General features: G+C 43.8%; 1 protein-coding gene across 1 annotated transcript; it reads left to right on the top strand.

Annotated features, from left to right (window-relative positions):
- The first annotated feature begins 34,783 nt into the window (after positions 1-34,783).
- On the top strand, positions 34,784-121,023 carry TRABD2A (TraB domain containing 2A). Its single transcript, XM_051643464.1, has 7 exons — positions 34,784-35,126; positions 45,155-45,715; positions 90,808-90,954; positions 93,103-93,277; positions 106,912-107,002; positions 115,456-115,704; positions 119,373-121,023. Exons 1-7 carry the CDS (start codon positions 35,022-35,024, stop codon positions 119,551-119,553), a joined length of 1,509 nt encoding a protein of 502 aa, XP_051499424.1. The 5' UTR covers positions 34,784-35,021; the 3' UTR covers positions 119,554-121,023.
- The last annotated feature ends 23,156 nt before the right edge of the window (positions 121,024-144,179 follow it).

Below are 144,179 nucleotides of genomic sequence, written 5' to 3'. Positions count from 1 at the left end.
TATTGTAAATGTGATCAGTAACCTCTAGGGCTAATAACCAAAAAATAGAGCTACATTAGGTAAGCCACTTACAGCTCACAGACTTTGCTGGTTCTGCTGGACCCAAGGACTGTTCTGCTATGCCTTCTGGAGCCCTATCCATCAGGATCATTTAAGTACATGGAAGCAATGAGTGCTCTTGTAACAATGCTGTTTGTCATTGCTGATAGATCCAGCCACAGAGTGGACTTTCTTGTACTGTAAAGCAGTTGGATACAATGGGGCTAAGCTTAGTGTAAATGTCAAGACAGATTACAGCAAAACAGACAGTTTGGAAAGGGCTGGACCATGGCCAGGCAATGCAAAACTGTGCTGGGGAGCAGTGGGGCAAGATCCATAGATCCTGGTTCTTTCCACACCTCTTCATGGCCCAGGATAGGGTGCAGCCACCTAAGTGCATCCCTCCCTAGTGGAATTTCTGTGCTTTGCCTTTGCAGTGGTCTTCCACACCAGTGTGCTGGCCATGCTCCCCAGGGGCAATGCTGCACTTAGATTGCTTGAGCTTTTCCCCCCAGCTCAGCACAGAGCCCAGCATTCAGCCTCGCCTCTACACAAACCGCCTGACAGTTGATGTTGAGAGCTGGGTAGCAGTGGAATTTTTCATTCCATTAAGTATTCACACTTTATTCCCCTGTCTTGCTGTTGTTGTTTCTAAACATGACAGGCAATAATCAGAAAACAAAAGCATTTAAGTTCTCTCCACTGGCAAAGCAGCACATTCACAACCGACATCAAAGGTGGGGTTTAGCGTTCATTAGTGCAATACTGCATTTCAACATGATCAAAGCAATTGGTGCCCAGACACAATAAAGAAGATGGAGCTCTGATTCAGCTCCTCCATAAAAAGCAACAATAAAGAGATCTGGGGAGAGGGTGAGAGCATGGTAAGTATATGAGGGAGATATCCTTTTACATCAAAACCAATCCTCATTTCATATCCAATTATAACTCTGAGCTGTTCAACCCAACATTGCCATCACCTCTGGCTTTGAATTGGCAGTGCAATTGTGGAATATAAAAAGCTACCATAAAGCACATCTCATTTGAAATTCCTCCTGAAGTTTGTGACTGCAGATGGGTAACTGTCTGAGAGCTTGGATTCTTATTGATGCTGCCAGCCAGACTCATTCACATTGGGGTGAGGGACTCTTTAGCTACCACCTAGTCAATGAAATTAGCCTTTTTGCTTACCATCTGATACAGTGTAAAAGCTCTGAGTATAGGAACAACACACTTTCTGCCATTGGCTGTCCATAGGCAGGGAAATTAGTGCCATTGAAGCTTAGAAATATTCACTAAGGTACTGATGCTTTTGTCTCCTGGGCTTGAGCAGCTCTGGCTACAAAAATACACCTGGAGAATCTGCATAGGAAGCCCTTGTCTCCTGCCTGAGTTGGGGCACCTCTGAAACACCGAGCTTTGTATGAAAATCCTCAAGACATACAGACTCTTCTACAAGTAATGAACTATGGCAGTTATGTATTTCTGCCCCTTTCTCTGAATTCAGGTTCAAGTTTACTGAATTGCAGGATGTTTTGGGGGCAAGGCTGGGAGAGCTTGTGGTTTGCGATTTGAGCATGGGAGAGGTTTTTGGGGGCAGGGGTTGATTAACAAGACCTCAGATTCTGGAAGTCTGGTCTCAAAGTACATAGTCTGTGACTGTCACTCTGTCCTCACTTGTGTAAGCAAAACTACAAGAGCATTTTAAGCCTGTGTCTGGAAGACAGATTTTCCACACTCTAAATGGCTTGTAGTATCTCAGGGGGAAAATACAAACAAAATACCAGATCCAGTAAAAAGAAAGACATTCAGTGATATTCTGCACAGCAGGACACGTTAAGCATCAAGAAATATTGGCATGTTGTGTCAACAGCAAATTAAATATAGGTTTGTCAGCTGCTAAGGGAATAAGAAAGGGAAGCAGCTAAGTGATTTGTCTTGAAGAAAAGGACTCATGGCAAGTCACAGAGGATACAGAACAATTCAGTAACAGAATGGAGAGGTTGGAAGGGGTGAATTGTTTTGCTTAAAAGGGTGAGATAGGTAATAAAGTTTGAGGTGCTCATCTGTGTGAGCAGTGAGAGTAAAATTCATGCTTCTTCACTCATGCCCCCAAAGATTCATCAGCATACACAAGCAATGCAGCTTTTCATCTGTATCATGAAACAGCTTCAGCTGGATAGCATCCCCACTTTGCTTGATAAATACCCACTCTCTTCTGGGTGACAGCAGCATAAACTGTTCTACCTGCTTGAACCTCTTTAACAGCCCCTGCCTCCTATTTCAGAAGTAAAATGGGTTTTCTTTCCCAAAAACTCCAAAGTCACACAGTGAGGGGCTATAGAGGCCTGTGGATCTTCAGCACAGAGCCAACCAGGCACATAATTCCTGGAGAGAGCAGGGTACACAGGTGTTGGATCCTTGGAGGCTGTCATGCAGAGCAGAGGGCACTAGCAAGCAGAGGGTGCAGGTAGAATTACAGCTGACCTGAAAGGTAACTTGGCACTTCTTGCTGCTCTGGTTTTCTGCTGTGAGCCCCCTATCCTCTCTCAGTACTCTAGGTCCTTCCCTTTGGAAACAGTAAAAAGCAAACATGCCTGCTTCTTATCTTGGTCTGATGGGTAAAGCATCCTCCTGAGTGTCCCTGACTTGCGTGGAGCAGATGACCACACTGAACAAGGCACTGCCAGGGGTTTTGACCTCATCTTCAAATAACAAAGGAGATAAGTTTGAAAATCAGCCTCCATGCCACTCAGGGCTACAGGCACCAGTGCACACCAGTGCTTGGCCACATTGTGCAACGTTGAGCAACTGGGTTCTGCTTAAACCTGCAGCCACCATCGGGGCCAGTGGGGGCCGCATCTGCAGATTCAGGCACCGATGCTAGAGGTAGGCATGTTGCTCTAGCATGGGTAGCTTTCTGAGGCCTTGGCTTCAAGGACTTAGGTTCCCCTGTCATCTCCAAACTGAAATTCTAGTTTTCCAAGTTGCTTGCAATTTCTGAAGAAGGTAGCCCAGGCTCTCTACTGGAGCAAACTGACACAGCTCCTCTCGCCCAGTGGAATCCTGGCTTAGCACTGTCTTTCTCCACTTCTCACTGCACAGTCCCCTTTCTGCTGTGCTCATAAGCCAGCTCATCTATTAAGCGTGCACTTGGGAGAGAAAAGTGGAGCACTCTGATTTATAAGCATCAATTAAGGCATAGAAGTGCAGTTTTAAGTTGTTCTAGCTCTGCATAAAAGGTAGTGTCTCCTTTCTACACCTTTAGCTGGAAAAATGCCTCTCCCTTAGGAATCCTACCTGCTAGTGTTGGGGAAGTGGGCTACAGGCTAGGTGGTGTGGCCCTCCAGAAAATATCCTGCTCACATTACTCTCTGGGAATTGTATGCTCTCCTCTTCAGGAAGTATGACATATTTTTCTAAGATCATCTCAGATGGCCCTTCTGCACTTGTGGCATAGTGGGAATGTGCCAAGGACTTGATTTTGCTGCAAACCAGCAGTATGTCCCCCCTTGATCAGCCCTACTGCCTTTTCTGCTCAGATCCTGCATCTGGGCAGAGGCAATTAAGGGAGGATTCCTGACTCTGTGCTGCAAGTGGGGAGAAACAGGTTGAGCACTTACACAGAGGGTGGCTCCTCCTTCTCTTCCTTCACAGTCAGGGTAGTGAAGTCCAAATGCAGCAACAGTGAAGCAATGAAACTGGTGAGAAAGGAGCAGCAGTTCCCCGTTTTCCAGGAAGTGGCTGATTACCTGCTACTATCTGTTTTAGGATGGTACCTAAAGCTACCTTCAAATTCAGACTTTCTGTATAGTCTGAGAACATACTGATAGTTGCCATGTTTGCTGATCATTTTTGTGAATTTAACCACCATATCAGAAGAGATGCAATAGCTATGGGACAGCTCACTCTCAGAAGGATGTCTATACAGACAGAAACATTTGGTATGGTCCTGCAAATATAGTAAAGGGGTATCTTCGTCAGGGCTTAAATCACACATAATTCCATGTTCCTTATGCCATAATGGACAAATTGGTCCTGCCACTCACTGGTAAGTGAATCTGAGTGATACAGGTAGTTTTATGCAGCAAGGGTATGCGGAGGTTGAAGCCAAGCTTATGTACATGTAATAACCTGAGGTAACATGAGTGCTCTGGCAGTGCTCTGAGACAGAATGAAATCTTAAGGGAAGCCATTCCAGTCTACACATCTTTCCAAGCATATCATGATGTCCTCTGTGATCCCCAGGTTATCTAAATATACTGTTACTTTTTTACATTGATAGCCAGAGATTTAATGCACCCTACAGCATTCCACAGGGGCTGAATCCCAGACCTGAGAATGACCTCAAGGGCAAAGCTGACACTGTGACTCAGCTCTAAGTGCAGTGCTACATACACTGCAGGAAAAGGCAGATTCCATGCCTCCTCCTGCTTTTCCATTTCTTTTTCTTTTCTCCACCAGCTAGAGAGACTCCAATGCCCAAGCACCAGACAAGGTGTTTGCCTTGAACCATTTTCCTGTTCAGTGACCCTTTTTCCATTTTCCTAAAGGAAACGGCTTGCACGGCTGGGGAACAGAGACAACACAAGATGGCCCACTGAATGCAACAGTGATGGAGAACTGTGTACAGTGGGGAAGAAAAGAGTTGGACTCTTCTCTCCCCAGCAGTACCCCGCAGGACAGTGCCCTGGCTGCTCATAGTAAAAGTGGCTGCTCACACAGGCTCACAAGTGCCACAGAAGTGGTCTGTGTTCCATTGTACAGCACCCTTGGCCTGTTCTCTGGCAGCCCAGGCTGCAGACTCATTCTCTGGCCCTGGCAGCATGTCTGCCCCTCCTCTGGTGGAGAGCTGAAGGGACCTGCCTGGCCTGAGCTTTTCACATAGAGTTGGAGTATGAGATGTGCTTGTATGCAATCTCCAGGTGTATGGTGGGGAGAAGGTCTTGGAGAAATGAATGAATATGAGTAGGATGCAAAGTGTGCCCGTGTACCAAGCAGCCCCACTGCAAGCAGGACATGCACACATGCAGCAGCAGTCCTGACAGAGGAGAACACTTTCCCCACAGAAGAAGCAGGCAGCAGCTGGGAATTCCTGGAAGGCAGATGCATCGCGATGGGAGGGTGACACCACCAACCGCAGTTGTGCATTATCTTTCAAAGCAGTGGTTTATTTGAAACCTGTTTCCAACTGACCTGACAAATTCATTTCCAAGGCAACGACAGATGGCAGCAGACAGATGGCTCAGTAATTTCAAAGCCACTCCAGAGAAAGGAATTGTCATTGTGAGCCTGCACTATCTTGGCATTATGAAAGAATGGGATCTTAACATCTGCATTAGCTGAACACAGTGTTAGGAAAACATGTTGTAGGCTGGATTTTTGTAGTTATTCTCATGGTCTCCACTGGCATAACTCCACAATTCTTCTTATTCCAAAATGGTATTTTGAGCCCACATTTAAATGACCATAACTGTAGATGCTTTCTCTGCATCATCGTGGTCAAATGATGTTGTTGCTTGATACTTCAGATTTTTGTCTGCAAAACACAAAGAGAAATTCTCCACTGGTGCTGTGCTTTTAGATAGCAGACCATTTGACACATAATTGTTCCATATTTTCTTTTTTTTTTCTTCTTTTTTTTTTTCCTTTTCTTTTTTTAGGCTAGACTCTACTTTGACTAGAACCTTACCACATGCAAGAAACTGGTTGAAGGGCTGGATTCCTTCGCTACCAACTGACGAGTAGGGGGACCTCAACTTAGACTGCTTTTTTGTTATCTTTGCTTCACTTTATTGCACTTTAGCTTTGCTTTTGTTTAAATTTATGCAGGGAAGAGTTTGCTTTTCCTTGTTGCAGTTTTACTGCTGCCTGTCTCCTTCCAAGATTGAACTGACTCTTGATAGTTTTTTTTTTCCATTTTCCCACTCTGTTGGATATTTGTTGCTGTACATATTTGAAATAATTACATTTGTCCTTTCCTCTGTGTCCTCATTGCATGGTAGAAGGCTCATCAAATGCTAGAACCCTTTGCTTTATTAGCAATGAACTCTTCTTACTGGGGCCAGGTTGCGTTCATTCTCCAGAGTACATGTAACTTTCTTGTCTACTGAGAAGGTAATCAAACATTAACTAATCAGTCTCACTTCTGTGCCAGATCTTCCTGCAGGCTCTTCTAAGGCATATGGAAAGCAAGGGGGTGAATGGTGACAGCCATCATGGCTTCAACAAGGGCAAATCCTACCTGACTAATTTGGTGGCCTTATACAATTGTGTCCTGGCATCAGTGAACAAAGAGCAACCGACATAGAATCACAGAATCATAGACTCATAGAAGAATCCTGGTTGGGAGGGACCTTGAAGACCATCAAGTCCAACCATAACCTAAATCCCCCTACCATAATCTAATCTACCTGTTCAGTACTTAAATCATGTCCCTAAACACCACATCCACATTTATTTTAAACACTTCCAGGAATGGTGACTCCATCACCTCCCTAGGCAGCCTTTTCCAGTGTCCAACCACTCTTTCGGTAAAGAAATTCTTTCTAATATTCAGTCTAAACCTCCCCTGGCACAGCTTCAGGCCATTTCCTCTTGTCCTGTCATTATTCACTTGGGACAAGAGGCCAGATCCCACCTCTCTACAACCTCCTTTCAGGTAGTTGTAGATCAATGAGGTCTCCTCTCAGCTTCCTCTTTTTCAAACTAAACATCCCAGTTCCCTCAGCCTCTCCTCAAAGGGCTTCTTCTTCAGACCTTTCACCAGCTTGGTGGCTCTTCTCTGGGCACACTCCAGCACCTCAATGTCTTTCCTGTAGTGAGAGGCCCAGAACTGCATGCAGTACTCGAGGTGCAGCCTCACCAGTGCTGAGTAGAGGGGCAGGATCACGTCTCTACTTCTGCTGGCCACACTATTCCTGATGCAGGCCAGGATGCTGTTGGCATCACCTACCTGAGCCTGTGCAAAACTTTTCGCATGGCCCTCACCAGACCTTGGTATTGAAACTGGAACAGTACAGATTCAATGGATGGACCACTCATTGGGTAAGGAACTGGATGGATGATCACACTCAGAGAGTAGTGATCAATGGCTCAGTGTTCAGATGGAGACCTGTGATGAGTGGTGTTCCCCAAGAATCGGGACTGGGACCAGTTCTTTTAATATCTTTGTCAGTGAAATAGACAGTAGGATCAAGTGCATCCTCAGCAAGTTTGCTGATGACACCACAGTGTGTGGTGAGGTTGACATGCTGGAGGGAAGGGACACAATCCAGAGGGAGTTTGACAGGCTGGAGAGATGGGTCAATGCCAACCTCATGAAGTTCAACAAGGCCAAGTCCTGCACTTGGGTCGGGACAATCCCAATTACAGGCTGGGGGGAGAACGGATCAAAAACAATTTGGAGGAGAAGGACTTGGAGGTGATGGTGGACGAGAAGTTCAACATGAGCTGACAATGTGCCGTTGCAGCCCAGAAAGCCAACTATGTCCTGGGCTGCATCCTAAGAATTGTGGCCAGCAGGTCAAGGGAGGTGATTCTCCCCCTCTACTTGGCTGTAGTAAGACTCCACCTGGAGCTCTGTGACCAGTACTGGAGCCTCCAGAATAAGAAGGACATGGAGGTCATGGAGAGGGCCCGGAGAAGGGCCACAAAGATGATCAGAGGTCTGGAGCACCTTTCCTATGAGGACAGGATGAAAGAGTTGGGGCTGTTCAGCCTGGAGAAGGGAAGGCTCTGAGGAGACCCTATGGTGGCCTTCCAGTATCTGAAGGGACTACAGGAAAGCAGGGGAGGGACTTTTTACAAGAGCTTGTAGTGAGAGGACAAGAGGTAATGGATCAAAACTGGAAGAGGGGAGATTTAGGTTAGACATTAAGAGGAAATTCTTTAATGTGAGTGTGGTGAGACACTGGAACTGATTTCCCTGTTGTGGAAGTTGTGTAAGCCCCATCCTTATAAGTGTTCATGTCCAGGATGAGGCTCCGAGCAACCTAATCTAGTGGGAGGTGTCCCTGCCCATGCAGGGGAGTTGGAACTATATGATCTTTAAGGTGCCTTCCAACTCAAACCATTCTATGAAAATAAATCAAAGGGCTGGTTCTGTCTTGTTATCTGGTGCATACCCATTAAGCAGAGTCAGGACAGGGGAGGCTTGTGGCACCACATGAGCTCTGTTTGGAGTGAAATGGAGACATGAAGTCATGAGCATGGATAAGCTTCTTATTTCTCTCCTGAGGTAAATCACAGCTCAACCTAGTGAAGCTACATGCTTATAGTCTGTGTAACTGAAAGGAGCATCAGACCAATTTTCCTTGTTCTGGGAAGCTCAGTCCCTTTGGTCCATTGTGGCTGTACTTCATGGGTTAGAAGGAAGTTGGCTATCCTGAACTTCCCCTTCTCCTTTGCTAGTGAGAGCAAGCCTGGCCATTCAGAGCTGCTGGAGTTTCAGAGAAGGTATGGCTTCACCTGCTGGTGATGAGGCTGGGCTGAGCTCAGCCACAGAATTTAGCTAGGATTTCAAAATAGGAAGAGTAGGGGGTGTGTCCTGGTTTGAGCCAGGATTAAGCCAATTTTTCTTTTCACTGATTTTTTCTTCCTAAGGGTCGGCGGTGATGGATGAGCAGAGTCCTTCCCGGACGCCGGCCATGGACGGAAGAGAGGGGAAGAAGGAGGAAGCTGTCTTCTAAGATCTCTGTCCTTCCTCTGAGCTTACGTAGATATATGGAATGGAATATCTTTGGCCAATTTTGCTGTCTGTCTAACTCAGCCCCCCACGGGAGGGGGTCAGAGATCTCCCCATAGTATCTGAGCCGGCGGAGTGAAGGTGTAACCTTGAAACCTCAGTAGTTAGAAAAACATTCCACTGTCTTATCAGCCTAGCAGAACACACAGTTGCTAGTTACAAGAAAGCTTACTGAAGGAAGAAAAAATCAGTGAAAAGAAAAATTGGCTTAATCCTGGCTCAAACCAGGACAGGGTGATAGAGTCTGCGTACTCTGCAGTGAAAGGAAAGGGTTATAAAGGTATAGACAGAATGGAGGTAAGAAGATCCTCCTTGTCACTGAAGAGAAAATTACACTGAACACACAAGGAGAAAGAAAACACCATTAGGTTGTCCTGTGGGAAGATCCAAATGCGGTGAGAAAAGAACTAGTCCTTAGGATGAAAACCGTGGACTGTGACATAACCTGAACAAAGCAAAGGATGGGCTGAGTTGCTAAAAATGGCAATACCCATTGAAACTAATGGGAGAAAAAGACTGTGCTGAACTTCAGCAGTTACTATAGGGCTGCTCATTGATTAGGGAACCCTTTGGTGAGTACTGCAATGTAGACCCCCAGACACAAAAGGGAAGTCTGCTCTGAAAGAGAGCATGATCAGTGTCTGTATGAAAAGATGGGTTTAGCACAAAAAGGGGTAGAGGTGTGCTAGGATGGAAATGACAGGCCACTGCAGGCCTCCCATAAAGTGGAAGGAGGTTGTATCTCCCTTTCGAGAAATGGGTCTGGGAAAACTCTGGCTTTGCTTGCCACTGCAGAAAGGATATACAAACTTAGGAGGCAGGAGATGACGGAAGCAATGCATTTTTGTCCCCAGCTTTCACCAAAGTGCTTTTACTGTCCTGCTACATTCTCATCTTTTTCCAATGGGTCTCAGCAGCAAGAGCTACCATGCTTACAGAATATACCCTAAGATTAAGAAGGATCTGGGGGCTGATTGAAGTTATCATGTCTCTCTGTCAAAGAATGGGGCTCTGGCCTACTGTTGTTCATCCAAGTAATGCTTTCATCCTGGGCTAGTAACTGGATGAGGTGGGTGGGCTTCCACTGAGAGAAATGGTTCCTCCTATACTGTTGTATAGGAATCTATAACAGAGTCTACCTTGCCAGTTGAAGGAAGGACCTATAAAAATCTGTAAGAATTACTGTGGAAGCTGGCACAAGCTACTGTATATGGAAAAGACACCAGTCTCTGGGTGGAGTTAAACCCAGACCTCGAAGGAGAGGGACTGCGGACTGGGAGAGGGGAGGGCTAAAAGTACAGCTGCCTGACCTTCTAGGAAACTAATACTGCATAAACTGCAGTTTCAGCTCCAGCAAACATTCAGCTGCCTCCACTCAAGCTGTGAAATTTGAGAGTGAACTGCTGGATCCATCAGAGAGATTCAGAGTAAAATGGAGACATCCTGTAAATATTCAATAAAAAGAAATGCAGGTTGTTGATGGAAATTCAGCTTCCATCATCTGGAACAAAGCAGGAGAGCCCAGTAACTGCTCCAAAGACATTGGCAAAAATGATGCAGCTGAAGCATGTTTATTTTTCTAAAGCCTTGTTTCCCCTGGAAATGAGATTTTCCACCAGAAGTCTACCTCCAGCCAGGAGCTTTGCCTTAGTACTCAGTGAGCTGGTGCTGGTCTCAGCAGGCACCTGGCTGTGAGGGTAATTGAATATTGCAGCAGAGCAAGTTTGGGACTCACCAGCACTCAACAGCCTAATATTAGATCGGACAGTTCTTTAAAATAAAAAATTGGCTCTAATCTAGCCTCTAAGGAAAATGCTAATGCTGAATGCAATTTCTCTGAGTGTTTAAAGGCAAGGACGTAGAGCAAACATGTCATCTCTGCTGCCTAGTGTGGTATTGGCAAGTCTTGCCCATGTGCTTAGAGGCCAGGTGATCACAATGGGAAGGAAAGGGAATTAATTCATGTCATATGCCAGTCACGTTTTCCTATTAGAACTTCCTTTGAGAAGACTTAGAAGTTTGTAGGTGAGAGAGAAAGTCAGACAAGAGCTGGACTTGTTAAGATGCTCTTCTGTCCTTAGAGAGGTTGTCAGTGGTCCTACACACTATCACACAAGACGTGAGCTCCTTCCACTTGGAAAAAGGTAACTTTATTCCTTCCCACTTGGTGAGGGTAATTTTTTGGTAGTCTGTTTTGTGCATATGTCCAGAACTTAGCAGCAGCCTTGTCAGTTTGCCTTTTTTTTTTTTTTTTTTTTTTTTTTTCTGATAGGCCAGGATCAGATAACACATTGAAAGAGGAATTATCATGGTAGATACTGGGGAATTCTTATGGTACCCCTTAAGGTGAATTAAACACACACTTGTGCTTATATAGAAAAGAAAAAAGAAAAAGGAAAAAAAGAAAAAAAAAAAGCAACAAATGAACAATGCACTGGGAAGAGTCATGTGGCAATTAGAGGTTCTACAGGGATTCTACAAAGATGTATCACAAGCAGATTCCTTATACACACTTGTACCAGCACCAATTCCAAAAGCCACTCAGTGGGGCCCTTCAGCCCAGCCCAGTTCTGCTACTCAAGGGTGGCCTCTGAGCTTGGGCCCCTGGTGTGTTGCCATTCCAGTATGGCTACAAGACAATGACGAGGCTGTTTCTTATCACCAAGAGAAACTTCACTCCCTCCTATTTCTGGCATTCCTGCTTCCAGCTAGTTTAACCCCTTGTTGTAGCTGGGCCTTCTTGCCCTCCATGCCACATCATTCTGGGGTCCCAAATTAGCACTGCTGAGCAGCTATAATTAGATTTTCCCCTTCATAGATCAAACTGGCTGATGAAGGGGTTTACTTAGAGTTAAAAAATATTCCCAAGGGACATTTTCAACAGAGAAACAGAGACCCTGAAACTGACTTTGTGTAAAGAGAAGAGCCAACCTAAGCTTATTTTGACCAGTACTGTTAAGGAGTTGAGCTGCAGCCATTCAAAATTTCAGGCCTGGTTTGGAAAATGGGAGCCCAGGACAGACTGTTGCAACTGTTGAAGAGGGACTAGACATAGCATGTGCAAATCTGCACTTAAACTGATTGGCTGTGGTACGTCTTTTACCACCACCTTTGACCCCAGTGGTGCAAAATGGCACTGTTTTAAGTCTCAGAGAGGCTGTGTGCATTGCCCAAGGTCATACAGGATAAGTGTCTGAGCTGGAAATGGTGCCCTAGTCCCCTGGGATACCCCATCTCAACAATACCAGCCTTCCTGCTACCCTTAGCCTGGCACATATACCTATTTCCCCTGTAATTAATTAGCAAGAAAGAATTTATCCTCTGAGCCAAAAAACATCTTTCTCAGCCTACTGTGTGTTTAGACCACCCTCAGTCTTCTGAATAAATTGATACAATGACTATGCTGAATTTTAAAATCCTTATGAAAAATAACACATTACAGTTTTTATGTGTGTATGTGCTTATTAACACCTCCCAAAGAAGGATGGGAACTCTTAGCCCTGAACAGGCATTGGAATTCCAGGTGGTGAGAGACAGGGCTGCTGGTGCTTTGCTGGCATCACGCATTTCCCTGTCACCTTGCAGATGAGAAAATTCTGCCATAGAGTCTGCTTGTCTTGCACTGCCCAAGGCTGTAATCTCATCCTCCCATGAGCAGGGGCAATGGAGCCCATGGTGCTCTTAGGCAAGGAAATTATCTGCAAGGAGTGGGTTTGAAGAACACTGGACAGAGCCCTGCACAGGCAGCCATCCCTGTGGTACAAAGGGGACACCTGCCCTTACATGTTACCTTCTTTATAGCTACAGTGTTTTAAAAGCTGGTGCATCTTCATTTTTTCGAAGGTGTGGTATCCCCGTGTTGATCCTGGTTTGCTATGCTCTCATGCCAGTCTCCAGTGAAGGCCAGAGCTGGTTGCTTCTAGGACCACTAAGCTCCTGTTCTGCAGGCTCAGTTGCCTGTGAGCTGCTGTAGCACTAGGAACAAAAAATTCCGTGAAACAGGTGGTGCCATCTACTGGGAATAGAGATTTTTATTTTTGTTTGATTAACAGACAAGACCATGGAATCTAATCTAATGCCATCAGTCAGACTCCCTCTAGGCTTTATCTGGCATCTTTTCAGAAAGATGTTCATGGGCAGGAGGCAAAAAACATTCCCACTGGCACCATTACAAGTCAGCATCTCGTTTCAGTCTGTCTGCATAGGAATTTCTGTGCAGCTCTAGAATGGCATCTCCCTGCCACAAACTACTGATGCAAGAATACATGAAGGGGCCAGTTAAAACTGCTTCTGGCTTTTTGACCTGGAGGGAAGAAAATACTCATCCTGCTGTGTCAGACTGCAGATTAAATGCTCTGCAGCTGTGACAGACAGATGCAGCATGTTATGAGGGGTTGATAGCAGGTGAGAGCTTTTGTAGAGATTTTCTGTAGTGTTTTTACTCCAGGCTTTTTCAAAAGCAGTTGATAGAACACCCTTATAAAATGGTATAATTTTGTCACTAAGTTCTGCCTCAGAGCCTGAAGCATTCAAGGAGTGGGGAGCTCTGTAGCCTAGGGAGATACCTTTTGGAGTCCCTGCATTCAAACACCTGAGATATTGGTGGTGGCTGTAGTTTTGGTTATGAAACAGATTGGTTCAGATTTCTCAACAGTTCCTGTGTCCTTCTGAGCAGCAATTTCTCTTTGCTGTTCAATGAGATACATGTTTTCTGGTCTGTAATACACATAGCCAAACATGGAGTCAGGCTTTACTTCAGCACATTGTCATTTTGTCAGATCCCTAGGCAGACAGAAGCTTTAACAAACCATTTGCTGCTGACCTAAGTTAGTCCCCATTTAAATCAATTTATTTCTGATTTCTGTGGGAGAATAATGATGAATGTATTGGAAAAATCCTTTCAGAACTGTAACTTTCTCGCTGTGTAATGTTTGGAGCCTGCCTCCCTTCCTCTGTGAATTGCTAGCAGCTTTTGTCTAACAAGCAAGAAAGCAATTAATTCTTAATATTTTAAATGCTGTCTCCGGAAGTTATTTGAGATGAGCTATTTGCTGTATTAAAATTGCAAGCCCTCTGTTTTATTCTCTATGAAAAGCTGCAGTTTAATCAGGTTGGCCTAGACACAGGAATGCATCAGAGCCATATAAATGCTTAAATGCCACACCAAATAGACATATGGTTTGGATTCTGACTAGATCTGTTAGGCAGATAGAGTATGGAGGTATGAAGATGCACCTTCTGCTCTCTGTTTTACTAGGTCTGTTAGGCTTTTTTTTGTTGTGGTTTTTTTTTTTTCCATCCAGCTGTATATCTTTGCTGCTTTTGCATGTGCCTGAAATAGGTCTCTAATGTCAAATAAGTTGGGGTTTTTTTGGGTAGGAGAGAGAAAATATAAATCCACATTAAACTTCTGTGACTCCAAGTGTGTGTTTTATTAATTCTCTCTGAGACCAGTGTCACACATTCAACAGCCCAGACAGAAGCAGCCTCCTGGTCTGTAAATCTTTCAGTCTTGTGACTTTTTTATGAATAGGTGGGAAAAAAAGCCCTTTCAAATTTTCTTACCTTGATGTCCCAGCCTGAAACAATACTGTTCCTGGAAGAAGTCAAAAGCATCTGTAGGAAAATAGCCTTTGGATTTCTTTCACAATGGTTTGATGTGAATGGCTGCTTAATGGGGAGAAGGCAATCTTGTCCCGATTTCTGTGCTGCCAAACCATTCTGAGAACTTCAAGGATTTTTGTAGCTAGGACTGGTTTTCCTCAAAAATACTGAGACCCGTACCCACTCCTCTTAGGAATGCCCAAATGCATACTCCAATGTGCATAAAACCCTCTTAAATGCTCTTCCTCTTCTTAATCCTCTACTTCGAGTTTGAGTACGCCTTTAAAAGGAAGACCTGGGAAAAGAAATATGGAGATATGGACAAGATATGTAATGCTCCCAGCCTTAAGAAGTTGGAATATACTGCTTTTCTGAAAATCATGCATAAGAGAGAGAGGGGACATGGATGAGAGGAAGTCAAAAGGGTGAGAAGGCTGGAAGGGCAAGTGAGGACATGACATTTAAAATTATTTCCTACTTACCCATGATGTCAGACTGTGTGTCACAAAGCCTCTATAGATAGAATTCTAAGTGAAAACAGGTCTGAATATTTTGTGTGATTTCTTTCAAGAGGATAAGTAGTCTTGAAAAAAAACAAACACATTTTTTCTGCCTGAAATAGTGTATTTTTGAACTGTGACTGCTGATGCCTTTCTTGTTTATGTAGCTTTCACATTTATGAAAATAGTTTAACTGGCTCTAACAAAGTTGCTCATGATTTGCACCAGTGTCCAGCATCCCACACAAAGGAAAGTAGAGAAGATTTAGAGGGGAGGAGCAGGAGGGACCCCAGTGCTGAACAAGAATGTGTCCACAGGCTTCAGAGCTGGAGCTTAAAGCAATGTAAAGCAAATGTCATATCCCTTGCCCTGTGAGCCAGTGACCTCAGAAACTCTAGTTTATACACCTTTGCTCTTCGTTTGCTAAAAGGAAATGGAAAAGATTGTCATGGTACATTAACATGAAGGCTGTGCATGCGAGTGGCTCCAGGGAGATTTATAACCATGAAGCTTTCTTTACAAATAGCCCTTGAAATAGTGCTTTGGGAGGAGAGAAGTCAAATTCTCACCTAGTACCAGATGGAATAAGCAGCTGAGATGTTTTTTTTCTCCTTTTTTTGTGATCCAAGGAGAGTAAAGCTGGACTTGGCTGTGCTGCCTCACAGAGGCAATGTTAATACCCACTGATGCTGGTTTGTTCCTATGTATCTCTGAAAGGCTTGCTGAGGGCGTAGGGGAATATTGCTTCCTCCTTGCCCTCTGTGAGGAACAACTTTACCAAATGTTGCTGCAAGGAAATGGATCAGCTCTGAAAAACATGGTAGAGGGAGAGACTCATACCAGTTTCAAGCACTTTTGGGCCAAGGACATAATTCAGACCAGCACAGGATGAATTTTGCAGAGTGCTGAAGCCCTGCCAGTGCAGCAAGCACCAGCACTTTTCAGCAGCAGGCTGGTTAAAAGCATGTGCTAACAAAGCCCTTGTGCTCAACACCTTTGCTGGCTGGTGCTGCCTGCTCTGGGATCATGGTATTCATCTCCTTTATCTCTCTTCAGTCTGCCTGAAATACAAATTTTGATGCTGCTTTCATGCAGGCTTTCGCTGAAGGTAGCCTTGTTGGAGAGCGAGCTCCACTCTGCTATGCATGGAGGTCACCACTGGTAGCTCACACATGCACAGGCCACACTTTTTGCCACAGAAGTCTCAGTTATCAAGCAGAGAGCTGAGTGAGCCTCTGTTTCACCAACATGTTTTGTCATGGCAAATGACAGCACAGATTGCACACACTCCCTCACACTGCTGACTTTGGGTGGCACCTGTGCCCCCTTTGACAAGCAAGGCTTCTTTGGAACCAGCTCACTGCTGGCACCACTGTGGGGAAAAGGTGATGAAGAGAGAGTGTAGCAACAACATAAACACTCTATTTGAGTCACACAGGAAAGGACATGCAGGACTGGTGTGATCAAAGCAGCAGCAATCACCACTCAGACTAGATGTCTCAGATTAGCAGCACTTCCATGCTGTACCTGTAAAATACACTGTGCCTTCTGGTACCTCTGCACAGAAAGTATTTCCATAATTTGAAGAGAACTAGGGAGATTTCAGCCTAAAGCCTTACTCCACATGACATCTTTTGGTGGATCCATTTGCAGTCCTTCCTGTTCCCCAGTTGGCCATGCTCAGAGCAGCCTGGAGACCCTGGGATGTGATTTCTGGTATGACTGGGTGAGCTGGGTGCCTTGGAAATTGAAATTCAGGTAGGCATCATCATGGGATCAATTTGTCAGTATTGCATAAAAGTAGCAAATAAACCTTGTTTCAAATGTTGTGGTTTATGGTCTTATTTGGCTGTGAAGAGGTCTAGCTATGAAGCTCCACCTTCATGTGAAGCCTCTCTTCTTCCTGAGGGCTTGGTCCTGTCTCTCTGTAGCTCTCCCCCTGCACCAATATTGCCACACCACCACATCTCCAAGCCAGCTGGTTTTCCTCCATGTCATGCAGTGTCACTGAGGGGAAAGGGGAAGTAGACACAGCTGTAAAGATGCAGTAACTCCCTCTTGTAACTGCAAAATTACTTCAAGGATCTTTTCCATCCTGCTTCTTCAGCAGTGAGGGCAGCACTGTCTGTCATTGCACACCTGGCTGTTGCCAGTGTGCTGATGGCTCTGTGAAGGGCCTGGCCTCCTGACACGTCCCACGTTTCCTTCCTGCAGCTGCTACTTCCTGCAGCACCTCCATCCTCTGGGAAAGAGTGTCCCTGTGCACAATCTGTGTCTCAAAGTGGGCAAAACAGCTGCTTTCCCTTGCTCCCTTGCCCTCCCCACATGGGGTTTGGTAGCCTATGTAGGGTGTTCTGAGGATCCCAGTGGTGTGAGACTGCAATATCACAGGGTCAGGCTCCCAACTCTGCTTCAGCTAGTTGTGTCTAGCTTTTCGGCACAGGAAAACCCTTGTTGGCTACTCCACATATTTCAGGATTACAGTGAACAAAGGCCTAGGCAGGATAAAGCCAAAAGACTCCCTGTGCTTTTCACATCTGATAGTTAAGAGTTCCCATTCCCCTTCTGAGATGACAGCTCCACGGTTGCAGTCTGAGTCATGCCATCAACTTGTCTGCTACCAGGTACAATAATTTGGAAATGGATCTGTTTAAACTCTTATTGTAGAGGTGACACACCCTGAGACACTAAACCCTATTATACAACTTCTGCAGAGGTCTCTGGAAGTAGCACACTGGAAGGACCTGGTGGGGACAATCTTGCAGGGATGCATTGTTTTGAGGTTTATCAAGCTGAGAGCACCACACAATATGCACACAGCTTTGATGTTTTCATCTCCTGCTCTGAGAGCATAGGTGTGTCTAGAAACCAGAGGGACTAGGAAATCCCCTCCCTTTTTCACGCTAGTGCCCTGTGCCTTGGCTCTCTCATATACTTTTTGTGATCCTTCTCTTTCTGGTACATTGTTACAGGCAAGACTTGAAAAGGGTCTTTAAATGGAAATCACTAAACAGGAATTGCATGTGAAGGACCAAGTGGTGGTCACATGGTTGCTCATCACCATACATTGAGTATGTTCCATAGGAAAGGAGTTTGATTGCTTTAGCATGTCTTCTGGAACACGTTTGTGATGAAAAGGTGAAGTTCAAATGCTATTGAGAAATCCAGGAAAAAGAGCTCAGATAGCTTTGTCCCAGCCAAAAGAAAATCATCCAACAGTTGTCTGACCTGGTTTAATTCTTACATGAGAGCATGAATGCAGGTTGTGCAGTGCTGAAGATGAGCTTCACTTCAGTGAGCTTCAGGGACTTTTGGCTATGCACAGGTCTGTCAGGGAGGGCAGATTTGCCTTTGAGAGGTATCTACTCGGAGACGGATGTATTGCATATTTAAAGGAGAAAGGGCAAGATGGATCACTGCTCTGAATGACACACTGGCTATTTCATTGAGGACCAACACTGCCTGCTTGTGACCCCTGCAAGTCAGGAAGATTTGAATTTACATCTGAGTCTGCTGTGCAAGTGTTGTGGGTGCAGCAAAGGCAAGCAGCCCATCAGTCGGTGGTGTAGGAGGCATGCTGTTTGAGGCTAGTGACAGCCACCATCCCTACAGCTAGTCAGTATCACTGTTCATTTCACAGTCAAATAGTTTTGATAAGGTTTTCCTACCTTCAGAAGTGTTTTTTGGTGCAGAATTTGCTGTCTCCCATGCAGGTAAATAGGACTTTACACACTTCATCTACATTTTTCTTCCGAAGCCGAGTCACATAGACCTTTGAGGACAACAACACTTTGCATAAAGCAGGCACTTATAACAGCTGTGAACACAAATAATGTGAAAAACTGATTCATCGAGTACTCAAGAAAGTACAAAACAAATTCCACCTGTATTTATTTTTCTATCTAATATTCTCAGGCCTGTTCCATGATCTTTCAGGAACCAGAACTGAGAATGTACATGTTGTCAATCCTAAACTAAAAAGTTTAGAGCTTTTAGTTCTGCTGCCAGACTAACGATGAGGGTAACCACAGCTGCAACCTTGAGTGTAGCTGCCCCTTGACTTGGACATGCCCTCCAATGGGCTGGTTGAACCTCCCCATTGAAGGAAGAATCGAGTTTAGCAGCTCTGACTTTGATGTAAAACAGAGCCCTTCATGCTGATGATAGTAAAGGGTGCCTTTTGAACAACTAAAACAAAGTTCCCCATGGTTTGGAAATGGATACAGGGATTTTTCCTTCAAAGGAGCAACACCTACAACAGCTGTAAACCCCCACCATTCTAGCTGAGACTTCCACTCTGCTTTCCATAGTGTACTGCTTCTGTGGATGACCAAGAATGAACAATATAAATTTGTTTGCAGTGGATGGAGTAATTTCTTTCTTTTTGCAACATCTGCGAATGATCAGCATCAGGATTCAGTTTGATTGCTGGAGAGCTAGCAAATCCAAGTTGAAACATCTGTGCATCAGATATGCATCAGATATGCATTGCTGCTGATCCAGCTGCAAAACACATCAGATGTCAGTTGATTGACTTGCACTTGATTGGGCTGGGTAACCAACCATTAGGAAAAGAGAAACTACACATTTCAGTGAGAAAGGTTTCCCCTCGCCCCTCCTTTTTAGCTCTACATTTTTGTTCCTCTTTTCACATTTTTGTAGTTGTTTTTCTTAGATGGTGCAGTTATGGTGTTAAATATGGGTAGGAGAGTGAAAGCCTACATTTTGAGAAGGTGAGAACACAGATGTCCCTGGCAAAAATAACTATCTGTGATTATCATCACCAAAAGCATAAATGAAACATGTCATGAAATCTTCCAGATACTGCTTTGGGATTTCAGCAGGAATACTCAGGAGAGGTTTGAGTGTGCTTTTGCAACAGAGACTTGAACATTTTTGGCTGTCTTCTCCTTTGTCTTTTAATCACGTTGAATCAAACACAACTGTGATACTAGAGTTTGTTGTTTGAAGCTGAAAACATATTTTGTCTTAGGAATCCCTGGTCACATTTATGCTGGTCACCCCCACTGCTCATTGTTTTCTACTGCCCACTTCCCTGTGTTACATGCATGTGCAGTTGTTGCAGTCTTCATCAGAAATACTCCTGCTCTTCTAGCTGCTTCTTCAGTGACCTCTGGAAATGCAGACATGCATGATGATGACAATTAAGAGGACTCAGTTACTTTAATGTGACACACAATGAGGCCTGGCTTATAGCAATCATTGTATCATTCAGTACTGCAATGCAGCCTGGACCTGGGTCTTATCTTTGCCCTTCCAGTAATTAGAGAAGGATTCTGCCATTCTCACTTCAGTAACAGATTTCCTAACAATGCCCAGGAGGTCAAACTAAAAATTTGTCTGTCTCACTCACTCACTCACTCTATGTTGCTTCTGCATCACCATGGGAAGTGACAGCAGCATGTTGCTGTGAGGTCCTCAGGCAGATGTGATCACCCAGGTCACATCAGAATGTGATACAGGCAGCAGGTAGTAAGTTAGAAGATGTCAGCTCTATACAGACAGCTTTCTGACTGTAATGGCTGTTAATGTGACACATTTGGAGATGCAGGAACTAAATCCTCTGCTGAGATCAAGTCATGCTCTAGTTCCTTATGGTGCTCTGAGAGCAATGAAATAGTACTTCTGCAAAGGCAGTGTTGGTAAAACCCCAAACCTTCTGAGCGAGAGAGCAATGAAGGCTTCCTTTAGCAGCCTTATGAGACTCTGTATCTATTATAGCTGGCAGTTGGGATCAGCCACACAGTTTAAAATCAGAGCCATCACCCCTTTGATGATCTTCCCCTGCAACTCAAGGATAGCTTGTTAGCACAGTAGTTCAAACTTCCCAGTATGACTGTGATGACTAATGTAAGTGCTTTGCAGACTTGCCTTTTAATCCTGCTAGGATCAGAACAGTCATTCAGCAGCTGGCTGGCCTAGCAGGTGAATTCCCTCTTCTGTTGTCATCCCCTGCATGAGATCACAGATGTCTATATTGGAAAGGAAATTTTCTCTTCAAAGTCTGCTGCTCAGGTGTGTGTATGGGCTGTTTTATTTGAATCATCTCAGCTGAAGGAAGAAACCTTCTTTGGAGGAAAGGTCTTTCTGTATCAAGACACCCAACAGAAAAATATACATGGAGAAAAAAGCATGGATCTCAGTAACGTATATAGATACCTGAAGGGAGGCTGCAAATAAGTTGGAGCTAGTCTCTTTTCACTGATGCCAGGTGACAGGAGTAGAAGCAGTGGGCACAAACTGAAACACAGGAGGTTCCCTCAGAACACCACAAATCAGGTTTTCAATGTGAGGATGACTGAGCACTGGCACAGGTTGCCCAGAAAGGTGACGGATCTCCATCCTTGGACACAGTCCTAGGCAGCTGGCTCTAAGTTGATCTGCTGACTGGAAGGGTTGAACCAGAATACATCCAAAGGTCTTTCCAACCTCAACCACCAGCCTATGATCCAGTGACAGTGAATGAGGAGATCTCTTCAGACCAGTCTGGCTTGAGCATGCTCTCCACCCAGGTACTGGGAGCAGAGTCCACCAGCTCAGTGGCATGTGGCAGTGAAAGGCCTTTAGCCATGATACTGTGTTGGTAGCAGTGCTTATTCTTGTGCAGCTCCTTTGTGTTAGAGACATGGAATCATATTAACAACTAACCACATTTAACAACCATGGAAAATGAGGCACTGGGAAGTTGATACAGGTCATCTAGGTCTAAGACAGCTTCACAGGCCAATGCACTAGGCAATACCACTTAGTGTATGAGGTGATTTTGCAATGGTGTCCTTGGGAACGAAAAAGCAAAGCATTTCAGCGTTTTCTCCCAGGAAAACTCTGAGACCTTTTTCTCTTGCTTCTGCCTTTATGCCTGGGGACAGTTTGACCAGTACCTGACAAAGGTGAGATTGCTGAAAGCGTGGCCAGCTCAGATGTAATAAATCACATAAAAGCAGAAAAGGAACAAAACCGGAAATGCTCCTTGAATAATCAGCAGTAATAACAACCTGCTAGAATCTATTAAACTTGAAACACAGAGCAAAGATTTAGGCAGTTTTGTTTCAGAACTAAGTAATTCTGTGGTATAAGCAAAAGTAAAAACCTGCAAGAACATGTCCCTTCCACTGTGATGCTTGCAGTCCATTGGAAGCAAACCATGGTGTGATGGATTAAATGGACTTTGAAATGATGCCTCTAACTGATCTAAAGAATAAGTAATGATAAAATGTCTAGCAACTGGCTAGATGGAAATAAAAAAATGTAAGATTGTAATACAAGTCTCAGAGATGGCTCTCACTGTGCTTCATCTAGGGGAAAATTTTTGAGGCCAGATCCAAAACCAACCCCTAATGTTGAAAGATTCATTCTCTAGATGTACTGATAGACATAGGTGCAACTTTTCAGTACTGTCTGGTCTAAATCCTACTCACTGTTTTGAGCAGGCAGCACTGAAAATGAAGAACAGCATTACTGCTGAGATAGTTTGCTGCCTGTGGAAGTCAACCTTGACTCTATGAAAGCTTTTTGGCTCTTTTCCAGCAACAATAAACTACTCTTGAGGAAGAACACAGGCATGGAGAAAAACAGACCAAATTATCTAAAGACATGACATTTCTGAAGCTGATCCAATAATGAATTTGGCCTTAGAGGACATGTCACTTGAGATTCCAATGCCACTTTGGAACAGTATTCTCCCTTCTGCTTCCATAGCAGAGCTGGTTTGGGATTCTGGTGCCACAGTCAACCTAGCCTGTGCATAAGCAGATACACAACAAGATCCTACCTAAGATCAGACTACTTTTGAGAAAACCATGCCCCAGAGCTAGCAGAGGCTTTAATGGCTAGAAGATATGCAAATATGCACATGGACCAGTGTGGTGGCTCTGGCTGAAGAAAAGCCCTCTTAATGCTGAGCTGACCACTGCATCATGGATGTCCCATGTCTTTCTGTGGCAACTGGTCTCTGATGCTCTTGCCTGTGTTATTCGTGCAGCCAGTTTTTGTGAAGGTGGGAGACTTTTTGGTACTATAGTTATCACCTAGTGATTTTGATGTTGAAAAATGTCAGTCCTCCTGTGGGAATGTTGGGAAGACACTGGATTATTTAGCTACATCAGGCAGAGAGTTTGTCTTCCCTAGCTTTTATAAACTGAAAGTCAATCTTCTCATGTGAGCTACTCTGAGCCTCTGGACTTTGTTTTACACAGGACAGGCAGAGAAAGTGCCCAGATGAAGACGTATTCCTGAAACCAGAGGAATTTCTTGTAAGTCCTTGATAAAAGAGATGGGCATTGCTAGCTCCAGTGAAAACTATGTGAGCTCAAACAGGCCCACCACATCCTCTCCTAGCTAGGTTTGCTTGAAGAACTGCTTAGATTAAGGAAAAGAGTTTCCTCGTGTAGGTGAAAAGGAAGTTTCAGGCTGTCTCTGGGGGAAAAATATTAATGATCTAACTTTGCTCTAAGTATTTGTTCTCTGAACTGGGCCCAGAGATGTTAAAAGACTCTCTGCTCCATAGTGAAATCCATCCTCAGAAAAAGTGAACTTTCAAGCTGCAAGTAGCTCTGCCTAGAGTCTTACCTGAATAAAAAGCATCCAGAAACTGCAATCCTTGTGCTAAAGCAGTCATCACACAAGTAGAGGTGGTAGGCAGTGAGGAGCAGCATTCTGTCCTCAAGGACTTTGAAAGCAGTTGATTTTATCCCATTCCTTTGGGAGAAGACTCAGGAAAACTGGAGACATGAAGGGATCCACTTGCATTCCACTAGTCCAGTGCACAATATGCCATGAACAGCTCAGAAAGTGCAATTGCCATTAGATTTTCAATAGCATTGGCCCATCTTTTTATAGGGTGAAGAAGTGATGTGCCTGACAAACTAGACATAACATAGCCAGAATACTGAATGTAGCAGTGGGAATTTCTGTATGAAGGAACAGAAGGGTGTTCAAGTCAGACTAAATTGATTTACTTTCCTGGATTTACTCTTGTTTTATCTAAGTCAAGTAAAAACAGCTTTCTAAGACTGAATTGCCTTCATATCTTTGTGTAATCACTTTAAGAGGACATCTTAATGTAAGCTGAAGCCAGTCTGTTTGTGAGAAAGACCTCAATATAGATTTGGATCAGGCACAAGTTCAGCAATGTTGATTTCAAGTGTAATATTTGCAGGGAGAGGTGATGTCTTCTGTCACATCTCGTGATGCAGCTAGGGTAAAAGGCAAACGTTTAGGTGCATAGGATTAAGAACTATTTAGTTGAGTAAACGTGTCTTGTTTACTGGAACATAAGAGGAAACTAGTACAGAGTTTCTGCATATTTCTTACTATCTAGTGTAATCTGAACACTTTCTCTCTTGCTAATATTTTAGTGAGTTCACTATAGAAACAGTAAGTTATTATATAAACAGAGACAGGTCTTGGATCTAATCCTAAAGCTCCAAGGAAACATGCCTATCCTTTCTGCCAGGTTCTCCAGTTTTTAGGGCAGCTTCTCTGTGATAAGCCTGTAGGGTGCTGACTCTAAGAAAGTCCTACTCCTAAACTCCTGGTTCTGCTTCACTAACACCAAATAATACCTTCTGTGACAGTAGCGGCTGCAAAAGATGTATCAGCAGGCTTGACTGCAATGCCTTTACCCTGGGGTCACTTTCACTATCTGCAACAAGACCTGCATCCAGAACAGGTGTGTAAGGTCAGATGGGTGGGTTATGTTATTACGAAAATGCTTCTGGAGACCAGAGCCTGCTCTGGGGTGTGGAGGTACTGCCTCACTGTTAGCAGACAAGGAGCAAACTGACACCAAGTCTCCTTTCCTACACTGCAAATTTTCCTGAAAGAGATCAGAGAGAGCAGGCCCATGGAAATCTGCTGGAGTTCAACAAGAAATAGGCCTCTGCATAGGTGCTGGGGAGCCAGAAGGAGGACTCAGGAGGACTTGACCCCCAGATAGGAAGTGACAAGGTATAATTTTGTCCCCAGGAGTGATGTGAAGGGTCCCAGGAAGCAGGGTGTAAATTATGCCATTTCCTCTTCTGACTTTTGGCCAAGGATTAACACCTCTGTTTGCTTAGGAAAGGTCCTGTGATGCTTTTAATATCTGCAAAGGCCCATGTGCTCCTAGTGTCTCATGCAAGTGCGTGGAAGTAGCACTTCTAAGCAACCCTTGCGAATCAACACTAGCCCAGGCTCAGCAGGAAAAAATATAGCCAGCCGTCCAGTCTTTACTGAGGGTGTCTCTTTAATTTATGGGGGCCCAGGGGCATGCTTCATGAGGAAGTGCCATCTCCTTCCTGCGTTTAGGATTACAGCCTGTAGGCCATTTTTAGAACCGGACTGGGAGCTTGTCCTGTGCCAGCACAGGAAGAACATGTCCTGGCAAAGTTGAGCCTTGTCGAAATCTCCACTTCAGACATATTAGCTGCTCCTGATGAGCGAGTGCAGGGAGTTTGCTTGCAGTATGGTTTTTAGCACAGCCCTGGAATTGTTACCACTGAGTTAGCCCTTCTGCTTCTTACACCATCATATTGCAGATGAATTTGCCATGGGGGGCGTGGGGGGACAGAGTCACCTTTTGCTATTCTGACACATCTAGAAATTGCATAAAAAAAACAGAATGGTGGCACCTTCCCTGCTCCCCTCCCAAGGTGCTGGCCTCATCCACTGTGCTCTACCTGTCACTCTCCATCAGAGCTCTATCCTTTAAATGATGATGTTTTTTAAAAGTGACTACCTTGGATGGAAAGGCTGGCTTGAAATAAGCATATGGTATGGAACACCCTGTCCATACATAACTGATGCTCCAGTACCCACTGGTGTGGTCAGTCTGCAGCTAAACGTCACCTGTGAGTAGTCACTTCAGCGTGCCCCGTGCGGCCAGCCAGGGGTTTGAAGGCATTTTGCTGTTTGTGCAAGGAACTGAGCCCATATTCACAAGCCCTGCCAAGCCTGCATTGGCATTCTGGCAGCATTGCCAAGCAGAATGAAGGGGTAAGAAGCTGGGAGAAAGAAGTCCTTATTGGCAGAGCGTCTTGGGGGTGTGCTAAGTGCAAGCAGGCAAAAAACTTTTCCTTTGCCAGCTAGGTCCAGAAAAGCAATCACGTGGGTGATGAGAAAGATAACTAGGCAATGCAAAGACTGGAGGCACAGCAGATGCAGAAAGGCTGCTGAACCAGTGTGCACACTGGTCAGGGGGTGAACCTAGCCACATTCTGGCAACACAGTTTTTGTGACCTGAAAAAAACTCTTGCACCCTAGCCCCAAAATGCAGGATAGGTATGTTGCTTTCTTTACTCTTTCCTCTTACCTCAGCAGGAACTGAAACTCTGGTAGGGTGCATTTGACTGGATTCTCATTCAAGCAAAAGCCATATATAGGCTGGTTCCCTACTCCAGTCTGTATATGACTTTTAGAGGCCTAACTTTGCAGAACAGGTATTGAAAATGTATGATTCCTATGAGTTATTCACAGTCAAACATTTGAAGAAAAGATGCAACATCTTCCTGCCCTCACTTCCCCATCTATCTGATCTTCTGACTTGACAATGACCAAGATATATCCTACAAGGCTTGGTATTCCACTGAAAATATTTTATTAAATTTTTAGACAGCTAGGAAATTCTATTGTCTTTGATGCCATTTTTCCCTAAACTCTTGCTATCTTTAGAACACTGTACTGTTGATATTAAAACCTTTTCTGTCCACTTCAGTTGCATGAGTATCACTCCATCTCATTGCTATACCTGTCCAGAGACAGTCCAACACATCCAGACACTAATCATTCTTGCTTTGTTGTATTGCTTGTCAACAGTAAGAACAACAATCAAGAAGTGAGCAGAAGAAAGAAACATTCTTTAACCAGATTGAAAATGCTATCTGTAACTTTTCTTAATGCTCTATACTGAACTGGCATTTATAAATCAATCATATATGTCCAGGAAGTTAGAGTCCAAAAAAACCTAGTATGTCCCTTACTCCGTCTAGTAGAACTGGGCAAGATCACTTCCTGTGGTGTCCTGCTTTCTGTGCAGAGCTGTGAGAGCTGGCTCACCATATCATGAGTTAAGAGTGCTTGGTACCAGGCTGCATCTCGTGTAGAGTCTGTACGTTGCCCTGCTACTGGCCTGTGATGTTGGCAGATGTTGAGCCAGAGGACCCAGGGGCAGATGGTTCATAATATCTGACAGATATTGGGGCACTTCATGAGGCCTGAAGCCTGCTAGAGTTGTCTGAATCTCATGAAGATGGATAAAAAGGAAGAGAGTAGACTAGGAAAAATATGGATTTATCCTTTACGATGCACCCACATAAATCATTATGCCATCTCCTGATCAGAACATTTTTATGTAACAGAAGAGGAGTAAGAGTAAAGTACAATACATCCCAAATCCCTTAATCAGCAGACAGAGAAGACTACAGTAAATGTTAAGTGCTCTTTAAAATGTTCCTCAGTATCTTGTGCAGTCTGAGTCAGTCTGAGTCAGGAGAGTAGCTCTAACTTCTGTGTCCTGTTCCAAGAAAGCAGATGAGATAAGCCTATGGGTGGGCTTCTGTCATGGATAAAAGCCAGGCCCATGGCCTGGGGAGAGTAAAGGAGTAGCAGCTAGGTCAACTGCTTCTCATCTGTGGAGATGAAGAAGTCTGGTAGATTCATGGAAGTCCTGCTTTGGACGTTCCTGCACTTTCTAGCTATGGGATGCGTCCCTGTTTGGCTGAAGGGAAGCTGAATGAGGTCCATATGTGCTTCTGCTGCTGCTTCGTATGTTAGAATTAGGCTTTTCCACTCAGAATCTTACCACAAAAAGTGAAAGCTCATGACTTATTCTGCTAAATGCCTCTGAGGCTTAAAAAATGAGGCTTTGACTTAGGCAGATAGTCATGGCAGCTAGGTAGGAGTCCTGTCCACCATTACAACCACCATTGGTACCAGGTCCTGGCTTGCTAATGGCATGGTACAAGTGGCTCAGTACCAGGTCTTTCACCTTCGTGTGATGGAGAGATATACTTGGGGAACTATTGTTTCTGCATGAACTTCCTTCCTAAATGATTTTACATGTATTCAGTAAAAACCACATAGAGCAACGGAGGGTTCAGCTTCCTTTAATTTTTCTGGTTTGGGTTTATTTTCTGCACAACAGTTTGTTTGACTCAGCCTCAAAGTGGAGATCTGGTTCAGCTACGGTGCTGTCTATCTGCTTTAAGTTAACCATGCATCCAAGAACTCTTCTGGTGTGCAGCTTGAACATGCTCATGCTGCTTTCATGTTTCTGGCAACTCTTTTATTTGAAAGACATTGCAGTGTTGAAAAATTTTATTCTGCTACCATGATGGCCACAGAGGAAGTAGCTTGACCTATTCTTGTAGCAAATCTCTAACACAGGATTTAGGAAGTAATCCTGTATCACTGAAGTCCTGGACAGAGCTCTCAGTGGAGAGGAAGCAAATCAGATCAAGACTAGGGACAGAATGTCAATGGGACAGAATCTATTTGCCCCCTTCCCACCACAAAATGCTGTTTCAACAAATAAATTCAGCATTAAAATTGCAAGCACTGTATATCAAGATGGAGTTGTGCCATTTCTCTTAACAAGTAGAAAACACAGTTATTGGTTTTGCTTAGTTGCTTCTTCTTAATCCTGTTGAGAAACTATAGTAGTTTTCTTCAATATTTATTGGGGAGAAAGAAAATTCCCTGTTGACCAAAAGCAAAGCATGTTCCAGCTAAAAGAAAATTACCAATGAAAACAGAGCTAGAATAGAAACTTAATTTCAGCTCTGCTGCACTGATCGGCTGATGAGAAAGAAGAATATCTACACATGAGTGAAAAATAATCACTGACAGACTCGTATTCAGTTATGTTGTCTCTTGAGAGAGCTCAAGGCTAATCCAAAATTGTATGAAACATTTTCAATATGCTGTTTCTTTAATTTTTCTGGGACAATTTGCAGTGCATGAAGCAAACTGTCTTTGTAAATCTTCATAGAATCTGAGTTTTAAATGCCTTGAGGCAGGGATGGGCATTTGCTGTACTCATCTGTGTAACAAACAACCCAGCAGGTTCACCAGTCTCTTGTTGTCATTCAAGGACACATTCAAGTGCTTCTCAGAAGTCAGGTCTAAATGAGTCAGCACATTCACAGCAATTCTGTGGTGCCGCAAATGCCTGAACTGAACTCCACCACCCCAAGGAGAAATCCCACCCCACTGAAGTCAGTATCAAAGCTATGTGGTTTTGCTTGTGCTTCACTTCCATGGCGCACTCACAGGGTCTGATTCTGCCTTAGTATCTACTGGGAGATGTTCACCATGGTTTGTTGTGTTTTTTTTTTTCAATAAAAGGCACCTTACACACTGCTAAGATAGCATTTTGTAAGAAGTTAGTGTGTTGCCTATGCTGTGTATTCAACCCTGACACCTCTGCTGGTATTTTTTTAGAGCCAGGACAAAATAAGTGTTGTGTCTTAGAAAATTCCGCCTTTCTTTTTGGAAATCCCTAATTACAGCTATTAAATAAATCAAGATAGATTTTCTCCCCTAAAGGCATCCTGAAAAAAAATCATGTTGATTTAACGGATAAGTTAAATTCAAAGCCTTTCTACCCATTGAGATTATCTTCAGTTGTTTCACAGCAAAATTCTGGTATTACCTAGGAGACATTGGAAATCTACTTATGTAAATAGAGGGTTTGACATGTTGTGGGGTCCTCCTGGGAGGCTCAGACTTTCCAGCTGTTTCCTAGATGGATGCGTATGTCCACAGGACCAGGATCCACCTGGGTTTTCGGAGTGACTGCTCTTGCATCTTTCCTTCAACCCAGTGAAGGGCTTGAGAAGGAAATGAGAAGAACTGTTGCACCTCCAAAGCATAAGCAGCTCTTTTGCAGCCAGTGGGAGTGAGGGCCATGCAGCACAGGTGAGCAATAGGGCTCCAGTTCCCGAAGAGAGAGGGACAGACTAGCTTTCAGGGACCTACATTTCCTTTCCAGCCCTGCAGAGCACTTTTGGCCAGCATATTTACTGTCCAGCCTATTTACTGCTTCTCTGCTCAATGCAAAGAAGCACCAAAGCATCAGGTGAGAGAGTGAGCCATGGGCTGACTGGGATGGAACATCGCTTTTGCCGGAGAAAATCAGTTAGTTTTACTCAAACTACCTGAGCTTCCCCATAGAGCTATGGTCTGCTTCTGCTTCTCCAGTTGCAGTATGATGACAATACAACTCAGCCACTCCTTCAAAACACCTTCAAAACTCAAGATACACTTTCTATCTGCATGAGATATGAGGTCCCTATACACTTAATTTAATAAAATAATGCATTCATTGTATTTATTTTGTCAACAATTTGCATTTTGTAGTAGCTGAATAATTCACACTATTTTTACTATGTTGCTAGCACTTTATTCTCATATTTTATACAACTTGGTTTTTGATTGCATTCTTATAAATAATACTTTCAGACTGGAGAAAGGAGTTTGTAAGCTGTCCTTTAACTCTTTCCATCCTGGCTTTAAATGATCCTCTCCTTTATTTCTAAATTGCCAGGACCTAGTGTAAATCAGAGCTCCCTGTTGTGGTCATGTACTCTCTCTTCACCTCTTTTCAATGCCCAAGAGATTTATTTTTGTTTAGCTTTCTCTCTCCATTCAAATTGAGATTACTATTATTAAGATGTGTTTAGAGAACAGAATTCTACTCTTTACTCTTTATTTTTGGCTTCTGGCTGTCTATGCTTGATAATTACATGTAACCACTTCACTTTGTAATATATTCCCCATATTTCCCTTCCAGCTGACCTAACACTTTCATACAGTAACATACTACAAAGTTCACTAACCCTTTTTATCTAGAGGCATAATTGGAGCTCTGTGTTTCTGAATCTCTGAAGTCCACATCAATCCTTCTAAGCAAACTTCCTTTCAAATGCAGATAGAGCACTTTTTCTCAACTTGATGAAGAAAGATCCTTTGCCTCTTTTATTATCTGTTTTATGATATCTATTTCGTAATTTTAAATGGTGAGAAATCCTCACACTTAGTTTTCATGTTGTTTAAAATATATATGGTATTCAAAACCAGCTGAATCATGTTCGATAGTGAGTGAAACACAGCTGGCCTGCCTGTTAACAGAGCGTGAATATATTACCTCATGAAGCCTGTGCAAATCTCTTTTGTGGCAGCTTCTTTCTCCTGAAACTCGCTGTGTTTGGCTCACTGAGGTATCTCTCTTTCCCGTTGTGGGTTAATATTAGGTAGCAAAGGCACAAGTACAAGCTGGAGAGGCCTGACAGGAGTGTGTTCACTGTATGCACACTGGGCCACACGTGCACATGCAAAGATGCCATCTAAATTAGCATGTGCGAGAGTTTTGGAGTGTAATCCTCTGCAGATCTCTCAGCAGGAATAACCACTTGAGAGGGCTTATGCATCTTTGTCATTTCCATATAACTGCTCCTATGGTCTGGGAAAACTGACTTGAGTCAGCTGACCAAAAAAAACCAACAACAAAAAGAACCAACCAAAAAACCACATGTAGTTCAGGTCACTACTTGTCCACACCTGCAAACACAATTAAAAGTGTGGGATGTGAGTGTGAGCAACTGTCTGTGCATGGCAGCTGCTCAAAATAGCTGCTTAAACTCTGCTGTTGTGAGACATAGCTGAGAAGCCTGCCCCTGCAGTTACCTTGAATTTACTATCAACCAGAAAACTCAGGTCACAGGCTCTCTGTGGTCTGAGGCCCTGATTCAGAAAAGTATTTAAGTGTGATTCAGTTTACACTTTTTGTGTGATGTACATAAGCACATGGTTAGCCTTAAGCACATGCTGAAGTCCTATTGAAATAGTTTTGTGAGGGACTGGGATTAAACAAATCCCAGCCATGTTACAGACAAAACTTTATTAAATTACATTGGTTTTCTCTTTTATGTTTCTGTTAATAGGTCTAGGATGTGCCTTTCTACTGAAATGTTGTGGTGAAAGTATAAATCAGTTTGAAAGTCTCCATAAATCATTCTCTGTCCCTTCTCATTCCCCATTTTCCAACAGCAATTCACCCCAAAGAATGCATTTCCCACCTGTTCAAAATAAAGCCAAGCAGCATCTTAATCTGCATTGCCTGTCTGCCTGTGAACTGCATGCCTCAGGAAGTGTTGTTATGTATTTTGCTACTTTAGAACAAAAAGCACTGAAAACTGTCACATGGAAGGTACATAATCAGTCTGGCAATACATCTCTGTGCCATTAAAGATTTATTCTTATTCTCTATAAACTGATCTGAGTATTGTAAGAATGCCATCTGGCTTCCACACCCAGAAATACACATGACCAAATGTGGGTCTCGCTTACTGCCTCCCAGGGCAGAAAAATGCTGTTGCTATGTTTTACACCTGGCTGCTACGAGTGATGTTGGTTTGGAAAAGCTGCTTAACTGTCTCTGACTGGTGGGCAAACTCACTGTTTGAACCCATAGTGTTGAATCAGGGACTTCTTTGAGATTCTGATAAAGAAAGATATCTCAGCATGATTTCTTGCTCTGATAGTTATAGGAATATCTGGAGCACTGCCAAATTGCAGGTAGTGTTTTCCCCCACTGTAAAAAAAGAGAAATAATAATTAAAACAGTCGGGGATTATAACTACTGTATATTGCATAAATGCTGTAGTCTTTGTTAGATAATGCATTTTGTCCTAAATGGTCGGCATGGCCTAACAAAAGATGCATTTCATATATTATCAAGTATCATTCTTCTAATAAAAATCCACAGCATTTAGAAATACAGTAATGCACATAACAGAAGGCAAGACACGGGAAGGTTTTGGCCCTGGCTGCCTTCTTCTGGAGACAGTTACTTTGCATCACAAAACTAAACTCTCCTAGCGAAAGTAAAGAATGGCACCTTTGCTTTCTTTGAGTTGATGGGAAGTTTGCCATTAACTCTGAACCAGAATTTAACCCTAGGGACAGAGATTTAGATCTCTGGGATGAAAAAGGTTAGTTTAAAAGTAAGAATAGAGTAAAGCTGAAGAAACAATGACTGACTGTGTCTGCAAAGAGCCTGAAACAATTGGTCTGCAGCTTGCCTGTTGCTTTGTTTTCACAGCTTCAGAAAGAATGGTCAACATTATAAAGAAGTAATAGTAGTCTTTTAAGACCATCTTTGTGCATCCATTGTACATGGATAGTCCAGTGGAAGGGCAGTTTCACTAGCTACTCAAGCAAAAAAATGAACAACAAAAAAACAGAAGCATCCCCATTCATCCCCACAGCATAACTGTAACTAGTAAAGTATAACTGGTAAAATTACTGTTATTGAATGCTGGGAGAAGGTGGAGGAATGCTTTGTGGAGAAAGGCCTGCATTAAAACTAAGACCTTATTCTGGTATTTAAACAAACAGACACCAGTTCAGAGTGACATGACTTTTTCCCCTTTATATGACCTCTGTTGTTTTTATTTATGGCTTCAACAGAATCTGGCTGTGGAAGTCCTTAATTAAAACAACTGAAGATGATGCAGGAGGTAGCACACAATAGCACTACATGCCATGCTGGGCTATGAAGAGTTACTATTCTAACTTGAAAGGTTTTCCTAGCTTAAGCCCTAAAAGTGCCAATGGTTTTGCTACATGTGAATTACACATGCCATATTAAAATTATCAGGAAGATCATCTTAGGAATATTGAGAATATGAAAGATCACTCCTTTAATTCACACCAGACTAAAAATGTGTGTATTTCTGGTTTTGCTCAGTGTTTTTAAGACTACGATTAACAGCAGTATAGACTTTTGTGAGGCTTTAAATACCTGCCTCCTCAGAAAATATTGCAGAATTTTTATAATTAAATATGGTGATATAGATCACAGTGCTTGTGCAAAGGAGAGCGGACACACAATTTTGGCTCAGATTCTCTGAAACAAGAAAACAATAATCATAAAATCATAGAATGGTTAAGGTTGGAAGGGACCTTGCAAGATCTGTCAACCTCCTTGCTATAAGCAGGAACATCTCCCACTAGACCAGGCTGCACAAAGCCTCATCCAACCTCCAGGGAGGGGGCTTCCACAACCTCCCTGGGCAGCCTATTCCAGCACTGTACTGCCCTTCTGGTGACGAATTTCTTCCTGATGTCTGACTTAAATCTACCCTCTCTCCGTTTAAAACCCTTGTCCTATCACTGTCTTCTCTGGTGAAAAGCCCCACCCCAGCTTTCCTGTAGCCCCTTCAGGTACTGGAAGGTGCTCTAAGGTCTCCCTGGAGCCTTCTCTTCTCCAGGCTGAACAGCCCCAACTCCCTCAGCCTGTCTTCATAGCAGAGGTGCTCCAGCCCCTCTTCGTGGCCCTTTCTCTGGACCCTCTCCAACAGCTCCATGTCTTTCCTGTGCGGAGGGCTCCAGAGCTGTGCGCAGTCCTCCGGGTGCGCTCTGGAACGGCTCCGCAATGTGAAGCTGATGGACAATAAAGAGACTTGGACAGAATCATACTATGCAATCTTATACTCACTTCTGGAGACCTACGGGCTGTGCAGAGACCGGCAGCGGGGAGGCGGGCAGGGCAGGGCCCGGCAGGGCGGAGGGCAGGCGGGACCAGCGGGCGGGCAGAGTCGCGGGGCGGCTGCGCTGCCTGCCGGACCCTGCGCTGCCGCGGCTGCCGCGACGAGCCCGCGGGCGCCCGAGCCCCCCGGGGCCAGGACGGGGTCTCGCTGCTATGAGCAGCGCCTCGCCGCCGGCGGGGCCCGGGGACCCCCCCGCGGCCGCCCCATCGCCCGCCCCCGGTGCGGCGGGCCCCGCGCCCTCCCCTTCCTCCCCCCGCGTCCCCCCGCGCCCGGCACGGGACCCTTTAAGAGAAGGGGGCAGCGGGTGCAGGGCTTGGCCAGGGGACGGGGCTGCTCCTGCGAGAGCTTTAGGATTGGGCCGAGCGGCTGGAAAAAGAGAAAAAGGGAAAAAAGGGAGGACTACAAACCACAACGAAAAAGGCAAAAGAGGGGAAATTTAAAAAAAAAAAAAAAGAAATAAAATTTAAAAAAAGGCGTGGAAGCAGGAGCAGTGGAAAAAATAAAATTAAATTAGAATAAGTAAACGAAAAAAAGGAAAAGTAAAGCCGTCCCCAGATAGCGCCAAGCGTGGGAGCGAGCAGGATGGTGCACCCCGGCTGGCTCTGCCTGCTGCAGGGCTCCCTCCTCCTGCTGGCCAGAGCGCGCCAGAGCCGCGGCCCCGCCGGCGCTTGCCCGCGCCGGGGGAAGGTAAGCGCCGGGCCCGGGGCTCCGCCGGTGCCGGCTGCGGGGGCTCCGCGGCAAGGCAGCGGGGCTTTCGCGGGGCGGGGGAGGGGGCAGCACGGCCTCGCCCTCCGGGGCGGTGGTGAGAAGGTGGGTGCGCGGGGCCGCCCCGGCTCAGCCCGGGCTGCGGCGGGTGCGGGAGCGGCGAGGGGCGGGGAGCGGAGCCTGGTTTGTTGGGGCTGTGCGCCAGGTGGGACCACCACCGCCGGGTGCTGGCGAGGGGCGTGACGGAGAAGGAGGACCCCGGGCCGAGCCCCGGCAGGACCTTTCTGGCTGCGGCGTGTGGGACAAGCCGCGCCGCGCGCAGCCGGACGGTCTCGCCTGGAGCGGCTTGCTGGCGGCATTCCTGCTGGGAATAGCCGCTCGCTTTACTGCTGAACGCAGAGCGCGGTGGATCAGGGTCGGATTGGCAAGCGTCCGTGCCCCGGGAGTAGAAACACAGTTGTAAGTTGTGTTACGTTTTGCATGTCCAGCCTCATTAGCTTGACTGTAGCAACCGAGAGCAGCATGTGCTGACCCGGCTCCAGCGGGTGGTAAGCTCCGCTGGGAGTCCCAGGTGTAAAGTAGGGGTGGGGTTCTGGCCAGCGTGAAGCTTGTGAGCAGAGTCTCATTCCCATGAAGTATCAGACACTGAGAAAAGCTGTTCTTGCCGAAGCTTCTGAGATAAGAGTACCAAATACCATGTAGGAAGACCCTTCCTGCACTTAGTTTTGTGTTAATGCTTCTATTAGTGTTAACAGACCATCCGTACTGTCTTGTTGGCATCTGCTTGGACCTAGAAACAGCCTGACTGGAAAGTGCTATGCACCTGAGACGCTCCTGGGACATGTGTCTTGCCATTTGTTTTTTAATCTCCTGCCCCAGGCAGGGTTTCGTTCTGCAGCACAGATGTTATGGGAACTTCGAGCCCGGAGAAGTAAACGCAGACCTGCTGCACGCGGGAGGTGCCAAAGCCGCAGAGGGCTCTTTGCAGGGTGGGTGTGAGAAAGCTTTGCAACTACGAAGGTCGGTGTTGCAGAGGAGTGTTCAGATAGAAGTGTGACTTAGCAGAGTTTGTTGGGAAGGTTAGTTCTATTACTGTATGGAGGAAACATACTGAGGGAAAATAGGCTTAGAATCCATTTAGAGTGATTTACACAGGGACTGGAGATACAAAAAGGCAAAGGAGACCCTCTGTTTGAATCATGAGGTTCAAACTGGATGCCCTCGCCTTCTAAACTCCTTCTCAGAGAGTAGTCTAAGTGCAGCTGGATCCAAACTTCTTCCCAGACTTGGTCTGGCTAAGTTGTGGCTAAGTTACAGCTTAGTTATAGCTAAGACATGATAGGAGTTTATAGCTAAAGGGTTATATGTGCACATGCGATTCTATGCATCACTTAGCTAAGATTTCAACATTCCGTCATGCTTTCCCAATTCACTTACCTTCTGTCTGAATGTCTAGGGTTAGTTTGGTCCAAAATTGAAACCCTGGGTTTCCTGTAGCAGACTCACAGGCATCACGTTTTTATAAAAATAAATTATTTTAATAGAGTGGTACAGCAGCAGGGTCAGCTCAAGTTCCCTCTGAAGAGGGACTGACCTGAACAAAAACCCTGGGCAGTTTTACTCTTACACACTATGTACCTGCCCCTCTTGCAGTGGTCTGGTCCAGTAGTAATATTTTGGCCTGGGGTCTTCTTGTTCCTCACTGGATTATTTCACTGCCTTCAGGTGGGCGATTATCTTGCCTAGTTGCAGCTGCTTTTGATGTTTGTGGCCTTGAAGCCTCCCTCTTATTTATGCTGGCTCTGGCAGTCCTGGTTTTGGTTAAATAGGTATACATTCTTTAAGGCCAGGTTGGAAGAGGTTTTGTGCAACCTGGTCTAGTGTTAGGGTTCACTGCCTATGGCAGTTGGAACTGGGGGTTGGAACTTTATGATCTTAAGGTCCCTTCCAACCTTAATGATTCTATGATTCTAAATCTAAGTGGAAGTTTACAGCTTGTGGCCTGAGGCTTCAGCAAATCTAGCTACACATGCTAAGTAAAGCTAAGCAAACAGCATACTAAGTCACACAATATTATAACTTTTTAGTGATTAATTCAATTTAAAACATACTTATTTAAGGTAAGCAACTTGTATCTCTTAAGACGGGGTGTTAACTCCTCCAGCTAAAGGAGAGAGTTACCTGATTTGCAGTTCAGTTGCTGTTCAGGGGGAACTCAAACTGTGCTCATCCAGGGATCTCATTGCTTTGAGGAGCAGCCTTGAGAGATGTCCCAGCTCAAGGAGGTATCGAGGCTATGCAGCCATGCTGCCTAGCATGGAGAGCTTAGAGAAGGCTCACTTAGGCTGTCCTGTTGATGAGTTACAGTGGCTGTCTTGTAGTCAAATTGCATACCATGTGAGAGATATGCATGAGACTCCTTGTACCCACATCTTACTGGTGTCACTGTTGCTTTGCATCTTCATGGACTTCCTAGAGGAGTTCTTGGCCCAGCTGTGGCTCAGACCTCCAGCTCCTCTGAAGCTTGTATGAAACTGCTGCTAGTTTGGTTAAGGGGGTGTCGAGTGCATCCATCACAGCCTGCTCTGTGACCTTTCTTCTCTCTGTCACTTGCACATGCGCCTTCATATTGCCCCTGGTCTAGGGGCCTCACTGCCTCCAGCTGCACCTGCCACACCCCCTGTAGCCTTAGAGGCTGTGATGTCTCCTCCTAGGATTTAGGGTTCTGCCTTTTCAACTGTGTGCCAAGCTACATGTGCCTCTCTGGAGGTCTGTGCCTGAGCTGGGGTTATACAAGAGCTTAACCCTGCCGTGGGGGAGGGTGTGTTACCAATTCGCATGTGTCTGAAACCAGTTTGTCAGCTGTATTTATAAGTGCCCAGCCCTGATATAGCCACAAAGCCAGGTCAAGCCTCTGGAGTAGGTGCCCCCTTCCCCTTGAGGGCATGAAGTCCAAAAGCTGTGGAATGTTGTGAGTCTACTGTAAAGAGTTAGTGAGAGCAAGAAGGAAGGAGGCAGCCAGCCCCTGAGAGCCTGAGCAGCAAAAGTTGTACTTCTGGAGGTGGGTAATTCACTGATCTGGTGGGACGAGCAGGATATTTTCCTCAGGAGCCACTGGCTGACCTACTGCCAGTTACCAGAAAAACTGGAGATGAAATGTGTTCATGATTATCTTAATATCTGCCAATTACTCTCACGTGAAAATGTGAGACCACCTGTATGGGCAGGCTGTTTGCTAGGGTCATTAGGACAGTGGTGGTAGCCACACTGTCTAGGAGTGGCAGCATCTGCCTTATTTGCAAAGCTGATGAATGTATCCTTATGAATATTTACACCATCCCCTTGGGGAAAAAAAATATTCCTCCTTGGCCCTGCACTATCAGGGAAGGCTCTTTTTTGTTTTGTTTTTATGTCAATTCTATATGGGAACTCTTTTCTTACCTTTCTAGACTGCTGGTATACTTCTTTTTGTCAGATTGCCTAAAGCTTCTGTCATGAAAGAAATACATGTATCAGTGCCTGGAAGAGAAAAGTTGTTATTTTAAGGAATGAACATTCAATACTTCAGAGGGTTTTCTCGTCATCACTTCAAATTACAGTTAAAGCTGCAACCAATATAGTGTACCCCATCATTTCTTTTAAAATAGGAGAAAAGGAAGGTGTTTAAAACAGTTAGTAAAATAAAGTATGCTGGAATCCTTTGGATTATATTTCAATAACTAAGTAGTGTCATCTGGTCGTGCTTTCTTTTTGCTTAATACTGGAGTGTGCTGGTAAATTTTAAGCTAGAATCCGGGGATTAACAATGGAATGCTTACAGTTGTAGCTTAGTATTTTTATGATCCATTGTACTTAATAGGGGGCCAATTAATTTAAATGGCTACTTTTCCCCATATGTGCACTCAAGCAGAGCCAGCAATCTGTCTGCTCTCAACCCTTCGCTTTTTACTCAGAAATTTGATTTTTATTTTTAATTTCTGGCAAGCAGTGACTGAGTGTGTGTTTTTTTAATGGTTGTAGCTGGTGCAATGTTCATCCGAGGCAAGTTCTGCTTACAGTCTTAAGCTGAGTTTGAGGGTGTCAGTAATGCAGGTGGGCAAAAGTTCAAGAGAGTGACTATTAAAAATATGCCTAGGATTCCTATGTGCATTGCTATACATGCATGGGGCACTTTATGTGTTGAATAAAGGCATAGTCTTTGTCTCAATTAGATATAAATGAACATGACAAGATAGATAAGAGGGAGGGAGAAAGCCATGTAAGGAGAGCTATAGGGCTGCCTGTGTGAAAAGCTGCATGCCACACACTCTTGGTTTCTGTAGCAAGCAAAAAAACTAAAATTAAGATAATATTGTGGACTGAGAACCAATGCAATCCAGGGCTGAGGTTTGGAAGATGTGGCTGCAGGGCAAAGTGGTCAATATGAGGGTTAGGGGTCCAGGAAGACACGGAAGCCACATACAAAGACATAGGCACCTACCAGCACAGCCTTTTACACACTTTGTGCTGGAAAATGTTTAGTCTACATAGATGGGATAGGCAGAAGATGGAAGGGATGTAGATGGAAGCAGACCATGTGTAGATTTCCCATGTCTGAAGTTCATATCCAGTTCCTCAGTCTTTCAACATCAATTTTACTTCCCCTCTGAGTGTCCATTCCCTGTATTCACCTCTTGAATCGTTTTGGTTTTTTAGAACTCCCATGCTCTTCTTCCAGATGTTCAGAGGGCTGCCAATAGATGCATTCTTTGTTCCTCCTGTTTTTTTCTGCTTTGTGTTCTGCATGTTTACCATAATATTACTCCTCTCAGTTAGTTTGCCATTTAGCCCACTTTAGGCTAGTTTCTCAGAAGACAGATGACACTTTCTCTCATACTTTTTAGCACCGTTCTTGCAGAACAACCACTGCTGCTTCACCTAAAAGGATGTGTGGTATCTGACAAATGCAGGGGTATTTGTGTATTTGGACACTACAGGTTGCATCCTATGATGGACATACAAATACTGCTGGAAAGGCAAATATCTGGAGGTAGTTAAAACTGATAGAATCTGAGGCCTGTTTTTAAAAAAAATCTTAGAAAACCAAACCTACTGGAAAGTTATTGAAGATATCTCTCAGTCAGAGCCTGTGTTCTGCTGAAGCAGACAAAAGCAAGACAGGAGGTCATGGGAGTTTCCAGTGCCAGCTGTGGACAACCAGCTATGTGATTAGAGGGCAGATGGTGGGTTCTGGGACTAGCATTCTCTGGTTTCAGCTACTAATCTGCAATACATCACTTTAACTTTTTTGAAGTGATTTTTTTTTTTCTTGCCTAGAGCATCGCTTAGCTCCTGAGGAAAAACCCTTGATGTGCACCATGCTTTTCCAGGATTTCTGCAATGCCTGCCACTGTTGTCCACTCACTTTGAGGCAGTGTTGTCTGGCCTTATGTGCCCTGATATTATCTCACGGGGGGCAGTGGTGTTTGACCAGTGCACAACCCTGATGGGCTGTGGAAAGGAGTGGATCCCATAGGTCCCAGTGCATTGTCTCTGTGACAGTATCATCTTTCCTTCTCCCTCATTTTCCTGCTGGCTGGAGAAAAGCCTGTCTCCTTTTTGTTCCAAGCAATTTTTTGGCTGGGCTGTTACCCTGAGTGATTTTGCAGTCAGCTGTTGTTCAGCTGGGGAGTGAGGCTGGGAAGAAGGTACTGTGCCACAGTGCTGAGCATTCAGAAATACATTCTGGGACCAAGTAGTGGGAGGTTAAACTTGAGGCACCAAGGAGGTGTGATATTGTTAGTGTGACACTGCTTCAGATCTTGTTGCGGTAGCAAATTGGGAGACTCGTGTTCTCCTGTGGGACTGCTGGTCTCTTCCTTAGGCTGCCCCTTCATTTTTTCCCCTTGCTCCTAGTTTTTCCCATCACAAGTAATGCATTAAGTATCACCCATAAATCGGAGAGTAGAGATAGAAATATGCGTCTTGTTCTACATATGAACTTGACTTTTTGTTGTCAGCTGCTGAAAGTGAAATTTCTGGAGCTATACCATCCAGCTCTCTAAAGCCTCTAGGACACTACTTTTACTCTAGTTTATGCTGGTTTTAAAGCACCCCTTTCTGATGTAACAGCTGTGTAGAAGAGTCCTACTGCAAAGGAAAACTGAGTTGTAGCACCTTTATCTACTGCATACTCTCAGGTAAGTGAGGTGAGAGAGTGGTGCTGTCAGTGACAGCATATACTGTGATGCTGAACGGGCCTCAGCACTGCTGCTGTGCCATCTTGCAGTCGCCTAGAGCATTGTTTAATGGCTCTCCTTTTATGGTTTTGGGAGAGAGATTACACCCTTCCTTTTTCCTCTCTGAAGCTGCAGTGAAACTTGTGTGAGCTCTGGCAGATGCACGGGGATGTGAGAGTACCAGAAGGTACAGCAGGGGAAGCACAGACCTGCTCAGTCCCACCAAGGGCTTAGCCCTGCCCCCTCTCATGTGAAGCAGTACTGTCCTGTTTGTAGGGGTGTCCTGGTTTGAGCCAGGATGAAGCCAATTTTCCCTTTACTGATTTCCCCCCCCCCCCCCCCCCCCCCCCCCCCCCGCCTTCAGTAAGCTTTCTTTTAACTAGTAGCAGAGTGTTCCAGCTAGGAATGATAACAAACAGTGGAATGTTTTTCTAACTGCTGGGTCTTCAAGGTCACACCTTTACTCTGCTGGCTCAGACACTACAGGGAGATCTGTGACCCTCCTGTAGGAGGCTGAATTTGGCCAGTTTTGCTGTCTGTCTGAGATATTCCATTCCATGTATCTACGTAAGCTCAGAAGAAGGTCAGAGATCACAGAACACAACTTCCTTCCTGCTCCTTCTTCCCTTCTCTTCCCTCCATGGGCGGCATCCGGGGAGGACTCCGTCCATTCATCACCACCGACTCCCAGGCTTGAGCTCTCCTGACCCTCATCACTCTGTGCTTTCTCCAGCAGCTCCGGGATTTTTCAGGACTGTTCCAGCTCAGGAGATGCTGTGGGAATTGCTGGGGGTGGGGGAGGCAAGAGGCTTTTGCACATACCTGAACATATTTGTATATAATTGTATATATTTTCTTATATCATTAGTGTTTAATTAAAGCTGTGTAGTTTAGTTTTCAATCCAGCCAAGTCTCTCATTCTCTTTCCTTTCCTACCTGGGTGGGAGGGGAAGGTGATTGAGAGCGTTGTTGTCAGACCTGAGTCGAACAGTGACAAGGAGCCTGGCGTGGAAGCAGAGCAGTGCTGGGACTCCTTTCTCCACCTCCTGAAGGAAAAGGAGATGCCAAAGAAGTGTGCGGCACTAGCATGTCCCAAACAGCTGTAGTGCCGCCTTTTGGAGGGAAAGCGAGTTTTGTGAGCTCCCATTGTAGAGTCACTTGCTGCTCAGAAGCTGGCTCTGCAGGGTCTGGGGAGCTTTCCTGACGGTGGTGGAGAAGCTAAGGCCTGGTCCCTCATCCCTCATGCTGGTTCCAAGCAGTTCTGAGAACAGAGGCCTGAGTGGTGCTTGGGGTGGTTTGGCATGTTCATGGCTGCTACTGTGGGCATGGAAGAGTGCGCATCCCCTCTGCTTTGTATGGTCTCTGTCTCTAGGACTGTGTGAAAGTTTTTGCTAGGTCTCAGCCTGCTTTCTTCTGCCTCCTTAAAGCTGGCTCTTTAAAGGGAGATTTTCTTTACTCTCTGCTTGATGGCCTGTGTGATTTCCTCAGTCGTACCAAGAATAGCTGTAAATATTACTCTGCTTTAAGTATCCAATTGTGAAAGCTGGGGAGATTTGCAGAGCTAAAAAGTTTTGAGTGCAATGCCAAGCACCTTCTTAGCTGGGCTATGTGCAGTAGTCTGGAGCAGTGCTGATGATCCACATTAAAGCCTGGGTTTGAGTGTTCTGTTTGCATTTATTCAGGAGAGGAGCTGGGAGTTTTAAGCTGGCTGGTGACCACTTGTTCCTTACAATTCTTTGCAGTCATGGTTGTTCTTGAACACTGTCACATACATGATCAGACTTGTGAAGGCGTGTTGAACTCCCAACCTCGTGACTGTCCAAGATGTCTCTTCTTTTTACTTGCTTGTAGATCAAACGCAACACTTCTCCTCTTTCCTTCTTGCTGGCTGACTACTTCCAGTTCATTTTCTACTACAGTGCTGTGTCCTTACATTTTTCTCTATGACATTTTCCTAGTGACGGGAGAGAACTCTGTCTTTTTTTCCCCTTCATTTTACTTTTCATATTCATTTCCCTATGTTCTTCCTGGATCTATGTCAGATTCACTCTCAGCTGTTGCTCTGTCTTGTGTATTTCTTGGTGCTGTATCATGTTTGTTCTCCCCCCTTCCTATGGTCTTCAGGAGAGTTTTTATGGTCTGTAATACAAGAGTGTATTCCAGGACTATCCTACAGAATCTGGGATTGTAGTGTGGTGTTACCATGGTTTGAGGTATCCTTCAGACTCTCGATGTGCTGCAGAAGTGTCTTTAGAACTCTTTGGATTATACTTGGTCAGTCTGTGCTGGTAAGCTAAACTGGTGGCAGCATGTTGCTGAAGTGCTGCCGTAGCTGTGATCTGGGTTTGATGTAAAGAGCTGCTGAAGAAGGTTGTCTGGAATGAGTGATTGCAGAGCAGTATTTAAGATTAACCTTTCTGACCCTGGTTCTTTAGCATCAGAAATTTATAGGCAGTGTGCTTCCAATAAATTCCTCCAAGCAGCCTGTTACATATTTGGCAGTCAGGCAGGCTTCTTAGATCAGCACACATGCACACTTAGCCTCATAGTTGAGGGTAGACTTATCTGCTGGCTAAAGACTGACCAGATGTTGAAGTGCATCTGGAAGCCTGGCCTCTTACTTTCACATGCAAAGGCTAACTCTTCCTGTCTGTGCAGACAGATAGAAATGGTTCATGTCTGTTGCTCCAGTAAGGACAACTGAACCAGGGGGTGCTTGCTGTCAGTGGTGGAGGTCGTGCCCACTGCTAGTGTGAAATGAGTTGGCAGGATCAAAGCAGGATCCGTTTTGCTCCATCTGCTTTCCTGTCTCATGGGATTGTTTAGCACTTGAGCACAGCCCTGCACGCTGGTATTCCTGGGGATGCTGTGAAGCATGTTTTCCAGCAGACCAAACTTAAAGTTTGATTCTGACTTCCTGATGGGTGTGTTTTTTGAGACATTTTAAAAGTTAATCTATAGGAAGATTTTTTCTTCCTATTTTCCTCCTCTATGTTTATAAGAGTATGCCCTGAAACCACAGACTGAGTTTGGCCTGCAGAATTTCTTACCTTATTTTCCAAGGTATTGTGTATGCTTCTCTGCTCCTTAAGAAAGAGAAGAACTGGACTCTGAGGGGTCTTGATGGTGTGTCTGTCTGCCATGTCCTACATCCCTGTAAAACTGTGTTTCTACCTGCTTCAACAAGTCTGCCTGCCAGCTGTGCTTTGTGTTACTTGAATGTTTGCTGTCTCACATGGAGCAGAAAGTTCTCTCAAGATGCTGTGGCATCCTCTGACTAAGCATCACTGCAGTTTCTTTGATGAAAGGTATCTTCCTGTGCTGAAGTGAGGAGACATCAAGCTGAAGTTGATTGAAACCCTGCTGGTCCTGCTCTGCTTCAGCAAAGTGATGCCAGCTCTTGACTCAGTAAGAGGTGGAAGCTGCATAAATGCCTTGACTGGAGCATGACCTTCTTGGGCTGTGCTCTGCTGCTGATTTTGGCAGGTGCCTAGGTCCTGGGCTGGGGTGGCATTGCTGTTGGGAAGACCCAGTGTTGCCTTTCAGGAGGAAAAAGCCAGGGCTAATCTTGTGTTTTTGATTAATGAAAATTGAATTTTGGCCTCAAGACTTAGAAAAAGAATGGTCAAAGAGGACTTTGTGTGACCAAAGCTGCTTTAGGACAAGTCCCTGCTGGCAAGCTGCTGAGCCAGCTGACCTGCTGGTTTGGCACCATGTTCTCCTTAAATCCTGTACTGCAGTGGTCTGCTGTGAATGTCTGTACTTACTCAGCTGTGTCTTCCTCTCCTCCAGCAAAGTGAGCTGAACTCCTTCCTGTGGACCATCAAGAGAGATCCCCCATCTTACTTCTTTGGCACCATCCATGTCCCGTACACGCGTGTCTGGGAATTCATCCCAGAGAACTCCAAGAAGGCCTTCCAGCAGAGCCACATTGTGTACTTTGAGCTGGACCTCACTGATCCATATACCATCTCAGCTCTTACCAGCTGCCAGCTCCTGCCACAGGGCGAAAACCTCCAGGATGTTCTGCCTCGTGACATCTACCGCCGGCTTAAGCGGCACCTGGAGTACGTCAAGCTCATGATGCCATCCTGGATGACCCCAGACCAGCGGGGCAAAGGGCTGTATGCAGACTACCTCTTCAATGCCATTGCTGGCAACTGGGAGCGGAAGAGGCCAGTGTGGGTGATGCTGATGGTGAACTCTCTGACAGAGGTAGACATCAAGTCACGAGGTGTGCCCGTCCTGGATCTGTACCTGGCTCAGGAAGCAGAGCGCCTGAGGAAGCAAACGGGCGCTGTGGAGAAAGTGGAAGAGCAGTGCCACCCACTCAATGGGCTGAACTTCTCCCAGGTGAGATTGAGTGGTGTGCATGGTGCCAGGCAGGCTGCCTGAGTGGTTATCCAAGCTGCCTGAGCAAGGGCTGGAGCACGGGGTAAGTGCTCTCTGTCAGAGACCCATATTTACTCCTGGAAGCCCATGCCTCTGCATGTGGCCTTGGGAGAATCTGCTAGCTGTTGGAGTTCAGGTTACATCCTAAATTCATTTAGGCCTTGCCTGGAAAGACTCTTGTTGTCTTCCCTGGACAGTCTTGGGCAAGCTGCACCATAGCAGACACTGAACTTTTGGATGTCCGCTCTCTGACCCTGTCTGGACTGCCCTGCCTGAGCCTTGTGCAGGCTGGGGCCCTGTGTCTAAACTTGCTTTTGTTCTAGCTAGTTAAGAAGAACAGTGTGATCACTTAGGGGAAGCAGGAGTGCTGTGAGTAAAGCTGAGAAATAACTGCTCGTTGGAAAAGCATCCCAGCAGACCTTTCAGTGCCCTCAGAAATAGAGGCCCATCCTTTTCATTGGGAAAAATAGTGTTTGGTTTTGGTGATTGTTTGGTTTTGGTTGTTTTTTTTTCCTTCTGACCAGGTGAGGGTCAGCACAGCACAGCTTCCTGCAGGAATCTTGACAGGCTAGTGCAAGCCCTTCTGCAAGTGCTTTTGTGTTTGCAAACCAGCTGGAATTTAGCACTGTTCTTCGTGTGTTGTCACAGTAGGCAAGCAGAAGGACCGCTGCATTGTCCATGTGTTGGATGGGATAGTTGTGGGCTCTCCTTTCTAAACTTAAATATACCAGGAAGCAGTGTCTGTCACTGTCTCCACCTGCCCAGTGGGATCACAAGGAGGCATAAGGTTGCTCCCTGGCTTTCTGTGCCTTGGCTTCCTGGGGCTGGGCAGTTTTGACTGGTGCCTTTCCCCTGCATCCTGAAGCCTGTCATGTCTCTGATGCAGTTTCTCGTGTTAGAAAGGAAGTAACAGAAGGGGAGGCACAGCCCAGCAAGGGCAGGTACAGGAGTTCCAAGCAGATTATCAGAAGTGCTGCTACTACAGCCTGTGTTGGGGAGGGGCCATGGTGCAGGGAGTAGCATGGCAGCCCAGGGTGCATTGCTTGTACAGTCCTTAACTACAGGCAGGGCATCTGCACTCTATTCCCTGGTTTTGGATCTGGGCATCCTCATTCGCATCTCCAGTCTTTTGCTGATCTGTGCTTTTAATCCTTGTGCTGTCACTGTTTGCTTGCAGCCGCTCTAGAAATGGGCTGGGAAGTCCCATTGCCCACACCTATTATCTAGTTGAAGCTTTATTAATATTATTGCCTGTGATTTTCTTTTGCTGACAGTGCCTCTCTGGTTTAACATGATATAAAGGGTGGCAGTGAGGCATGTGCTTTCTCTGTTGCTTCATAAGACAGTGGTAAGGAGACTGAAAAGTATAGGTTGCAAGTCATGTCCCCGTTAAGCTTGTGCAACTGTTGACTCTTACTTTACACCTTCACTCAGCTTTCTTCAAAGACCAGCTGTTGTTCTTTTTTTGCAGGTGGAATAAATACTGCAGGAGCTGAGAAGCTGTGTGGGGTGGGGACACAAGGCTGCAGCATTCTGGGTGGCCCAACATGATGACATTTATTGAGAGAGCCCAACTGGGGGGACTGGGATAACCAGAACTGCAAAATAAAATTAGCTCAAGTCAGGAAAATCAGAGCCTGTGATTACCCCACAGTGAGTGGAGATGTGCATGCACATCACAAGAGATGCTGCTTTTCCACACCTGTTCACTTTCAGGAGGAATGAGTACACAGTGCCTTGTGGGAACAGGGGAACAGGTCTGGAGCAGCTCTTCCCTTGCAGATTAACATCCTCACTTCTGCCCACTAGTAGATTTCCAGTACAGGCAGCTCAAGGAAAAGGAGAGCCACAGACAGTTTTTTTTTTTATGTTTCTAAACCAATTTCATGACTGTTTCAGAATTCAACTTGTGAAATCTTATGGTTGGCAATTCTGTAAAGCTTTTGTTTCAGAGTTTTCTTCTCAGTTTGTTCAGGCAGTTGAATTAATTATGTATTTAATATAAACTAAACAAAGACTTTGGATCCATACTATCACACAAGGCCTGGTTGGTGTGTTACTGCAGGTGAGGTTCTAGAACAGTTTATCACTAATCATCTCCATGGGTTTGCACAATGCTCAATAACTGCGAAGTGCAGAAGAACCCAAGTTAGAGACTTCCTTCTTCTCCTTATTAGGAGAAAGAGGAAAAAAATAAACAAAAAACCCCACACATGGAACAGCTAACAGAACCTGTCATGGGGCTCAGGCTATATTTGTTCCAGTTTCCTCTTTATCTTTTGTTTCATTACTTTCTTATTTTACTCGCCAGATCTCTCTGTTCTTGTTCAACGCAGGCTGGCTGCCCACATAGCCAGACCATAAAAGTATAATTTCTAAAAGGTACAAAATTATGTGTACGCAATCTGTGAAATACTTCACTGCCTCCTCAATCCCTCTCTCTTATTCCAAGATCTGTGCTACTTTAGGGAGTATGGAAAGATTAGTCTGTCTCTGTGCCAGAACCATGGTGTTTATTTTTGTGTTTCATACTGTTTCTATCCCAGTTTGTCTTAAGGACTTTTCTTCTCCCACCTCACTTTCTTTCATGGATAGTGCCTCTCTTGTTGCAATACCCTATAAGGATGCAGGTCTCGTTCCTAGCAGTGTCTGGGATCCTACAAGATAAAAAGCTTTATAGCTATACACAATCTGCCACTGCTGACTTCCAGCGCTGAAGTCAGTCCCTCAGACCTCCCAACTCTTACTTTCAAGTTATGCATGTACTTTCATGTTTGCTGGATTGGAGGCATTAGTGCTCCAGCCTAAAGCCTGTGCAGCTTTGCTCTTGGCTCCAGCTGCAGTGTCACGAAGATCTTGATTGGCTCAGAAAATGAGCTGGTCTTGGCTGTGCACTTATGAACAGGCTGTGCTTTTGCACACTCGAGTGGTGTCTAGGCTAGCTTTCTTACAGACCAGTTTGAGCTTGAACACAAGAAGTTCACACTTGTGTCTACCCTCTGCATGGGACTGAGGCTTAAGTGTCTAAACACTGTCCAGCCATCACTGCTTCCTAGCCAAGACTGTGTCTGCTTTGGCTTCTCCAAGCTTGGGACAGACACTTGCTGGAAGTCCCTATCTGTTAGCTGTTCCTGATTTGAGAATTGTTTTCCCCATGTGGTTTGCCTGTGTCGGGACCTTGCCACTGCACCGTGTTCCTATCTGAGCATTTGAGTAACTGGCTACATCTTCAAAAGTAGCCTTCAAAGCTGCCTGAGGGGCACTAGAAAGCAGGAAGCTGCTAAGGACTGACTGCTCCTGGAATCCTGTCTCCAGCTCTGTGACTGAGCACTTGAAAGTCTTCTCTTTTGCATCTTCCAGCCACCTCCTCATACAGTCATTTGCAGATAGAAAATTAAGCAAAAGCTTCTAGGACTGAAAATTTTGTGGGTTTTAGGACATTCATTATTCTTGCCTCTACTCAAAGAGCAACTTCTGCAAGCAACAAAGAGCTGAGAGATTGCTGCTTTTCTCTAAAGGGCTCTTGGAAGTTCCAGACAACTAACACGACTCTGTGGAGCTGTAGACTCCTGTTTTGCAAATACAAGTCTTCTGACATGACATCAACATCATTTTTCTTACTTAATCTATGTACCCTCGTGGGTGAAAGGGCCACACTTGATAGCCCCTGGTATAAAACTGTCACTTAGGAGCAGCCCACATCTGTGGGGAAAGTAAGAACCCAAGTAACTGCTGCCTTGTTACATGTGGAAAGGGGAGTTGGTTGGTTTGGATTTTTCCCCCTTCTAAGAAAGTTAGCACTGATGGCTTCAAATTGAGCCCTAAAGATATCATATGAAATTGGAGAGAATTGTGCTAGTCTCATTTCAAAGAAAATATGTTTTGGTTTTTTTCCCCTACACTGAGTTGATAAATCAAAGCTTGCTGTTAATTCCTGGGTTGATGAGGCTGAGTATGGCAGTGTCGCCATTCACGATCTGGTTCAGGTTCATCTTTGACAACATCAGTAACAGAGAACCTCAGACAAAGAAAGAGCAGGGAGAAGCACACAGTGGGAGCTCTGCAGGGAGTAGTTCAGATCCAAACTTGGAGTGAAGCAAAGAGCAGTTGCTTGATGAAAGAGCCGACAAGAGATGCAGAGCACTCACTGGTAACAAGTTGGACGGGACACTTCTTGTGGTAACCTGATTGCATCTTCTGCCCCAAGGGTGTAACTTCAAGATATATGTATGAAGAACAGCCCTCCCAGCTCAGGTGATGGGAACATCAGGGTTTTCTGCACATGAAGTGAAGCTGAAACAACTAAATTGATCGTATTTGCATCTTTGGCTGCTGGAGTCTGTGACCTAGTTTTGTTTTTGTTTTCAGTTTGTGTATAGACACACCTACAACCTCCACGTCTAGACATCAGGGATGGTGAATGGGTTGGCTGGTGGGAACCATAATAGCTGCGGTTTCGCATTTCTACTGTCATAATTACAGTTTAATTAAAATCTTATTAACTATCTGAGGAGTTCAGGGTTCCTCTCTGGGGAGGAAAAAGGGGAATTTAGTTGCAGATCTACTCTCTCTGCATTCAGACGGGTGGAGACTTTGTTTCAAGCAGCCTGAACTGTGGTGGAGCTTTGAAATCCCCAACTGTGGATTTTGCTGTGGCACCAGTTTTGCACTGGTCGAGTGTTCTATTAGATGCTCCTTGCATTTGCACTTAACATGCCTATAATCAGCTCACTAATTTTTCCCATTAAAAATGCCCTTTGCTCGTGACATTACACAGCAGAAACAGAAGACATTAGGTAGTAATTATGGCTTCATCTCTCCTCACAGCTTCCACAGCCTGCCGGCCCCTTACCTGTGGCCCAGTGCTGGTGTTACAATGTGAGTATTTCAATTCACTTTCCTCTTTTCCCAGTTAGCGAGGACTGGCTGATGAGTTGTCTACACCACTCTGAGAGTACTTGACTGTGTTATCCCGCTCTCCTCTGACAAGTCCGCACTAGGCTGGTGGTCTGGTTGGCAGATACACTGTGTGACACTTGAGATCCTCTAGCTTTGGGTGAGAGTACTGTTGCTGCAGAGGAGCACAACCCTGTCCGTGGACTGAGAGGGTTCATGGGCCTCAGAGGCCACTTGAGGGAGCATACAGAAGGTCTGTGCTAGATACTTTTTGGAGCAGCTCAGTGAGGAGTTTGGAGCGGGGAGTGGATGTTGACTCATTCAGGCAATTGGTTGGGCATTTGGGTACCCCCCATGCTAAGCTTTGGTCTGCGTGTTCTCAGATCTTGGTGCAGACTTACTGATTGGTCACAGTGGCCTAACCCTGTGGCTTGTTTTAACACCTGATCCTGAGGGCTCACTACTTACTGCCTGTTACTAAACCCAAAGTGTGGGTCTATAGTTGCCAGCTTTTTTTCCCTTAGACAGTAGGATTGCAATCACTCTGGGAAGCCTAAAGGCACATGTCTGCAGAGTTGTAGAATACAGCTTCCTTTCTGATCTAAGAACCGGATTGTATTGCTGTAACCCTCCTGTCCAACAGCTGTAGAATAGTTCCTTTTTTGGCCTGCCAGGTCCATGGAGATCTCACTTGGCTCCTGCATCCTACTGACAGGTTTTCTGTCCCATAGCAGTGGTTCCAAAGAGTGATTTTTTGGTTTTCTTCTGCAAACCTGAACTCAGACTGTGAATGCTGCTCAGCTTGAGCTTTCAGCTGCTTGATTTTGTGAGAGTTTGTATTCCACCAAAGAGCCTCTGCTCTCAGCTTTCTATACCTCATGCATATACTGGAACTGTAATCATTTTGTCCTTTAATGTTCTTTTTGTTAAACGGAGCAAGGGCAGCCTTTCTTAGCAAGGCACATTTTCTGCATGTGAACTGTTAACTCACATCTTTCCAGGCCTAGCAGAATCTGTCTTGTGTCATGGTGCATGCTTGGTGCAGTGATGTTGTCACTATCCTCATCTTTCCTTGCTTATGCATCTGAATTTGTGGCTTATTCAGGCACAGTAGTTTTCTGAGAGCTCATGCTTGGGGGATTCAAAGTCCTTTTTACTCTCCCTGCTTCCCAGGAAAGAGTGTTATGCTTGTTGTTGTAGTTCAGTCCCTGTCTGTTCTGTGGCCAAGATGAACTGCAAGCCAGCAGATAATCTTTGTTTTAAAAAGAGATCCAGTTACACAGCACCTCTGCTCTCTTCCCCCTAATTAGTTTGCTCCCCTGACCTTTGTTTTATCTGCAGAAGCTATTAATGATAGAATTGTGGTTTTTTTGGTGACTTTTTGCCCTGTGGGTTGTTGACATGTATGTTGAATACTGTATGGGAGAGAACTTCTCCTGCAGAGGTGTTCAGTAGCTTACACAGGAGTTTGTCACCTGCATTTACATTTTCAGGTCTACTGACTACCATTGTGCTTCCCCTGTCTTTAGTATGTGGTGTGTTGGTTTTGTATTGCTCCGAACTCCCAGTATTCTGGGAGTCACACTCTATTCAGAAGTCTGTTCACTGGCCTTTCCCTGGTAGACTTGAAAGCTCACAAAAAGCTATTGGGATTTTTCTAACAGGTATGGTTTCCATTATCCTTGTTGACTTGCAACTTCCTATAGTCCTGTAATTATTTCCTATAATCTTTAGGAAGACTTTTATTAGCTAGTTAGAAAGGTTGATCGCAAGTAGGATGAAGAGGCTGAAGATCAGTTTTAAGATGTCTGTTTCTTTATTGAGCCTAATGCAGCAAGGAAGCAGTAGGAAGTGTTCTTTACTGTTTTTGATGACAGAGGAAATACTGGGTCCCACAACAAAAATATTATCAGGCAGCAGGCTTACCACATAGATACATGTTCACACAAGACATACTTTTTTTACAGTATGTCTTGATGAGGGATGCTCGGACTCCAAGACTTGTGAATATTTTCAAAGGGATTAGACAGATTGGTGAAGGATAGTCACACCAGGGAGTCTCATACGTGTCCCAGGTGCCATTTCTGGCTCTGGATATCCCTCAGCCCCTGACAGATAGATTGAATTGAGGGCAGGTGCCAGGGGAAGAACTGCTCTGTAGATGCTCCTTTGTTGTTGGAGATAGGTTGCTGGGCTTTTGCCTCACCTGGCAGGTGTGAGAGGGTCATTCCCAAAATATAACTGAGGCTTCATTTCCCAGAGGATTGGCCAAAGTGAGCAGCTGAAAAGAAGGGCATGACTTCTCTCTGGAGCTGCTGAGCTGTGCTGGCAGTGCTGGTAGGGACAGGGCATCCATCTGGGCCTGAGTAGGTTCCTTGTGAGACATGCCTCGTGCCAGGCTCTGCTGGGAGTAGCTGGCTGCCTGCTCTCTTTCCTCCTGGTCATCCCGCCTGCTTTTGGAAGAGAGGTGCCAGGGCAGGCTGGGATTAGTGTTAGTGGGTTAGTTTTGCTGTCACTGCTGTGTGAGTCAGTTCTTCCTGCTGTCTTGCCAGGTGAGATGGCGCTCCCAGGAGTGCAGCAGCCCAGCCCTTCTCCTTCCAAAGTTTGACCCTGGGATACATGACAGTCCTGCACACAGTGCCTGCAGTCCAGGTTATGCTCCAGGTGCATCTGTCCAGTCTTCTGTGGCATTCAGGTTGTGTGTGCAGATGCTTGGAGGCTCAGCTTAAAGCATGTGGCACTCAAAGTTGGTGCTCAGACCCAACAGTTTTCAAGCTCCACTGGCTTGTTGGGAATAGAAGGTGAGCTTGGAAGTTAATAAGGAACAGGTCAGCTGACCTAAGCTTGGCCATGTCTCTGCTGGCACATTCAGACATCCATGTTTCCATCCTTTTCATGAAGCTTATCTTTTTTGAGCATGCAGCCATTAAATGTGAACAGAAAAGCTTGTGGGGAGCAGTTGGCTGTACAGTCTGAAACCAGGGAGAGGTTTTTTGAAGGGATCCTTCCATGCAACCTTAGAACAGTCCTGTCAATTAAAACCAAATACATAACAGTGTTTAATCTGCAATTTATTGTGATCACAATCCTGTAATATAATTGTGGAAGGGAAGATTTAGGTAGCTGGCATTGTGCATTTCTCAGTCTTCTTACTCTGCTCTAACAAGATTAGCAAGACTGCCAGAACCCAAATTAATCTTGGGCAAAAAAACTCCGTATACTGTTTTAGTCTTGATTTACAGGAAGGCTCTGGTAAATGCATTACAGGAGTATACTAGCAAATATTTTTTTTTAATGTCAGCTTTTATGTGGTTTTGTGCTGACCTGTTTTGCTTTCTGAGCATGTTGCTTTTTGCACAGGGGCTGCATCATCAGTGGCCTCAGTGCTAGAATCTGATTTTTGTCTTATTTACTCAAACCCTTCATTTCTGTATGGATTCTCTGTAGTTCATCAGTGTGTCCCATCCCCCTCATGTTGCCCAAATGGTACCATGTGAGAGAAATACTTACACACCTTTATGGACTATCAAGCAGTCAAAGCTCAGATAAACTGAATTTGTAATTGTACATAAAATGTGGCTGATTTTGCTGCAAATAAATTGGTGCTATCAGGTGCTACTTGATGCAGACAGCAAGCATTATCCCATCGATGTTGCTGTCTTCCAAAGGTAAAAGCTGATGTTCTGGCTGCCTTTGCTGGATATATCTGGTGTTGAGATATGCTCATGCTGGCCTACTGAAACAGCTGTAATGAGTGATCCCACTGAGATATGTGGCTCATGGGGAGGTGCCTTTTTACTGTCTTGAGAGTACCCCAGGTATGGTTGGCGCGCTCCATCTTTCAGAAGTGGCACTTGTTGACTTACTGGGATGTGACACAGGATCAGCCATCCTACCCCCACCAATGAGATGGGTTTCCTGGTGTGCTCCACTTGTCCAAGCAAGGTGCCTTCTCTGAGCATGGCTCAAGCCTATTTTCACTCATGCTCAAGGCAAGGCAGCACAGGACTGGGTCACTGCAGCTCTCTGACTTTGCTTTTCTGGGACTTAGTAGCATTTTGAAGAGCTTTCTGCAAGCTCAAAAGAAGTTTGGCCTTCTTGTGGTTATCAGTTATCAGCAGCTCTGAACTAGCAGGAGAGCTGCAGCTGCTGGATGTCCCAGTGCAGGGTGTTATTGAGGACTCTACTACTGACACTGCAGCCCTGGATTCCTCTGATTCAGTGTATGTGAAATTTTCAGCTGCGTCAAGTAAAAGCTTTACTGTGGCTGGGGGTCCTGGTTTAACTGCTTGAAGATTTCAACTGCTGAGAAAATAAGAACTTTAATCTGGACATTGTCCTAAACATTTTCCTGCCTCTCCACCTGCAAACCTTTCGTCACGTCATTGAGTCCTAGGTACATGGTACATCTAAAGAAACAGGGTGAAAAGCAGGGTTTTTTATTGCTTTGGGCTTCTCTTCTACTTGTTTAGCAGGAAGGAGCCTAACTCACTTAGGTGCTCAAAATTACACTGGTGTCTTCCCACAGTTTTACCCCCTGCCATGCAATCAGAAGGACACATAAGGTATGTCAGAATCCCATGGTAAAAATGCTAAAGCAGCTTACTTATCTTTCCACAGTTGCACAGATTCAGCACAAAAAAAACTCTCTGAGGTCTTCCACCAGACATCTCAGGGCTCTGCAACTTTGGAAAGGCTTGACACCATGGTTGCCAGCACAGGTGACCAAGGCTATCAGCAGGGAAGGCATGCCCATAGTCAGCGCTAGATAGAAGTTTCCTGCTCATGTCCTGAGCTCAGTTTTGAAGCTCTTACCTTATTCTGGACACAGCAACCCATTCTGTTGAGAATGTGCAGCAATTTAACCACCTATGTGTGTTGATTAACCTCAGCTTTGTGATATCCTGTGCCTATAATGATAGAAGAACTGATATGACTTCCATGTATGCCTGGAGAATTTCCTGCCCATTTTTAGGGCTGAGATTTCTATACTCAAGCAGTTGCAGATATCCTTAAGTGAGGTATATCTGTACTCTCCTTGAGACTGTTGTGGGTACCTGGTATGCAGGTGGTGTACCTTTTAGTCTTGCATTGATGAGAGGTGACTAAGCAGACCCATTCCTCCCAGTATGGCTGTTTGCTCCCAGCCTCTTACCCATCCATGGGCTGTGACAGCATGAGAGTTTTGACAGGTTGCACTTGGCACTGCATTTCTCATTTCCCAGGTGCCTGCAAAATGCCTTGACCCTGAAAAATGCAGGCATGTAAGGAGTGGTTGGGAGCTTGTGATGGAGGCATTACTGCAGAAACGATTCATGCAGTAATTCCTAAGTCTGGGCTCCTGGACAGTCTCTGCTGCACAGCTAGTGTACAGTAACTTGTTAGGCTAGGGTAATTTAATCACAAGTTTCATTCCTGTGTGAATTTATAAGGCCTGTTTATGAAGATAAATGGGCTATTGTTACAGCTGGAGTGTGGTGGGATGAGTTGCATGTTTGGAATGTTTAAAAATAAGTAGCTGCAGCCATGCTTTCTAGGAAGGATGAAATGGAGAAAGCAGAGAGACTGACATCACATATGTTTTTATTTGTTCTGAGATTGTTGGTAAATCAAAAGAAGAAGACACTGAATGTTCAAGTTTGTAGCTGATCAACACCAACACAGGAGACTAAAGCACTTGTTTTCAGTATTGAACAATGCCTGGGTGAGCCGCTCCTTGAAAATCTGCCAAACAAGAAAGAAAAATTACACTTCCATTTAGGTATTTCAGGTGTGTTTTTGCAACACTGGAATAAACATATTCACCTAAAACACATAGGTGGGTAACACTGTATCTAGGAGGCACCACAGCTGGCTTGGAGTAATGCAATTTCAAACCTTATCCATTTTAATAAAAAGTATTATTCACTGAAGTGATAAGGATGTTTCCTTAGGTACAAGTAGTTGTGACCAAACTTATTTTGCTCTGTGAAAAATGAATATATAGTCCCAACCAATAATATGTATGATTAGTTCTCCAAGGAAGCCAAATTTGCCCAAGCTGAACATAATGACAGGCCAAATAAAGTGGGAGAAAAAACTTAAGCATAAAAATGTAAATGGCAATTGGGAGTTGTTCAATAAGCCTGTATTAGATCTCTGAAAAACCACAATTCTGCATTTCAAAGATTAGTTCTCTAGTTAAGAAAACTGCTTTGGTTGACAGAAGAGATGAAGACAGCAATAAAAATACGCCAAATGGAAAAACAGGTGAGGTGATGTGAACAGTTAATCTTCAAGAAAATGAAGACAAATTATAAGAGGACTGAAGGGTACAACTAAAGAGCCTTTGGGCAGCATATCTGGAACAAGAAGAAGGGATTCCTTAAATGTATTAGGGATTCATTAAATCCTAGCAGTGGTACAGGCTCCACGCTGAAAAGGATTGCAAAATTGTTGCTTATGAAATAGAAAAGGCAGAAATAACTGGTAACTATTCCTTTGTGACTGGAAAGGAAGAGACTGTATTCATAGCTTGGTCATAAGGGAGTATTTTCTGTTCCAGTAAGAAATTACTTCCAGTAATTAGGAAAAATGTTAAATGTCAGTGTTTTTAAATGTTCAAAACATTAACAATGGCTAACTTACTTACTGTCCAGAATATTTAGAGACTAAGCCAAAGAGTTCTTTGAGTCATTAATGTAAGCACTCAAGAAGATTCAGGGGAGTGGAATAAGCCTACTGTATCAGCATTATTCTTGGAGAATAAGTGGGTGGCTTGTCAGGCTACCCAAACTTCAGTTTTCTCAAAGCACAGAAAGACTCTGGAGCTGTTAAAGAGCTGAGAGAAGGCAGCATGATGCTAGCCAGTTCCCTTGAACAGAAAACTGGCCTTGTCAGACAAACATGGTGATAATTTTTGATAAGAGTATGATTTTTAGTAATAAAAGTCATTGTGCTGATATAATTATGCATAGATTTGAATGCATCTGACTTTATTCCTGGTGGTACTCTGATATAGGAGTATACACTAGACAAAATCCAAGTGCCTTATTGTAAACAGTGCAGGGGAAGTGATCATTCTCATAAAATGGCTGCAGATGGAGAGTCACCCTCCACCAGGGAGGAGGAAAGCTAGAAGGTGCTTGTAAAGAAGTACTAAAGGTTCCTGGCCTTGCATTACCTTTCTGCTTTGACAGTGATATAAATCCCAAATAATCATTTGCATGAACATGGAGATCCTGGAGACGTAGGGAAGGTAAACAACGGGTCAGTTGTGACACCTTGAAAGCTGGTGGGCTCCTGTAAGACTGTTAAATGCAAGGCCTTACACCTAGGAGCAAAGCATGGAGGTCAAGCTGCTGAGGCTGGAGGCCTTATCCAGAATACATCGGTGGTGCAAAAGGGTTGGAAGATAACTAGCAAACATGACTGCTGAGCCCAGTACTGCAGCTGAGAGGGAGATAGCAGTCCATAGATGAGTGGGAGGAGCAGGGGAGAAATGTTCCAGGGTGCCCAGTGCAGGGAAACCCAGTCCAGGAATACTGTTCAGTCCTGGTGTCAGTGCTTCTGAGAACATGGAAGAATTGGAGCACGGTCAAAAAATAGCTACACAATTAATTTGGTACCTGAAAAGCGTGCCTGTACAACAAGAGAGCAAAGAAACTTGATCTACAAAGTTGTTTGATGAAATGACTTGTCAGTTTCTTTACAACACACTCAGGTTTCTGTCTGAGGAAGAGGAGCAATACAGCAGATGGCCACCCAAAGCTAGTGGCCTAACTGCTGAGGATGCACACTATCAGATTCAATATAATTGGGTTCTAGTGAAGGCAATTAGCCAGTTGAACAGATTTCTTTAGTACTTGGTAGAATTGCCATCATTCAGGCTTTAACTATCAAATAGCTCTCTGAAACAGAAAAGTTTGCTGCTGTTTTGTGTATAGAATCAATGTACATTTTGTTCTGTCTTATAAAAATTTGGGGCATTTATACTTCTGCAACTAAGGCTAGACAAGCAGTTTCAAGCAGCTTCCTCATTCTTTTTTGTACATTATTTTCTGTGGATTAGGTTGAAGCTTCATGATTTTATTGTCAGTACCAATGTGACTTTCTTTATGCTAATATGCAACCAGAATTTTTTTTTCTGGTTTTGACAATGAGACGTAGCACAATAAATTATTATAAAACAGAAGTACTGTGACTTTAGTGAAGGGCCAGGCAGGATTGTGGGGACAGCTGCTGGGCAAAGCTGTGTGCTTTCTGCTGCAGATCCTCTGCAAGTGGGCTGACCTGAGAGTACTGAAAAACCACCACCAAGTAGGGAGGTCCGGGTGAACGTGAGGTACTGGAAGCCTTTCCTAGCCTGTTCCAAATGCTCTCAGGCATCAGCCATATGTGTGTGTACGCTTGTAAGGGACCAAAAAGCTTAGAAGGCTGCATTCAATGCTACAGTACCTGCAGAGGAAGGCCCCAAGAAGCAAGCATCAGCTCTTCTGAGCTTTGTTTATCTGCCTAGCAAAGGAATGAAGTGGGACTCATAAAGCCATAATGCTGCCTGGAAGCCACATTCCTGTTAGTCGGGAGTGAGTCATTAAGAGTTCAATGCCTCCTTCATCTCCCTGACCCCCACCTTAACCTCTGGTTTATGTCTGTTCCAGGAGACACTAATGGACAGGGTAGAGGATGGTCCTCAGAACATGGCTGCTGCAAGGACACACACCAGGTGGGCCCTGGGTGCCCTGCTCTATAAATTGACAGTGTGGCACTACTTTCTTTACTTTCACAAAAGCCCTTGCTGTGCCCTGTTCTGTCCTGGGGGCTGGGGTTTTGGTAGAGTGTTGACAGCCCTTGCCATTGGCTCCATTGGCTTGCCATTGGTTTGTGGCACCGAGCACAGGGAGCACCAGGCAGATGAAGAGCAAGTTAAAAAGCGTTAAAAAGCCAGGTATCTTTAGTCTGAGGCTGTTCTGCAACACAAGACAGTTTCCTGGGTGCTCCTTTGAAGATGGCTTGAGTCAGTTTCCAGAGTAGTGTTTTGCCATAGTTACTGGGACAGCAACAGTGGCCTGTGATGCACACAGGTGGGAAGCTGAGGCATCGGTGATTCTGGTCGGTAGCAGAAATTGCTCCTCTTGTTCATACTGTCTGGTAAAGCTACAGCACATCTGCACAGTAGCATTGTAGTGAATCCTTTGAGAATAATCCAGTTTCCTTTGCCTAAAATTTGTTTTTTATTTTAGGCTAGTCCAGTTTGACAGTAAGAGCTACAATTTCCAGACTGAATTAAGTCTGCAGTGAATCCTGGCCACCTGGCCAAAGCAACATTTGGAGCTCATTCCTGCTATTGCGAAACTGTTTCCAAAATGTGATTCTGATGCCACTGTTATAGATAGCATCATAGCATCATGGATAGGTACACAAGTCTCTTCTATCCTCCTCAAGTTCAGTGAATATTTGGAATCTGGCCAAATGCTTTGCTCAGGCAATTTTCAGGCTGATAGTGTTTCAAGGCCATTATGGAGTTTTCATGACCTGTCATGAATGTATCCGTTCCTGTAGTGGTGGATTAGGGAAGCCAGGTCACCTGCACAGCAGCCCAGTTGTCTGTGGCTACCGGAGTGTAATGTTTTTATAACTTCCAGAAGTCATGAGCTCACTGCGGGAAGTCCTGGAGAGAAGGCACTGTTTCCTTTTTTAGTGTCATCATGTGTTTTTGTACACATGCAGTAGTTAAGCAGACATTAAACATTTAGTGGAATTACATCTGTTGAAGGCTGAGGACCTTAACTGCATCAGAGACTGTGTGACTGTAAGACCGAGGTGTTTACCATTGTCTTTAAGGTATGTGTGCTGGTCCATAATTGAAACATCGATATACTCTTCTGCCAGTAATATGTGTGTCTGGAAGGAGACACCCTACAGGCTCTTTGCTAAGGTCAGTGCTGGTTGCTGTGGTTTGTGCAGGATTACATGCTGGCATAAGGCAGGTTCTCAAGCAATGCAGTGGAGGATGGTGGTGACTCGATGCCATCTGCCTAGGCTATACAGTTGTGCTCCCAAGTGCCACACACTTTTTTGTTCATGCTTTTAAGATAGATGTTGGAGATGTATTGAGAGGCTGTTTGTCCACTTCTGGAGAAAATTATCAAGTGGCTGTAGAGCTGGTCATGGTGCTAGATACCATTAGATAATGCCATGTGATGTAGCGCCATTGTGGATCCACGGTGTGTCCCCTAAGCCAGAACAGGCTTAACTTAGGAAAGACTGTGAGAAAGGAGTTCTGCAGCTCTTGGGCAGTCCTTGTAGGGTCTTGTGTAGCCAGACAGAAGGTGAGCTGATTCAGATCTATTTTCAACTTTTTTCAAGGACGCTGCCCTAGCCTGTAGAGCCATTTTTCTGTTCCTCCTCTGTGACTAGCCTTGGTGAAGCTCAAAGCTTGGCAAAGAGCTCCTTCTGTGTGCTGACCAAGTTGGTCAAGGGTGAAGCAGGTAGACCATGGAAATTGGAAAGGCACTGATAGTCTTGTCTTAACGGACTTTGTGAAAAGTCAGCTGCTGTTTCTTGATGGAAGCTTGTGTAAGTCAGGTAAGGATCCTATGAAGACATCAGTGGATTTCTACTTCAGTCCCTGTGGAAGAAATGGGAAAAGTTCAAGGCATAAATTCTGATGTTATGTCTCTTCACAAGAACATGGGAGCCGTTATCCTTGGGCAGTGTACCTCTGAAAACACAGCTGCCTTACACTGAGTTTACAGCTGCTCCTCTGTGCATGTGGTGGGACAGACCTTAACTTTTTGTCCCTCCCTGCACACTGCATTCCTGAGATGTGTCCCAGCCAGGGAAAAGTACCAATTTCCCATATTAAGCATGTTATACACATTTCTGTAGTATAACATTGCAGGGTACTAGTTCTATAGTCACATGCCTTAGTCATACTGGCTTACATCCTGAAATTTGCATACTCATTCAAATCTCAGTGGTTGCAAATTGTGATCAATTGCATTGATTCATTGATTGTATAAGAAATATAAAAGTTTTTCACAATCAACTCACTTTTTAGTCTTTATATGGATAACAATGCTTACAGTGCAGGAGTTTTGAATGGGGACTGAATGGCTGAGTTATATGGGCTTGAACCAGCCCAAATTATCTGTTTTTGAGGAAACAGTTGCACGTGTCTGTTCTGTCTCCTGCTGTTCCAGGACAATCAGCTTTTCTCTACTGTCTCTAAAACTTCACTCTTCTCTAGTTTATGCGGTCAAGAGCCTTGTATATATCATTAAGAAAAACAGTCTATGCTCAGGTCTATTTTCCCTTGTGTTTTCTCCTTCCTCTATTCCCATTTTAACATAATTGCAGTCTAGGGCAGACTTTACTGCTGATGCAGAGGCTAAATAAAATGTTAATTTGCACTCATATGGTTGTAAGCACAGCACCAGCCCCCAAGGTGTGTGTGCAGCAGGAAAAGGGGAGAGGCAAAGGGATAGGGCTTCGAGTTACTCCCAGTTTCTGCCTCGGGCTGTCATTCTGTACATTGTCCTCTATCTAGGGCTTGATTTTCTAGAAGATCTGGCTTGCCTGGCACCCTGGCTTTGTGGCACTATGTGCAATCCTGCTGCTGTTCACTTTTCTGTCTGCCTCTGAACTCCATAGCCGTTGGAAAATTCAGTCCTGTTGAGGACTTTTGTTTTTTTTCCTTTCTTTGGTTGTTCCCCCAGATACAGGGCTCATATCCTTTTTTGGAATAAGCACAAGGGGGCAGAGCTAGAACTGAGTTTTATCTGCATTTCTACCTGGCTTGTTTTCCAATTTAATACCAACACCCGGCCAGAGCTTTGGCTTTTAGTTAATTTTTATTACTTTCTTCCTGGAATACACAAACACATTTATTCCCAAGAAAGTTAGACAGGTCTAATGTGAACCGGTGGAGTGCCTAAAGAATGATTTTAAGAAAGCAAGCAAGCACTTTGGCCTCTACCAGGGTTCATGTTTAAAAACAAAGGCAACCATTAAGCAAACTCTCCTGTTCTGGTGGATTAGAGGCATCAGTTCTGCAAGAGCATTACTACTCATGCCAGGATGCTTCAGCTCTATGCTGGAATGCTGCAGGCCTCCTGGGAGTTGGTGTTTTTTGGAGGTTTCCTTCTCCAGCCTCGGGTGCAAATGTGTGTGATGTCCCAGCAGACATGGGCCGAGCTGATGTGCTCGTGCCTGCAGCATGTGTGCACCAGGTAGCAGTCCTTACTTGCCAGGGGATGACTGAGAAGGAAGCCCAGATTCCTGACAATCTGACTGCCATCTCACATGATCTACACACTACATGGAAAACTCTCTCTGGGCAGGACTGTAGTCCTGAGTGCATTTATACATCTGAGTGCTCTGCGTGTTGCACATCCTGAGCTGCAGGGAGACATCAAGAGGATCTGGGGAGGCAGGGGTAAAGCTTAGGTTTCCACTCACTGATGGCCCCTTGCAAGGTAAATGTTATGCTCTTTGCTCCAGCTGGGAAAGAGTGGACCGAGGACGAAACGTGCTTTGAAGCTGGCATCTTGCATCTGGTTGAACAGGAGCTTCTTTGGGTTCAGCATCTCTGCTTGCAAATACCTGCCTCTAAGCTGCAAGAGCATGAGTGTGTGCTTTGGCACTGCTGTTCTGCATGAACTCCAGTTTGTGTGCTCTTCCAGCTTCTTAATCCAGCCTGGCTCCCACAGAGACTAGTCAGTTTATCATCTGGATCCTAGCCACATGTCATGTCCTAGAAACCTGGGAATCCACCAGTATATGAGTCTTCACTTCAGGTATAGTGAGTATTAGGTGGGGCTTTCAGGCATCCTGTATATAACTTACTCTGTTTCTAATTGGATTTGCTCTGACTGAGTTATTTTCCTCAATCCACTTCAGTCCCTAGAGCAGAGTAATTGCAGATTAGTTTGCTGGTAACATCATCTTGGCTGCAGAAGGGACTAGCAGAGAATTGTATTGATGAGCTTTCATAGCTGAGAGTTAGTGATGTTGGAAAAGCATCTTTCTGAAAGCTGTGTTGCATTTACTTTTAAGGAGAGCAGAAACTGTACTTGCCTCGAACTGATATGAGTAGAAGCAGTCGTCCCTTATCTCTGCTATGATTACTAATAAGACTGGCAGGGGAAAATTAAGGTAGTGTCTTGTTGGTAAGGCTCTCAGTAATGAAAATAGAGTAAAATGGCTAGGTCTTAGGCAGTGGTGCCTGAAGGCAATCTATATCTCAGCCTTAGCTCCTACTGGGAAGATAATCTTGTTTTCAGTCATATGCCATTTTATTTATTAAGGAGCAGCAGAACTGTGGTAGGAAACAGCTCTGTTCCAGCATTAATTAAATGGCAGAGATTGCTAAGCCAGGCTTCAAAACTGCCCAGCATGAGTAGCCTTGGGAAGATGGGTTGTGAAATGCATGGTGCAGGAGTGGAGAAGACTGAAGTCAAATTTCTCAAGGACAGAGACTACCAAGCCTCAGAGGTACTTCTTTCTCCTCTACCTCTCCAGGCTACACTAGTGGCAGTTGCTTAGCAAGTCCTGTAGGGATCTGGTTGCTATTTAGAATTTGCACTTCCTGGTTATCTGCTCATACCATTTTGATCTGGTTTTCAAGCAATGTGTAACCTTGCAGAATTTGGCTGCAAGGCTTTCCAAGCTAGTCTTGGTTTATACCAGGCTTTGCCACTGAAATATTGTAGAGGTGAGTCACTTTGTTGCTGTGCTGTGCATTGTCTGGCAAATGGAGTGGTAACTAGAGAAAGCAGTGCTGAAATTAAAGACAGAGGGTACATCTTATGTTGTTCTTCATCACTCTTCATATATCCTTTAAGATTTCAGGTGTCCAGGTATTTTGAGATCCCCCATGGACAACCTCATAATTTGTCCAAGTGAGACAGTGAGGACACAAAGTGGCTTTGTTAGCCAATGGCTCCCTGTGCTAAATTGTAGCTAGGCAGGGCTTTGTAGGTTCAGTGCATCAGGAGAGGTGTGTGTTGGGAAGAAGCAGCCTCGGGAAGATTGTGACATACAGCACAGACATATGCAGGGGTAGCCCAGCTAGATTTCAACCACTGAGTACTTAAGGGAATGAGCATAAGAAACAAAACATGCATAAATTTACTTTGCCCTGTGCAATCTCCTGTTTTTTGGTTATCAGAGGCATAGTGACTTCCTGAGATAGGGATACATTATCACTGAGGGAAGGTAGCATTACAGCTATTCTGCTGAACTTGGCTAGCACAGAGAAGATGTAGCAGCCAGGCAGCTGCAGAGATGAAGGAATTGCTTTGTTTCACTGCCTTGTAATAAGAATTAGAAGAATATAGCCTAGATTAGCAAGGCAGAAGTAGATAACCTTTTTCAAGTCACATATCAAAAATACACTGGGTTTGGCAGTACACAACATAGGCTGAGATTTTTAGCCAGAGAAGTCCTGAGGGGAGCTCATAGGCAGAAGACAGTGCGTGGACAGTGTGTGGACAGAGCAAACAGCTGCAGGATGCAGCATACCACTGGGTTGCAGGGTAGCCTGGCAGTTACAGCCTTGATGTCCTTGCTGGCCTGTCATTGCCATATTTAAGGACTGGCTTACTCAGAAAATCTTGCAACCATTCGGCCCTGTTGCTGTTCCTGGAAGCAGCCACGCTTCAGTGGCTTACAAACCAGAGGAGTCCAGTGGTGACAGAGACATCATGTTGAAAAATGCATGCAGGAAAATGGAGTCAGAAGCAAGGAAGGAAGAATGGACGAGAGGAAGAGCCAGATATGCTCTTATCAGTGGTTTGCTGTTTAAATAGATCATCATATCTTCTACAGGAGAATGAAGTGTGTAACAGACTGAGCCCTTCATGTGTTGTCTCCATTAATCTTTCAAACTGGAAGTGGAAAACTTCATGAGAAATGAGAAATCAGCCCAAGAAAAGGTGTTTTGAGGCTGCATCTACAAGAGAGTTGGCATTCAATCTTCTTTGTAATGTGTTTTTTGTGGATGTTGATCTGGACCTGCTGATAAACAGTGTTACCATTTCCAACAGGTCAAAGCATGTGAATCGGGTCAGTTGAATTAAGTGTCAACCTCTTCTTAAATGTCTTCTAGGTTTAGTATCCTCTAAAATCACTGTTTTCTAGCTTGTACTTTGTCTGCTACACTTGCTGCAGGCAAGCAGTGTAGTGTTTCACTAGGCAGCTGCGATGCAATGTAGTTGCACAGAAGCAGCAAATAGGCTTTGAACTCCCACTAGCAAGCAGGCTGGTAGCACATGTGGTGCATCCAGCCACAGCCTGCCTTGCATCTTGTCTTGGTTTAGACAGAAGGGAAAGTTGAATCAGATGCAGTCCTGTAAAGGAGTGAATCAGAGGGTAACAAATGCTGTTGGGTAATTAGCTCACCATAATAGGTTCAGAGGAAGAGCATGCTGACATATCCAGCCTAACTGGTCACATATACTCTAGGGTGGCTTGAGCCCTGCACTGCAGCATAGCATGTTTTGCAAGTGCCCTACCTATGCAAAGCGCATCTTCCCTTGAGAGAGAAGAGTGTAGAGCACCTATGCTGCTGTAGGACTGAGGTATGTGCAGTGGGAGGGTCAGATGATCCAAACACATACTCTGGGTGTCCAGACAATCAGTTGTGTGGTGTCTTCTTCTTTACCTCTCTCTATGTTTGTCTGCTCAGAGTGATTTGTTCTGACACATACCAGAGAGTTGTCACCAGAAAAAAATGAAAGGAGGCTGAGTCCGGAGGTTGTGTATAAATAAACCAAGCAGAGGTTGCAAGGCAAGGTCTAGAGGCAAGCTTTGGTAATCAGGGGCCTTACTTGTGAGTGGTGGCAGGAGGCAAGTTTCCACACACAGGCCCTGTGGGCTACAGAGGAAGCAGATGCTGTTGTGTTCCTGTGGGCTTCCATATATCTTGTTGAGAATGACGGTGTGGTGTAGTGCCATCCATGTCTCACCCATGCCTGGTTTCTGGGCCAGCTCTCTTGACAGCACAGTATTTCCTCATTGGCAGTTCTGTTAAGGGTTTTGACTAACTTTGAGGATTTGCAGTGGACTCTTTCCTACCAAAAGTTTTGTCAAAAGGTCCAGGGAGTCCTCAGTTTGAAAAAACACCCTGTCAAATGTAGTCTTGGTGATGGTTTGAAAAAGACAATTTCCAATATTGTTATTTGGGGTGTTTTTGGCAAAAGTATTTTTTTCCTTTGAAGGATGCCATGGCATGATATATGATGGAAAAAGAGCCTAGTGTATCCAGGCTGAAACCTTGTAATAGGAAGACCTGGCTTGAACATTCCCCAGCCTTGACTCTGCCTTCCTGCCTCTTCTTTCCCTTGTATAACATGAGGATTTATGGTAATCTTCAGAGCTCTTATGATGATGTTGCAATGAGTACACTGATCCAGTACTTAGAAGTAGCAGTAGCAGAAGAGTTCACAGGAGCAGAGAGGGTGGCAGCATGCTGCTGCTGTTGGCTTTTGAAAACAGGTGTAGCCTGTCCACATGCTTTAGTCAAACTCTAGGTTTGTTTTTTTAAGGACTCCTGAGAAGCTGTTTGTTTCCTACCTGGAGAATCTGGTTTCCTCAGTATTAACAAGCCGTTTCAACAGCCTTTTAGAGAGGTGGAAGTGGGGTTGTTACTTCAAAGTAAGCTAAGGAGATACATGAGGAAGCCTTACTGTTTTGAATGAAGGTGGATTTAGCCCCTCAATAAATCTAGTTTTTTCATATGCACTGAAGCTATGTTAATAAAATAGATTTCAAATGTTTTCTTTCAGGAGGTAAGAATGCTTTTTTGGACTTGCAAAAAGTAGAAAACATTCACAGGGATTACGACTGGTGTGCTTTTGTGGATGGGTACAAAATCTGTTCTGTAGGCAACAATCAAATAATTGCCTAGAAGAAAAGGAAATACCAGAACAGGGTTGTGTTGCTTACACTCTCTACTATTCTGTTAATGTGTCTGTTAATCTCAGGTGAAGCTGTTTGTGTTCTTTTTTATTTTTAAAAAAAGTTTTCTTGTTCAGTGATTTAGTGAAAGTGAATGTTGTTAATTTATGCTGGTTTAATTTTAACACAGATTTTATTAGAATTGACTGTGGTCCAGAATTGCAGAGACCCAGCTGTAGTATGTATTTATTGTGTCTCACCTCTTAATACATCTCTGTTCCCCTAGCAGGAATTAGTTTGTCATGTTTGAGAGGATTATTTTCTAAAACTTAATACTTTAGAGCATAGTGCTGCACCAGAGTGACTCTCCACATACTTTTGCAGGTAGGAGTATATGTTGTGTCTCCAGGTTTTCCTATTTTCAGGGCTATAATCAGGGTAAATTGAATTATTTCGGAGACTGGAACAGTATTTCACACTTCTGTCACCAATGAGCAGGAGAGTTAAGTCCCTTCAGATTACAAAAGTTAGTGGGGGGTTCTGGCAGATACTCCTTTATGGCCCTAACTTAGTGTTACCAAGTGCTTTTTCTCTCATGGTTAAATGAGTGATGCTGGGTCATGGTACTTTATTTTGTTTTTCATTATTTCCTTTTTTCTTTTCCTTACTTTATTTACTTTTCAAGTCATGTTGGTGAGTTTGTACTTACTGCAGGGAATGATGCCCAGTGACTGCTGGTGCTGTAGCAGATGCAGACTTGGAGAGAGGAGTGCTTGACAATGTGTGCTAAACACCAACTGGCAAATTAGTGCAGAAGTCACCTGAGGAGTAACTTGGAAGTTCTTCTGAGATTCCTATGTACTTTTCTCTAGGGTTCTTGCAGTATGATAGCAGAACACAGCCTTTGCTCCTGGATATGTTTGCCAGATAAATGTGTTGTCTGAAGCAGATTTTGGAAAGTGCTAAATGGATTAGAAGAACAAGTCCTGTTAGTCTTAGTGGGATTTGGGCTCGTATGTCCTCTGTCTGCATCTGGAAATCTTTGCTCATTAAAGCTGCTCGGAGTAGACCAAAAGCTATATAATACTAGATTTTGAAGGATTCATTTAAAGCACCCTTGTTCTTTTCAGTGACACAGTTTGTAAGAGAATGTTAGGGTTTAAATGGCCTCACAGTTACTTTGCCTGTGTTGTGACTGCTCCATCATCAGTGTCACTACAGAAGGAACTGTGAAAAAGTGACTTCCAGCTGTTAGGGAAGTGCAGTATGTCCACTCAGATTTCTGGGGGTGAGAAGAGTTTCCTCCTTGTTGCTTTCGCTTAGCTTTCAGTTGTGCTTCTATGTAACAAGGATTCAAAGGAAAAGCATCAGCATGGTTTTAGCCTAGAGTAGAGTTGAAGATTGTGGCTTGCTTTCCAGGTGCTTTGCTGAGTATCTTTTCCATGGGTTATGCTTGGAGCAGAGGCAGTAGGATAGGTAAAGACAGATGCAAACAAACATCTTCCAGTGGTCCTGGGTGGTGAGGTTTTTTAGGCTTTTTGAATATGTGGGCTTTTTGAAACAGATAAGTGAGATTTGGACATACAGTTCACAATTTTTATTATGATGTAGCATTGTCCTTGTAGGAAATGAAACAGGAGGGAGCCTTACTTGGAGAAGACAAGCCATGTCCTTGAGTTCTGTAGCTTAAATGGTACTTCAACAGAGTCAAGGAAGCTGATGCTTATTCTCTCTCCCCACTAGATTGTCAATAGCCCCAGGCTAAGGAATCATGTTTTCTCAGCTTTAATATAAAAGTTTTCTCAATTTTAATGTAAAAGGGGGTGTTTTCCAGGCTATGGAAAGATCTCTGTTATCTTGCAGTGTTTGTATGTAATCCCAATTTTATAAGAATTGGAGATCTAGAAAGACTTCGACCTAGCTGAAAATCCTTTTTGTAGCACCAAAATTACTTAATTTTTAATTGTTATCCCATTATATTTGTTTGTAAAAGTTAAATTTTGTTTTAGAGGTACTGACTCCAAAATATTTGAATTGAGCTGAAAAAGACACTACATTTTTGGAATGCAGTTTCTTAATATACAGAAACCTAAACACAGGTTAACTTTGGAGAATCAGTTTTGAAAAATCTCACTCTGACTTGCAGAAAAGTGGCTGGATGTGCCGGTGGTGACTTCTCACACTTATTCTGCAACTCCAATAGCTTTCAATTCCTTCTGCCCAGCATTTCCCAAAACAGCTGTTTGCTTGCTGTCTTGTCATTAAAAGATCCAGCTGTTGCATGCAAATTTCTTCTAGCCTGTCAAGTAATTGTTTATTTTTCTCTCATACTTATGTAGACTTTTATGATTCAGGGGAAGGTAAGAGAAGCTGATGCCATTGCAATCATGGAAACATGCACACATGGTAGGACTAGACATGCAGCAGTACCTTGGCAGCAAGTCCCATCTACTGTCAAGATAAAAACTTTCCTTTTGCATCTGCTCTGCAGTCTGTCCTGCCAGTCCTCTCCAGCAGAAGTCTTTCCTCCTGCAGCCTGCAGATTGCTGCTGACAGTGTCAAGCTTCTGGCCACCCAGGTTCTTTTGTGTGAGAGATGGCTTTGTGGCAGCATGACAAAATGTGGGCAAACTGCTAGTTACTGAAATTCTTCCTGATGTTAAACCTGTTGTCCAGGTTCCTTTCACTGGCATCCAGGTGCTTGTGAAGTGCACACAGTCTCTTCTTGCTCAGCCATCTTTGATTAAAAATGTCAGACAGCCTGTGCTAGGAATATAGCTTCAGGTGTTGCTGCTGCAGTTTTGTGTGTGTGTGAATCTAAGTGTAAACTTGCTAGTGTGGGTGCTGTTCTGCTCCAGCAGCATTAGGACTGGCTGTCAGTGCTGGCTGCGTTGCCTACCATGTCTGAGTCTCAGAGGCAAGGTAGATGTGCTGTCCATCCCTACTGGAGCCTCGGCTGCTCTGCAGTACTGCTCTGAAATTGCATTCAGACTTATCTCAGTGTTGCATGTTTGTATGCAAGTGGAGTGAGCCTGTGTGTGCGTGTGAGTGTGCAGAGGGGAAGGAGCAGTACCATGAGAGGTCAGATGTGTGAGGAGGATCTATGAAAGACATGGAGTTGAGGGGCAGGGTTTGTCAGAGATCATTTACCAGGAAGAGTGGAGTACTGAGAAGCCATAACTTTTCTTGTGAGACTTGTTTGTTTGGTTTGGTTTGGTTTTTTCCTTTGCTGTGAATACTTGTGGATGGGACCCATGCATGGCAAGAGCCCAATGCTGTGTTCACACTTTTGGCAGCCTTTTCCAGTTCTTAGAAATACGTTGTGATTTTCTCTGCTATAGAGACAAGTTGAGTGGTCTATGAGCTCTGTGGATGTGCATGAATTGTTTCTGTTCAGTAACTAAATAAACAGCTAATTTAACAATGATGGTGTATTAAGTAAGCTTATAAATACATCTATTTATTTAAATAAAATTTAAGGACCAATTAACTGCATGCAGTTGTCAGTTATTAAAATTCCTGACTTAGTTGGTTTGCAGACCACTTCCATAGATACTGAGCTCCCGTGATGTGGATGATTTTATTGTCGCCAGGTGTCATGATCCAGGGGAAATACTAACCACCACTGTGTAGACAGTCTCCAAGGTGGAATTATTCTGTCATGTAACAAACAGCAACATTGCAGATCTTGTGGGTTTACTGAGTTTAATGATTTTACCAGGAAAAGCATGCTTGTCCTCTCAGAAATACTGTCTCATTATTTTAAACACTGGTTTTCTCTCTGCATACATTTATTTCCTCCATACTAGATGACTCATAGTTAATTATTGTGTATATAGTATTCTGTTATTTAGCCATGAAATTGGCTTCATATTACAGCAGCATCTAGAACTTTTAAAATAAGGAGTCACAAATATACGAAGAAGACCAGATGTTGGAGCAACTTGTCCATCAGTACAACTGTTGGCTTCATTTCAGTGCTTCATTTGCCAGTGCTGGAAAGATGCAATATTCTGATATCTCTTGAAACAAGAAAACTCTGGGTGACCTATAAGGTGGGGAAAGTCACAGAAATGTAACTGGGAAGATATGGCAACAAGCATTTTCAAAAGAGAAAATCCTCGTGTATAAACTCAGTTTGGAATGGTGATGGACTTGAACAATTCAATTGATACTACTGCAGTAGGAAATGCCCATTTGAAGCACTTGCTTGGTTTTGTCCATGCTTTCTGATATAGTTTATAAAGATAGAGCATGCTTCCTTTTTGCCTTTGGACACAAGTAGTACCTAGTATTTTATTTACTGTCTGAAATGAGCCATTTTATGAGCATCCTTTCCTTAAGAATATAGCCTGAGGAGGATTGTAAGCTAATGATGGTTTAGGCATCAAAGGCTGAAAACCCATCACGTGTTGCCACACATAAATGTACAATAGAAAACATCAGCAGGTGAAATTGACATATCCCCTGTGCAGTGGATTCTAAAGACAAGAGACAACCAGGTTGTCAGGGAAACCACTCGAGTGGCTCACAGGGAGCTATAAGCTGTGGTGGGAGTTCAGTGACAGGAGGACCAGGTATGCACTGCGTCTGCTGAGCACACTCAGCCTTTCCTAACACCAGTGTGTCTTTCAGTCACTGGTTAAGGTCTTCTTACCTGAAGAAGATAATACTCACACTTGTAGCATGTGAGCATTTGGGTATGACAGCTCAAAAGACTTGTCAAAGCTGTGGAGACCTACTTCATCTTTTCCCGTGGTAGAAGTATGCCAAAATGATGCCTGAGAAATTATGCTGAGAATGTCTTCAGTCCAGTGATGTAGACTGTACCGTGACCCTGGAGAATCCATTCCTGCTTCATTCTTTCCCATCTTAGCTTCCCCCTGTATCTGAAACACTTGTTGCAAGCTGAACTGATGTCTTCTTGTCATCCCTATAGACCACAGCTTGATGGCCTTTTCCTCTGTTAACCACCTTTTGTAGGCAGGGTGAACTGTGGTGACGTGATGCCCATCTCCTTCCTTGAGCTTCTGCTTTCTAAACTGGTTCTGCCAGTTTCTTCATCCTGCCCTGTAGCTTATGTTGCCAGACCTGAGAGCAGTCTGTCTTCTCTCTTCTGGACTCTGAATTTTTTTGTTTGAGCACTGTCCAAAACTGGATGCAGGACTCTGACAGAGGCCCTGACACAGCTGGATAGGATAATTACTTCCCAATGTTTGCCTATTACAATTTTGAAAACTGTCTTTTGCAAAAGCATTATAGTGTTGACTTATACATTTTCTGATATCCTGCCACCCACAGATCCTGTTGTGATAATATTACTACCTTCCTAATAATTCCTCATGTTTATTTGTGTATCAATATTGATTTTTCCTTACCTTATTTTAATTTCATCCACCTGAGATTGTTATCCTTTTGTGGTGAAATACTACTGAGTTACTAAGGAAGTTCTAAGGACGTTTTTGACCTTGGAATTAACAGCAACAACCAGAAAACCAAAAAAATTATTTGCCATAACAAATATCCATGTACTGAGATAGAGAGCCAGGAGTTCACAAACAATTTTGTTATTTTTTGCTCCTTAGCCTATTACAGAAAGGCACATTCAGTTTGCACTGAGAGTCTAGGTCCTGGAAAGACCTCATTAATTAACTTGCTTAAAGATATTGCCTACTTGTAATTATGAAAAGCCTTTTGATTTCAATGTCCTTTTGCTTTGAAAGCTCAAGAGATGTGACAGATTTGAGACTCAAATTTCTCAGAAATGTTGCAAATGAATTGTAATTATGCATTCATAATAAATTTCATAAGCTTTTGCTGGTTAGGAAATACTTATATAATTGTGTTAGAACACACCAAGAATAAAATTAAATGTGAAAGGATTATGATGTTTTAGTGTACTTAGCTGTACTAGTTTGTGCAGTGGTCCTGGACAGGGTGTTTGGACTATGATATCTGACTTTTTGCAGTGCTGTGCAGATCACAAGCCATGTGTGACTATGGACCTCCCAAGCTGTGGTACAGCTGTGGCTTGTAGCACAAGGTGCTACAAGTAAATGCACTCTGGCTGAGCTCTGTGTTTGGCCTTTGTTGCTAAATGAAAAGAGGAGCAGCAAATGTTTTGGGAGCTGTGTCCTACACAGCTGTAGCAGTGTATCTAAGAGGGTGTGGTATTTCACATCTGCAGAGGAGGAGGAGGGCCTTTGCAGTTTTAAGCATTAGTGACAGCCAGCCCATGCTCCCAAGTTATTGGGAGTTCCTGGTGAGCTGTTTGGGCAGCTTGGCACCTCCGTCTGTCACTCTTTGTGAAAAGGGGAACCTAACAGTAGTGTTCAAGCTGCTTGGGGCTTTTTCCCCTCTGTAGTGTGTGCTTCCTGCACAAGTTTCCTTTGGGTGTTAGGTGTGGTGCTTGCCAACACCTTAGAAGGTCACCCCACTCTCCATTACAGGGTATTAAAGAGAGCAGGACTAAGGATGAAGGCCCTCATGACAAAAGCAGAGGTATTTTCTTGTGTCAGCAGTTAGGAATTTAAGAGACTGTAAAAAAACTTTACAGAAACAGTCATGGGACTTCCCTTCTACTGCCCCCTCCCTGAGAATGTCTAGCTGCCACTCAAAACCATGGAAAAATTGTGGAAGACTTTCTGGTTTTAACCAAAAGCTGCAGCTGATACTTTGCTCCTTATGTTCCCTTCCAAAAGAAGAAAATTGACTGTATAGATTTGTGCTCATTTAAATCCAACACTTTTTACTTGGCTTGTTAAATGAAGAATTTGCTTCTAGGGTAGATAAAGCCATGTGGTCCAGTGAGTGTGATATAAAAATGGAGTGGGCAGAAGCAAGAAGCATTTGAAAATGGGTTGGGCCAAATTTTTTGAGAACTCTCAACCAGCATCTCTGCACTGGTGCAAAGAACCTTGTGATGCAGAAATACTTACTGCATCATTGTGCAGTAACAGAGAAAAAGAAAAGCAAAATAGGGAGTTGGATTATCTGAGGATAAAGGAAAGGCTGAAGCAAGCCAGTACTTCAGTTTTTAAAAGTGCTGTTTTGGACCATCAGGAAAAGCATAGAACTGATGTTGGTTTAGCCAGCAAGTTATTTATGAGGGAAGGGTGAGAGGATACCTGGTAAAACTAACCATTTCAAAACCAGCAGCACATCTAATGCTTCTAAAGGAGCTAGCACCTGATACCATGAACTGCTAGCCAGCATTTTTGAACATTCACAGAGAATAAGTGAGATCCAAGAAAACTGGACTAGGCAAACGTAGGAGCATGCTTTAACAAAATAAAACCATGTCCTTGGAAGTTGTTAGACTGACTGTTTGAATTAAGATAATTTTGAAATATAACAAAAGGTCGCAGCACTTACATAAAACAGTGTTTTTCATCTATTTTAAATAGAAATTGAATTAACCCTTTCTGGTGGTGGAGAATTGCAGGCCATCTTGTTCATTGCTGTTTCAGTGATTCCATCAGCAGAGAAAAAATATGCTAGTCTTAAAGTGTTAACTATTTTTATTTCATGATTGCTTGGTTCTGTTATTTTATGATAGCATTTAAAATGTGCAGTCATTTCATGGACCATTGTCTGCTGTCCTTGGATGACTGGTCTGTCTGACCACAATTTAAATAAACACTGAGCTGCACCAAATACATCCTTGACATGATGTACTGAGGGTTGGCCTAGTTGGCTTCTGAGTATCATGAGGTCATTCAAGATAAATGATTGTGCTGGCAAAATTTCTATGGCCTTTGCACAGAATTATGTGATCATTGAGTAAATTGAAAGCATGGGGCTGGATTAATTGGACCATAAGTAAAATGTTTTTTATGTTCCTTCCTGGATGCAAAATATAGGTGCTAATAATATTTTTAAGGGCTTCTGCAGAGGGGTGATACAGCCCCAGTAGAGGCTAGATATCTGTATCAGATAGACCTGGGAGGGAATGGTCATGATTTGGATTTACATTTATTTGTTTTATCTTTCTTGCAAAAAGGGAACTTGGTAGAAGTCCCATGTCCCAGACCTGGCATGACTTGTCAGTTTCTATAGCCAAGGATAGGGAATGCTGAAGTTATTTGCCAGGCTGTACAGCCTTCAAGTTGTTTTACTTGGTTGGAAATGTTTAGGAGTGTGTATGCAATTGGGCATGCTTACGGTAACTCTGGTGTATGACTTAGGCTTGCACCTCTTCATTGGTGGTGCTGCTGTATTTATGTTTGTAAATTTCACACTTTCCTGGTGTGTGCATTAGACAAGGAGGACACTTGTCTGGTAGCAGCGCTATCTCCTTCATCTGAAAAGTCTTCTGGGAGGGATTGTACAAGGGGGTTGCAGTAGGGGCTGGAAATTACTTGGGTTCTGCATTTGGTACTAAGCTTTGATGCTGACCAGAGGACATACCAAAGGACTGAGTTGTCTCCCTTGGGTCTCAGTCTTGCCATTTAAGGTTGGGTGTGGAAGCATTGGCTTCTTGTCACCTGGCAGAGCATCAGTACTGTTGTGTTAAAAGAATCTGACACACCAGTGTTGCAGCTCTGATTTGGATATGATACTGGAACATTGACACCTATTGCTGTTGAGTCTGGGAGGTACAGACAGCCTGGTTGTAAAAAGCAAGTGTGGTGGCAGTTAGAGTAGGAGATTGAGCACTGAGCATGTGACCATCAGGAACAGACACTGTCCTTCTCCCCACCTTTGGAGCAGCAGTAAACTAGGAGCATTGAACTGAGTGGGTTCTGGCTGAGCTTCTCAGATCTGCAGTCCACCAGGGGCACTTTCACTGACTCTGGGGCAGATTTGGACAGTGATGCAATCAAGTTCACTGCCGGCAGGTCACATACAAGAAGAAGGGGAAGACTAAGTCTGGAAGAGGAGGCTTGGCATGGTATAGGAGGGAATTTATGTAGAGCTCATGTTTGTGCAGTAGGAAGAGGGGCTTCAGCCAGTGTATCAGAACCAGCTCAATGGGCTCATATAGTGTGAAATCCTGTTTCTGAGTTTAAGAATGAGAGTAGAAACATGAAGTGGGAAGCTAGTAAGAGTGTTAGCAGCGCTGCTCAGCTGGAAGACTGTAGCTGGTTAGGACTGAATGTTGTGGACAGTAGTGTGCCTGCACATGACAAAAGGTTTTAATGTCCTCTATCCATGGAATTCATGCGTGTGCCCATTATAGTTTACAGATCTCCACTGGACTTACAGAGATCACAGTGGGGTTGGTGTGCAAAACTTGCAGAGGCTTCTGAAACTTCTCAGGAAACTTAAATTTCCTTTTTGCAGTAATCCTAAATTGCTCAGCAGGTTCTTGAGGTTTGACCTCATTTCAGTTTTGGTTTGGTTTGGTTTTTTTTATTTATGCAGGAGTTGAAATGCTGTTTTGAGGGACGGATTTCTCATTTCTTGTTTTATATGACATAAACAGATACTTTTCTACATAAAATTCCCGAATTGAATGTTTGTTTGATGTGAATTTACTTTTCAACACCAAGTGTATATAACAACATAGTAAGTATTACATTTTCTGAAACTGAAATCTCTGCTGTCCTGGTAGGTTTTTGTTTAGTTGTATTTAATCATGAATGATGCAGAGCCTGAAAAACTGACAGCATTGAGAGCAACTCATGCCTGGTAGTTGATTAGTAGTTTCGATGAGTGCTCTTAGGGCAATGTCTGCATAGATTCCTGCACCAGCAGGGTTTTCTTCCAAGATGAAATATTGCAGTGTCTATACAAATTAGAGAAGAGGTAATACTGCCATTGCACTGTATTCAGAGTTCCCTGTCCTGCTCATGTGTAAGGAGGCAAAAAGACCTTCAGATGAGCTTGAGTGATAAAGCAAACTAATGCCCCTGGGAAAACAGCTACCGGAGAGAAAGGGGAGATTTGAAGCTAGGATTGCTCTGAAGGGCAAATGAGCACGAATTTGGGAACAGAGTCCTGATAGAGTGTGGTGGAAAACACACTGACATAAAGATGCATTGTGTACTGTGAAATAATGGTGTCTTTGAGACAAGGCTAGATTGAGCTGCCATTGATCTCCAACATGAGCTAGTCTAGAGGGGGCCCTGACTGTGGTAAAAGAGTGTTGTTTCCAGCCCTGTTTGGGCATCACACATTGCAGGGGAGCAAATGCCAGATGTTATGTTCTAAGGAGGCAACTTTTTCTCAATAGTTTTGGTTAGAAACGTGAAGGATGAAGACTGATCAAAAGTTTTCCCATGCAGCATTTTTCCCAAGATGATAAAATAAGGAATTTTTAGGAGTTCATGACTGTTTCTTTTATCTGTTGGATATTGACACAAGTTTCTCAATGCCAACTTTATTTACTTTGTATATGAGTTTGGGGGTAGCATTTTAATCCTTTCCTGTATATAAATGTTTAAAAAAAACCCAACCCTGTGGGAGCTTTAGGGTGGGGATTTGTGATGTATTTGAAGGGATGAGTAGCTTTTTTTGCTATCTACCCTGTGAGATAACAGCTAAAATCTTCTATCCTTAATCTAGTGTCAGAACACTGGATATACACAGGGCTTGTGGGCCTGCATCTCAGGATTTAACTGAAGAGACATGAGCATAAGGAGTTCCAGTAGGTGTTGCCTGACAGAGAAGATGCACATAAACAGCGATGTGTAAATGTATAATGATGCAGGAGGGAGGCATCATTCTGCAGATATTTGGGGTGGACAGTAGTAACAGAGCTTAACCTAAGACTTTGTATGTGATGTGTTCTCATTAAACTGAAGTTCACAGACTAGGCTTTTGGTGTGCAAGCCTCATGCTTGTGCTGTACAGGCCTTGAGGGTTTGTTGCCCAAAAATGGAATTAAATCACTTCAGAGTCCCTGGGAAAGATCCTGTTAGTCTGGAAGTACAGCTTGTCAGAATTTACCCATCTTAGGGATGATGAATGGTTCCAAGTGCTTGAATTTTGTTGCCCTGATTACCTGCTTTTTGTTTTGTTTTTGTCACAGTTTTAGTGATATTCACCAGGCTATTGCTGTTGTAAGGTATTGTTTGTTATTTCCGAAACTGGCTTTGGAGAATGATGATCCACATTGCGCTATGCCTTTAAAATCCTGCACAATTCTGAGAGCTTTTTGCTTTGGTGGTACAGACCTTAAGCCAATACATTCTTGCATTTTTCATACATGGAGTTGCTGGTTGAGTTACTACCAGTTGCGTTGCAGCTTTTCCCCATAGCTTTTTCAAAGCATTGCTGTCCCTAGCACAGGAAGACTACCCAGGTGTTCCCTTCCAAGGCCAAAGTATGACATGCCCATGAGATAAATCTTGCCATCCTTTGTTGTGATTCATGTTTCATCACAGCCCAGAGCCTTCCTGCTTAACTTAGGCCATCTTAATCTTTTAACAGTCAGACTATTGTAATCCTGCTGACTTTGTGAAAATTATGAGCTCTTGGCAGATACCTCTGTTTTTCTCAGGGTTCCTTGAACAAATGTTTATCCAGCACAACCTGACAGTGAGTGTGTGTGACCATGTCCTGGAACTGCTGTGGGAGAGGTGATCTTCCGTGGCATTTAACAAAATTGTTTCACTGGCCCAAGAGGGCTAAAGAAGGCTGGGCTAGCTCACTGTTGGGGCTGCTGTCTATCCTGTTTGCTGGTGATTAAGAAATCTCTGTTCAGTTGGTCTGAAGGGTGTGAGTTGAAGAGAGATAGTCCTTGGCTCTCCTGCCTGACAAAGTCTTCAGATAATTTTTCTGTGATGTTTTTTGTTCCAGTCCATTCCAAGTGACAGTATTGGTAGATGCCTTTTACAAAGCTACCGCAATCCAATTTGAGCTGACATCATTTTGACTCCATATTTTGGTGAACTGCAGTTAATTCTTGGTGATTTAACATATATTTTTTTAAATGTAATCAGCAGAGAAAGGACAATTATAAAGGTCAGTTTTACAGTGGGTAAATCTTGGAGTTAACTTGAGAAATACATATCCTTTCTTCTGGCTTTGGGTACATTGAAACTGGCATAGAAGTTCGCATGTTAAAATCTTCCTTACTTTGAGAGCAATAGCTTATCTGATCCATGAGATTTCTCCAAATCAGTTGAGTTTAGATAGTGACTTAACATTCCTGAGGGGTCCTTGTTGGCATGGAGTAATCCCTTTCAAGAGCAAACCTGAAGGACAAAAAAACCCCAAACCAAACCAAACAAAAAACCACAACACCAACCAACCAAACCCAGATGCTTTTTAACAATGAGCAGCCTAGCAGTTGCCTGATTCCCTTGGCAGCAGATGGGTTTTCATGGGTCTAAAAATAGGGGTATTTTAGATTTTGCCACAACGGCAGCTTGGTGTGTTGGCTAAAGTGTGACAACTGATCACGTCCTAATCTGGACAGCCAAAGAGGTGAGGGGAGATACTGCCTGGCAGTGGAGCCAGCTGGCTTATTCCAAGAACATCCTCTCAAGGGATTCACACAGCACGGCTGGTGGCTTGTAAATTCCCACCCTACTGTGGGATAGGCTTATTTTTTTATGTGGCTGAGCTCACAGTTACTGTGAAGAGCACAGCTTTAGGCCTATTTTTCACTCTCAAAATTTTGTCAGCTGTTCCTCTCAGAAAGCTTTTGCACTTAGAACTTCAGGCCTCTGATCTGCCAGAAACCAGCTAGGGACCGTTTCAGCAGTTCTTGCTTGAGGTTTTTCTTGACAAGTCTGCCACTAGTATAAACTCTGCCTTTCAACCCTGTACCTTGAAAAGGTCATCTTGCTCTGCTGTGCTCCATTTGGAAGCTAGCAGCTTCTCTTAAAGATGCTCCTAGTTGCTTTTGGCATAAACACTGGTTCAAAGTTGTTGTTCTTGTTTGGAACTGCAGCCAGAGTCCTGGCATAATTATTCTGTTGAGTGGAAAAATGTTTTATCAATGCTGAGTGTTTAATATTTTACATGCTTTCCTAGCTGGCAGAATTTCAAGAAAATCCAAAGCATCTTGTTGCACGGTTACCAGAAAGCATATAATAACGGCCTGAGCTCGTTCATCCCCTCGCAAGGCTAGATTGTTTCCTCTGTTAACATTACAGTCTTGATTTGCTCATGCTTACATGAATCATGCAAGTAACATACGTCAGTTTTACAGGAAGAGGGGGAAGCACTCAAGCCAAGTAAAAGTTTCTTTTCCAAATTACTCCATTCCACCAAAGAAGGTGCACAGGAACTAGTAAAAATTGTTCCAAACTTCAGTATTGTTAATTTCTAAGACATGCTACTTCTAGGAAACTTCCAAACCGCTGTCAGGTTTAGTCCTAAGCTATGCATGGCCTGTGCTAGAGAGGACAAGTGAAAAAATAGTTAATGCAGGCAGGAGGGGGCCTGTAAAACTTTTTTTTTTTTCATCCAGCAGCACTCCAGAGAGCAATTGTGGTTGAGTTAAAGAAAACTAGAGACCAAATCTCAGGTTATCAATACCACATTCATTTAGTTTCCTTGATTGTGTTTAAAGAAGTTAAAAGGTACTGCTGACTGTTCCCCTGAAAGCTGTGGAGATAGGTTGGGCTTTGGCTCTGTTACTAGCTTACTACTTACTGTGGCAGGCACAGTGATGTCTTCATAATTTCTACTTTTTTTTATATCATTCCTACAGTTTGGAAAGCCAAATTCTTTTCTTTTTTTGAGGACATTTTCCTGTGAAGTTGTTTATAGGTTAAAAAAAAGCACAACAAAAGACAAAAAACATCGGCAGTTTGCTTTGTTAAACTCAGTATTTTAGTTAGTTTTGCTACAACTATGTTTAAGAGTATCCAGTAGAAAAAAAGGAAGAGGTAGACTAAAGCAATTGCTATTTTACTAGAAGTTTCTTTAAAAAAAAAAAAAAGAAAAAAGAAAAAAAGAAAAGAAAAAAACACCAACACCAAACCAAAATGCCCAAAACAATCTAACAAACAAAACATTAATTGCAGGTGTTGATTTTAAAACCATAGCCAATCTCAAGCCAACAAACCCTAGTTTCAGATTTATTTTTTTTCCCACTGAGTTGTTATTTTAGTAGAGTAAGAGATAGCTGTGTTAAGGTGAGATGGCTGTGTTAAGTGCCTTGTAAAATAAGAAATTATGCGACAGAAAGAAATCCTTACTACTAGCACACAGGCTAGACAGTCCCATGAATTAGGAAGTGGTAATACCCGAAGAGAAATCTGGATTCCTAGAAATTATTTTTCATTTGGTTAATTGTTCCTAAGTGTGATCTTGATCTGAGTTTAGAAGCAATGTGGCAATGCTGATCCAAAACAAGCTGGACATTGCTAACTAACAGGAAACACTGAGTAGGAGACAGGTGGGAATTTGAAGTGTAACGTGATGGAAGTCCATTTTTTTGCTTTGAACTTCGGCTAAGGACCGTAGAAACATGAAAATTATACAAAAGGCTAGTTCCTAGTTCTGTTTAATTAAGTTAAAATGTATCTAGTGAGAGTTTCATCTGTGAAGATTTAAAAAGGGGGGTTGCTAATGTTAAAAAAAATCCTTCATATAGGGGAATTAAAAAAAAGAAAAGTGCACTATTAGTTTGTTTCCAGCTGAGAGTGAAGACTTTCTCCACAAGGATGGATTGCACAAAAGCTTGAGGTATTCCTGCAGCACATCAGGAACCCACTGAGCACTTAGATGGACAGCTCTCAGGGACAAGGTGCAGCAGCAGCAGGTTCACAGCCACATTACTAGCCCTATGGAAAATTAGGAGCAAGTCCCAGCAAGGTCGTGGAGGTGTTCCACTGTGAACTACAAGCTGGCCTCTGAAATGAGAACAGTCTGTTCCATTGCTGCTCCTATTCCACATTCAGCACATAGTGGGGTGTTTATTTCTCCTGGTGTCAGTAGAAACATTAAAACCTGTTAATCAGTGTAAATTACTCAGACAAAAGGCTATGTGTTAAGGCAGTCTATTACAAGTAAGTGAATTGCACTTCATCTGGCAGTGATGTAAGCAGTTTTCCTCCAATTCAGCATTATCTACCATCCTCCTGCATCAAGAGGAGGATGATAAATTCATTCAATCCTTCAAAAGTGCCTGATAAATTATTGGAAGTACTTTGTTTTTATAACTCCTAGTTGGAGAAGCATTGGTTTGTGTATTCCCATATGAATCTCAGATAAAAACGAAAATCTTCAGAGCATCTTTTTGTTTGGTTCTGGAAAGACTGCAAGAATCTGCACCAGAGGTGCCAGGATAGGTTTGTTGTCAGCAGACCGAGTTCTTCACTGCCATTAGCTCTGCTAGCATCTTTGTGTGTGATTTGAGGCCGAGTGTTATCTAAGTGTCTTGGGTGAGGGTACTAGAGAAGAGATGCTCCCTCTGCTTGCCGTACAGGCTTTAGAGAACAAAGCCATAAATAAAATTAAGTCCAGGGGAAACTTGTAGCACATAGGTAACCTGGAATAGTTTCCATTTTCTTTTGTTTCAGTGACTTGGTGCTGTTTGTCTCTTGTCCTCTGGGTGAGTCCCTTGGATAACTTGTGTCTTCTAGTCACCTGAATCTAATTTTTCACAAACGTAAGAATTCTGAAGTTTGGGAATTTGCTTCCCTTTTCTCTCTTTACGGAAGCCTGTTGCTAGATTCACAGGGAGCATCTCATCCAGTGGAACAGCCCTGAGAGTGACTTGGGTTCCTCTGAAGGCTACAGATGGTTGGTTAAATTTTCTATTGTTATCCTCTGCACCTGCACACATCAGACTTCTGTCTGTGTGCACGCTGGTTTTTGCAGGGCTCCTCATGGCAGGTGGGTTCAGGTTTCCAGACTCTGAGAAGGCCAGTCCCAGCTTTCCATCTCAAAGACATCTGGGGCACAGGGGAGCTGCACCGCATTGGAATGAGGAATCCCACTTTCTACTCAGCACTTGGCCTGTTGGACAATTATCATGACAAAGGGGGATTGTTCACTTTCATAGTCATGATGCCTTTGATTTGAGGCTCGCTTTGATTTGGGCCAGTAGTGTTTGCTGTCCCAGAGAAGCAATGGTCTCCTCCAAGTGAAGAACAAGGAGAGAAACGTGTTTGAGAAGGAGGAGCAAGAGGGAAAGAATTGGCTGAAGAGGCTGGATGGGAGTCGCAATGGATGCAGTCAGTTGCTGGGAAGGGCCCAAAACCAGCCCATGATTCTTTAAGACAAGTAAAAGCAAATTGTCTGGCTGAGCGATTCCAGAGCAAGGAAGATACTCCCGTAGACTATAATTCAAGGGGCTGAATGGCTCTCAAAAACTGAGAGCAGAAAGAAAAAAAAACACCAAAAAAAACCCCAAAAGATGAGGCAAATGATGGAACAGATGTGAGTGCTTTTGTTGGGAAGACTTGGAGACTAGCGGGATGGCGATAGGCTAATTTGAGGCACATAATGCCAGGTTCTTTTCATATGCAGAATAGCACTTTGATCCAGTGTGGATGAAAGTGCTGAAAAGTGGAGAGGATGGCAGGGGGTCTTTTGTCTTTGACAAAAAAGGCATCTGCTGGGCTCTAACCCCCTTTTCCCCACCCCCTTAGCCTAGCAGGCCACTCCAACAATGCTACCAAAGGGGACAAGTGTCTCCTGACAGCTGAAGAAATCTCCAGCAGGAGAATGAGGCTTGCAGCAATATGTATACCAGAGAGCTTAATCGATTTTTTCCACAGTACAAAAAGGGAGAGGGTTGGGGGAAGACAGAGAGATCACAGTGGAAGTGGGAGGTGGAAGAAAAAAAATCCCTTTCTAATAAATTTGTTACTTTTGTTCTCTGAATATATCTTTTCAGGAGACTCTTTGATGCTAGTATGAATACGCTTAATGGAGCAGAGTTTGGGTAGAGCTTCTGAGGGGCAGGTGTGAAGTAAGAATAGTTTTGCAAGGAGGATGTCCATGAAGTGATTTCCGTGGATTCCAAAACAGGAAGGATTTTGGAATTAGTAAAACACAGTGCAATGCCAGAGATACCTGGAAGACAGACACATGCTTTCTGAACCAGTCAGAGGAGCTCAGCTCAGCATATTTTTGATTTCTAAGCAAAATTTTAAATTTCTCTTCAACTGTTTCTTCTTTTCTGTTGTCTTGACTCCTTGGACTTACTAGAAATGAAAGGACTTCAGGACTGAATGCAGATGCTGGAAGGCAAGCATTATTTGTGCCAAGCAAATATAGCAGTTGCAGATCAACTGACAATCTGGTCCCTGTTTCTCATGTTTCATTGACTTTCTTCAGCTTTTCACAACAGGCAAACAAAACTTGGATCTGATCCTCAGAGTTTCATGGCTGTGGTCTTCCTTAAGTATCACTTTGCACCTAGTCTAATGTGTTCTTTGAGAAATAATGACAGATAAGATTTATCAGCCTCTGAGCAAGACCTACCTTAGCAAATTAAATCCTTTAAGAAGAGTAGGTTCAGGAATCTTCCTTCTCTTTAGATCCTGACAGTGTTTATCCATTACTATTTACCAAAGATAACCTTCTCACCAGGGAACAGCTTTACACAGCACCTGGTGCTGCTAACAGCTCCTCCCTTTTTACCCCCATGCCCCTTCTCTTTCTGCCAGGGAGTTACACTTCCCCCAGGAAGGTACAAGTGGAGAGAAGAAGCCTTTGAGAGGCTCTGTACATACACTGATGCCAAATCATAATCCTGTGTAGTTGTTTTAGGTGTGCTGTGATACCCCTCCATCAGATGCCACCATTCTATTCAGACCAGCTGACCTGGAGAGTATTTTTGGCAATAGCCTCTCCTGCCTTCCAGCTGTGCAAAGTCTGATAAATTACTGTGGTTCATTAGGGATGACTAATTGTCAAGAGCATCGATGCTGTATTTATTTCTACCCATTTGATGTATCTTGACTTTTCTTGCTCCCAATGCTTGGGCTGTGGTTGAGAATGATGCAGAGGCACTTGGGCTGCTGCTGCTGCTGTCATCAAAGGAGCTGAGACCACCTCTGATCCTCATGATGGCAAGGTGAAAGTCCCATTTCTGGGGGGGCTTGAAGTGGTTCTTGTATGACTTCTCTCTCAGGTGCTATGCACAGTAAAAGGATGCAGGTCTCGATCCAAACGGGGAAAGACTGTTGCTCACGGGGAGGTATGATCTAGCAGGGAACAGCCCTCTGTAGTCCTCTGTGCCAAATAAAAATAGCCCATGCAGTGTTCATTGCAGCCGGCTGGATGGTCCATATCCAGGTAGTCGTGGTCAGGATGGGGTGTAGGAGAGTTGGGCAGTGAGATTGGACACTTTTTTCTTTGAGGTGAAACACGAACCACCTCTGAAAGGTCTTTTGTGCTTCCCCAGCAGGACAAGCAAGCCCATCAACTGCTTCTATCCTGGGATTTCTTCATGTGTCCAGTATCAACTCTCCCGCCTCCACATCAAAAAGATGTAGTCTTAGCAAAGACCAGAGAGCTACCAAAGCTGCCTCTCACCAGGACAGCTTTGTGTCATGCTAGCAATAAGTTTAGAAGAAATACGATAGGAGGTGAGTTGCTACTATTCCAGTGCAAATACGTGCAGTAATAGTCCATAATTGCAGGTAGTGATTGCAGTTCTAAACTGTGCTCTTGAGATGGATCTGTTTACCTGTTTGGAAGTTACTGTGTGCTAGTTTCTCCTGGTCGGTGTGTGGGCACACAGAAGGAAGATGCCTGTGTGGGTCAACCTGGCTGCTGGGGTCCAGGCCAGGTCTATTTGAAGGGAAGACTGAATCAGTTTCAACTGAAGCACACTGCAGGGGAGGAGGGAAGACGTGTGCGTGAGGCAGAGAGTAGCACTCAGAGCAAGCGACAGCAGGAGTGCAGGCTGTGGGAGTGCAGCAGAGAGGGAGAGGTTTCTTTGTTCTCACCTCTCGCAGCAGGCTGGGGTAAATATTGCAAAGCCTCTTTGATGTTCTTACTCTACACTGAGGCAGAGCTACCTGTCCAGGTCAAGACACCGTCCCAGGTTTTACTCCTGCTTGCTGCCTGGTCATTCCTGTTTTGTGGACAGACTGTCTAGGCAACAAATTCTAGAAAGGGCTGTATTACTTTAATGGTAAATTGTCCAAGTGGATGCTGCTGTGGTAGTAAAATAACTTAGAAAATAAGCCATACCCATGAAAGTGGTTTTGGCTGGACTGATTGTACATACAAGATTTTCCTGGCATGACTAGTAGTCCTGGCTGTAGAAACTCCACATTTTCAGCATCAATTTGGCTTGTCTCCCAGTGAATCTCAAATGATCATTAACATCCATTAGGACTTCTCTGTGTGGGAAGGAAGAAAGGAATGAAGGAAGCAAAACAAACGGAAAATGATAGCTTCAGAGTGCAATAAATCCCAGCCTGCATGCAAGTTTTGTTCAAATATGAAGTGGTTTCAATGTGGTTTTGTTTCATTTCCTTTCAAATTTGACAAAGGTCCTTTGCAAGATGGCCACTGGTTAGTTTGATGTAACTTTCCTGAGTCTCTACTGGAAGGTATTCTTTTAATCAGATGCAGTTTGTACCAACAAAGTGAATTCCTGCCCTTTTTAAAAACATGAGATGGGAATTAATGTTGCTATTCATGAACACCCTTCCAGAGCTAAGTTATACTTTTTCATATTCAGTTAAATACACTGTGGTTTGGATCCAGACTTGCAGCACTAGCTGTAGTGGGGACAGTAAGATTTCAAGTTTGGTGGGACATGCACCTTTTTGTAGGATGTGCCTGGGGGAGACCAAACTGCATCTGCTCATTCTCACATCTACCTTGTCCTGTAATACCAAGATTTGGTTCACATAATCCCAGTACAGTAAGAGTATGCTTAATCATATGTGAGTTTTGTGGTGCTGGGGAATACCTCCAGTTCTACACTGCTTTGGATGCTGTTCAGGACAAATATCTAGGAGGAATTAATTACACAGAGCCCTTAACAGGCTGCCAAGAGGTGCCAGAGTTTAGAAAATAACCCTCCCAAGAGTAATTTCTGAAGTGCGTTTCAAGATCTCACCAATATCTCTCAGCTTACTTCCTTTAGAGAGTAAAAATAAGCCAGTTGGAAGGCTTGTTGTAGTTGCCTAATCTTGGTGTGCAAACCAGTCATAGCCTCATTAAGTGCTGTGTTCAGGGGTGACTTGCCAGTCAAGAGAGAGGCTCCCTGGAGTTGGGAGCTGTGGCAACCACGCTGGTTCAGCTTTAGGTGAAGGGATCTGCTCAAGAGAGTGTTACGGAATAACACCCTGGAGGGCAGAGGGGCCCATGAAAGCTGGCTGATACTTAAGGATCACCTTCTCCAGGCCCAAGAGCATTGCGTCCCAACTAAGAGGAAAGTCAGGTAGAAACTCCAGGAGGCTGTGTAGAGGGCTTTTCAGCGAGCAATGGACATGTGAGCAATCCAGCCTTTACTGAAAACACCTGGGCCCCCGAGCAACGATGTTTCCAAGGATGCCAACTGAGAAAGTGAGCAGCAAAGTAAACAACTTCCGAATGTGCCAAAGCACAAAGTGGGGGGCAGAGAATCATGACTGTGCATTCCCGTGCTATAAGGCTAGGAACCAATCACTGTTTAGGTCGTGGCGGGGTTTATGACAATTGCCCAATGACAAGAGTGGCTGGGGCGTGTGTACATAGCAAGGGGCTATATAAGAAAGGTTGGCACGTAAAATAAACAGCATTCACCTGATCATATTGATCCCTGTGTGTCTGTCCATAACGATCTCCTGCAAGGCTGGTGTGGATGGGCAGGCAGCTCCTAGAAAAGCTCAAACTGAAGGAAGCTTACAGAGGGTGGAAGCGAGGGCAGGTATCCTGGGAGGATTACAGAGAGGTTGTCCAAGCAGCCAGGGATCAGGTTAGGAAAGCCAAATCCCTGCTAGAATTTAACCTCACCAGAGATGTTAAGATCAGTAAGAAAAGCTTCTATAGGTGTGTTGGGGAGAAAAGAACATCCAAGGAGAGTGTAGACCCTCTCCTGAAGGAAATGGGCAAGGTAGCAACACAGGATGTGGAGAAGGCTGAGGTTCTCAATAACTTCTTTGCTTCAGGCTTCTCTGGCAAGTGCTCCAGCCTCAACACAAAGGCCACAAAAGGTGAAAGCAGGGACTGGGAGAGTGAATTACCCCCCACTGTAGGAGTAGAGCAGGTTCATGACCATCTAAAGAACCTGGAGGTGCATAAATCTATGAGACCTGATGGGATTCACCCACAGGTCCTGAGGGATTGCTAAGCCTCTGTCCATTATATTTGAGAGGTCACAGAGGTCTGGTGAGGTTCCTGCTGATTGGGAAAATGGGAACATAGCCCCTGTTGTTAAAAAGGGGAAAAAGGAAGACCCAGGGAACTACAAGCCAGTCAGTCTCACCTCTGTGCCTGGCAAGGTCATGGAGCAGATCCTCCTGGAAAGTCTGCTAAGGCACATGGAAAATAAAGAGGTGATTGGTGACAGCCAACACGGCTTCACTGAGGGCAAGTCATGCCTGACCAGTCTGGCGGCCTTCTACAACAAGGCTACAGAGATGGTGGATGGTGGCAGAGCAACTGGCATATCTACCTGGATTTGTGCAAAGCATTTGACACTGTCCCACATGACATCCTGGTCTCCAAACTGGTAAGGCATGGATTTGATAGATGGACCACTCGGTGGATAAGAAATTGGCTAAATGGCTGCACCCAGAGAGTTGTGGTCAATGGCTCAATGTCCAAATGGAGGCAGGTGACAAGTGGTGTCCCTCAGGGGTCAGTGCTGGGACCAGTGCTGTTTAACATCTTTGTTGGAGACATGGACAGTGGGATTGAGTGTATCCTCAGCAGGTTTGCTGATGATATCAAGCTGTGTGGTGTGGTTGACACCGTAGAGGGAAGGGACCATCCAGAGGGACCTTGACAGGCTGGAGAGGTGGGTCAGTGTCACCTCATGAAGTTCAACAAGGCCAAGTGCAGGGTCCTGCACCTGAGTCAGCACAACCCCAGGCACAAATACAGGCTGGGGGGAGAACGTCTAGAGAGCAGTCCTGAGGAGAAGGACTTGGGGTAGTAGTAGATGAGAAGCTCGACATGAGCTGCCAGTGTGAGCTGGAGCCCAGAGAGCCAATTGTGTCCTGTGCTGCATCAAAAGAAGTGTGGCCAGCAGGGCCAGGGAGGGGATTCTGTCCCTCTACTCTGCTCTGGTGAGACCCCACCTGGAGTGCTGTGTACAGTTCTGGTGCCCTCAGCACAAGAAAGATACAGACCTGTTGGAGAGGGCCCAGAGAAGGGCCACGAAGATGATCAAAGGGCTGGAGCACCTCTGCTATGAAGACAAGCTCAGAGAGTTGGGGCTGTTCAGCCTAGAGAAGAGAAGGCTCCAGGGAGACCTTATAGCACCTTCCAGTACTTGAAAGGGGCTACAGGAAAGCTGGGAGGGACTTTTCATCAGAGAAGATAGTGACAGGACAAGGGGTAATGGTTTTAAACGGAGAGAGGGGAGATTTAGCTTAGATATTAGGAAGAAATTCTTCACTATAAGGATGGTGAGGAACTGGAATGGGTTGCTCAGGGAGGTTGTTGATGCCTCATCCCTGGAGGTTTTTCAGGCCACGTTGGATGAGGTTTTGTGCAGCCTGGTCTAGTGGTGGGGTTCCCTGCTCATGGCAGGGGGGTTGGTACTTGATGATCTTTAAAGTGCCTTCCAAACTTTATGATTCTATGATTGGAGTGTTTATGTTCCCAGATGAATGCCAAGGAAGAGGGTGGGCAGGCAGCAGCAGCCCACCCTGTTTCCAGAGGCTGTCAGAGAGTGCGGGGCCCCTGCCCGCGGGCTGTGCCTGTGGAGAAGGTGGCCACCTGTGTCCCCTGGCAGCCACTGTCCTACCCCAGCCTGCTCCAAAGATCCACTCTTGCCTGAAATAAACAGGGTGTGTGGGAGAAGGGGACGCAAAGCAGGAAATGACACAGATGAGAAAGAAAATGTGAACAGGGCAAAACCTTGCTTAATTTAGGTAGGGAGCTGGGGAGCTGTGGGATAGGAGCATGTCAGGCCCTAGGGCTCCATGGTGGTTAGGCAAGCTGTCGTGTAGGGAAAAAGTATTGCCCCTATTTCAGTCTGCCCCTTTTTATCTTCTGTATTAATCTTTTAATGGGCAAAACCTCCTGGAGATGCGTGTGGTGAGTCAGTTCCCTATGAGCAGGCCTACGGGACCTGAAGTGTGAGAATCTGTGCACCTGGAGTGGGTTGGCGATGTGTGGACTGGCGCGCTTGGAGTGGGAGCAGCTTCAGAGAGCCCTCTGAGGTTGCCTGTATATCTGTGACTTTCTCAAGGGGCAGGACGAGAACTCACCAGGAACTCTCTTTTCCTCCCTCTCCTTCTCTCTCAGGTGGTCTTTGCTTTGAATCAGACTCTCTTGCAGCAGGAGAGCCTCCGAGCAGGCAGTTTCCAGATCCCCTATACGACAGAAGACCTTATCAAGCATTACAACTGTGGGGACCTCAGCTCCATCATCTTCAGTCACGACACTTCTCAAGTGAGTCTTGCCACCTCAGCCCTTGTGCTACACACATGTCCCCAGAGCACTGACCTGTCTCACTCATGCTCGTGTCTCCTCAGGCAGGCCCTTTGCTGCTGAGGTCCAAGGACTCATTGCTGGGTGTCTAGCACATCCACTTTCCTGCACCTCCTGTCTGTCCCAGGAGTCTGCACCACCTCATCTCTGACTTGCTGCATGCTAGCAGCAAAGGCACACCTGGCTTTCTGCTTTGGGCAAGTGCTGTGTTTGGTTTAGTGTAAAACCTCTGAGTTAATACTTTATTTTTTTAAAGATCCTGTGGAATGATGCTAGCTTAGGTACGAGCAAACTTAGCACCAGCAGAGACCAGCAGCAGGTTCTTTTGAGTAAATAGTAACAGAGAAATGCACTTATGACTTGGACATTTGTGTAAAGCTAGGCAAGTTGCAAGCTTTTTACTGTCCCCTTTTAGTATGATCCTGAGGAATGGAGTGAAACAAAGAAAAGATAGATTTAGACTGAATGTTAAGGAAAATAAAACCTTCTGAGGCCTCACAGACTTTGTTTATGGAGATGGTTTCCTAAGCAGCACAGTGGAATGCAATGCTCTGATCTTTGAACCATGAGAAAATGCCCATCAGGGACCAATTTGGCCTGTTGGGGCTGTTAGATTAGCTAACCTCAGATTAAGACATCAGGGCTCTCTACTCTTGTCTGTGAGAACAATTCATGCACATCAATGAAAATGAAGGCTCTAGCCTTATAGTTATGAGCAAGAGGTTGTTGGTACCTGAGCTTTCCCTGCTGAACAAGCATTTTCCTATGGCCTTTTGATATGTATGGTGGAGTGCTGCAGAGCTGGAAATACTCTCATACCTAACCCTTGCTTCTCCAGCACTGAGCTTTCCACATACGTTGTTACCTTCCTATCCTGCACTCTTTTCAGCTTGCAAGTGCAGACAACCTGGTTGTTAACTTGGCTCTTACACAGTGCGTTTCATTAATAAATTTCAAAGGGCCTCTCAGAGGAGGCTAGCACTGTAAGAGTGTACAGATGTTGTACCGCTATTCTGCTGAGGTGTTACAGACTGCAGACAGCTGGCATTGCCTTGAGGTTGCTGGAGAGAACAGCTCTTGCTGGGACATGCATGTCTCTGAGGGAGCAAGTGCCCTTCAGTTATTTGAGGGACTCCACCCCAGGGCATTCTCCTTCACAGTGGAGCTAAGTAGTAATAGCCTGCAATACTACCAGCTTAAGTTTTTTAAGCAGAACTTCTCTATAAAGTGTATTTGACCCCATGCTTTCCTAATAGGTGACACACTACGGGCTAAGAACCCTTTGGAAACAGTCGGTAATAGTCTCTGAATGACCCCAGAGCTGCAGCCTGCAAGGGGAGGCACCTGGCTTAGTGGCTCTCCTTACCAGAAACAACTGCTTGCAAGCCTGTTCCTTAGCAGTTACTGTAGCTGCAATGCCCAAAGCTACTTTTTAAGAAGCCAGGATGGCTGCAACTGTAGACCCACATTTCTCTCCACTAGCAAGAGCTCAGAGTAGTGTGCAGCCATAGCTGTCCTGGGGGCCCCATGGGAGAAAGCCAGTATTTTAAAAGATACCTTGAGGACAGTGGAACTGGAAGTGGTAATACTTTCTTTCATGACAAAATCTGTCCCTCCTTCTTTTGGAAAGTTTGGGGATGTTTTTGTTAACTATTTCATATTGTGCAGTTATTCTCTGAAAGCCTGAGGGGTCTGACACTGTCAAATTCTTTTAGAAGAGTGTAATTATCATTATAGTTATGCCATACCTATGACAATTTGAGGGAGACATGTCACTAAAGATAGCCAGGAGCAAATATTTACTTTCTTCAGCTGACCAGTCAGGATTTGAGATATACAGTGTTGCAAACTGAGAGTATTTCTTGAATTTGCATCATAAAAAATTCAGCTGTCTGGCTTGAGAAATTATATGTTGAGAGAAATGAAGCACTATGCATTACTAGAAGTTTGCTGAGTAATTTTTTAGCTTTCTTTTGGTTTTGTCTTATGGATGTGTCTTGAGGGACAAGGTGATTACCACATTTGGTGATGGAGCGAAATTCCCTTAGATGATGGCTGCCTGTGAAATAAATGCCACTTTCATGAAGATGTCTTCTTTTTCTATCTTAGGTCCCAAATTTCATTAATGCTACACTTCCAGCCCATGAACGTGTTACTGCCCAAGAGATAGACAGATACTTCCGCCAGGAGCTCATCTACAAGCGAAATGAGCGGATGGGCAGGAGGGTGAAGGACCTGCTTGAAGAGTACCCAGACAAGAGTTTCTTCTTTGCATTTGGAGCTGGTATGTGGCTGAGGTGCACTTCAACATTCTTCCCACATAACTTAGAAGATTTTTACAAATACCTGACTCAATTTAAAGAAGGTCTGTACTTTTACCAGGGTGGACACAGAACACAGCTTTGTCCTGATAGTTGTACCCTAGTAGGAAAACTTTGTATCTGTAGGAGAATGGGTTTGTTCAACATGCAAAGAGCTTACAGTATATGCATTGACTGCAATTTTTATTAGTTACACACTTACTTGTTATATGCATAGCCAAAGATACTGAGCCAGCTACAGTGCAAACACAAAAGGGATAGCTCTTACATGTTTATGCTTTGGCCAGCCAAGGCAAAAGAACAGGAGTAATAGAGAGCTGAAATGAAAGGTAGTGAGTCACATCAGTGCTTGAATAAGCCTTTCAAGAACACATCCAAAAGAATAACATGCTGAATTTTGTGAATCTAAGTGGCTCGATAAATGCAAGGGGAGAGGTAAGGCACAATTTCACCTTTCTCTTCCTTCTCATTACCTCTTTCACTGCACTTCTACAGCTACAAGGAGATTTTTTCTGTTGCTGTTTTGCAGCAGAGCATTGGGCCCAGAAAAACCTATTCCATTTTCTGCCTCTTAGCAGCCAGCAGGAATCCATGAGCTTAAGCAGCAGCACATACAATTCAGTGAGGTTAACACCCACACTTCTGATTTGGGCTGGGTGGAGAGTAAAGAAGATTGGTTTGTCATGACTCCTATCCTTTTTTCTACCTCCAGGGAAGGCAAGAAGTGAGGATTGCTTTTTGAAAAGGCAGGTGCTAATTCCCAGACAAGTATCACATCCACTCCACCGTGAACCATATGGGCCTTGGGAGAGAGGGAAAACTTAAACTGAATCCATGTGATATTTTCCTGTCTCAGTGGCTACTGATTTAATGAGGATGGAAGATCTAGACAAGGCAAAGCAAATATTTGCAGAAACACTCTAAAAAGCACTGGTATTTGCAGTCTGCGGGAATAACCTCACTTGCAAGCTGGACTTGAGGTTACAAATTTACCGTAACAAGGATCCTGTTTGGGAGGGCAGGGAGGTAGTGAAAGGTGACTGATAATGTCTGTTCAGGCGTGCATGAAGGTTGTAAGATGCTATCTTCCTGCCAACGACTACTTTTCTATTTTTTTATAGGTTGGACTAGATGATCTTTCGAGGTCCCTTCCAACCCCTAGGATTCTGTGATTCTGTGATTCCTGGAGTATCACCTCTCTGTGTAACTCCCTGTCACGAAGAACAGTGAAGCAGGCTTGGGTTATGTAAATTTTTGGTCACATGTGTCTGTAGGCTAAGACCAGGGCTTTGCTGTACTCCACAGCTGATGCTGTGCTGATCAGACTTGTGCCTGAGGGACTGATGTTCCTGACCAGTGTGTGTGTGTCAGCCTGGAGTGTAGTTGCAGGTAGCTAGCCTTCTCTCAAGAGCTAGTCATAGATATTGGGGCTCCAGTAACTGGAACACAACTAAGCAGTGAGCAGCCCATACAGACAGATGGATGTAGATACAAATGTCACTCTCAGTCTGCCCTTGATCTCCAAAGACCAGAAGTGCTCTCCTTATGCTTTCCACCATACTTTTATCATCATTTATACCCAAACAAAGTCATGGTCTGTGGATGGCTGCAACTCCATGCAATGCTACAGGCTTGGGGAAGAGTGTCTGGAAAACTGCCTGGCAGAAAAGGACCTGGGGGTTTTAGTAGGCAACTGGCTGAATATAAGCCAGCAGTGTGCCAAGGTGGCCAAGAAGGCCAACAGCATCCTGACTTATATCAGGAATAGTGTGACCAGCAGGACTAGGGAAGTGACTGTCCCCCTGTACTCAATGCTAGTGAAGGTGCACCTCAAGCACTGTGTTCAGTTCTGGGCCCTGCACTGCTGGACAGATATTGAGGTGCTGAAGCAAGTCCAGAGAAGGGCAACAAAGCTGGTGAAGGGTCTAGGAAACAGTTCTTATGAGAAGCTTCTGAGGAAGCTGGGGTTGCTTAGTGCAGAGAAAAGGAGGTTGAGGGGAGACCTTATCACTTTCTACAGCTACCTGAAAGGTTGTACTAAGGTGAGTGTTTGTCTCTTCTCCCAAGTAACAAGGAGTAGTAGTCCAGGTTGTATGGGGCTTTGAGCAACGTGGTCTAGTGGATGATGTGCCTGTCCATGGCAAGGGGATTGGAACTAGAAGATCCTAGAAGTTCCTTCCAACCCAAACCATTCAGTGATTCCATGAACAAGAGGAAATGGCCTCAAGTTGTAGCAGTGGAGATTTAGATAGGATATTAAGAAAAATTTCTTTACTGAGAGGGTTGTCAGGTACTGGAACAGGCTGCCCAAGGAAGTGGCCAAGTCAGCATCCCTGGAGGTATTTAAAAGACCTGCAGATGTGGTGCTTAAGGACGGGGTTTAGTGATGGATTTGGCAGCATGCAGCAGTTGGACTTGACCTTAAAGGTCTTTTCCAACCAAAACCAATTCTATTATTACAAATACCTGCTCTTGTTATTTAAGCTATTCTTTGTATTTTTATCTTAAATGGGGGGAAATCAGAAAAGATTTATTATTTTATATTCAAAGTAGATCAATTTGCCTTAGTGATATGTAATACATTGTGCAAAAAAAAAGCTGAAATCTCTTCTCCATGTCTATAGATGTTGATTTCTTACACAGAATGACCTGGTAATTTAGACTTGCTAGATTTGATCATTAGACCCAGCATATTTTGGTTTTACTACATTTTAACAAATCTGACAACACCCCATATAGCCTGTTGAAAATGTTTCACAGTCAGAGGTCATTTTTGGAACTATTTTTGTTCAGAAGTAATTCAAGCTTGCACAAAAGTGGAGAGGAAAAAAACCAGAAGATTTTGCCAAAACTATATAAAAAGCTTTGTGTCTTGCCAAAGTGCAAACGTTTCAAGACAAAATAAGTCTGTTTCAGGCAATTAAAGCAAGATGTGGGAAGAGAGAGATGGTAATGCCAGTAGCATTCCACTGAGTTAAGATTTTATCTTGATTATGGACAGGCCTTTTCGGACAGGCACTGGAGTTACAAGCCAGACCTACTTTCTGCTGCCAGTGGAAGAACTTGTGAAGCAAAGCCAGCTATTATCTTTCCTAAGCAGTCTTCCTTCTATTTGCATTTTTAATTTCTCTGAACTGTAAATGGAATGTTCAGGATCTCAATAGAAATGATGACACATGATTCCATAGATAGCCAGCTAGACAACACTGTAGGTTTCTGGTTTGTCAAAGAGGTACACATTGACGTAGAGAGGGCTGCATTATCCTAGTATGCTGTGGAGAGTTTTACCACTTGTATGGGCATTATAAGGGTGCTGCCTACTGGCTAAAGCTCAATAGAATCACAGAATAGTTGAGGCTGATGGGCACTTCCGGAGATGGTCTAGTCCATCCTCCTTCTCAGAGCAGGATCATATAGAGCAGTTTGCTTAGAACTGAGTCTGGTCAGGTTCTGAGTATCTGCAAGGATGGAGACTCCAGAACCTCTCTGGGCAACCTATTGCAGTGTTTAACCACTCTGACAGTAAAGAAGCTCTTTCTTATGTTTAAGTAGGATTTCCTGTATGTCAATTTGTGTTCATTACCTCTTGTCCTTCTGTGGGGCACCAATGAGAAAAGTTCTGCTCCATCTATTTTACAACCTCCTAACAGATAGTTATACTACACTTTTGCCTCCCAAGCCTTCTCTTCTCTAGGCTGAAGAGCCCCATCTCTCTCAGCCTTTTCTTGCATGACAGATGCTCTAATTGTTCTTAATCTTTTTGGCCCTTTTCTGGGCTCTCTACAGTATGCCCATATCTCTTCTGAACTGGAGAGCCCATAGCTAGACACTGGACCCAGGGCTGAGGAGCAGGGAAGGATCACCTCCATCCATCTGCTGGCAACACACCTCCTAACACAGCCCAGGAGGCTGTTGGCCTTCTTTGCAACAAGGGCATGTTGCTGGTTGAAGGTCAGCTTGATGTCCACCAGGATGCCACATCCGTTTCTGCCAAGCTGCTGTTCAGCCAGTTGGTGACCAGCCTTTCATGGTGTCTGGAGCTATTCCTGCCCAGGTGCAGGACTTCACTTGCTGAACTTCATGAGCCAGGATTACCTCATCACAAATCCATACTGACCAGTTTCAATAATCTGCTTATCCCTAACACAGGCTTGCAGGACAATTTCCTCCATCAGCTTTACCAGGAACAGTGGTGAGGCTGACCAGTTTGTAGTTCCCCAGATCCTTCTTCTTGCCCTTCTTGAAGACAGGAGTGATAACTTCCTTTCTTCCAGTCCTCAGGGACCTTCCCCAGTTGCCACAACCTTTTGAAGATAATCAAGAATGGCCTCACAGTGACAATGGCAAGCTACCTCAGTTCCTGTGGGTGTGTCCTATCCCAACTTGTATGTGTCTTGTCTGTTAGAATGTCCCTTAACCTGATCCTTTTGCACCCAGAGAGAACCATCTTTCACTGGAGTTTCCCTCTAGTCATAGGAACCTGAGATTCCCGAAGGCTGGTTTTACCATTAAAAAGGTGACAGTAGCACTGAGTATATTGGTCTTCTCCGTGTTCTTTGTCACCAGGTCTCCTGCTTCCTTCAGCACTGGGCTGACATTTATCTAGTCTACATTTTACTGCCAAAGTATCAGTAGAAGCATTCCTTGTTTCCCTTGATGTTTCCCACCAGATTCAACTCTACATGGGCTTTCCTTCTGCTTGGCTGCTTTTATTCCAGGCTGAGCATGGCTTGTTTGCTTTAGCTTACTTTTGGTTTCTGTTGAAGCTAAAGAATAAGAATTGGAGGGGGGGGGAAGTGAGTTTTTGGGTTGTTTGGTTTTTGGTGTTGTTGGTTTGGTTTGGTTTTGTATTGTGTTTTGTTGAGGCATACTCAGTGGCATGAGATCCTGAATTTATGATGAAAGGCTAGGCTTCAGGTGAAGCCAGACTTTCTAGGAGCTAAGTATAAATTCCCTCCAGTTTCCCCTGCGTCTTTGAACAGCTGAGATACTCCAGAAGTGCCAGCTCATGAATAAGAACAGAGGGATCTAAGATGCCTTCTGTCCCTGTGGGTGAAATGACTGGCTGATGTAACAACTTCGGAAGTTGGTCCTCTTCATCTTGTAAACACTGGCAAATTCCTTTTGCTCTTATAGGTCTTTAATCTTTCTTCCTCCTGAAAAAAAAAAAAGTAATAATACATTATATATATATATATATGCATCATTCTAAGGCTTTGAAGTATAGTGGATCACAGAATCATCCCAGCTGGAAAAGACCTTAAAGATCATAGAGCCCAACCATAACCTAATCTACCTAATCTTTCAGTGCTTAAATCATGTCCCTAAGCACTAAATCTATATTTCTTTTTAAACACTTCCAGGGATAGTGACCCCACCACCTCCCTGGACAGCCTGTTCCAGTGTCCAACCACTCTTTTGATAAATAAATTCTTTTTAATATCCAGTCTAAACCTCCCCTGGTGCAACTTCAGGCTGTTTCCTCTCATCCTGTCATTATTCACTTGGGATGAGAGGCCAACTCCCACCTCCCTACAACCTCCTTTCAGGTAGTTGTAGAGGGCAATGAAGTCTCCTCTCAGCCTCCTCTTCTTCAGACTAAACAATCCCAGTTCCCTCAGCCTCTCCTCATAGGGCTTCTTCTCCAGACCTTTCATCAGTTTGGTAGCTCTTCTCTGGACACACTTCAGGACCTCAATGTCCTTCTTGTAGTAAGGGGCCCAGAACTGCACACAGTACTTGAGGTGTGGTCTCACCAGTGCTGAGTACAGGGGCATGATCACCTCTCTACTTCTGCTGGCCACACTATTCCTGATGCAGGCCAGGATGCTGATGGCTTTCTTGGCCACCTGGGCACACTGCTGGCTCATGTTAAGTTGGCTGTCCACCAGCACCCCCAGGTGCTTCTCCACCATGGAGCTTCACAACCACTCATCCCCAAGCCTGTAGCTTTGCATGGGATTGTTGTGACCAAAGTGCAGGAGCCAGCCCTTGGCTTTGTTGAACTTCATACAGTTGGCCTCGACCCATCGATCCAGTCTGTCCAGGTCCCTCTTCAGAGCCTTCCTACCTTCAAGCAAATTGGCACTTCCTCCCAGCTTAGTGTCACCTGCAAACTTACTTAGAAAGCACTCAATGTTGTTAAGCCACCATTATTAACTCTAAGAAAAGAAGGATGATGGTGAAAACTTCTTCAGCTACCATTTCTCCTAAGTACTAAAGGAAATAATGAATGTGTTTATTTAGCATTTCTCAGACTGTAAGGATTCAAATCTCCAGGGACTGGCTGGATTTTTCCCAGTTTTTACCCTCCCCTTTGCCCCAAGACCTCCCAGAAAGAAGAGTTGCCATGATCAGACTGTTATCCAAATCAGACAGATATCCAAATTAGCAATTTTCAGCTAAGAGCTCCAGATCCTAGTTGTCTTCCTCCCAGCAGCTGAGTTAACTGGTAATAGCTAAACTAAAATTAACTCTTGGATGGTTGACGTATAATCTAGCAACACAGAAGGATTTGCACATCATTGTGGAAGCATAATTGACCCTGTCTGAGCTGGAGATGAGTGTGTAACCTATTGTCTTAACCTCCTTAGCAAAAGTGTTTGCTTACCACCACCTATGGGTAGCCCAGAGTCTGCCACAGTCCACCAAATGGCTTCCTATAACTTCTCTAGGTTTTGAGGCAGCCCTTGGAATATGGCAGGTTGGTTGGCTGTGTGTTAGCCTCAGATGCCAAGGGCATCGGATCCTCATGTAATTTTTATGCCTTTTTGCTTGCCCCTTACTTCATTTGAAAAAAAAACACAAACACACACACACAAAAACAAACAACAACAACAACAAAAACCCAAACCAAAACAAAACCCCAAACAACAGATTTCCAGGGGAAAGTAGAATGGTGTTGAGTCTCTTTCCTGAGCAATGTGTTGGGTGACTTTGTTTCCCTGTGAAGTTGTTTGCTGATACTTCTTGAAATATGCTGTTCTGTCTGGCATTTTTGGGTGGGAAATTATGCAAGAGGAACAGGATTGATTGTCTCTGGATAAGAAAAGATTGGAGAAAGAGCCTGTCAACAGTGTTTGTGAAAATAATTGACAGTGCTAGTCCAGGATGTCTCTGTCCATCTTGTGTAGGTGTTTATACCTGTAAAACAAAACCAAACAAGAACATGCCATGGGAATATGAAAGTTGCCCAGGTAAATGTAGTATCAATTTGGCCTTGAAATTCAGCAGGAATTGAGAATGCAGCATGGAATCTTTCAGTCTGCCATGGGCATATTTGGGACTGGAGATGTGGGTGTGCACAGGGAACATACCTTATCTATGCCTTAGATAAAAGATTTGAAATGTGCAATGAGGAAGTTCATGAAAAATCCACAAGAAGCTGAGTCCTGGAAGAGGACGAATATGGGGGTGGGGGATGGGAACAGGATGGTAATATAATGATCAAACAGATTAAATGAATCTTGTGGGGCCACCTCAGTTCTTCCTAGGCATGGAGGGCTTGCTGATTGACTGCTTGCTTCTGTCTCTGGAATGTAGCATCATTTTAGCCTCTCTGGGTGGGAAGAAAAGCTGAGTCCCTGAAGGTGTGCCTGTACCTCTGTAATCTGAGAATGCCAGATGCAACGCAGCAGCTTTGAGACTGTTTTCCTTAGTAGCCTCTTTGAGCCTGCAGAATGCTAATGACAGGGTTTATCAGAACAACAAACCCTGAAGGGGACAGATAATGTTATGTGGAGGCAGGAGCCACATCCAAAGCCCCAGGGTTCACATGAAGGGCATTCCTCCTGACATCTCTGACACATGAAATGCGGAAAGCTTTGCATTTCTGCATTAGAGGCAGAAACATCTGTTCCAACATTATAGTGCAACTGTCAAAACCAGCCAGGTCAAACAACCATGTGCTGCTTCTGCTCAGGTACTGACAGTCTAGTGACTATCAGCCTCATATATGTGCTGGGGTTTGCCCATTGCTGCTGGGTACTGCTGGGTAGCGACAGTAGGAAAACTTCCATCTTGTATGCTGTAAGCTAGTGATATTTCAGGTTCTTAATACCTTTTCCTGGAAAGGAAGCAGTGGTGTGGAATGGGAGCAGGTCCAGAGGCAGAGGTGGCTGTGAGCACTGTGGCTCAGACATACCACTGGTATTTCCTTACCTTACTATTAGCATAATGCTGGCTGCTAGCACAGTCACCTACGTGAGGGTCTCCTTGCCTAATGAGCCTAGAGCTTCAACAGTGGAAAACTCTTGGTAAATGCCAGTGCGTATGGAGCCCCAGTGGCTCAGGCTGCCTGAACAGAAGCTGTTTCTTTTAACTAATTTTTTAGAAAATAAGCGCATGACAAATTCTGTATGATAACTTTGCTATAAGATTTGGCCTTATAATCAGGGGAAGACTTTTTTCTAACTTCAGTTTGTGTAGTTATCAGGAGATTTGACTTTGCACAAAGTTGAAAATAGGAATCGCCAGAATGAAAGAATACTCAGGTCATACATTTAAGAGACCTAGTTTTTGACAGAATCTGGCAGGTTGGCATCTTGCTGCCTTTCAGAGGAAAAATGCCTTCATTTTAGCTCATGCAAGTTGTAACTTCATATGGTTCTTTCCATGGTGTTAGGCAATTTTTCCCACATTGTGCAAAGCCTTCACCATCTTTGAGTAGCTTTTCATGTTTACATGGTTCTGTAACAAACAAAGGTCAAATCAATCCTAGTAATTTCATTAGGAAAGCCCATCACTTACAAAGAAATTGAAGGTTATTTTTTGTTTCCTCCTGAGTGAATGCAGGCACTTTCTTTAAGTCTCTTCACATCTATTGAAAATATTTTCTTGGCCCTAAAGGATACCACTGTTCCACAGTCCTGGCTACCAGATTTTCCCTTTTGGTTTGAGAGTGATGAAGTATGATCTAGTAAGATTTTACAAGCCAAAAGAGATTAGAAGGAAATTGTGATTTTTGAAGGCAAACTCTTGTCCTGGCCTCCACAGAGTAAAACCTCTAGTTTCACTAATTTCTGCTCCTTTCAGGGAATAGCAGACGATGGAGTGGGATGAAGAAAACTCCGCTGTAAAAGTTCTTTCCTGTGGGAGCACTGTGTGTGAGGTTACCACAAAAGTACTTTCTGTGTCTCTGTTCTTAGTCATTGTGTCCTAAGATCTGTGTCTTCCCGAAACTCATTTTAACTTCGTCAGGTACCTGATGTCAGCAAGGATCACTTTTTCCATGTCATGGGCTGTTGAATGCTAAAATGATCTGGATCTGTAAGAGGAGTAGGATATCTGTTCTGCAGTTTGGCTTTCCATCCAGTCAAATTATTTAAGATGGTACTGTGTGTTCTCTGGGTCATTGGCTGGATCTGCCACATGCTGAACTTTCAGCTCTTCTCTTGGGCAGTGCATGTCTCTGCTTTCAAGGCCATCAGGAGTTATTCTTCGCTTGTGTTTGCATCCTTTGAGGGATCACTGGCAGTTTTGAACCCTTTTCCATTAATTTATTGGCTCACTGACTGCTACTGGAGGATGATTTGATTACGGAAAGAAGAACCCTGAATGATAGAAGATGATCATTGCCATGGGCATTTCCAGGAATTTTCTAAAATTATTGTAAGACCTGTACCTCTAAAACATTCTTAAATATATTTCAGTGACCACAGAATCTCTGGTACCAAAAGCCCATCTGAGCACTCTCAGCCCAGTCAGAGGTAAACATCCTGCTTTATGATGTCCCAAGGGGCTAGAATTGTTTGTGCCATTTTGTGGTTGTACTGTTATGATCTTGTGCTGTAGCTGTTCCTGCCACTTTTTGGAGGTCAGCAGTCCAGATCAAGTTTACTAATAAGCATTTTTGTTTCTTTATATGTATGTCCAGTGATTCATTGCCTTGGGATATCTGTAGATGGTGAGGTGAGGTCCTGGCATGTTTCTGGGGTGGATGGGAAGTGCTAGCTTTCTGTTAAGGAAAACACAGCAGACATAAATAATTATGTGGGGTTTGGGATTTCATTTTACATTACTTTAAGTGAGGCCAAGGAAATACATATATCATCTTGGAATCAGATTTTGTGGAAATTTAGAGGGGAACATAGATTTCTTCAGTCTTACAATCTTGCTTTGTATGAAAAAGAAGAATTCAGGAACAGATACAAAAATTCTATTCTGAAGTATTTCCTTGTTCATTTTGCTAGATGCAGAAAATTTTCAGCCTCATGATGGCTCAAAGTTGGGTTTAGGAACCACTGCTGAAACTCACAGTCCTAGCACAGCTACCTAGATGAAAATACCTCTGCATGTACTGGCAGCAAGAGTGACGAGAGGGAGACATGGATTTCATGGCAATAGTGGTTATGCCTGTGTTCTGCAAGATGGGGTGTTGCTACTGAGGAAGGTCAGGAGTGCTCAAGATGTGTCCAAGTGCACGGACTAGTCTGCAAGTGCACACCAGTCAAACAGCATTGTTGTTCGAGCATATTGCCTGTTGTCCCTCTCCTTTCAGTACAGATTAAAGACTGGGGTCTTCTTTACTCTCCAGTAGAGTGCATGGCTGAGCTGGTGCACGCAACAGCTTCTTAGTTTCTCTTTGAGCTTAAACACAGAAGAATAGAGATTCATGGCTCCCCACCTGCTGCCAGAGTAAATTGACCTCTAAGGGTCATCTCTTCACCTAGTGATATGAGGATAATGCAGGCTGTGTACAGAAAGAAAAGAGCAGGCTTTCTGATGGGACAGGGCCTGGGGCTTTTTTCTTCTGGGGGCATTAAAGTGTGTTAGGCTAAAACAGAAAACAGGTGAAAGAGGCCTACTCCCTGTCATGTGACTTTGGGCTAAGTCTTCCTTGCAGCATAGCTGATTGATCTTAAACCTTGGAGAGTGAATCATGTTTGCTATAGTTGTTCTTGGTGATTAGGTCTTACACACCACCAAGTGCTTTCTGTGACAGTTCCTAGAAAAGAGGCAAGAGAGCTGACTCTAGGGAGGCTACTGGTAGGGTTCTGTACCTCAAACCCTCACCCTTCTGCCTTATTTATATTTTGCACCTAAGGGGCCTGTAGGTCCTCTATGCCCCAGACCAGGTCTTTCTCCTGACCTACCTTTTGGATAGCAGCACTGACATCTCCTAAACCTTTTATGTACATCACCTGAGTGGCTTCTGATTGATCACATCTTGTGAGCCATCTAATATCACATGCCTGTTTGTATTTCTGTGCATCTGTTTTACATATAGGTACTCATCTGCTCTGTTTTCTTTCACCCAATATTAACACACTTTTTTTTTTTTTTTTTTTTTTTCACATGCAGAAGTAATTCATTGCACTGGGAATGAGTAAAAGCTCAATGAGTAACAATGAGTAAAGGCTCCCTGTGAAGGCATGTACACATGACTACAGTATGAAGGACATACTAATCACTCAGTGAAATTAAAAAGAAAATTAAGGCCCAGCTTCAGGAAATCACTGGAGCAGGTTGACTAATTGAAAAGAGATTCATCCATGTGTTACAGTAATTTCCTAAATACTAGTCTTAATCACTGCTCTGAGCAAGGGTAACTGAAGATTGACAGGGGGTAGTGATGGTGTGATGTGAGCAGCTATTCATCAGCTCACTTCTGGAATGCCTGAGACTGTAAGCTCTTAAACTGGCATGAGGAAAATTATTTTAACACTATAAATTGCCCTGCAGGTTGCTTATGTTTATGTCTTGTCCCTTTCTTCCTGAAGGACTAGAAAAATATTGACACTGCTTTTTGCTGCTGAGGCTGGGACTCAGCTCATACAACACTGCCCACATGATATGGGTACGTAGGCTGAACTTATTATATATACACTGCACCTATCCTCATCAATAGAGAAACCCTTCTCTAAAGTCTGAGCTATCCTGCCTTGCTCTCATTTACAAGGGGTAGACGACCCTTTGGAAGCTCCCCTTTCTTTCTTTGCTGTCTGGAGGCAGGGGAGGATGAGTGATGTCCCTCTTGCCTTCCCTTTGCACATACCTCTCCTCTGTGTTAAAGTTTTGAGATAGCAGCTAGGTCTGGCACACTATGTATGTGGCCTTTCAGTGGCTAATTTTACTCAGCTACAAGGTTTAATTACAGTCATTTATGCTCCTTACTGCACCTGGTATTTCACTGACATGAGGAAATTCTCAGTTAACTGCACCTGGGGCTGAACCATTGGCAACTGCAAACAGTAGTAGATTAGATCCACATAATGGTCAAGCTTTACTTTTTCTGAAGACAGAAGTTAGGCCATGGAGCTGGAATAGAACCCAGTGACTAGGTGGGCAAAGAGGGTACCCAATGGGTGTGGTTAAAAAGTTTCATTTGAGCTAGGTCTGTTTGTGCTCTTAGTCTCCTATATCAATTATGTTGATAAAAATCTGCTCAAATGGTAACATCCAACTTTCATGGCTTAAGCTGGTAGTTCATTATCTCTTTGCTGTTGTGGTGTGAGAAACTGGAATTTTGTGCTCCAAATAATTGAATTCATTTTTGAGTGAAAAATCTTACATGTCTTGGATTTTAGTTCCCTCTTAATTTCATAACTGATTGACTTCCCTTTTTATTTTCTTGCTTTTCCTGGCTACTAGAATAATTCTTGTGGTTTGATTCCCATTTATTTATTAAGAATATTAGCAGAAAACAGTTTTTCTGAAGTCCTCATTTTTAGAACTGCTTACATCTACAGAGGTAAGGGAGCACTCTGATAAGTCATATGGTCAAGCCTAGTTTTAATTAATGCAGTACAGTAAATGAACAAATGTTTTCAAGGAAGTTAGGTCTGTGAGGGACTGTGCAAGGCCTCTGTTGTCCATCTGCTTCTCCATAGCTTTGCCTGGTGAGGTGTTACAGTGATGGTGCAGAGCATACAGTCCTTCAGGAATAAATCCTGCACCTTTGAGTATCATTAATTCACTATGGTGCTGAACTATGGGCTGACTAGCAACCACTTCTGCCTGAAAATGGAGTTGAGACATAAATCACAGAATTAGGGCAGAGCTAGCACAGTTCTTCTGAAACTTTTGTCAATGCAACTAAGTTTCTATCTGCAGTGGCTTACACTAAGGGAATGAAAGAGGTTGATCTAAGTCACTGGCTTTCAAAGCCGTTTTCCATTCTCAGAAGTTGGGTGATTCTTAGTAATTTAAAAATTTTAATGATGTTTACCAACATCTCAGATAGTGCCTTTATAATGCTAGAGTGTGTTAGAAGGTTGTACACACTGTGGCCAGATTTTTATCTGGTTTGCACCACCACCAGTTGTAGACTCAGTGCTGCTCGTGAACAGGTGTCTCCAACTTCTTCTCTCCCTTCCCTAAGAAATCCACAGTGGCCTGATAATGCAATAACCAGTGGGACCAGAGTAATTTCAATCACATCTGCATTTTAGAAAAGTAGAATGCGTTAACTGAAGTGACCCTGGGAAGGTTCAGCAATCATTTGTTAGAACCTGTGTTTCTGGTGCTGGTGAGGAGTGATAAAGCACTGTCTGCCCCAGGTGTGACACACCTCCTGGGATGAGGAAAGACTTTGTTGTTCTTCTGTCTCTCTTCCTGTGCTCCTTGAGTTCTGATGTAATTTTTCTCTTAACTGCAGGTCACTTCATGGGCAACAGCACAGTGATTGATGTTTTGAGGAGAGAAGGGTACGAGGTAGAACACACTCCAGCTGGACAAGCCATCAGCAAGTAATGCATGCTTTTATCTAGCTGAGCGGCCATCGGGAGGGTGGGTTCACAAACAATCATGAAGAGGTAGTGGCAGCTGGAAATATACCCAGCAGTTAGCTGGGCTCCTTCTCTCCTCCTCACCAGTTTGTTTTTCTCTTCCATGAGCCAGTTTGGAAAACTGGTTGCTTTTTTGATGTCTTGTTTGGGATATTTATTTGGTTGGTCATTCTTTTCTTTTTTTTTTTTTTTTTAATAAAAATAAAAATATTTCCCCTTCCACAAGATTTTAATCTTAAACTAACAGCCTTAGAGCATGCGTGCTTGGTTCATCAGATCTGGATGCTGTCTTATACCACAATAGGCTTCTAGGCTTCTCTTTCTTCCCTTTTAAGTGTTTGACTGCCCTGCCTTTTCACACTCTCCTCTTACACTGCTATTTTTGATTCTTTCTGACTACTCTTTCTCAGTCTGGAATCTGACTGACTGGAGTCCACCCACCCTTTTTGCTAGCTGTTCCTGTGACCAATTGCTCTCATGTTCCTTGCTCTCTTCTGAATTTTTAAGCCAAGGTACTTGCTGTTCTGGTTCATCTTGCAGCTGTGCTTTGGGACATACCCTTACAGCTTCTTTTTATCTCTCACTGGGTGCCTTTATCCATCTCCATGGTTTCAGTAACTACAGAATACCAAATAACCTCCTCCTCCACATTCTGCTGAGAATTACATGTGCTCTTGACTCACCTCTTCCTGGACTTTTTGCCACTAGCTTAGGCTCTGCAATCGTCCTCTCCCCCTTCTTCAGACTCATGTCAAACATGGGGTATTTTCCTCTCACACATCCTCACACTTCTTTATGGTTAGTGCTAAAAGACCTCAGTGGAAGAAAAGGTTTGATCCCAGTTATGGTTCTGATTCCCTTCTACCCTCTGTGCCAGTCATGCTTTCCCTCACTGCTTACATCTCTTTTCCTTCTTTCCCCATTTCTCATATGGGGCTCTTGGGCAGGGCAATCACTTTTGTGCCAGGGCCTTCACAGATTTTTACACACTTTTGCTTTCTTTTTCGGACCATGAGATTCAAACTCTGGCAGGTCATGGTTTTGCTGTGATTCTTGACATATATCGTTAACTCGTACTGAAACAAACTGAGCCAAGATTCATCCCCATGAGTACCTTAATGCAACCCCTAACCCTGTTGCCACCAAGAAGGGAGTTAGTCTGGCATGCAAAAGCCCACTGTGCTTAAGCACAAGGTGCTAGGCAATTCAGTGTATCAGTGTTTACAGGGATAATAAAAAACCTGCCTGCAGTGATATTTTTCTGTTTTGCTTTTTTTGTTGTTTTGTTTTGGGTTTTTTTTTTCCTCCCATAACATTCTTAGCTTAGGTGTCCCTAAAAACAGACATAGCAGCTTCTTAAACTTAAAGAAACAGCTGAATACATACTCAAGAATAAACAAAGTCCTGCACTGCAGAGGTGTTGCTGTAAGGAAATCAAGAGCAGACAGCTGTGGAAAGGAGGGATAGATCTTCACTTACCAGGACTGTAGGTATCAATGATACCCAGGGTAGCTGGGCACCCAGTTCTGTGACTACATTGTGGGAGTTCATTGTCCAGCCAGAGATTCTTTGGCATTTGAAAGCCCTCAGTTTGGCACTGGTAGCATGAGATGCTCTCTTTAGGACTGGTGGACAGAATATCTTTCCTGTAGTCTGGATTTAAAGCTGAGTGAAGAAGCTACAAAAATGGCACTTCAGTTTTTATTTTGATAAAAGGTGTTAACATTTCTGGATTATTTGGAAACAGATTTAAGAATATGAAACCAAGTTTCAAGAAAAATGTGAGTTCTGAACAGGAAGAGCATTTGAGGTGAGGGAAGAACCTGTGGCAAGAGTATGTCAGAGTCCTGGAGGAAAGGTGATGGATGGTTTCAGTTGGTTGCTATCCTAGGCTTTTTCTAGGGAGCACATATTGTGGCAGTCTGTGGCAAAGCCAGTGAACATGTGAAACCATACCCAGCTACTGTCCTAGATAGCAGTGCTGCAGTCCAGTCAGGACTCATGGACTTTTTCACAGGACGATATTGAGAGAGGAATAAACTGGCAAGTGACTGATTCAAGACAGAGGATTCAAGTGGCTGTTCTACTGTTGGATACTCTAGAGAGTATTAGCTGAGTGGTCTGAAAACCTAACCATCCTAAGAGGATTGTGAAGTCTGTGGTTGTCTACCCTTCCTGCAACATGACATTGTGCAGTAGCAGCACAGTCTGCTGCTTCCTGTGCTCTGGCTAAACCAAAGTCCCTTCTGAGGTATCCTGTAGGTACCTGTGTGTAGGAAGACAGAAAGGTGCAGGATCATTACACCTGTTTTCCTGTAACAGGCAAGCTGCTGGGATCGGTCACGCAACTTCACCTGCAGAACGGGCTGCCTCAGCTGTGCTGCCCATCTGCAGAGGGAAGGGGATCAATGCCAGTAGCAGAGGATGGAGGCAGGAGAGTGTGTCAGGGGAAAATTCAGAGATCACTCAGTAAAGAGGCAGTAAAGATACCATCTTTTTGATAGGCTGATAAATTAGTTAATATATCACATTTGCTGATTCTTTAATACTGACATGTTCACTCATAGCTATTATACATCGAGATAAGCAACATAATTTGAAATATAAATAAAGGGTTAACAGTAAACACAAAGGGTGCAATAAAACTACAAAGATTGACAAGACTACAATTGATTTAATATCTAATTGAAAGCTCCGGTTGCAATCGGTAAACATCCAAGCAGAGTGTCTCAGCAGTGATGTTCTCCATAGTTCTTCACTCTTTCTAGGACATAGTGATTCTTATCTGCATCGCGATGCACAGCAGTTAGGGTTCGTTACCGTTGTTGGAGCTCATTTCAGCAATTGAAACAGGTCATCGTGTTGCAAGGGTTTTCTTACCAATGTCTGATTTGTTCCAGTAGGGGTGTGTAGTGAATCTTGATACGACATGTAGTTAGACTGTAGCAATCTATGTGTTGTGACAAGAGCTGAATCGTTAAAGTTGCATCCCATAATTTTAGTAAAATTATGAATACTGATATTTGAGTGATTGTATGTACCAACAGCAGTGTTGTCTGCAATAGGGATTCACAAAGAGTTCTCAAGCAAAAAACCCACAAATTTCCAACATATAGAAGTATAGTTTCAGGAGTTCCATCAGGATGTACTTCAAAATGACAAACGTTTTGTTCAGTGTCAAGATAAACATCCTGGGCCTTAATGGCAGTACTTCCACAAATGAATCAATGTTGTTTCTGTACAAAACAGGCATCAACATTAACAGTTTCCCATTTCTTCCTGGTTTGTTTGGCCCGTACTCTATCATCTGACTGATAAAGTACAGTTGTGTGGTGACTTAATCCCAGTGCAGTGATTTGGTATATGGTATATTACAAAGCACTGCATATGGTTAAAAAAGCTGTGGCTTTACTTCTGGTGGGGTCTTAAGTGAATTTTACTAGATACTATCAAGATTTGACATCTTTTTCTAACTGAGTTGCGTTTTCCTAAATTACCTTTCAGATCTCAGTGGGTAAGGTGCCCTCATCACCTTCCCTTATAATTGCTGGGGTAGTGTATTGCACCCATAACTGAGCTTGGATACAGCTAAGATCTAGAGAAACATTATTCTGGGTGACACCAAGTGCATTTACTGTTTGTTGGTGGTACTTTTCATTAGTTCTTTCCCGTTAGGTAATGGAATATAATCTAAAAGCCATTGACTAGTTCCTAGTGTCAACAAAGAAGGTCTTAATTGGATGTTCTAGTTTATATAAATTGTTGCTGAGCTTCATCTGTTTGCCAAAACTTCAGCATCTAAGCTGTATGATAGTCCTAATCCTGCTCCCAGAATGCCAGTCACATCTCTCCTTGCTTGTTTTGGAGAGGTGAGGGTTCACCTATGCAACCATGCTAACCACCCCATATAGGATGTATTTAGGAATGCTGGACAGGTAGGTTTAGCTGCAGGTACATTAACCTTCATTGATAGTTCCAGTTGCTTAAGGGACCATGATAGATTAAACAGTGCTTGTAGCTGGCCTGTATATTTAATAGGATGGGGTCCAATTTCAGAAATCTGTGGGGATACATTTTCAACAGTCTTATGAGGGGTCTCAAAGGCAGGAGGATGTATTGTGGGGGTTAAGGTAGTTTTTGTTGTGCTGATATAAGTTACCTCAGTTTCACTTATGGATAAATTATATCTTCATGTGCATGCTATTTAACTTTCTATATTTTCTTCTAATGTAACACTCACTGCACAGCTATTACCCTTGTTACATTTATGCCACTTTTCAAAGGACCTATATTGAAAAATAAATAAATTTCCCCTTCATCGTTTGGGGGTTGTATTTCACATATTATGCCTATATTTCCCTCTGCCAAGTTTATGTTAATTGGCGGGAGTCCTAAATTTGTACAATTACAACTTGCTTTGTTAGTGACTGTAATTGTAATGTTCTCAGGCTTAAGCACAATTACAATCATTACCATATTTATTAGTTTGAATGAAGTTAGTGTCTCCATTCTGTGCATTGGGCTTTTTGACATTTAAACCAATTCATGTTGCAGGTGATTACTCTTGCAAGAACTTCTGGTGATTGACCTGGTCTCCAAAGGTGTTTTGATACTGTCTCCAGTACCATTCCTGGAAAATGAAATAACACAAGTTTCAGTGGGGAGACCCAGGACTGATCACACCTTCTAATGAGTCGATAGGATTAATTAACCTAACATTAATATGATGTTTAGCTCCACTGCTGTCATTTGTTTTGTATGTTTTTGTAATGTGATAGGGTAGTAAAACAGCAGGGGCTCCCCTTATCAACGGCTTCATGGCCTGAGGGTCTACAGGAGTTGAGACAGGATTGTTATCATGTTCACCCCTGTCATTCATAGCTTGAATGTAACTGCCTTTGTAACAGCAGTAGAAAGTTTGTTTAGTGATCATATAGGGGTAGCAGTGGGTTCTTCTCTTTCTCCAGAGTTGCTCCCTGTCCTATAAGCTATTTGGTGTGTGATAGAATGTTGTTCACTGTTGGGGTCTGGTAAGCCCTGTTAAAAAAAACCCTGGTCCCCAGAAGCCATCTGCTTTATCTCTGTTTAGCGTAGGATGAACTCCTTCAGTTAAGGAGTTAAAGAGCTCTCATGAGGCTTTTGCCCATGTTTTTCTTGCAAATAAGCCAGCTAATGGCAGTCCCGTGGAATGGTTCTTGTGGTATTTATTTGGTTACCTGACTGGGGACACTTGAGTTTTAATAATAGGTGCCCCCTTAAACTCCAGTTCATCTAACTCACTCTCTTCATTACTCTCATTGCTAAATCCTGGTCAGGGTCCCCCCATATGTGTCTGTCTCAGTCTTCCAGAGAAACAGTTAACTTACTGATCTTTAAAGGGTCAGAGGGATTGAAGCGCAAATTATCACGAGTTCTCGTTTTTCCTCTACTCTTTTTCACTTGTCCTTACCCAGTTGTTTCTGCAATTGTTCTATTCAGAGAGATAACATTTCTTGCTGCTTTATTTGTTCAGCTTCATCCTGTAGCTTCCTCATTTCCTTTTCTGTGTGTTTCTTATACTGACATGCATATTATTCCTTTTTTTTTTTTACCATTTTCAGTGTCCCTCTTGAAATATTTAACTGTTCCTCTATCTTACTCTAACTATCCCAACTTTTGCAAATCCAGTCTTCAGAAAATCATGTAGAAGGGCTACTCTGTGCCTCTGTAGATAGTGATTGAATCCACCATCCTGCCATCTATGCCAATTTTCTTGCAAGAGAGGAGTCAGCAATCACTCAGACAGATCTGATCTAGTAGTTAGTTTATTGAGTTCTAATTAGTAAATTTAGCTATGTAAAATGTTTAATAAGTACAGATGGATTGGCAGTCAGTAGTCTACTATTTACTATTCTTGAAGTTAGTGTGGAATACAACATTTATTGCTTAAGTTTCCTATACATATCTTAAATGTTACACGCATGCAGAACATGTCACTTACCAATCTATCAATGTCTGGTGCAGGTAAGGGGTCTCTCAGCCTCAAGGAGTAACCCTGAGAGGCATTCCTACTTAAGGGGGGATCATGTCTATGGAGCCAGCTGCTACAAAGGGAGAGCTCAATGGGCCTAGATGGCTGCAGGTATTTATAGTGTAAAGTGGTCAATTTTGTAGTCAGATTTTCTGCCACGTTAATGCAGTTTCAGCCAGTTATCAGCCCAGTCTGAAGCCAAACCAGAGGGTTTTTTGGGTTTGGTGCTGACTTCTCACTGGTAGGCTTACACAATAGAATTAACTTCACTTAGGCTTACTTGTTGAGCATCTGCCTGGACCAAAGTTCAGTAAGTTAAACCAGGGAGTGCATCCATCACAGAGGGCTCCTTCTTGGTGCTGCCAAAGCAAGGAAGGCAGAAGTGCTCCAACCATGCAGCAGCAGAAAGGACAGTTTATAATTAGTGCCACAAGTTCAATCAAGCTCCAGCTGTCTTTATTTTGGGCTTTAATTGTTGCTCATTATTTTAGAATGCATATATACATTGTAAAATATTAATCACATAATCACAGCCATAATTAAGGTGCTTCCTGACTCCTTCCTTAGCTGCTGTACTGGGAGAGGGAACAGGCCTTGGGGAGGAAGAAAGGCACACATCTGTGTGCCTGTTCCTGTGGTTGCTCAGTTGGTCCCTGTGATTCTGTGAATTACCTGCAGGAAGTGTTGCAAAGGACATTACGTATATGACTGTTGTTAATAATGTTCTGATGCTGCAGGTTTATCTGAATAAATGGCTGGCCATGCAGGATGGAGATCATCCTGGCTGTGTCTGTAGCAATGCTGAGCTCCAGCATGGTATTGCTCATGAGTTTAGTAGGAAATGCTTCAAGGCAGCAAGGCATTCTCATCTGTTAGGTGTGGTCTGGTGCCCACTCTGTGACTTTCACAATTAAGGAACAGATACAATTAAGAGAAATTGATGGAAAGGGAACCATGAGCAGAGGACCTTGAAAGAGATCAAATAAGGTCACTGGAGACAACTGCTGGGTGGCAGGAGGTGGTCACTGTATAAGACAGAATTAAAGAGTGGGTCATGCGAAGATCACAGAATCATAGAAGGCCAAGAGGAGAGTCAGTGGTTGCAGACTTGGAGTATAGCTGAGAAGATGTTGCTAGCTCTAAGTAGAATTAAACAGCTTGAGTAATCAGGGTGGAGCTGATTGTTTGTTTCTTTGATATGTCATGATCACAGGAAGCTGCGTAAGCATAGCCCTTAGAGCTTTTGCTGGAGGCTTGACTGAATGGTCCTTTGGGATTCCAGGATTTGCCTTGTGAGAGAGTTTGTGCATGCACAGTCTCACTGCAGTATCTCACTTGCTGGAGCTGCTTTGAAATTTTAGATAATGCTGCCAACCTAATACAGGATCTGTGCAGCTCGAAAGGTGAAGGCCTGGCTCCTGTTCCTTCATTACTTCATATAAATGTGTGCAAAAGTTCATGTATATGTTGTTGAAGAGCTGCAACTTCTCAGCCTCCTCCTCTCCATATGGATCTCCGTACTTGTCTGATATAACCCTTTAAAACCACCATCTCATGCTCCTTTGTTTGTTTATCTGAGTGACAGGACAGCATTATCTTATTTTGCAGATCAGCACAGAGACAGTAAATGATTACACTAGAAGTCAATGCCACAATAATGAGTTGAACTCTGGTCTCATGTGTCAGACATGTCCCCTGACCTGATGTTTTATAAAGGCAATGCATTCACTGCTCTATAGTATCTGGCTTTATGAAAGAGAAAGTGAGATTATGGTGAACTTGGGACTGCCACAGCTAGCCTGCTTCCAGTTGCTGCAGACTAGATGGCCTAAAGGATTGCTTAACAGTCTATTGAGCTATCAACTTGAAAGACAATTGTTTGCAAGAATGTATTTCCACAGTCACTGCTGACTAGCTCACTGCTTACCTTGTCCACCACTGAGAGTTGTTGAACCAGGACTTCCTCCTTCATCAAATGTGCCTTGGTCATCCTGGCTCTACCCGTTTCCCCTGTCACCCAAGTTAGCTGACTCTGGGCAGGAATTCTGAGTGGAATAATCATGGTCTATTCTGCAGTATGTCACACAGGAGTGTGGTTTGACCTCCTCTGAATTTGAGGGCGATTCCTTTTTTGCTTCTTTCTGGTTATACAATGTTATTCCCAAGAGTTGTTTCACCCTGAGCCAGACTGTATACTTTTCTCAGTTCCAAATTACCTCTTCTCCAGAGCTTTTTTCATTGAAGAGAACTATTTTGATCAGAATATTGACTTAAAGAAGAGGGGGTGGGAATGCAAAATAGATCAGGGAGAAACACCTGCTCTATATGTGCCGTGATGGTATCTGTACCAGGATTCTGCCTCAGAGCCCTTTCAAGTGTTATCTGTGTTTCTTCCTTCTTCCAGCAGAAAACCCCCCAAAACCTTGCTAGCCTTTTCACCATCAACACCAGCACACAGACCCTATGTCACGTCCCAGGAGCTCCCACTGCCATTGCACCCCCGGAAGGAGGAGGAGGAAGAGTTCCTGCCTCACCTGCTTTTCCCTGATGGCATCGATGTTCTGGAGAAAGTAGACAGGAAGTACAAAAAGAAAAAGAAGAAGCAACAGAAGAAGCGACAGTTTAATGACCTTTGGGTTCCCCTTGAAGAAAGGTAGCTAATGGCTGGGCAGGGAGGAGGGTTTGTCATGCAAACTGGTCTTTAACTTAGGCTGATTAATCCAGTATGCCAAACTTCGGCAGGGGCTAGATGCATGATCAGGGCAGGATCTGACTTTGTCCCTCACAATGATTTTTGCTGAAACATTTACTGAAGGCTGCTTGTGCTTTTAGTGACAAAATACCTTCTTCTGCATGGTTAGGTTTGTGGAAAATTAGGTATAATAAAAGGGGAAATCTTATCTAGAATTTTGCATTTGAGCTTGAGGGATTTGGAGCATATGGTAGTCCTCTTTATCACAGAAGGCTGCTTCCAGGGGTTGATGGTGCAGATCAAAACCTTGGACCTTCATCCAAGAGCTGCTGCATATATCGAAACTGTTATATCTGGCATATGGGCTCCTTGCATTTGGACAATATTTATGCAATATTTCCAGTCTCTGTATTTTTCCAGTCTTAAAAAACATGTGAGCCCCATGACATTACTGGAGAACTGAACAGGGGGATAACAAACTAATGGATGAGGGAGTTAATATAAAAAATTGAGTGTGTTGTGGGGCAAAGGTTCACACGTAAGTCTTACTTTTCACTTGGAGGAGCTTACTCACCCACAAGAAATACAGTAGCCTGCAAAAAAAGTGCCAACTTCTCCCTGACTAAGTAGAATTATTCCTGTGTATTAGGAATGTGTACCTTAATGTTTCCCTCCTGTCAGATAACACACAGACCTGAGTCTGCTTTCTTTTATATTTTGTGTTTCTGTTTATCTTTGCCATACTCAGGCTGAAGGCATTTTGTTTTTGTGGGATTGCAAATAACTGGATAGGTCAGGATGATGAAGAAAAGCCAGCAGTTCCTGAAATGAAGACTCTACATTCTCTCTTTTTTTTTTTTTTTTTTTTTTTTTTTTTCCTTTGAAGGATATTTTTTCTTGCTCCCCGAGGCACTGAGTATGTCAGGGTTCTCCCTCTTCTATCATGTTCCCTGGGTCCCAGCTGTGTCAGTGCTCTGACTAATATATTGCTCAGGCTGGCTACAAGCAGGTGCAGCAGCTGTTGTTCTGTTACAAGCATTCAGCCATTGCCAGAGTTTTAGACCAGTCTGCTTTTTCTCTTTTCTAGAGTGTTTTTGTGCTCTCTTTCTGCTCCTCCTTCCATCCTACCTGTGAGTAGTGTGGAGGGAAAGGGACACAAATACACATGGAAATTTACATGCCCACTGACAGACCTACACAGAATCCAAGATTCAGCAGTGCAACAAATCCTTATATTGTTCCCATTCGATTTTATATTTTAGTGTATCATTTACTTTCTCTTAACGTGGTTGATACCAGCTCCTTATGAATGGGTTTTTGGAGCTTCTGTTAACAGTCTGTTTAGTTGAAATGCTAAGGAATTATTTGGAATGTTTATGATCTCAAGCTCCCACCCTGCTGGCACACTGACACATCTAGTTTTTCACATGCAGTTTTTCCCCTGAAGCTCATGGGAGTCAATGGGCAGGCACCCTCATGTGAGATATGCATACACTTGCAGCATCAGTGCTTTCAGAAAAAAAGAGGAAGATGGGAGGATGTACTAATGTGACTAAATTGGAGATAAATTAGGGCAGCATACTGGATTGCAAGTACTGCAAGGCAGTGGTAAGGTAAAAGCAAAGCTGATGATGGCAGCTTAGGAAACTACTGCATAAATATGGAAGCAGCAAATGCCTCCCTTCCTTTTCTTCTTTTGTGATGTTTCCTTTCTTCCCTTACTAATTAAGGCATCCTTTGTGCTAGAAACTTATCCAGGTGCTGGGTAACAAGTTGCTTTGAGGAGTGAGCCCTTGGTAACAGAGAGCTTGAACCTCTGGAGCTGGAGCTGTACATGACAGTACTGGGGAAGACAAGGGATGCTTATTCCTGCCTGGGAGATTGTTGCGCTCTTACTGCAGAGGGAGAGCGGCGGCCCTCAGAGAGGCTGCTGTCGTTCACGCACAGCCCCGCGCACCGTGCTCCGGCCTTTGTAAAGCAGGGGGAATCACCACCCACCCTCTCAGCTCCGGCACCCGCCTGTGCGAGCGGGCCGTGCCCTGGCCGGCGTGGGCTGAGCTGACAGCCCCACCTGGTGGCAATCCTGGAGGGAATCCGGCCCCTCGGGGCTCCAGCTCACGCCTGGGCAGGGCACCTCTCGCTGGGAGTCTCAGCCCTTGCTATAAATTACAAGTATTCTCTGCGGTGCTCAGGCACAGGTAAAGCTGCCAGGTTTCCTACGTCTGAGCCCTTCACAGCTTCCCTTCTGTGATCCCAGAAGTGTGAGAGCTGCAGCTGAAGTGATTTCATACAGTCTTGTAGTAGGGTTGGCAGAATAGCTTTGGTTGATGCTCCTGTATGCATCATATTTCATTATATGCAGCTGTATTTCTTTGATGTGCTGCCAGCTGGCTTCTCTCCCATCACTGTTAATACCTTCTTGAGGGGGGGGGGTCAGGGGGACCTTTGGGTATGGAAAGATAAGTGTTTTTAAAAAGGATACTAATTGCCTTCAGTTTCCCAAGGTATTTTTGCTTAATGCAACTTGCCAAAATAAGGTGAGAGCACTGAACAGCTGCTGAGGGTGGGTGCAGGAGAAATTACTCTACTTTTTTGTTTGGCAGGTAGACTTGCTTTTAATTTTATCCAAATTTGTCTTCTGGTTACAAACAGCACCATGAAGCCCTGACGTGTGTGTCAGCCTTACAGCTTTTGGGTTGAGCATGGCTTTCAACCCACTGCTGAAGAGAACAACACCTATGTAGTATCTGACCCTTCTGTCTCTTGGACCTGCCATGCTGTGAGAGCTCCCCCAGCTCAGGACAGTTGGTGTTAGCAGCCTGAAGCATACAAATTTCTCTCCTCCCATCATGTGTTGCCATAACAGGGATTTCAGCATAATGTAGCCTCTGACTCAGTTCTTGTTCATCACCACCTCAGGGTCCTCACCACCACTGGGAGATTCTTTTTCCAGTGACTTAGGATGAGTTTTTGGAAATCACTCTCTTTAAAGCATGTCATGCAAAGCCTTTGTAATTTCTGACCTGGGGAAGGGAACATGCAGTACAGGAGCAAGTTTGGTCCACACTAAGAAGCACATACAGAAGCATGGCTGGGGAAGATGGATTCAGCTGAAAGCAGATGCCTCACTAATGCGGTGTTCAGCAAGTGTTACTGCAGTGACACTCTTCTGTAACAAAGCTAATTTTGTTATTCTTGCATGTTTTCTGCTTAGCTGGAAGGCTGGCTGGAGGGCACTAGGAATACAGTCATCTTACCCACCTGACTGCATGGGAGCCATGGGCCAGCTGGCTGGGTAGACCTGAGTATAGGACAGGTGTTTCAGTGCTGTCTTCACCCTCCCCCATCTCTTCCCTGTTCCCCCTCAAGGCTGCTTTGCAGTTCAGCTAGGCAGTGCCCTTGTCCACCTGGGGTGTTATGGGAGCTGCCCACACCTGTGAGGAAGGGACAAGACAGTGCTCAGCCATTAGGAGACACAGTCCTTCGTTAAATGTGGAAGCAGCAGCAGGGAGCATTCCCAGGAGCCCAGAAGATGGACAGTGTGGCAAAGGGGCTGACCCCCTCCTACTCTGTGGGCATCAGGAAGTGCTGGGCTAGGTCTGGACTGACATTCTTCTCTTGCCTTGCAGTGCTACTGACCCTCCTCCCCGGATCCGCATCATCAATGGGTACATCACAGTCCAGCCCCGGCCCCGAGGCCACGGGCGGTCCAGCCACACTCGTGCGAACACCAGCAGCGCTCACCAGCTTTCCTGCTCTCTCTTCCTTTCTCTGATGAGTTTGACTTTGCATATGATCAGGCTGCACTGAAACACAGGGGGATCCAAGGCTCTCGCCTTGGAAAGGAAAAAAGAAACTTATGTGAAAAAACAGAAGACTCTGATTGTGACACCTGTTCTTCGGGGTGTTGCTAAACTGCCTCCTTTTCCTGAATCTGGATCATTAACACTATTAACTGGTTTGACCTGCCCAATACAGGAGAAGATATTTTAATGAAAGTGTTTTTTATCCTTCTCTTGCAGAAGAATGATTTCATGTTGTCCCATAATGCTTTGGGGAAATTATAATGTTGCTATAACATAGCTGTTGTTTAGCTGTATAAGCCCAACTAAATTAATTTTCTTTTCGCCTTCAGTGCCTTGCAAGAAGATTTACACACCACTAACTGATTTATTAGAACATAGTATTTTGGTCATATGAGGACAGCTGGGAAAGCGAGGTTGGTATTTCATGTCTCTACTGGTAATGCTTGTTAGGGCTCCAGATTACAAATGAAGGTTAATGACACCACCTTCTACAGTAGAATAAAACAGTAAAGGTTTGTGAACAGAAGGTTTCTGCTGTCAGTTTGGTGCTGTTTTGAGATGGGTACACTCAAACCGCCAATGGCTAGACAAGTCTCCTAAAAACAAATGAATGTACATTTAAGAAAAATAATTGCCTGGGAATGTTCACAATCGTACTGTTGGATGCTTCCAGAATAATAAATTCTCAATTTGAGAATCCCAGGTACAGGTTTTCCCTCTTTTAAAATCACAAATGTATTGGTTTTGTGTAGCTGGGTTCACTTTTGGTGAGAAAGGGCTTGCCTTCATTCTTTCAACATGCTGTAGACTGATGGATGTAAGAATCTTGGAAGTGGTGATGTACAGTTTTCTGTGTTTGCACAGGACATCCTCTTGTGATCACACTGACTAATTTTGTGAGCAACATATCCCTCTCTCCTCTTAGGAGGGTGTCGTTGCCTGGGAAGGTTTCATAAGATTGAACCATGGGAGGGCTTGGAGCCAATGTGCTAAGTTTGGTAGATTGGAAACACAGCAGTCACCTGCGCCAGTGAGACAAAAAACCTTCAGGTTTCCCTTCCTATGCCTCCTTGGCTTTACACAGCAGCCAGGCTGGTGATGTGCTCTCTCCCCTGCCCCTCTCTGATTGATCTTTCACTGTTGTAAACTGTCACATTCCGTCTGAGAACAGAGCTATTTTCCTTGGCTTGAATATGACCTGAAAGGAGCAAGTCAGGTGGGGGATAGTTTAGCTGCTATGATTTCATCCAATTATTTTGCCTCGGTTCCAAAACAAGAGAAGCTTGATAGAATTGCAACAGCTCGAGAAGCCATCCTAATGGCTTGGTCTATTCAGGTATGACCCTCCTCAGAGCCTCAGAGAGTCAGGAAAGCAAGCCTTCCCATCATGTGCCTGGAAGACTTCACTGTCCCTATATCTGCCCCTCCCAAGCAACTGAGGTGGCATTTGTTGCCTTGCAGCTGAGATTCAGTCAGGCTTTTGATGTGTAACAGACTTGATTCAGAAATCACTGTGAAGATGCAGGTACTTGTCTCTTCAGTGCAGGGGCTGAAATGTGGCCTCCTGATCTAGAGGCCTCCATATCTTCTAAGTGTGACAAAAAAATGTTTTTTATTATATCTGAACATCCTGTTGTCCCTTTTCCATTATTTTTCCCGTGTAATTACTAATCAGCCTGTGCACTTTGCTGTTGCCCTCCCTGCCTAAATTGTTTTCACAAATATATCTCCAGTGTTCTTCGTGTTTTCAGATTATTTGGACTCTTGCCATAGGTTTCTTCTGGTCAAAATTTCTCTTTAGAGAAAGAAGCTGATGCTGGGAAGATGATACTTGCAATGTTATTAGGATAAATTAAAGACCTACCCACTTCAAAATGTACCAGTTTGATAAAACAATTCCACACATACCCTGGATTATATTGTAATTTTGAAGAGTATAGACTATAGCCATCACTGCTGTTCGGCAGTGTATTGTGAATTCTTGTGAGTATTTGTTGCTTGAATAAGTTTCACTAGTGGATTACTGTGTTGTGGTATATATGCTTTTTAATTATTGTAAAACTTCACATTTATGTATATAGGTAGGGAAAAAGGGCAGACAAACATTCTCCTGGGGAAAAGGGTTTGCCCATTAATTCCTGTTTCCTGAGATAGTCAGCACTTGCACTTTATTTCTACTTGCTGATGACATGGACCAGGCATTTGACAGCATTTATTTTGAACTTTGTTGACCTTCCAACAGCTACCTCCTGTAATTTCACAGCTTTTTCTTTTCTGCTGCTGGTCACTTTTAACACATTGAAGCTTTATTTTCTGACCCGGTAATTTGTTTAGCAACTGGGATTTCTTGTAAAGCATTGCAGGAAGCATTACTTCACTTGGTATGTTTTCATACATAGTAATGTGTTCTTGTCTGACACAGCTTTTCTGTGACCTGTGAGTGCTGCTTAGCAGGCTGGGGATGTGAAAAATAAAATTACTGAAAAAAATAATATTCTTGCTCTTCTGATTGCGTCTAAAAATGTACAAATCCATTCTAAGTGATAACTGTAACAATGTGAGAGGGGGTACATAAGCTGTGCCTTTATCTCACTATAACCTCTAACCTTAAGGACCTTGGATGTTTTTGTTATTTTAAAGGTGCAGTATAAAAAATCATGGAGTAATGCAAAAAGCCTTGCTCAGTGATTCACGTTGCTTTCCTTTCCCCTTGAAATTTTGGAAAGAGAGTGTTTTTTTTTTCTCGTTTTAACTAATTGTATTAGCAAAACTAGACCTGTAAAGCAGATTAGAGGGGAATAAGATGGGAAGAGTGCAGGAGTTACAGAAGGGAGATAAATAAATAAAAATTAAGAAATCATCATTTTGTTTCTTTGTTTCTCTGTGCTCCTTTTGTAACCTCTGTAACAAGACATCAGGGGAAAATACGGTGCTCTTCAACTGGGTAAAAGAGAGTCAGGCACTGCAAGACCAGAGTCCTCCCTTCAAACACCAGGGTAGTCTTGTGGCTGCTCTGTTCTCTTCTGGTAGAGCTGAAGCTGCAATTACCCCGTAAGTAAGATAACAAGCTGGTATAGTTCAGTGGGTTGTTATGGTGCCTTTTGATCAGTTAGAACATTGTGACAGTCAGTGTCTAGAAACCAGGCTGAAATCTCTTAAAGATAACCAAGGAATGTGCTTGAGAAGATGTATTTCTTCCATGGCTTGTTGTCCAGGAGATGTGGAAAAAACGTCATTTACCCTTTATCACAAAAAAATAAAATTTACGCTGTGAAAATTAATAAAATAAAAGGTATAATCTTGTTATATCTGTGGTGAAACTGATTACCATTCTCTACCTTTCTACTCTGCCACAGCTCTCTCTCGTCACAGCTTGTGACAAATGACTGCATGTCTTTTGTGTATTATCTCTTTTGTTTTTAACATGCTCCCTTCAAGTCACTGTAAGTTTATGGAGCAGAAGAAACAGAATTTTTCCTTTGTTTCCTGACAAATGTTGCTATTTGTGCATTGTCTCAGTTCTCCTTACTCCTCCTCTCTACACACCCCACCCTGGCTCTGAATTCATTTTTGCAATTTTATTCAGTGCCAGAGAAAGTCAGGGGGACATACTTTCTTACATGTAGATGCCTAGCGTCAGAGCTGCCTCTGGGGTCCTCACAAAGCAAGGAGGAGCAAAAGCTGAGCACGTGTCCCAGAGACAGAAAGATGTGTGCACTCACACAGAGGACACTGCCACAGCTGGTCACATGCACTGCCACAGGCAAGGTGCTGCCCTCAACAGCACCCACATACAGGACTCATAAAATTTAAGTACAGACAGCCAAGTCCCCTGCTGCTCTTCATCTGGTTAAGGCATAAGTTCACTACTGAAGGTGTGTGCATTCCCACCCCTCCATTCATAAGCACAGAGTTGTGGCTTGTGCTGGCATGGCCAACTTCTCTGTCCAACACCCTGACCCAGATCCTCAACCCTTTTATGCACTTCACAGGTGTCTTACTCACCATCTCAACCACCTAACAGATCCAGAATTCACACACTTTCCTTGCAGGTACCCCAAACTCACAGATGCCCCTGGTTACTAGCACAGGCCCTCTGTCTGCTTGCTACCTCAGCCCAGGTCCAACACTTCCTACTGACACAGCTTGAGGTTTGCATTTGCAGGTTTGCAGAAGATACACACTCTCTTGTGCCCCACAGCATCCAGTGTCAGGCACATGTGCCCATGACTTGATGTCTCACTCCAGCTGCTGAGCCTCTCACATGCTTCGTTCTCACTAGTCCCTCCCAGTTCCTGGTTTTCAGGACACACATTGTTCCCATCCCAGTGGCTGGTAGCCAAGAACTCCACCTGCTGTAGTTAAGAAAAGATTTAGTAAGAAGTTAGTGTGACATAAGGTGTGGTCAAACAAGTGTACTGACCAGCAAGGTCCTACCTGCAAATGGATTTTCACACCACTTTCTGTCTGTATCAAACTCACATACAAAGCTTCCTTTGCTGAAACCAAGTCCATGGTGCTAAAACCAAGAAACAAAACTGTGAAGGACAAACTGCAGGTGATGCTATAAAAATGGCTAACATGACACTTAAAGCTATTAGCTTGCTTTACCTCCTGATGCTGCTGTAGCCATCAACACCTTTCACTGAGCCAGATATGCTGCATCAAGATGGTGTGAAACATGAAGCTGATGACAGCATCTCAGGATTACTATTTGTATTTTACTTGTAGCTTGCAAACAACCTATGGCTTGCTGGGAGTGTGGCTTCTAGCTGGCTTCCAGATGAGATACAAGGATAAGTCTCCACGGGGACAGAAAGTGAGTTCTGATCCTGTAAAAAAAGCTGAGGGATTTCCTCAGCATCTCATGCAGCTATGGCTTGCCACTCAAGCAATTGCTGGCTTGGTCTGCAGTAACCACATGAACAGTATACGGGATCTGCCTGCTGCAGGCAGGCATCTACATATCTTAGACTGAAGGACCAGTTAGTTTCAGGTCACACCAACACATTCTAGGGAAATAATACCAGCTGATGACATCTTGCCTTCTCCCTACCCACTGATTTTTTCTTGAAAAAAAAAAAAAAAAAAAAAAAGGGCAAGGTAAAGATCATGTTCTTCTCCTAATTGTGTACAGAGCTGTGATGTAAAATTTGTGAATACAGTGTTTGGCCTGACCAGATTGTTGTGATTCAGCAGACAAGCACTGCCAGTATAATGTGCTGCTGAGAAAACAGATTCTAGTCCAGTATTGAGGCCTTTTGAAAAGTTTCAGGGTCCCAGATATCTTCCCAAGTCATAATACTTGGTCTGCAGACAGGGCAAGGGAAAGATTAGACAACTGATTATTCTAGAGCAGGCTTGGACTCACAACGTAAAATAAATAAACATCCCTTTCAGGCGCAGCTTGATTGTAATCTGGCCAGTGCTAACTCTCTTCAGAAAGTTTGCAGGTAGTTGATGGTCCTCAGGCCTTGTTGTCACATTGTGGAAGAAACATAGTCATTAGAGAAGCTGGGTCACAGATGACGAGGGAAAAATGGGGGAGAAAATGGGCCAAATAGTACATCACCAAATGGGGGTAAAGGCTTGTGTTGTAGCAGGAGGGTTTGTTTGCGCAGACCTCTGAATGTCAGTGTCAGCTGACTTTCAAATGATCTCTGCAGCACAGCCTTCTCTCACTCCCCATCATTCTAAAGAGCATGCCTGGAGCATGCACACCACCCCCTATCTTCTCTTCATTCCCTGCTTGAATCTCTGAGCACACCCTGTGTAGACCCTCCTTTCTCATGTTCCTCCTGCTTAATCAAGCCATCCATCCATTCCTATTCAGTAACAACCTCCTTCTGCAGGGCAGTAATTCTCCTCTGTGGCAGGACTAGCATATTTCTGGTTTCTTGGACTGTGTCCATCACCATCATCTCACATTGGAGAAAGACCCTATGCATGCCTCCACGTAAACTTTGCAGGATTTGCAGATTAAAGGATTGTGGGACCTTGGCTATTCAGTTTAGCTAATCAAACATAGCACTACTCATATGGTAAAGAAACTTGTTTGTCTAAAACATGTAACTTCTGAGTTAAGATTGTTTCTTTAACTTGCTTTCCCACAGCTCCTGATCGTTTGCTTATTACTAAGTCTAAACAGGATACCAAGAGAACTGACCACTAACAGCATTCAGACATGGAGAAAAAGCAAGTAAATGCATGATGTGTGCCTCCTGAAGTAATGCTTCCAGATCCCTGGGATACTTGAGGTAAGAAGACCTGGTTTTCATACAACTTCTTTTATAGTAATTGAGTATGAGTGATTCAGATTTTAGCCATTCACAGATACCAGAATATGCAGTATTCTTCAGCCAACACTAGGTGTTGCCCATGTGCCTTAGAAGCTGATACTCATCACGGAAAAGTGAGCGAAGCTTGCTTGAGTACTTTAGAACACCTAACCTGGGTACAGCAGTGAGCGTCTTACTCCAGACTTACTTCAGCCAGAAGTACAAACCCATCTATGCCTTACTTTATCTGGCTATTATTTCTTCTTATTTTTCTTCAGGCCTGGCTAGTCCCATCTGAATGGTGATTTGGAAGGAATTTTTTAACTGTCTCCTTAAAATATGCACTCTGGGGTTTTTTGTTACGTCTGTAGGAAGCAGTGCTACCCAGAGTGCAAATATGCACATTTTGGGTGAATATGCCAAAGTCGTCCATAAGCCTCCAAAATGTCCGCACCATTTTCTATACCGTACAGAGCAACTTTGTGCTCTGTCTGTTGCTCTGTTTGTCCCGTTGTTGTATATAAGACAAGAAAATGCATATGGCTAAAGCACTGAAATGAGAAGTTGGAGAACTTTGTTCAGACCCTCGCTCAGGCAAAGGTCTTTTAACTTTTTTTTCACAAGTAGTTTTGCTCTGTTTGTGCCTTGCTGTCCCTTTTCTTTAGAAGTGACTTAGAGCTTATTCCTTCCCATGTGGGGGTGTTACATTCTTAATTATATATCTAAGTTCTTGGATGGGACTGATAAAATAATGTGGGATGAAAGTACACTTAGAGACTAAAACCATTGGAGGTATCATCTGTATTAAGGGTGAGGAGTCTATCAGAGTATTTGGCTCTCCAAAGTATCATGCATTTGGGGGAATTAATGGCCAGTGTACAATCTTGACAGCCAAATCCCCTGAATCTTCACAAGACCACTGCTCTTCCTCTTGTGACAGGTACCTTGAAGTGAAGTCTTATCCATCTGCAGATCCTTCCAAGTGCTTTTATCATCACTCAGAGAAAATCGCACCACAGGTGCTCTGAATTCCATCCTGACCACAAGGAGGCATCAGGCTGTATCCTCCTCACCCTGCTTTAGGAGACCCAAGCTATTCCCTTCTTTCCCCTGTGAGAGAAAGCTAGCTCCACAGCCAGCCTTACAGCTTTTCTCAAATATTAAGAAATCTTAACTTAAGATTTTAATTTTTTAAAAAAATATTATTAATAATAATAATAATAATAAAACTTTACTCTTCCACTTTCTTCCTGATGTGCTGATAACAACTGTCAACAGTGTTTCTTTGATTTTACTGCTCTTCTTATGTTTTATATAACGTATTTGAGTCAGCTATTCACACTTTTAGTCAAAACTCTCTGACTTTGCCCACATCTCTCTTGGATCATTCTGTTTCCTTTGGACTGGGCTGTGAGTGGTCTGTAGTCAGAAAATTGGAAGACCTAAAATCATGAATTTCATGCTTGAAGAGAGAAAAAAGATTTTACTTTTAGCTGATGCAAAGTTATCCAGCAAAAGTGCTTGAACTAGCTTTGTGGGTTAGCCCAGGCAGGCAGCTGAGCCACACAGCCCCTCGCTTGGTCCCCTTGGAGGAGGATGCGGGACTCAAAAGGGTAAAAGGGAGAAAACTCATGGGTTGAAATGAAGACAGCTTAAGAGGGAAAGCAAAAGCTGTGCATTCAAGTAAAGCAAAATGCACATTCTTTCACTGCTTCCCATTGGAAGGCAAATGTTCAGCCAGGAACACGAAAGCAGGGCTTCATCACATGTGCTGGTTACTCGCAGAGAAAAACACCAGGACTCCAAGTGCCCTGCCCCCCCTTCTTTCTCCCAGCTTTTATTGCTGAGTGTGATGCTATATAGTATGGGATATTCCTTAGGTCAGCTGGGATCAACTGTCCTGGCTCTTCCAACCTCTCATGTGCTCCCAGCTTGCTCTCTGGTGAAACAGCATGAGAAACAGAGAAGTCCTTGACATTATGCAAGTACTGTTCAGCAATATCTAAAACATCTCTATGCTATCAACATCATTTTCAACACAAATCCAAAACATAGCACCATACAATGAGATCTACAATTTTTTGTGGTGGCCTAGTGGATTGGAAAGCCTGCTTGAAATCTTGAAATATTTTTAACAGACTTACAGTTGAGCAGAAATCCACACTGAAGCCAATGGAGGACCCAGCACTATAGCAGGGGTACGTGTCCAAAAGGAAGATGCAGCTGGTGGGAGAGCCCCCACCAGAGCAGGTGTATCTGAAGGACTGCAGCCTGTGGAGAGGATCTGGCACTGGAGCCATCTGTTCCTGAAGAACTGTACCCCACAGAAAGAACCCACAGTGGAGCAGTTCTTGAAGAACTGTATCCCACTGGAATGACCTCATGCAGGAGAAGGGGGAAAGCATGAGCTGGAAGGAATGGCAGAGAGGAGCTGTTACAGACTGATCACAACCTCCATTTCCCATCCTCCTGTGACATTCATGGGGAAGGAGGTAGAGGAGTTGAGAACGAAGGCATGAAGGCAAGAAGGTAGAGGAGTTATGAATGACGGAGTGAAATTGAGCATGTGGAAAGCGTAGAGAGTTGCTTTAATTTTTTTGTCTTTGTTTCTCAACACTCATATCTATTTTAACTGGCAATAGTAAATTTTCACTGTGTCAAGTCTGTTTTGCCCTTGGTGGTAACTGGTAAACCATCTCCCTAACTTTGTCTCAACCCACAAGCTTCTTCATCCTATTCTAAAAAGTACATACTTCTTAAAGTGTAGCTTTATCTTGATAAATCACATTTATTGACTGGCAACCCTCGTAAACAGCACTGCTTAATATTTAAAATATGTGACATCAAATCTGTGACCTGGGACTGTCGTATCAGAAAAGGTTACACATGCATTCTGGAGGAACTTGAAGATTCCCAGCTCAGACAGCTGGAAAAGGTAATTGGTTGTTACTGGTACAAAGCTCCAGTAGTTTCTGCTTGTTCTGTTAGTTTTTGTATCACAATTCCTTAAGCTTACTACTGCTTTCATGTCACAATCTGTCAGAATCCAGAGAATTTGCAAAAGAAGTTGTTGGAAGTGCCTGTGAGGCTGCTCAGGCTGAATTTGGATCCATTCTTGATGATTCCATGTGTGGAAGAGAGATTACAGGTGTAAAAGGAAGCTGAACATGGTGGAAGTCTCTCCTGCTCAGATATAGCTTTGCAGTACACTTTTTCACAGCTAATTCAACATTCTCCAGAAAGTCAAATATTCCAGTTTCTCCATTTCTGATTTTATAACTTTGTAAAGCAATATATTTAACCAAATAATTCCAAAATAATATTAAATTATTCTAGGAGAGAACATATGAATGCTTGTATGAAGAGGCTCCTTTTGCCCTTCTCTTTCATCAAAAGTTCTGCATTACTGCTGCTATAGGACAAGTTGGAAAAGTTCTTTTTCTGTCTTGTGTATCAGTTAAATTTAGTGATTGTGAATGGTGTAAAGTTGCATTTCTTAATTGTCTTTTCTTTTTGTTGTTGTTGTTTTGTTTGGTTTTTTGGTTTTGTTTTGTTTATTTTTAAAAAACCCTGCATGACAGTGAAGGTCGATTACAGATTCAACTTCTTCTTCATTTGGAGGAGTTCAAGCACCCATTAACAGGAAAGAGACAGGAGTATGACTGCTCAGCTGAACAGTTAAGAGGACTTTCCTGCAAAGGTTGGTGACTTAGATGGATGAGAATTGATTGACTGAAATATGACAGAGCTCTTCAATGCAGTTTCACAAGTAGCTTAAGCCTATGTAAATCCACTAAAAGACTTGAGTGTCATGCTTATAAGTGTTCTGTCCCATTGTCTCCCTTAAAGACCTGTGCACCAAATAGACCAGGCAAGAGGCAGGCATGGGTAAAAAGTAGCTTACTGCTATTGTGATATTACAAAAAAATTAGAATAGAAATATATATATATATACACACATATATAAATTCATAGTAGACATTAATTTAGCCTCAACCAGTGTAGTAATCTTCCTTCTTTTTTTGTAGTAAGACATGGAAAATGAAGTGTTCCAAAGCTGAATGACCAAAGACATGAGGAGCTTGATGTTCAAAGGACACTTTTTGGGATTATACAGCCTTTTAAAATTCAACAAATGGGCATATATGTGAAAGAAATTTGCAAGACAGGTAATTGAATTGTGATTAATGGCATTTACAGATGCCATTCATTCTAGAATCCTTAGGTTCTTGATCTTCACTGTATCCCTACTGAAGGTAAACTCCCCTTAGTATACGACAATAATTTCCTGTAGCAAGATGTGAGTATTTCAACATCACTACATTAGAAATGTATTATATAGGTTTCTTCCAGCTGCTGACACTGAAGAAAAAATACATGTTTAGGGGAGAAAAAAAAAAAAAAAGGGAGGCGGGTAATGTGAAGGCCAAAGTTCTGAAATATAAGCATTTAATTCCTAATTCCATAATGAAGCATCTTATGGAGTACAAGCCCTTCAAACGTGCTGAGCCTCAGCAGGAGAGTACATATTACCAAATCTGGTGTGATATGTTCATCTCTTCACACTAGAAGTTTGAAAAATTATTATGAAGGCTAATCTTTGCTAAGAAAAATCACCTCCCAGAAACTAGTTAAGAAGTAGGCTGTATTGATTAATGTTCTTGTAAAGAAAAATATTCCTAGTGTGGTTGCTGAAATATCAGTGTTAAGAGCTACTGTTCACTTGCATGAGTATTTGCTCTGCTGTTGACATCAAAGCCAAAGGAAAAGGATGGGTGAGGCTGTGTACAAGCCTTGAGACTTAATACATTTTTAAAATCTTACTTTCCCTCCCTTTTTTGCTTTCATATCTAAAGGTAACATGTGCCAAACAGAGATTTGTATGCTTAGGTTTCTAGAATTGGAACATTTCCCATATTCCTAGACTGAAGTGTCTTTTTTCCCCCCAGAAATTTATCTTCCTAACCTTTTGCTTTGTGTTCTGTCAGACACAATCTTTTCTAGATAATCCTTGGTACCAAGGAGCAAAAAGATTCCCATGTATTTGCTTGATAAACAAGTCTCAGGATGGCAGCAAAGCATACCAAAATTGCTGCTGTGTCATGGGAACAATCTCCTGAAGCTGATTGTGAGCTGATTTTGCACATTAGTAAACATACGTAATTATTTCACCACAGTGAACCTGCTCTTTATTTCTTCCCCTCTAGCTGACACCTGAGGCACATCTTCCAAAGTCTGTCCACAGAAACAAACTTAGAAACAGGCAGAAGTTTTGCTGCTAACTTCTGTGTAAATTAGCATTTACATTTGCACTAGGCTCATATTGCTTTATTTACACCTTAAGAATAAGCTCAACTCCATATATAAGAAGCAATTTTTCGTAGAGAAATAACTGAATGTTTGACATACTTCCCTCTTTGGATCTTGCAGCCGTTTTTCTGGTGCAGATGGCTACCTCCTGGTCAGTGGCAGAGGAATCTACGTAATCACTGTCAAAGTGATCTTTTTTCTTGAGGCAGTAGATGTGCTTCCTTGAGATGTGTTATCTTAACAGGCTCCATGATCTGCTCTTCTTCCTTGTTACTAGAGTTTAAAAACGACATGGAGGCCTGTTGGGGCAACTGTCCTTTTTACCCTGTTGAAGGAGAAGTAATGCTTCCTGGAGCTGAGCTCAGATGTGTTCCCCTGGAGAGAACACCTGGCTGGAAGATGGTGGCAAACCATCAAAAGAACTCACCTAATTCCATCACTAGGGAGTCGGTGAGAGATTCCCACTGATGCTAATGCTCTCTTGGACTTGTGGGCTTATACTTTCAGTAACAACCTTTTTTTGGATTAATTCTGTGTTTCGGTGGGTTTTTTTCTGCAAAGATTTTATGTATACCTATTAGAAATTCTTTATTTTTGCTGTTTTAAATAAGCAATTACATTGTCTAAAGTTTGAGTGTCCATCTAAATTAATCTTGTCAGTAGACAATTACTGGCAGTATTACCACTAGTTTTTGTCCTTGTCTCTGCCCTTGAGGACCAGAGAAGCAGGGAGTAGTTTTTTTGTGTCCATACAACCTGCTGGCCTTCTTTCTCAATCATTTTTTGGGGAGAAACGCTGTTCCCCACCACCTGTGGAAAAGGAGCTGGGAGTCTTGGTGGCTAACAGGCTCAACATGAGTAAACAGTGCACTGCAGCAGCAAAGAAAGCCAATAGGATGCTGGGCTGCATCAACAAGGGCATCACCAACAGAGATAACAAAATCGTCATCCCACTCTACTTGGCGCTTGTCAGACCACACCTGGAGTATTGTGTTCAGTTTTGGTCCCTGCTCTACAAAAAGGGTGGGGACAAGACAGAGAGAGTCCAGAGAAGGGCCGTAGGGATGATCAGAGAACTGGAGGACCTGCCATATGAGGAGATGCTGAGAAAACTGGGCTTGTTCAGCCTTGAGAAAAGAAGGCTTCGGGGAGACCTTATTGCCATGTTCCATACTGGGAAAGTAAAACCAGCCAATGTGGGGCTATCCCTCCTCTAATCGAGGAGAAGAGAAGGGGCAATCTGTGATTCAACTCGAGTTTTCTAGCCCGGGTTGAAGTCAGACTGCAACACCCTGCTAACAAAACTCTCCCACACTTTGTTGTCCTGGCTGGGAGCAGAGGGACCAGGCACAGCTTCTTCTGGGTCCTCCAGTGGCTCTTCTTGCTCTCCATTTGCAGGAATGGAGGGGGGTGAGGGGCAGGGCTGCTGGGACCCCCCTGATGGGCTGGGCAGAGGGGCAAGAGACTCCCCTCGGGAGGCACCAGGGCTTGATCTTTTTTAATTCTCTTAGGAATTCTGGATTAAAATGGCTGCTTTTCTCCACTCAGTTTCCGCATGTAGTCAGAGGATTAAAGGCAGAAGGACAGAATCACTTCAAGAAAGTCTTATCTGAAACACACTGGCTTTCAGAAAAGAGTTCCAGCCTACACATGCAACTAATAATAGAAAAGTCTGAACACTTAGGGCATAATTTTCTGGTGTCTGTTTATATGTTACTACATAGCAGATACACATCTAGGCACTGAACCACCTGAAAGATCTCAGCTTTCTCTTTCACTGCCAGGTAGTTATGTCCAAAATCAGACACTAAGGTACTCAGTAAATCTTGAACTAAGCATTCCTAGTTTGATGACAGCACAGATGCCATATGCAGTTTGCTCTTAGTAAAACTGAGCCTTGCATTAATACAGGGAATCTGAGAGAAGAGGCATTTTTTTTGTCTTTTTGAAAAGGAAGACGTGGTACTTGTGTAAAAACAAACAAAATATTGGGATGTTTAATAGCTGGATGTGGCCAGAACCTCATCAAGCATTGATTTAGTTTTAGGACACTAGATGGTAGTGGAATAATGATCTGTTGAAAGTGACTGCTCTTCCAAGAGTACCCTCATCTCATTTTAAACAGATAGAAGCTCTGCAGCTGTTCTTGATTTTGCAAGGGCCTTAGCATTCCGCAAGCAATCTGAACTCAAGCTTGCTGGGTACCCAGTGCCTTTGAAAGCATTATTCTCAGTGTGACTTTCAAACTACCTGAACAACACTTGTCCCAGTAGTTTTTGAAGCTGCATTTGATGTGGTGTATAGCTAAGCAGCACACTGCCACAGATACTTGGGTGCCCAGAGCAAACTTAACTTCATGCTGCTTTGAGCCAGTAAGTATTCCTGTAATGGATATAATATGGTATTTGTTCATTATTAAGAGTGGAATGTTCCTGTAACAATATGGGACAGTTAACCTCATGCTAGTTTGGTTAAGAGGAAACATGTTGAGGATGCATATTCGGGGGTTGTGTAACTCTGTCTCTGTGAAAGTGCGTTTCAGGGCAATGAGGAAGAGCACAGGCCTTCATCCCTTCGACCATCAGGAGGCAAGAAGAGGGGTCTCGGCAATAGTTCGCGCAAGGACAGAATACTGAAGAAGATGACGTGGCAGGCGGAAGTAAAAAGACTATAAAGGACTGTGAAACAGATTGAGGTTTGCGCGCCATTGGCGGAGCAGAGACTCCCCAGCCGCCCAGTGCTGTTTTGCTTCTTGTTCGCTTACTTAATAAAGTTATAATACTTAGCTCTGGCAGTTTCCTTGATTTATTCCGGAGCTAATTTATAACAAATTCGGTGCTGTGACTTGGATGAAGGCAATTTTTCTGAGAAATCCTACGGGGGAGGTGCCCCGCTGTATAAGTGGCCCCCAACAGGAACATTCTCATTTAAAATCCTTCACCGACGAACTCGAAATTGAGCAGCAAGCAAATAAAAGCCAGCAACCCCAGAAACTTTGTGCACAAAGATCCGAATGAAGACTCAGGAGTGAGTAAGTATAGGCCAGTGATCCGTTCGGTTGGGGTTGGGTATCCCGGAGTGTGCCTGTGTGAGACGTCCATTGAGGACGAAGCAAGTGCGGGCTCCCTAGTAGTGTGGTTCCCATTTTCTCACGAGGGACTGGGCCACAAACGGGAGGACTCTGTGTGCGTGTGAGTGAAGGCACTCCGGAAGATGGGACAGAAGAAAAGTAAGCCTTCTGATCCCATGGGAGGGGCAATGCCTAATGTTAGGTTACCCCACATACCGCCTGACAGTCCATTAGGTTTGATGATTAAATATTGGGATGATTACCCCTCTAGGCAGGGTAAGGATAAAGTAAAAATGATACATTATTGTATGGAAGTTTGGGGTGGCAAGCAAATTAGAGGCGATCACCTCTACTGGCCCATGTTTGGGTCATTTGAAGACTGGGTTTGCCAGGATTTAAACATCTATGTAAATTCTAAGGAACCTTTGAGCCTGGAAGAGAGAGAGTATGCCCACTTATGGATAGGTTCTGAAACCCGTGTTAACTTATATCCCCTAAAAGAAAAAGGAGGGGGAGGTAGAAAAAAAAGGACACAGGACTCTGAAATTCCAATTGCACCCCCTCCTTATATACCACCTCCACCCCCTCCGGTCCCTCAGCCCCCCCAGCCACTTCCCTCGGTATCACAGCAATCAGAAGAGTCAGATAGTGATTCTGAACTACATGTTCAGGGACCTGTGACAAGAAGCCAAACAGGGAGGCAGCAAACGGGGGGCGGGGGAGGGCTGTATCCATTAAGAGAAAGAGCAATGGGGGGACCACAGCCTGGGATGGGATATGTAGCAGTGCCCCTTAATTCGGGGGATGTCCAAGACTTTAAAAAAGAAATGGGAAATCTGTTAGAAGACCCCCTGGGAGTGGCAGAACGGGTGGACCAATTTTTGGGACCCAACGTATATACCTGGGATGAGATGCAGTCTATATTGGGAATTTTCTTTACTTCAGAAGAAAGAGGGATGGTTAGAAGAGCAGGGATGAGAATTTGGGACCAGCAACACCAGCAAGGACCTGCAGCAGATATTAAGTGGCCTCTTCAAAGACCCGATTGGAATAATCAAGACCCTGTACACAGGGGCCAGATGCAGGATTTAAGAAGTATCATAATTCAGGGGATAAGGGAATCAGTCCCAAGAGGGCAGAACATTAATAAAGCCTTCAACAAACAACAAAAGAAAGATGAAACCCCTACAGAATGGCTAGAAAGACTGCGCAAGAGCCTACAATTATATTCGGGGTTAGATCCTGGGACCCCAGTTGGAGAGGCTCTATTAAAAACGCAGTTTGTAGCGAAATCATGGATGGATATCAGAAAGAAGTTAGAAAAGATAGAAGACTGGCAGGATCGGGGCTTGGATGAAGTACTGAGAGAGGCACAGAAAGTTTATGTGCGAAGGGAAGATGAAAAAGATAGGAAGCAGGCAAGAATGATGGTGGCCGCAGTCCGGGAAGGGCAGAGAGTGAGTGAATATAGAAGGGGGTCATGACCACCGCGTCAAAGACCTGAAGGAGAAGGAAAAATCATTAAGCAGGAAATGAGGGAAGTAGTTTGTTTCTACTGCAACAAAAAGGGACACATGAAATGGGATTGTAGAAGGACAGAGGATGAGAAAGTGTTTAAGGAAGACTAGGGGTGTCAGGGGCTCTATCTGCTGGGGACCCGTAAGAAGACTGAGCCCTTGATAAAATTGAAAGTAGGTCCCCAGCAGGAGGAAATTGAATTCCTCGTAGACTCAGGGGCAGAAAGATCGACTGTTCAACATTTGCCTCTGGGATGCAAAATATCCTCAGACAAAGTACAAGTAATTGGGGCAAAAGGGGAACCCTTTGGGGTCCCTGTCATAAAAGAAGTATTAATCGAATCAGAATCTAAAATCGGAGTGGGATCTCTACTTTTAGTACCAGAGGCAGAATATAACTTATTGGGGAGAGATTTAATTATTGAATTGGGAGTTAATTTAGAGGTAGTTGGAAAGGAATTAAAGATCAAATTATGCCTTTTAAGTGCTGAGGATGAACAAAATATAAACCCCGAAGTTTGGTATACCCCCGATAGTGTAGGAAGATTGAATATTAGACCCCTCGAAGTAACTTTAACAAACCCAGAAATACCGGTCAGAATAAAACAATATCCATTATCAGAGGAAGGTAGACAGGGATTAAAACCTGAAATTCAACGATTATTACAGCAAGGATTATTAGAACCTTGCATGTCCCCTTTCAACACTCCAATTTTGCCTGTAAAAAAGAAAGATGGAAAATATAGGTTAGTCCACGATCTCCGAGAAATAAATAGAAGAACTGTAACTCGGTTTCCCGTGGTAGCAAATCCACATACCTTACTAAGTCAGTTGGGTCCAGAAGATGAGTGGTATAGTGTAATAGACCTAAAGGATGCCTTTTGGGCATGTCCCCTTAAAAAAAGCAGTAGAGATTACTTTGCCTTTGAATGGAAGACTCGGACACGCACCGAAAGCAGCAGCTACGGTGGACGGTACTTCCCCAAGGCTTTACCGAATCTCCCAATCTATTTGGGCAGGCATTAGAACAAATATTACAAGATTATGAGAGAAATAAAGAGATAACGCTAGTCCAATATGTGGATGACTTGTTATTAGCAGGAAAAGATGAAGAGGCCGTAAGACAAGCTAGCATAAAATTGCTGAATTTTTTAAGTCTACAAGGATTAAAAGTGTCGAAGTCTAAATTACAATTTGTCGAACAAGAGGTCAAATATCTGGGACACAGGCTAAGCAAAGAAACCAAAATGTTGGATCCTGAAAGAGTTAACGGTATATTGGCAATGCCACCCCCCAAAAAACAAAAGACAGATACGGCAACTGTTAGGATTAACCGGCTATTGTAGACAATGGATTGAAGACTATAGTGGAAAAGTAAAATTTTTATATGCTAAATTATCTAAGGATGGATTGCTAAAATGGACAAAAGAGGATGAAAAGCAACTAAAAACCCTAAAAAGTGAATAAATAAACCCTCCGGTTCTTAGCCTCCAGACATAAGGAGGCCATTCTTTTTATTTATAAATTGCACGGAGGGTACAGCATATAGAGTTTTGGCACAGGACTGGGCGGGCAGCAAAAAGCCTGTAGCATATCTTTCTAAATTATTGGACCCCGTGAGCCGAGGTTGGCCTACTTGCCTGCAAGCGGTGGTAGCAGCCACATTATTAACTGAAGAAGCTCAAAAGATCACATTTGGAGGGGAAATTAAAGTACTGTCTGCCCACAATATAAGAGGAGTTTTGCAACAAAAGGCTGAAAAATGGATAACCGATGCCAGACTATTAAAATATGAAGGCATCCTAATTTCCTCCCCAAAACTGACTTTGGAAACCACTTTGCTACAAAATCCGGCCCAGTTTCTCTATGGAGAACCTAGTGGGGAACTAGAACATAACTGCCTCCGTGTTATCGAGGAACAAACAAAGCTTCAGTCGGACCTAGAAGAAGAAGAATTACCAATTGGAGATAGACTATATGTAGATGGATCATCTAGAGTTGTGGAGGGAAAAAGGAAATCAGGATATGCTCTTATTGATGGGAGAACGTTTAAAGTGTTAGAATCGGGCCCTTTAAGCCCGGGTTGGTCGGCCCAAGCCTGTGAATTATATGCAATATTAAGGGCATTATTATGGTTAAAAAATAAGGTAGGCACTATATATACTGACTCTAAATATGCATTTGGAGTCATGCATACCTTTGGAAAAATATGGGAAGAATGAGGCATGATTAATTCTCAAGGAAAAGGATTAATACATCAGGAACTGATAGCTCAGATTTTACAGGCTATTAGAGGCCCTAAAGAGATTGCAGTTGTACATGTAAAAGGGCACCAAAAGCGGTTAAACCCGCAGGTAAGAGGGAACAATCTGGCAGATCAAGAGGCAAAAAGGGCAGCATTATTGATAGTTACCGAAGAGGCGCGAAAGGATTGTCCAAATTGTGGACAACATCTGGAGGATTTTCCATATTATGAGTGCTGGAAGGAATTTGGAATAGATGTAGTTCCCTGTAGATGCTTGATTTATGAGGGAGAAAATCCAAAATATGGTCATTGCTTCCTTCATGGAAAAATTCACACCCTCTTAAGTTTTACAGTACAGGAAAAAGATAAAATTATTCAAATGGGAATAAAAGAAACCAAAGAGGGAAAATGGAGGCTCCCAGATGGCAGGGAAGTTCTTCCAAAACCATTGGCCTTGAAAATCTTACAAAAGTTTCACGAAAATACTCATTGGGGAACTCAAGCATTAGTAGACCAGTTTGCTATTAAATGTATGTGTGTCGGCATATATAATATAGCAAAGAGAATAGTTAATGATTGTATGGTCTGTAAGAAAATAAATAAACACCAAGTATGGGAAAGGGTATTAGGAGGTAGAGAATTGGCTCATAGACCATTTGCTAAAATTCAATTGGACTTCACAGAGCTCCCAAAGGTGGGAAGGTATAAGTATCTATTAGTAATAATAGATCATCTCACCCACTTTGTGGAAGCCTTCCCAACGGCTAGGGCCACTGCTCAAACCGTAGTGAAAATTTTATTAGAAAATATAATTCCCAGATATGGAATAATAGAGTCAATAGACTCAGACCGAGGTCCTCATTTTGTTTCTAAGATTGTAAAGGAGACCCTACAAGCTTTGGGTATGCGATGGGAATACCATACCCCCTGGCATCCCCAAAGTTCTGGAAGGGTGGAAAGAATGAATGGGGAAATAAGCAACTGACAAAACTCATGCTGGAAACCAAAATGTCCTGGATAAAATGCCTCCCTCTAGCCTTACTCAATATAAGGACACAACCAAGGACAGATGTGGGTATCTCCCCTTTTGAAATGCTTTACGGGATGCCCTATGATCTGGAAGCCCCACCTGATCACCCCCAGCTTCAAGAGTCACAAATTAAACCGTACCTAATCCAACTAATGGCACGGAGAAAAGAATTACAAGCTAAAGGACTGGTAGTCCAGAGACCTCCATTGGACATCGCAGTCCATAAAATGCAGCCTGGAGATAAGGTATTAATTAAAACTTGGAAAGAGTCTCCTTTGACACCACGCTGGGAGGGGCCCTATGTTGTTTTACTCACCACAGAGACTGTGATCAGAATGGCGGAAAAAGGGTGGACACACTCCAGTCGGGTAAAAGGACCAATACAAGAGGACACCTGGAAAATCGTTGACTCTCCTGGGGACCTGAAACTGACACTAAGAAAAGCTTAAGTGTATACCGTTATTCAGACATGCGTAACACACTGTAAATGGTGGTAGGCCTATTGTTAGACAAACTTTTAATTGGATAATATCCATTTGGCCATTCAAAGGGTATTGCCCATCCTGTGCTGTAGGCCTGGACATATCGGTCAATAAACAGCACAATGGGCCTCCTGAAGAATGCTCCTGCTGCCGAGAAGATGATATCCCTTGTGGCTCGAAGCACCCGAGTCGACCAGCAAGGCACAGAAGCACTGAACGGTGGAGGACAGACTCTCACAGGCAAGAGTGGGTTAAAATATTGGACTGGTAACATTGATCATGATACCAGGACCACTAACAGCCACGATATGGGCATATACCTAGGAAGAAAAATATTAAAATGACCAAATATTGAAATAAGGCCAGAATTCCACCCCTTACAGTATGCACAGAAAATAACTATACTGCTTTTACTGAATCTTGCAAATACATATGGGTATTCCCACCAACCCTTTAAATGGACACTGAACAGATGGGAGGACCATTATGTAATTCAAACTGTCACTACTCCTGGAGCACCAGTGTTCAAAACACAGTTATGTGAGTTAGCCCCCATAAAACCCTGTCTAAATCTTAAGGGGCATTATCTGTGTCCGAGTTCTAACTCAGGAAGAACATATTGTAACGCTCCCAGCCAATATTATTATGCTTATTGGGGGTGTGAAACAATCACCTCCGATTGGAGCCCGGGAACAGGGCCAGACAAATATCTAATGGTTAAATGGGGCCCTCAGGGATGTAAGCCTCCACAGCATGATCAATGTGGAGGGATTACAGATCCCGGAAATTGTAGTCACCTAGAATTAACTATACAACAACCCCTTGATGAGGGATGGCTACTGGGAAAAACTTGGGGAATACGCTACTGGGAATCTGGAACTGATAGAGGGGGGTTCATATATATAAAGAAAGATATAATTCCCAATGACCCTGATTTGGTGGGACCAAATGGGGTATTAGCAGAAGAAATATCTCTCTCAACAGATACAGAAAAGTTTAATGAGACAGATACCAAAAATAGCACAACTGCAACAATTAATACTCAAGAATTTGGGGGCAATTCTTTTTGGAAATTGGTGCAAGCCAGTTATCATGTCCTGAATGCTGCTCATCCAAACTTGACCAAACACTGCTGGCTGTGCTATAATATTCGTCCACCCTTTTATGAGGCCCTTGGAATTACAGCTAACCCCAAACGAGGTAATAAGACAAATCCTCCACAATGTCTGTGGAGAAAAGACATTAACCAAAACCAGGGAATTACCTTAGCTCAAGTAACCGGGCAAGGGCGGTGCTTTGGGAACGTTCCTCCCAATAAAAAACACCTGTGTAATGCCACGATCCCCTCAAATAGAAAGCCACTGGCTGAATGGTTACTGCCTGCAAAGAATACCAAATGGGTCTACTCCTCTACTGGGGTAACTCCTTGTTTGTCACTAAAACTTTTTAATAGTTTACATGGTTTCTGTGTACAGGTAATAATTGTACCCAAGATCCTATACCACCCTGAGAGCTATATGTATGAACAACATACCACCCCCGACCATCACCTAGATAAAAGAGAACCACTTACAGCCCTAACCCTAGCCACCCTAATGATACTGGGAGGCGCAGGGGTTGGCATGGGAGTGACATCATTGGTTAAACAAAGTCAAGAGTTCACTTCCCTATGGATAGCTGTGGATGAGGACTTAACTCAAATTGAGCAGTCAATTACTGCATTGGAAAAATCAGTAAGATCACTTTCGGAAGTGATGTTACAGAATAGAAGGGGGCTAGATCTAATGTTTTTACAGCAGGGTGGATTGTGTGAAGATTTAAAGGAAGAATGTTGTGTATATGCAGACCATACTGGTGTAGCAAGAGATACTATGACCAAGCTGCGAGAGGGACTAGAAAAAAGAAAAAGGGAACGAAAAGCTCAACAAAATTGGTATGAATCTTGGTTCAATTATTCACCTTGGCTTACTACACTTTTGTCAACAATAGCGGGACCAGTTATATTATTGGTATTGGGACTAACTTTTGGGCCATGTATATTTAACAAGCGGATTGCTATTGTAAAAAGCCGTTTAGAGGCAGCGCACTTGATGCTTATTTGTGACAAATATGAACCCTTATCTGATGGGGAGGGAATAACCGAAACTCTGGTTCTCAGTGGTCGAGAATTACAGCGACTTAATGAACAAAATAAGTAACGAGAAGAAAAAGGAGGGATTGTAATGGATATAATATGGTATTTGTTCATTATTAAGAGTGGAATGTTCCTGTAACAATATGGGACAGTTAATCTCGTGCTAGTTTGCTTAAGAGGAAACATGTTGAGGATGCATATTCGGGGGTTGTGTAACTCTGTCTCTGTGAAAGTGCGTTTCAGGGCAATGAGGAAGAGCACAGGCCTTCATCCCTTCGACCATCAGGAGGCAAGAAGAGGGGTCTCGGCAATAGTTTGCGCAAGCGCAGAATACTGAAGAAGATGACGTGGCAGGCGGAAGTAAAAAGACTATAAAGGACTGTGAAACGGATTGAGGTTTGCGCACCATTGGCGGAGCAGAGACTCCCCAGCTGCCCAGTGCTGTTTTGCTTCTTGTTCGCCTACTTAATAAAGTTATAATACTTAGCTCTGGCGGTTTCCTTGATTTATTCTGGAGCTAATTTATAACATTCCCACTTGACTTACTTTCTGTTTTTTGCTCACGTCCTTTCACTAATGATGGAAACTTCCAAGCCAAGCTGCTGGTTATGGTCCAAAGTGTTTCTGTTTACATATGTTTGACTCCTGAGAAACCATGGTGGCTCTTCGGCAAGTTAATGAAAACAAAGATTGTACCTGCAAGGATCTTTTAAGCAAGAGGAAGAAGAGTTCAGTTTGACTGAGCTTTTGACTCAGACATGGCCACTGGCCATTTTTGATAAAGCCAGCTATATACAAAAGTGAAGGCACTTAACGAAACAAGCATTTATTTTCTTTGGTAGATCTAGGTTACTGACAGCCTTTTGCTGATGAACTTGTGGGCTGACTGGTGCCCCAGCTGCTGGCCCAGCCCTGGTATTGGCAGGTCCTGAGGCCTGGATCTAGTGCTGCTGGTGGGGTGTCCTCTTGGGGGACTGGGAAGAGTCATGGCAGCTGCCAGCCTCCCTCTTTGGGGCTGTCACCCCCAAGGGGAGTGGTTCCTGCCCCAGCTGGAAGAGGAGGGACCCAGCCCAGCTTGCCCTGGATCCTCCTGCAGCTCTTCCTGCTCCCTGTGGTGGGAATGGGGGTCTTACAGGGGCTTCTGGGTCTCCCACAAAGACCAGCAGCTGAGGTACTGGGGCTCCTCTTCAAGGCATCTGGCAGGGCTGCCTGAGGGGGCTGGGCTGGAGGCAGAAGACCCTTCTCGGGAGGCAGAGGGGCCAAGGACAGCTGTGGAGCTGGCCTCCCAGCCCCTGGCAGCACAAGTCTCCCCCAGGTCCAGCAGCTGGTGGGCCTCCCTGGTGCCCCTTTGCACAGAGGACTCAACAGTTGGGTGCCTGTGGGAGGTGATGGACAGCCCAGCTTGCCTTTTCCTCCTATGGTGAGCTAGTTTCTTGGCTTGAGCCTGCTAACACACAATCCTGCACAGGATTGTAATGAACTTGGTAGCTTGTCTCCATGTGTATGGATTGGACTTTGCACGCCCAGTGTTTTTGGGACAATGTTGCTGAAAAGATCCAGACAGTTTGGGCTTGCAGCAGGGACTGGTTGATTGAGCACACAGCTCACCAAACCAAAAGATTCCAAACTGTGGTGCATTAAGACTCAGACTCCAGGGTGAGAAGCAATGGAATTGTTTATTTTGGGAAAATGCTCCCTCATAAACTTTTACAGGGGGAACTGAGAACAAGCAAGCGGAGTGCAGAGTGTAAACAGCACTCACACCTGCCCCTTGGCACATACACGGTCCTTGGGTTCCCAGGATGCAGCCAATCACACACCGAGCACATGACAAGCGGTGTCCTGATTTATGTCAACACTCACAGCGCTGCTCACGGCAAGCCATGGCCCTTAGCTGCTCTCATATTGGTTTTATCTACTTCTTTACAGAGAGAGGAGGCCCCTTTTCTTTTCCCATGGCTCTTCTCCACACCAAACAGCGGCATTTTGGACACTTCTCTGATGCTAGAACTAGTGCAGCAGGGTGCAGGAATGCTGCTCACCTAGGGCTGCTCTGCTCACCTGTGTAGGGAGAAAAACCATAGAATCCAGTCCAGAGGTTTCACTGGCAATTATTTGAGGCCCTTTTATTGACTCCTGCTCATTTTTGTCAAAACATGCCTCCCAAAGGTGGGAAGATCCAATAGAGGGGGATAACCTCATGGGTCGAGAGCAAGGCAGTGAGGCAAAGCTGTGTGCACAAGCAAAGCCGAACAAGGAGCTTATTCTCCACTTCTGGCAAGCAGATGTCCAGGCACCCCCTGGGACCTGGCTCCATCACACACAGTGGTGCTCCACCCCCAAGAGATTCGCTGCTCCCTGCAGAGCCAGCCTCACACCTCCCCACGCTCCTACGCAGCCCCCCTGGCCCCACAGGCTCTCCCCACAGCCTTGGGGCCAGCAGCTTGGCCTCCCACCATGTCCTCCACCCATGGCTTCTCCCCACGCCTGAGCAGAGACCCCCCTGAGCCAACCCCACCTGGCCTGGGTGGGTGGGAAGAAAGCTGCGCGTGTCCCCCTGTACC

This window comes from Apus apus, chromosome Z (genome assembly GCF_020740795.1).
Source record: "Apus apus isolate bApuApu2 chromosome Z, bApuApu2.pri.cur, whole genome shotgun sequence".
In the NCBI taxonomy this organism is placed as follows: domain Eukaryota; kingdom Metazoa; phylum Chordata; class Aves; order Apodiformes; family Apodidae; genus Apus; species Apus apus.
This window is presented reverse-complemented; position numbering and strand designations above follow the sequence as displayed.

What these genes read in the sequence shown, in the direction of transcription:
- TRABD2A (XM_051643464.1), top strand. Translation starts at nt 35,022, where the DNA reads ATGGTGCACCCCGGCTGGCTCTGCCTGCTGCAGGGCTCCCTCCTCCTG. An exon ending in CTTGCCCGCGCCGGGGGAAG is followed by an intron (nt 35,127 to 45,154) that starts GTAAGCGCCGGG and finishes CCTCTCCTCCAG; the next exon opens with CAAAGTGAGCTGAACTCCTT. An exon ending in TCAGTCACGACACTTCTCAA is followed by an intron (nt 90,955 to 93,102) that starts GTGAGTCTTGCC and finishes TTTCTATCTTAG; the next exon opens with GTCCCAAATTTCATTAATGC.